Genomic DNA, 144,179 nt, shown 5'->3' on the forward strand with positions numbered 1-144,179 from the left:
AGTGTACTGTAAGTTACTGTGATTAAATGTATGTTTAATGTGAAAGACTGACCCAGTATCCACTAAGAAGAATTGTTATAAATTGTTATAAATTATAATAAATATAAAAATATCTTTGTGACATGTTTCTCATACCCCAATTACTAAAAGTATTTTTAAAAAGTTCAAATTTTATTTCCCATGAGTCTCAGGAAAATATGATGTGATATGCGATGGACTTTCTTCAATGGACGACTCACCCAAAATAATAAACCCTGGTTATATGTTTTCATTACTGCACCTTTCACTTTGTTATCGCCATTAAAATATTAACACATTTTACACACCTAAGCTTCATCACCACAGAACATTTAATACTTGATTTGCAAACTTTGTTAAAAACTGCTCACTTCTTACCTCAGTCCAGTAGGTGGCGATAATGCCCCTTTAAGCTGGTATGTCAACCACCAATAACATTAAACGAAGAAGAAGCGCCGGCCAATCCTGTGGCTTCTTGACCAACACAAACACTTGAAAACCTTTCCTCAAATCATTACAAGCTAACTCCGACGCCTTTATTCCAGCGAAAACTACGACAAAAATGTCAGCGTCAGTAAGTTAATATAGAGCTGCTACATTTAAGTTTCGAAAAAGTTCGTGCTTACAAACTCAAGTGAGACGTAGTTAATGTTAGCATAAGTACAAATAAGCTAGCAGTTATTAGCACTAAAGGTTAGCGACGACGGTTCATATCTGAATTTTTGTGCAAACTACGACGATGGTATTTCTGCTTAACTTAAGTTTGACTTTGCCCACAGCAGACTCAGACATATTCTCTCTCTGTAGCGCCAAGTGACCTAACGTTAGATTTGTGACTGAGATGCGAATGAGCTGGACACAACGATGGAGATGGCTGTTAAAGGTGAGTTAAAAGTTGAGGAACTAAACGTGCTGCGTGTGTCAGCAGCGGGAGACCGTTAAAATAACTTCATACATGTATACGCTGCATAAAATAGTATTTAGTGAAGTTTGAATAGAACATTCGCATCTGAACTCAATAAGGTTAACGGATGGTAACACTAAACTGTACTTACTAATGGTAATTTTGAAAACTGCCATTGACATAAAAGGACAAGTTTGGTGTGGTGCTTAAGGAAAAATAAATCAGTGAAGTAAAGAAGGGGGAACCAATTAATGATATGACTGGCTGTTAAAAGTCAAAATGATAATGCACAGTACAAAACTTGAATGTTTGTCTAACTCAAGTACTTAAAGATACTTTTTTGGGCATTTTGCCTTTAATGGACAGGACAGGTAAGTGTAGGGGGGATGACATGCAGCAAATGGCCACAGGCTGGATTCGAACCTGGGCTGCTGCGGCAACAGCCTTGTACATGGGGCGCCTGCTCTACCCACTAATCCACTGATGCCCCAAACTCAAGCATATTTAAGACTAAAAGTGTACAGACCATTACAGAAAGGAAGAGTAAAAATTGTCTGGCACTGCATAAAGACAATCCTAATACTGTGGTTTGATGATTGTTGTTTTCCAGGAAAGGCCAAGAGGAGGCATTTGACTGCAGAGGAGTGTGATGATCTGGGACAACATGCAGAGGGCACTAATGCCCTCACCCAGCCCCTCATTGTCAACCATGTGCAGGGCAATCGCGACCCCAACCGGGGGCTTTACCCCAGGACACCCACCAAGCGACGGAAGTGTGGTAATCTGCTCTAAACCTGTGTTATACATTCATATTTTGTAGCATGTCCTAAAATTCATGTCAGAAATGGAATCTTTGTTCATCCACTCTCCTTCTGTAAACCATCAGCATCTGTCCCAGGAAGTCCTGCCGGCCAACAGAGAGGCATCAACAACTTCTTCTCTGTGACAGGAGTCATCAGCTCCAGTCCGCACAAATCCTCCCAGCCCTGCTCTTCCACTTGCACAAATAGACTCAACGGAGAACTTTTTCCTAGTGAAGGGCCAAAGGATGTGAAATTAGATGAGGAGGATGACGATGTCAGCCTGCTAGCTGCCGCATTGGCGGCAGAACACGAAGCAGAGGAGGATGAGGTTGACGATATGAGCCTTTTAGCTGCTGAGATGCAGTCACAGCCTGAAACAAAGAAGGAGAAAGTGGTGGATCATTTGGAAGGAGTGACAGCAGAGATGTTTGGGGATGATGACGAATTTGACCAATGTGACATTCTCAATGAGGAAGAGGAGGTGGAGGCCCTACCTGATTCCCACTATGGACTCCTGGGCAGCAGCAAGGCCCTGCTGGTGCCGCAGGGCTGCATGGACGACCTTCCAGAGGAGGTGCTGAGACAAATACTGTGCCTTGTCCCTGCCCAGGACCTCTACCGCAGTGTCAGCCGTGTCTGCCATCACTGGAGGAACATCGTCGAGGACACCAAGGTTAAACAAAACACAGATTTACATTAAGTATGTATCAGCAGCTGGGTGAGGGGGCTAATGTTGAAGTCAGGTAACAGTATGTTTGAGAGATTAACCGTATAGTCCTACTCAAACTTAGTGATAAATTGAAGTTCACCAAATTAACATAGTTGTTGTGGATGTTGTGTGTTCCATTTTGTAGTTTGTCCCCTACAAAAAACAGTACTTCCGCTACATGATGAGGGAGAAGGTAACAATGCTGGAGATCCTCTCCATCCTGGAGAACAGCAGCATAACGGATCCAGCATCATCACAACACAGCATACGATACCTTGTTGCGTAAGTCTGCATTTTCTTATAGGTACTGTATACTATGCAGGTATTGTCAATAACTGTTTGTTGTCACCCGTGAAAGTGAAAGTCAAACCCAAACCCAGATGCCATCTTGAGCTTCCTCTTGGATGTGTGCTGCTTGTGGTCTGGCACCTGGTTGCTCCCTTTTAAGTCCCAACTTTGTGTGCTGTGCCCAGGAGTGTCCTGAACACAGCAAAATGACAAGAAATGAGAAAATACAGGCAGAGGGCAGAGTTTCTGTAGATGCATACACTGCCAAACAGTTCTAGTGAGTCCTAAGTGGTGATATAGAAAGATTACTTTCATATGAGTCTTACATTTTCTGCAATGTATACCTTTAATGAGGGAATATTTCTGTAACGGTACATACATAAAAAGTGAGTCTCTGTAATGTTTTGTATTAGAGATGCATCGGTATGGGGCGTCGGTAGCGTAGTGGATAGTGCCGGAGCCCCATGTATAGAGGCATTGCCTCGCCGCAGCGGCTGCAGGTTCGAATCCGGCTCGCGGCCCTTTGCTGCATGTCAGTCCCCACTCTCTCTCTCTCTGTCTCCTCATTTCACCCTCTGTCCTGTCAATAAAGGCAAAAAGCCAATAAAAATAATCTTTAAAAAAAAAAAAGAGAGAGATGCATCGGTATGGCATTTCAGGGCCTTTAAAGGGATAGTGCACCCAAAAATGAAAATTCAGCCATTATCTACTCACCCATATGCCGAGGGAGGCTCAGGTGAAGTTTTAGAGTCCTCACATCCCTTGCGGAGATCCCAGGGGAGAGGGGGTAGCAAAAAAACTCCACCTAATGGAGGTTTAAGGCGCCCCAGATTCAAACGTCCAAAAACACATAATTGAAACCACAAAATGTCTCCATACTGCTCGTCCATAGTGATCCAAGTGTCCTGAAGCCCCGACATAAAAGTTGTTTGGAAAAATGTCATTTGAACTCTGTTTTTAGCCTCATGTTACAATGAGGCTAAAAACAGAGTTCAAATAACGTTTTTCCAAACAACTTTGTTTAACTAATTTTAATGCATGGCTAATTTGGCTCAACCCTCCATGTAATCAGTCTACATTTTAAGCTCATTCATAATAAAAAGAGCTCTGTATGTCCATGTAAAACATGTCGACTGTAGATAAAGAAGGGACGGGGAGTTGACTTCAGAGCGAGAGGTTGAAGACGTCACACTGCAAGTTTATGTTCTGCTTGTTTGAGAAAGTGCTCATGTTGCAGCTGTGGGATGGTTTACTCAGCAGCCCTCATACTATCTCCCTTACTGACAGATTTATGGCACTTATGGATAACAATCATTAAAATGTATATGAGTAAAATATAATTACAAGTTTGTTCTCTCCGCCATGACCTCTGTTCTACTGTGTTTGCGTGAAGCTGGAGACAGAGAGACAAAAATATCCATTCAGAACCATGTTTTAAGACCCTAGTCTACGTCAGGCTCTCAAGTATTGGATGGAATTCATCTGAAATTCCAATAATAAGAACAGTTATTTAGTTTTCTTAATTATCGGCCAATGCATCAGTCAGTGTATCTGCCACTGATATATTGAGCATCCCTAGTTGTAATTTAAAGAAGACAAAGTGGTAGAAGGTTGACAGAGGAGACAAATATGGAACTTGTCACTTTCAGATAAATAACAAACAGACATTAAACCTCCAAAGCAAAAGCTCAGACTAAGCCAACCAATTATAGCAGCAGAAAGCTGCTTAGTATTTGGATCCAGTGTGAAGTCCTGACAAGTGTCGTTATTATATTCTTTGATATTTGAAGTTATTTTCTGATCTTGGTGTCGCTGTGTCACTGCAGATCAGTTTCATTGAAATGACAACATAAATACATAAAATGACCATGAATGAAAGTATGTGAATGCTGGTAAGCATAGATTTTAAAATGTGCACTGTGTTAATTATCTCCTCTGTGTGTGTTTTGTTCAGTTTAATGGCTCAGCATAAGGTCAGAGAGCGGGTGAGGCCGGAGGACGTTTTGGAGTGTGTTAAGAAACATCGCCTTTTTCCTCAGGCTGAGGCCTCAATCACATTACGTATTCCTGACATTCAGAAGTACCATAACCTTGGCAATGAGGTATGACTCACACACACACAAATACACCAATGCTGTGTGTACACGACCACTATGGAACTTAGATCAGAATTGAAGGTCTTGATGTCATTTGTGTCCAACTTCCAGGGTCCCAACCCGTACGCAGCCATGGCTGTCATACTGATCCTAAGTGAGAATGTTGGTGACGTGCAGTCCTTGGTGTCTCTGCTCTCCGGCTGCATGTCGCACACCGGCATCACAGAGTACCTCAGCCACATGGCCATGATGTTGCTCGCTTTTAAGAGGAGCAACATTAAGATTAGTAACAGGTAAGGGCTGCAAGTTTTAAACTGATAGTTGGAATGTTTTGAAGTGGGGTTGTTTGAGGCGCGCATCAACAGACAGTGTATGACCTACAGCAGAGTGGGGTCGGCTCACCCACAGTTTGGAGAAACAGTCAAGAGTACAGCCACAGAAACAAAGCAATGTACTGCTGTGGACGGAGGCAGCAGCAAAACATAATTTAGACACTAAGAAAAAGACCCACCTAAAAGAATGAGTTTCATTCAAGTGTACACTATAGTTTGAATATTTTTTATCACTTTACCATCAGACAGCTTTTCCCACAGGGAAACTGAAGCCATTGTTTCCATCTGTGCTCACTTCAAAGCCACAAGACTCCTTTGACAAAAATAATTTTGCCTCACAGAACACAGGACTGCCGCCTCAGTCAGATGTTTGTTTGTGTTATCGTGCAAATTTAAATCTAAACTTACACTTTCAAATGTCAATGTTTTTGGCAACCCAAAGCGGTGAAAATATTCTAAATATAACGTACACTTCAACGGATATTTTAGGTGGCTAAAATAAGGTTTGCTGCTGCTCCTTCCACTGCAATATGTTGCTTAGATTAAGTGGTGGTACTCCTGCCCGCTTCTCCTGTAGGTAACACATGGACTATGGAGAAGTACCTCATACAACCTCACTTATAAAAAAATCTATCAATATAATCTATCTCTTTCAATTCTCCCATTTTTCTTGTCAGCCTCTCTACAATTCATTTTTTGTGTTTCTCCAGGTTGCATTACAACATCTACTACGTACTTAACCTCATGGAGAGTGGCGCCATTCCTGTCGACTCCAGTCAGAGTGGGTGAGGACCTGAATGCACGCGTTTCCCTGATCATGTGACCCTTCATTAACAGAAACTTAACTGAAGTCATGGATATCTTAGGAGTTTTAGCTTTATACCAGTCGTACTTTTGTGTCCGTGTGTTTCTGCTAGGCGGCCTCAGATTCAGCTCACACGTGAACAGCAGCATATCCTCAGCCACAACATCCAGGAAGACCATGTGGTCAAGATCGTGGCTTTTGCAGGTACAGTGACAGCTGCTCAAGGCACCATAGCCATCCACGGTCTGTAAAATAATTTTACTCTGTCAAGAACACACTAAAATAAAATAATGAAATAAAAAAATAACACTGAGTTAAAGTCAAGGATGAATATCAGTGTAAAATTTACACACACACTCTTAATATTTACCCTGACTCAGACCCACAGCATTTACATTTGAACATAGAAATAATTGAATTACACTTTTAGCCTTCCACTGCAGGCCTGTATTTAGTCATAGGAGTGCCATAATAATGCCAAATAATTATTAAAAGCATTTTGATTTATTTTCATAGTTAATTGTTAATTTATTTTTGTATATATTTAACAATACATTAAATTGACTTTTTCTGGTGTTTTTTTAAAACATCCTTTTTAATCCCTTTATGCGCCTTATTCTTTTCCCTATTCTTGCTTTTCCTTAAAGGGCCAAGCTGTTGGGGCAAAGGGCAAAGCTGAGTAGTGCTCACATGAGTTTCGCTTTGGTGGGAGTTTATTTAGCATGGACAACAGGAAGTAGTTGTGACCTTAACTTGCCCGTGTGCATTGTGAATGTAGTATTGATCTTATTTATGACACTGTTATGACTCCATAGCCCTCATCCACATGCAATGTCTGTGTGTAACGGGAGCACTAGTCTAAATGTAAAGTGTGTGAAACATCACCGGGGGAACCCTTTCACTAGATAATTATTTTCAAGACTTGTTCAGAGACCCAGAGTGTTAAGTAATTGTAGTTACTGAAGTTATTGAAGAATAGGTTTTGTAATACAATGTGAAATGTGTCGTTTGATTTCCTCATATCAGAAATTTGGTTACATTCTGTTTTTCAAACTCCTTAAATTCAGTTGAACGTTGCAATAGTGTGTGTTTATAAATGTTGTACTCTGACGCTAACAGAGAGAAATGTTAGAGAGCAGTTTTTAACAGTGTTGCTGTGTAAAGTATGATGTGGACCAGCCATGCAGATCAGAGGCCATAGTGTCTTCGCTTAATGGTCACGCTGTTTGCCACAGGTACAGGGAAGACGACCACGTTGGTGAAGTACGCCGAGCAGTGGCCGCACCTCCGTTTCCTGTATGTGGCCTTCAACAAGTCAGTGGCCCTTGAGGCGCAGCGGCGCTTCCCCCGCAACGTGTCCTGCAAGACTATCCACTCGATGGCTTTCAGAGAAGTTGGTATTAGGTGAGAACCTAAGTTTCCTGTGGCTGTCATAGATGTTGAGTTTTGTGCTTATAAATACATATTGTGGGCATAAAGAGGGTGACATAGACTTTCTGTATTTTGACACTTGGCTTTCTGTTCATGTACACGCAAGCTTGACTGCTCACTTCGTTTTTAGGGGCATGTCTGACAAATCAAAAGAAATTGGATAAACATTTTGTGCCAGTTCTTGAGACAAATTATGAAATAACCAAGAGACACATCTGGACTTTCTAACTTGAAGTATCCCAGAGATGGAGGAGGGTGACTTTCAAACTTACATGTTAATCAGTAATGTTTCTAAATGCCATCATTTGAGGAATTACGTCAATGACAAGTATTTAAAGTAAAAGACTTCATGTCAACCTAATCTGAATAACTGATATCTGCAGCCCACAAAACTTTCCACTGACGTGTGTGTGACCACCAAAATAACAAACTGCACTTCTGCTTAACTGAACTTAAGTGTTATCTGATACATCTGTGGTTCAGACACCAAATGAATGAATGAATCATAACTCAATGGTAGGAGATTCAAAACCTTTGAACTGCAGTGTGCATCAGTTGTTTTTATTCTCAAACCACATCACCTGTCGTGCTTATGTGGTCCTTCTTGCTGCAGATACCATCAACGTAAGAAGCTAATCTCCAACCTGAAACCATTCGCCATCAGCTCTGTCCTGCCTGAAGGTCACGGTGGCTTTGCAAAGGCCAAAATAGTGACCACAACTCTCAACACCTTCATGGCTTCAACAGACACGACTATCAACATAACTCATGTCCCCTGGTCCCGCAAGAGCAAGGACGGCCTCAGGGAGATTATAGACGACAGTGAAAGAGCGGTACAGTATAAAAACGGCGTACCTGATTTGTGAATAAAAAATAAGCATGAGCACTGCAAAGTCTCATTCAAACTTGTCTGTTATTGTGCGATTCTAGGTGTTTGTCCTCGACGCACAAATGATCTGGAACAAAATGAAGGATCTGAATGTGACAAAAGAAGAAGGCTTCAACATGGTCCATGATGGTACGCCAACTGCAAATGAATTTAAGTAATTCAGTTCTAATGTTGGAGGGAATGCTGCACAGGTGATAAACTGAACTCCTCATTTCCAGGTTACCTGAAGTTATGGCAGCTCCAAGAGCCGAAGCCTTGCTTGTCTCACCAATATGACGTCCTTTTGATCGACGAGGCCCAGGACTGCACTCCAGGTAATGATGTGATAACTGTCACAGCCCTGCAGGATAGTGGAAAGCATAACGGTGATAATTTTTCCTTGATTTTATGATGGTGATGGCGTCTTCCTTCTTCCCTCCCTTCCTCCCTCCCTCTCAGCCATCATGGATATACTACTGTCCCAGGACTGTGGGAAAATCCTGGTTGGAGATCCTCATCAGCAGATCTACACCTTCAGAGGAGCTGTCAATGCCCTGAACCTTGTTGGTCACACACACATCTACTACCTGACACAGGTATGCACGATGACACACACACATAGAGGTAACATTCCCACAGAGGCAGATGATAAATTTCTTACCTAAAGAAATCAGATTTATACCACGACTTTATTCAAATCCAAAGTTTCAGTTTGGCAGTTTTTGGAGATTTTGGCTCTGGGCATGCCTCACTCTTTGTCATATTGCACTCCAAGTGTTGCATATTACATCACAGCTCCACAGGGGCAAGCCACATTTCACCTTTTTTTTTTTTTTTTTTTTTTTTTTTTAAAAAGCCATCGGCATAAGACTCGCTTCGGCATTTCAGTTCCCTCACTTTCACAGACAGACGCACAGAAAGAAAGACTTACAACCATTATACATCGCACACACTCCTCCGCTCATCCAGATCACTTTCTCCTGAGATAGTGTTTGAGGCGAGGATCGTGTTTTTATATCTGCAAGGCTCCAGATTGTGACTATTTAGTCACATTTTGCAACCATGGAGCACTAGTGCGACTACTGTTAATATATGAACTGGAGAGCTGTTAGTGTGTTTCCAGCTCAGTGAATAAATCCTGAAGTTTAAAGGCACAGTGGTAATGGTTTAACTTTCTGCAATTTGCTAACCGCTAACATCTATATGTTGACAGGAAGCGTCAAGTTCACAGCAAAAATCCCAACGCTTTGGGCTAGAGACAAGCCAAGTGCTTCAAAATAAAAACACCAGTAGTCCCGCTTTTATTTATTAAATTATAAGAATACTTTATTCAACTGTATTATAACAGTATTTTATTTAACTGTATTTTAACAATATTTTATCTAACTACTTTATTAAACTTTATTATACGGCAGTAGCTACTTCATTGAACTTCACTGTAACTGTAGATCATTTAATAGTTTTGTACTTCAGTAGTACAGTATTTCAAAATATCAAGATGTATATCATGTATGTGTATTGCAGCGGTATACCCGTTTCAAAGTATACAGTGGTATGACAATGATAATGACAGGCAACTGTACACTGTATGATAACTATCTATGGTATTGGAAAAAAAAATGAAACAGGCAGGAGAATCTGATCTTCAATTTAGCGAGAGAAAAATGGTTTCAAGATTCAGTTATCGTTATAAGGTGTTTGTTCAACCAAGAAAAACCCTTCTGTTTTTATTCCATTAAGGATCGTTGTAACTGATAATCATAATAGTTTGTTTAATACTGTATATTGTGATACCACACTATTTTCTGAGACGTTTATCATACCATGAAAATGTCATACTGCTGCAACCCTAACTGAGATGTAGCCTAAACATGTTGCGATATTAGTTTTAAGTCATATTGGCCAGTCTAAATTAGGGCTATCAAAAAAAAACCTTCATAATACTGTCTGTATAGAGCACACAAAAAAATCAGAAAAGGGACATGCCAACTCATTGTTTTCCCCTCCATAGTTTAAGATAAATAATTGTGTCATTATTTGGCCAAACGAGAACATGCACACACCTGGAATCTGCTTAGCTTACTCTGTCCAGTAATAGTAGCATCAACAATGTTGATTGAGGATAAAAGTCCAAAAGTCAAGTTAAAACCAGTTTCAAAAAGTGCCTCAGATAACTTAATGTCTTGCCACGTAATCACCAAATATTGATTTTTTTTTTCTTCACTTTCAAAATAAATTCAGTTCAGTGTAAACAAGAACTGTTCATGGGTGATTCAGCTTGACCTTAACTAGTGCAGATCCACCAAAAGCAGCTCTAGCCCACAGCTATACCAACACTTCCTGTTTACGTGACCCAAAAAATGGTTGTAACTGTGGCGCCAGAGCTCAAAACATATTCATGACAAACTGGCAAAAGACAATGAGAAACAAGAAGTGGCAACATGTTAATGACACTCCAGCATATTACATCTGTAGAGCACTTCTCTATCCACTCCTATTCAGACATATTGTGTGCATTTAAATCTGTGTGTTCCTTCACCTCCACCTCTGGCTCTATTCATTTGGAGGTGACTACTAATCATACTCTTGTGTTTAACTCTCGGCAGTTTAGTGTTCATCAGAGAAAAGTAACCTCCATGCTGCTGCTGTCTTTGTTCAGAGCTTTCGGTTCGGTGCTGAGATCGCCTACGTGGGCGCCACCATCCTTAAAGTGTGCAAGGGAGTGGAGAAGATTCTGGTGGGAGGAAAACAAAAAGGTAAACACTGCAAACTTTTAATAATTTTGTCGACTTTAGAAATACAAGGTTTGTCAAAAATGTAAATGCTTTAGATGCCATGGAAGTAGGGTTGGAAGCCCGAATGCCTGTGGACACTCCTCGTGGAGTCCACTCCGCTTATAGTACGGCCGAGTCTGTGAGCACCTGTGTCTGCCTCTTCGCCAAGTGCACAGCGAGCAAGAGGGAGGGGGGTGGAGGTGGGGCGGGGACTGAGCTAGGGGGTGCAAGTGCGCATGCGCCGAGGCCTCTACTGTAGCCTGGGGAGTCGATAATTGCGGACAATTTAGTCTCGAATAAATCAAAGAATGTGCCACTATGGCAACACTTTGGCTTTGAGCCGGACAAAGGAGGCATCCCTTGTTTGCACTGATTGAGTAAGCTGCAAAATTTATTTGTAAGGAATAAAAGAAACAACGTGTTACTGTCACTCTGTTGTCCTATGGTCGTTTTTTATTTTAAATGAGTCAATTGCCTCCCCAAGTGGCAAAAATCCAGTATTAGATAGATAGATTGATAGATATTGTTTATTGTCCTTTCGGAAATTTTTCTTGTGTCTGTGGCCATCAGAGAAAACAGAAAAAGATAGCCTACATAAAACATTACAATGAAGACACCACAACACAAACACTTGACACTGCAGACAAAACTCTCAGACAATTCATAACATTGGACATTACAATAAAGACAATTTAAACATCCATCAAATGATGCAACAGACGATACAACCAAAGCGGCCACATAGCATCACCCAGGTTCACCCATTCTATTTATCAGAGTAATGCTAAAAGGTATAAAGGACCTCTGGGCGCGGGAAGTCCTGAGAGGCGGCACTCTTTACCTCCGTCCTGATGGTAATAATTCATACTCGCCATGCAAAGGATGTAATACATCAGCGAGGATTGCCCGTCCCTTTACCGCTACCCGGGACTCACAAAGTCTAAGTCAAGTATTACTGACTTGATGCAGCTTTTCACAAAAACCGGACAGTTTTTTTTTTTTTCTCATACCGACCCAACCCTACATGGAAGTTGTAAGATGAACATATTGGATTTCACTGTTTGGTTAGCATGTCTGTGTGTGCTACATGTCCATCCACAGGTGGTGTGTGTGACGAGACGGCAGAGAGGATTAGAGCAGCTATGATGACGGGTGTCAGTCTTGGCCGAGGGAAGATGGCCATCTTGTCAAGATGCAATCTTGGCGTGTTCAGTGAAGCCGTCCGGCTCACAGATTGCAACGTGAGCTGCCGGATCCACTTCATAGGAGTGAGTGTATTAGCACTGGGCGATATGGAGAAAATCAAATATCAAGATATTTTTTACCAGTAGTAGTACCATTAGAGATATTGCAACGGTATTTTTGGGTTTACAGTTGGTGCCTTTACAAAATATTAACACAATGAGATTATTGATAAATAATCATCAGTAAACTGCACATAATGACAGAGCAGCTAGAACAGTCCAGTAAGTTAATTACATTACTGCATTTTCACCATAACTGTATTTTCTATCATGAAGACACACAAGGTTATAGGCAGTGTAACTGGCAGGCAGTAATAATATTATTTTTTTCTAGTAAAGAGTAGTGTATAACAATAGCAATTCAAATAACCAACCAAATAACTCACCACAGAGTTATTGTTGTTATCACCCCACAACTTGAAATACAACAATAATCACATCAGTGGAATCGTTTTCAGTCAGGAAGAAAGATGACGAGGTACACATGAGAAGTCTGAATTTTACAACTCTACCTTTTCCTTCAGGGTGTTTATGGTTACGGTCTGTCTAGGATCCTGGACATCTGGCAACTGATGGAAGGAGGAGGAAATCCAAGATGTGAGATTCATACATATATTTACCCTTTGGCTCAATCTTGATTCACCCCTTCACTCACCCCATACCACTTAGCACTTACCCTCCGTTTTGTGCATTCATGTCTCTACGGGTAGGGTGTCTGGATTGTTGTTGGGATAGAGGGGTAGGGTGAAATGTTGGCGCTGCATGGTCCTCTGAGCGGACGTTTTTCAGAGTTACAATCCAAATGGAGTGTTATGTGAAATCATCTCATAGTGTAATGTCATCTCAATGTATTGTGGTCCTTTTCTACAATGGGTATGACAAACGAAACTGCTACTATGGTGATGTCTCAATGGGTAACTAGCAAGCTAATGTTATTGTTACTGCTGATTTATTTGCAGTCCTACATTTAGACATACTAGTCCATACCCATTGGTAGCTTTGTCACCTTCTACCTATGCCAATCCTTAATGCCTATGTGCAGTTTCACATAGATTGACCACGTCAGTGAGTAGAAAAACTTGGGACAGACAGAATGACTGACTGACTGACAGAATGACACACTGACAGTTTCTGTGATTATGTACAGCTTACCAAAAAACAACCAACATTCGGCCACAGGGGGAGCCACAGCGAGCGGTTGCATTTTAGACATTTTTAAGCATTTTTCTGTTGTTATAGTGCCACCCAGTTGCCAATTAGAGTTAAATTTTTGCAGTCACCTTGAGGCGTCCTGTTCTACATATCTACCAAGTTTAGGAAAAATCGATATGGCGGTGAGGCCTAGAAAAGAAATTATCTCTCAGTGCCCCCATTTTGTTTGATCGGGTCAAAAAAATGGAGGAGTCCCCTCAGATTATGTGTGGTCATATGCCTACAAAGTTGCGTGGTGATCGGTGAAACCCTTGAGATGTTATACACCTTTATGTGATGAGCCACGCCCTCCGTAATATTCATTGCCTTATAGAAGCTCAGTTTTAGTAAGTTTTCCAACTTTTGCCAAGATGGAACTTTAGATATTGGTCCCTAGATTATGTTCACCGAGTTTCATGCAAATCGGTCAAACTTCCTAGGAAGAGATCGATTTTAAGTGTTTTTCAAAAAATTCAAAATGGTGGAAAAAAGCAAATTTGTTCCTCATGAGGAGAGGCATCTCTGTGCAAAGTTTCATGTCTCTACAACATACGGGGCATGAGATATACCCATTCAAAGTTTGCAATTTCAATCGGTTGCTATAGTGCCCCCCTTTGGCCAATTGATGTAATATCGCTTCATTCGCATCCTCCCATGACCCTCTACCACTGTGCCAAATTTCACATGGATTGACCAAGTCAGTGAGGAGAAAAACGTGGAACAGACACACAGAGTTTTTGTCATTATATAGTAAGATGACACATGACATCCGAAATTTAATTTAAGTCCAGCAGTAAAGTTACTTCACTTGTTACTGCTCCTCTAATATCAGTACAGACTGGCAGGGTAGGAGCACTGGTTGCTAATGTTAGCTTACAGACCAGCATTAGTGGCCTTGTAATGATGCAGTGTCCTTATTATTTGATGACTTGTTTGATGTATTGATAGCGTGAAACGTAAGTTATGAATGAATCAGGAGTGTCCATGCTTTTCTATCTCCATCAGCTAAACGGCAAATGTCATTGTGATGATACCATTATTGCTATAATGGCGTCTGGTTATATAAACGCCATCAGTGACGATACTGATGAAAATCAGGGTCTTGAAGGGTTGAACCATTGACCCATTTCGTAGGTGACAATTTCAACTACTACCCCTTGTAACTCTGTGGGGCAACGTGGCACTTGAAAACAAGGAGTAAGGGTGAAACTCATCCTTTTAAAAAGATAAGATAAAATCTAATCCTTTGACATTAATGTTGATTTTGCTCTGCCTTCAGTCATCAAAGATCCGTTGATTCGCTTCTTCGCCAGAAAAAAACATGAGAGTCCCTACTGTGCCTTTAAAAAGTACCTCACACAGACCGAGGACGCAGAGCTGGAGGGCAAACTCAGCATCGTTGAAAAATACGGAAAGCGCATCCCTGAACTGGTGAAGCGCCTGGAAAGTTCGTTTGAGCAGGACCTCCACAGAGCGGGTAATAGAATGAACTCACAAACAGCAGAGCAAGTGACAAAAAATAATCAGTACTTTCTTTAAGAATAATGCTTTTGCTCTCTGTTTCTGCTATATATATTAGTATAGTATAGTAGTTAAAAACTGTATAATGCACTCGACTCAGTCATAGGTTGTTACTGATGTTTCCTGTTTTGTTCCAGACTTCATAGTGGGAACAGTCCACAAGGCCAAAGGTCTGGAGTTTGACGCTGTGATGATCACTGATGATTTTGCCAAGGTTCCAGCCTCAAAGCACAATCTGCACTTCAATCCAGAATTCAGATTTGGTATGCTTCTTTGGTCAAAGACTTCTTTTTTTTTTGTCTGCCAAAAAGCTACTCTCTCAGCGACCCTATACTGTATCTGTTTCCAGCATCTTATTAACACTTGTATTTTGGGCTTGCTTTCCTGTACAATAGTTACTTCTACTGTTGGAGGGCTTAGCCAGACTGATAAATAGCCAGGCCGGTATACCAACCAATATTCGCTTATTGCAGATTTGAAGGCAATTTTTAAAAAGTGGATAATATTTGCACACTTTAAATATGTCTCTTCCCTGCTCAGGTGATGTCTCTGACGATGAGTGGAACCTGCTGTATGTGGCGGTGACTCGTGCCAGAACGTCACTGATCATCAGTAAGACCGTCCGCCGCATTCTCACAGTGGCTGGGGTAAGACAGAATCACACACCTGAATGCCTCTGCAGGTTCATTTATGTTTGCACTTGACCGCTACATGTTCAAATTCAAACAGCCACTGTTAAGTCTTTTATTCTTGTAATGCAATAATGCACAAACATCTGCACATATTTACAGCTAAGGCAACATTTCAGCATCATATCACATTATTTTTTCATGCTTTTATTTCCATTTCCTCTCATCTTATCACCCAGTCCTTCCTCTTGATACGTTAACTTTTATAAAGATGACCTCTTACCACCTCCATTACTCTGACAGTTTTTTTGGCCATCTTCTCATGTAGCTATTAGGATGTTATGGCAGTGATAAAGAGAAGCAGGATGATGTTGTGGTTCTGAAAGTCCCATATCTCACACTTTTACAAGGGTGTTAAAGGCCATTAGTGTCATTTGTGATATATATATATATATATATATATATATATATATATATATATATATATATATATATATATATATATATATATATATAATGAGGTGTGGGTTGAATGACGTCAGTGAGGCAGTGAGGTCAGGTTGCTGAAATAAGCCTACTGCACTAACTACAGCCTGACCAACACTGCATAAATGATATTAGGCAGTAAAAAATGTCCATATTTTACAGTTTGACTGTAAACTTTGATACCTGAAAAATACTTGATTTCAGTATGGGTGTAGTCTGATATGATCTGAACTTAAATATTTCACCCATTGTCAGGAATTATGGAGCAGTATGTTTTTATAGCACCTTCTGTTCTAGGTGATATTTTTAAGTTAATACTAGGTACCTGATTTCATGGACATGTAGGATATTACCTCATGTGTAATATATTAATCTTGATCAAGATTTTAGTTTTCCACAATTAAATGAACGTGATCTACTGCGATATTTAAAATGTGTGCTCCACTCATAGCAAACTGCTGCATATTAAATTAAGTGCTTCCTAAACTAACAGCCAGCCTCCACTTTTTGGGGTCCGTTATTTGGATTAACGTCACTAACCCTACCTTGTGTTACCTCAGTTGATCTCCATTCTTGTCCAGTGTCAACTCAGACATCCATAACACTGACACTGTGCACCACATCAGTGTATCCATCCAACTCCCAAAGACAGACTGAAATAATCCAAGCAATCACGTTTGGCCAATGTTTCCTTGTGGTTGCATAATTATTTTTAGTTGGGTTATATTTTAGCTACAACTTTATTGATATGCGCTTCACGGAGATCCACTGAACTCAGGTGAAGAAGTCTTATTTCGATGCAAAGATTTGTTAATTAGCAGGATTGTAGCACAATATAGAAGTGGAGGAAGTGTTCTGTTTATTTACATGTGAAATATTTTATGCCTAAGATTAATGAATAATGGTAACAAACAATCGTGATCTTTATATTGATCGGGAAAAAAAAAATTAATTGCCATTTTGGCCATAATCGCACATCCCTAGGACCCACTCTTATTCCCTGTGACCCACTCAACTGACCAACTGTGGCTTCCAAGGAGTCACAACAATGAAAACCTATCGATGTCACTGTTAATAAACCAGGACAGAAGAGCTTAATGGAGTGCTCTTGTTTAGGGAAGTACTTTAAAGGTTTTGTTCTAAGTAGGGTTGCAAAGGGGCGGGAAATTTACAGTAAATTTCCAGAAATTTTCCATGGGAAGTTAAGCTGGGGAATTTTGGAAACTGCCTCCACACATTGGACGGCAAACGTGGCATTTTTCTGGAAAATAAGATAACAAAAAAGCTTTTTAACACACTATACTATATATCTGTACACATGTACAAATATATAGTTAGCTAAACAACTGGAATACTCTTAAAAATATTTTACAATTGATGTATAAATTCTTGTATGGTTACAGAAACCCGTCTTGCAGGAGGCAGAAGAAACAGCATTACATTTAATGTAGCTAGCACCATATTGAGCTAGCCTCTTAAATGGTCAATGAAATGGTGCTAGGTAGCTTATGTTTGGCACCTAACTTACCAGCTAGCTAGCTACTGTATGAATACATTTTCATTTAATATTTGCAAGTTAAACATTAATACAATAGATCAAATATATTTACCCTATAATATTATCAAAACTTACTTAATAATAATAAGCAATATCACACGAGAGGGAGTGATGTTGTACTGTGATATCGTCACGGCTGTGATTCAGTCGTTGCCGAAGACAATATCACAGTACAACTTCACGAGCTCAAGTGTGATATTGCTTTTATACAACAGTTCAACAGTTAAATAAGCAAGGCTTATTAAGAAATGTTGAAAAATGAGGACAAAAGAGATAATTTAAGCATTTTATTTGTCTTCCGCCAACAACAATAGTTCCCTCAGGACTCCGCTGTCACCGTTGCTATGTAACGCAGACATGGTGCGCCAGGCACTTACTCTTTATACACATTTATCTGCACATTTCCATTAATTGTGCAGCCGGTGAAATAAGTCTCTGGTGACTGCATGGTGGACTGTCCCTTCACAGGCACAGCCTACTCTGCCTTCTGATCTGACAGTATGTTGCTTTTCTCCAAGTCATTGAGCTCCGCTGATGAAACACTGACAAACCTGGATGTGTGCTCAGATGGATTCAGCTTCTCCTCTCCCTCATCTTCCTCTGATGACCATTCATAGTTCAATTAAAAAACTTATTTTAGGAAATAAATCCATATTTTTGGCTGTTTGACAGTGGATGAATTAATTAGCCTACAGCGCAACTGCTGACCTAACTGACACTAACCGTCAGTTTTGATTTGATTGTTGATTGCAATCAGCTGTGAGGCGGAGTGATACATACACAGTGAAATAACCGTGATGTTGTACTCCAATATCATCACGGTTTTACTGTCTCTTGACCAATCAGATTGCAGGGCCGGAACTAACTGTTGTATAATTGACTTTATGTAGTCTGCAAGCTCAAATGTGTGGCTTCAATACTTCTGTGCCTAAAGTGTGGCCTCAATACTCCAGGGTTGTAGAAATCATCAGTGCATGTGATGGAGGAATGCACAGTGCATGTAGGGGGTGTGGCCTCAATAGCCCTGCAGTAAGCAATGTGCTGTGTCTATGTAATTGAAGAATAGCATAGATATTCAAGTGTGCTGCTGTGCATTAAATCTGGCTGTTTTAGCCAAGATTATTCTACAATATTTTTTCCCCAACTATATTTAAGTTCCCTGTTAAGGGAATCAACCTTAAATTTTGTAAATTTTCGCTGTATTCCCGCTAATTCCCACAGAAAGTTTCCAACTTTGAAACTTCCCCGGAATTGTGCAACCCTAGTTCTCAGTGATCCAAACCACAGCAAAGCCACAGCAGAAGCAGTAAGTCAAAAACAGCTTGCTTTAATGTTTCTCCACCAACAGGTTTCATGGAGGCCAGATTAGACTAAGTGCTTTTATAAAGTGTGGACTTGTTGCCAGCTGATCTCAGCTTGTAACAAACAGTGAGCAGATGCAGTGTATAAAGCCACACTATAAAAAGAAAAAAGAAAAACAAAGAAAGGAAAGACTAAACTAAAGCTGAATTTGTGTACACTTCACAGTTGGACTTCTCTTTTCTTGTTCGAATTGTTTTCATACAATTGACATGAATGTATTGCTGTTGTTGGCGCCTGAACATGTGGATAAATTAAACATGCTGGAACCACATAGTTTAGTGGGAAGGAAATGTTGCATTATCGGCCGTTAAAGACTTGCATTAAGAACATGAAGGAGCACTTCACTTTGTCATTTGGAAAATAGACTGTTTCCCTCCTGACCACAGGCTTTGAAACTATACTCTGTAGTGTTGCACGGTATACCGGTACTAAAATAGTACCGCGGTACTAGAGTATTCCAAACGGTACTATACTACATTTGGAAAATACCGGTACTTTGAAATTGATTCAATTCATTAATTTAGTTAATTTATTTTACTCAATTATGCACACAAATGCCTTTCTTGTTCCTATTGGAGCACAGATTGCACAAGTGGTGTGTATGACAACACCTGTATCAACATTCACAGCTGGCGCACGTGAAAAAAGACAAGAGAAAGTCTGAATTGCAAAGGAAGACATCACAAGACAACACAAACTTGGTGGAACATTTGAGTTACCAAACCGTGACGTCTGTACCGAGGTACTTACCGAACCATGATTTTTTTGGTACCATTACACCCCTACTATTTATTGTTCTAAAGGTTTGTATCCAAAAGGACTTTTCCTTAGGAAAAGTACCGAAGAGTATCGAAATTCATATTGGTATTGGTACCGAAACAAAGATTTTGGTATCGTGACAACACTAATACTCTGTCTGTCAGTGGACTAAAAGGATTACTATTACATCCAATTGTTGCAGCTCCACCTCAAAGTGCTACACATGGTCAGTTAACTTCTTTCTCACTCCTGTTTAATTTATAAAAACTAACATCATAAAGTATGATCTTTTTAACTTTGAACCATGATGAAGCTATACCTGAGTGTCTTATTAGCTGCATATAAAACAAAAAAAGCTCCTTAAAATTATTTGAGTGTCTCACTGGAGCAGAATGTTTTGGTCTGGGGGTGGGAGGGGCAGACAGCATGTTGACCGTTACATCACGTGGGCTGCCTTGTTCAGTGCTGGGGCATTATTTTTCACACAATTTAAGCTGTATATTTCATAATACATACCAAAACAAAAATCTCTCAAGTTACACCCCTACTCTGGAGTGCATCCGTCGTAGTGAGGGTGGTCTGAAAGCACAATGGGACCAGCTGACTCCACTCTCTTTAGAGGCTCAGAACATGCAGACCGGAGGAGCCAGGGACCAATTAGTGGACGACCTCTTCTACCTCCTGAGCCAGAGCTACCTCATTTGTGAAGCCGTCATGCCACAAACACAGCTGCTCGGCCTCAGACTGAACCCTATTCTTCCCAAAAACCAAAAATTATTTGGAATAGAATTGGATCCTTCAGGTTTGAGTCTAAACAGAGATGATAACACAATAGAAATATTTGTAGCTACTGGCAGCATGACTGTGTTTTAAATACTCTGCTGTGATTTATATTTTGTTTAACATGGTTTCCCCACATAAAAAGTAAAAAAAAAAAAAAAGGGGGGGGGGGGGGGGCTGAAAGCACATCTGCTTTTTCTCCCTTCTGTATCTAAACCTCCGACCCGCACACCATTGCTGCTTCTACTAGGCTTCACTTTGTCCAGCGCTACAACAAAGGGAGGAGATTGGTCTGGCTACTGGAGAGCAGAATGCATCAAGGTTGTTCACGTTAGAAGAAGGATGTAGTCTGTCTGTCTGACATTTTTACATTACATGTAGTTAGTCACTCTACGTTGGAGGATTTCAGTTCCTTTGCCGGCAGTTTCAGATTTGACAGTGATTAGCTTCCGTAGTAGTGACATACCTAATCTCACTATGGAAGTGGGATTTTTTTTTTTTTTTAGATATTTTTTGGGGGCATTTTTAAGCCTTTAATCGATAGGACAGACAAGCGTGGGGGGGGGGAGGGAGTGACATGCAGCAAAGGGCCACAGGCTGGAGTCAAACCTGGCAACAGCCTTGTATATGGAGCGCCTGCTCTGCCACTAAACCACCGACACCCCGGAAGTGGGATTATTAACACAAGTTAATAACTTTTTCCCACAAGATCATTAACTGGTGTGCACAAGATAATCACGAGACTTTAGGAGCGCCGTAGAAACACCTCTGTATTGGCAAACTTTGCACAGACCAAAGTGAGGTTAGTGTTGTGGTGTGTCTCAAATCACATACTTCCGGTAGTACACTTCCATGTAGTATACCATGTGCACTACGTACTCATTGGCGTAGTGTGTGAATTTCAACAGGGTAGTGTTGTCTCAAACCAAACACGGCCGTTGTGCACTCACCGGAAATGATGACTGCAAATTAGCTAGTTAGCAAACTAGCATTAGCATTCGCGTTATCGTTCGTGGCACCAAATCATTACAGAGTGCTAAATTAACCCAATAAACATACTGCTGGCTTATACCCGACAACAGTATAGTGGTGCTCGGTGCAAAAAACACATGTATTTGTACAATGCAGCGACGTTCACGGTTGCACCGTCCTCGGCTGCTGTTTCCAGTTTGAAAAGTGGTCCCTCCCCTTCCGCTACGTAGCCAAGATGGCGACCATTGAGGGTGAGAAGTGTCCATAGTTCCACGCTCAACTTCTTGACCGGGTAATCATAGTGCACTGCATTTTTCCATACTTGTCAGTGTGAACGCACTTATGCACTCAAAATTTTAAGTGTAAGTACAGAAGTACTCGGTTTGAGACAAAGCAAAGGTCTGACATTTTAGGGGACAAAAACATAAACAGTTTTTTAGTGGAGGAGATCTTGAAGGATTGGTCATGTTTTAACTTTAGAAAAGTAGTGAGAAACCTTACCTCTCTAAATTGTATTCAAATGTGATAACTTCCTGTCGTCTCCAGGAATACTTTCTGAAGTCGGAGATGCCCAGCACCTTGTTGAAGGACAGAATCACGCTCCCGTGCTGTGTCAAAGACTGTCCCAACTGCACTACACCCGGCTCAGCCTTCATCATGTGCAAACAAACAATGAAATGTGTAAGAACACATCAATATTCTGATATTCTGATGCCTCCAAATATTATATGAAGTACAGCACAATTTCCGTGATGGACATTTACTGTTAGCCTTCATTAGCCAGTTAGCATTTTGACAGTCAGAAACATTAAAGCAGAAGGGCTGTAACACCCCCAGAGACATGACTTGCTATGATTTTTAACTCTCCCTCTTTGTCTTTGTCCAGTCTGACGGTGTATCTGTGGGTGGCCCGTTGTGTGAACGATGCGTATGGACCCGCATCGGTCCAACTGCTTTCCTCATGACTGATGAGGTACTCTCGATGGCTCCAGTGCCTCGAAGACTGCAGCAGGTCCATCACATGATGCTCCTGGGGCTTTTTTAAAGCAACACTACAACAGACTGTTTTTATTTTTGAAAATGCTTTCAACTTTCTTTGTAACAGACACATTTTTCTGTGCTGTAATGAAGGGAATTTGTTGTGATATCCAGTCCAGATGTCCTTAAGAAAGGCGATTAACAGCTCCCCGTGGCCATCAGTAGGAGGTTTTACTGGAGAGCACGGTGTGATTGTGTTTGAGTACAAACATATAAAAAGAAAACTGCTGGCAGACTTGTAAAACTTTTGTCAGTGTCTTTATTTTTTAATCAAATCTTGAAGTCGGTTAAAGTTTAAAATGTGTTAATTATGACTTCAAAAGTAGCGGACAAGATAAAGCCCAACTTTCATTTAATTGTAATTGCATTAGTAAATAATCTATTGATATTTGAAGGATAGTACAAGTTGGCAGTAGTTTTGGTTTTAGAGATAATACTCCACACTGTGTAAGGCAGAGGAACACACCAACGGCTGCACTGGGATTTACTGAATTCCTTTTTAAGTTCTTCCTGCCAAACAGCTGTTACCAATCACTCTCATTTTCTTTAGAACTCAGTCAAACAGCATTTCAACTAATAGCACAACACCACAAAAGCTTTTCAGCACACAAGATGGAAGAGAGAATGAATTATTAAATATTGAGAAAGTATTAGAATACAAAGTCCTCTTTTGCAAGTGACCCAAAGCTAACAGGGAGTTTTGTTTATCCTGAGCAAAGTGTTTGACCCTAAAAAATAGCGTCTCTTATACAAATTCTCTGTCACATTGTTATGATTTTATTATGACGAGGAGTCAATCTGCACTACTGAACATGACCAGCTGGGAGTTTCATTCTACAAAAGAGTGACAGGATAATCTAACAGGAAATGATGACTTGCAAGTGTTATTGTATTACTCAAGTTCACATCTGGAACTAGAGAAGTCAAAAAACTTCCAGAGGAAATGCCCAACACTGGAGAGGGAAAAAAATGATGTTTCTCTTGCACAATGTGTCTACATACTCTAGTTTAGACTTGAAAGCTGAATCTATCAGCAGCTATATATAGTCACTGATTATGTCAAGTCCGACATTCACAGAACGGATGTCTTTTTAAGAGGAGACACCAGGTGATGTCATGCACTGGTCACATTTGAGATTCTGGGCTTTTTTGCTTCCACATCCTCTTTCAGAGAAGTGGGAAGAAAACAGCCAAATTACACATTTACATGTAGGTGGTTATTTCAGATATCTGTTCTGGAAATGAAAAAGCCCATACTGAATTAGATAATGCTTCATTTGCACATTTAAACACAAAGTTTCAAAAAAAAACTTAATACAAAAATAGTTTCATTGTGATGTCCATTAGTTATTTTTTTTACTTAATCCACCAGTAGTGTCTTATTTTTTGGTCTAAAATTGTATGACATTTTACAAAACATATCTTTTAAAGGCCTTTTTCTCAAGCACTTCAATGTCCCTTCTAGGTTTTTACTGAGGGGTTTGTTCACATACCATTCATAGCCTGCTTAAAATAACATTTTATTCCCAAGAGAAAGTGAAAATGGATTCTTTTAATAACTGTTGGCAGTATTTTGAGTGATAAAATGAGAAAAATTTCCTCTTAAGAATTGCTTTCACTCTAATATGTCGACAGAGCAACTAGGGGACAGAAGGAAGGGACAGATACTTTTAACTTAGTGAGCAGGTGTGGTTGACACTGTTGCTAGGTGTGATGCATTGTTTTACTGTTGTGATTGGTTGTCACAGACATGCCCTTTTGTGAGCTTGCAAGGTGTGGACACTCAGTGGAAATGAAATTAACTGCCGACCCTGAAAGTGATTGTTACTCATTGTTAACTCATTGTTAATGTGATCACTCTGCTGATGGAAGGTTGAGATAGATCCAAGTCATTGCTGCTGTAGTGTTGCATGTTTCCAGTTTTCCAAATATCTCATTTCTGGCGATAAACTGTAGGTGGGAAATGTGTGCGTATCCCCCTAATGAGATGATCCACACATAGTATCCCCACTTGATCTGATCTAATCTGCAGCATTTCGTTTACTCACTCACTCCCGAATATTTCTCCGACCTCTTTCCACCATTTTCTCCTCTGATTAAGAAACTATTAAGCCTCTTTAAAGTCCTCCCTGCTCCTAACAGTTTTTCACCTTAGGAGCTCTTTTGAGGTCTAAGATGCTCTGTGAATAACTTTTTAACGGGATCTAGTCTTAATTTTAAGGGGAAATTATAAGAAAACGGATCTCTGTTCTAGCAATTTATGCCAACGGGTGCATATTTAATTAAATAATGCCTCGTTTGCATATTTAAACAAAATTTCAATAAACCTGTAGTACACTGGGGAAGTTTCATAGTTACAAGTTCTACCCCATTCACCTGGGGTGTCTCCCCTTTAAGATTTATCACACAAACTGACAGTGGAGAGCAACAAGAAAAATGACGAGAGCTTAGAAACAAAGTTCTATCAGTGGATTTTAACCGAGGATGAGGAAACGCTGCCTAAATAAACTGCTGACACATTTTTCTGTTGTTATAGCGCCACCCAGTTGTCAATTAGAGTTAAATTTCTCCAGTCACCTTGAGGCGTCCTGTTCTACATATCTACCAAGTTTAGTAAAAATCGATATGGCAGTTAGGCCTAGATACGAAATTAACTCTCTAGCGCCCCCATTTTGTTTGATCAGGTCAATAATGACGGGGTCCCCTCAGATTATGTGTGGTCATATGCCTACAAAGTTGTGTGGTGATCGGTGAAACCCTTGAGATGTTACACACCTTTATGTGATGAGCCACGCCCTCTGCAATATTCATTGCCTTATAGAAGCTCAGTTTTAGTAAGTTTTCCAACTTTTGCCAAGAGGGAACTTTAGATATTGGTCCCTAGATTATGTTCACCGAGTTTCATCCAAATCGGTCAAACTTCCTAGGAAGAGATCCATTTGAAGTGTTTTTCAAAAAATTCAAAATGGTGGAAAATCTATATAACCGAAAGTTATGGGTTCTTGAGGCAAATTTGTTCCTCGTGAGGCGAGGCATCTCTGTGCAAAGTTTCATGTCTCTATGACATATGGTGCATGAGGCCCATTCAAAGTTTGCAATTTCAATCGGTTGCTATAGCGCCCCCCCATGGCCAATTGATGTAATATTGCTTCATTCGCATCCTCCCATGACCCTCTACCACTGTGCCAAATTTCACATGGTTTGACCAAGTCAGTGAGGAGAAAAACGTGGAACAGACACACCACAGACACACACACAGTTAACTTAAAATAGATTAAAGTGAATGAGACTTAATATTTAGTTGCAAATCCTTTGCTTTCAATAACTGCATCAAGCCTGTGACCCATTGACATCACCAAACTTTTGCATTCTTCTTTTGTGATGCTTTTCCAGGCTTTCACCGCAGCCTCTTTCAGTTGTTGTTTGTTTTGGGGGGTTACTCCCTTCAGTCTCCTCTTCAGCAGGTAAAATGCATGCTCTATTGGGTTTAAGTCTGGAGACTGACTTGGCCAGTCTAAAACCTTCCACTTCTTGCCCCTGATGAACTCCTTTGTTGTTTTGGCAGTGTGTTTTGAGTTGTTATCTTGCTGCATGATGAAGGATCTCCCAATCAGTTTGGTTGCATCTTTCTTTAAATTAGCAGACAAAATGTTTCTAGACTTCTGAGTTCATTTTGCTGCTGCCATCATGTGTTACATCATCAATGAAGATGAAAGAGCCCGTCCCAGAAGAAGCCATGCAAGCCCAAGCCATGACATTCCCTCCACCATGTTTCACAGATGAGCTTGTATGTTTGGGATCATGAGCAGATCCTTTCTTTCTCCAAACTTTCGTCTTTCCATCACTTTGGAAAAAGTTAATCTTTGTCTCATCAGTCCATAAAACTTTTTCCCAGAATTTTTGAGGCTCATCTCTGTACCTTTTGGCAAATTCCAGCCTGGTGTTCCTATTCTTCTTGCTAATGAGTGGTTTGCATCTTCTGGTGTAGCCTCTGTACTTTTGTTCATGAAGTTTTGTGCGAACAGTAGATTGTGATACCTTCACTCCTGCCCTCTGGAGGTTGTTGCTGATGTCACTAACAGTTGTTTTACAGCTCTCACAATGTTTCTGTCGTCAACTGCTGATGTTTTCCTTGGTCTACCTGTTCGACGTCTGTTGTTTAGTACACCAGTGGTTTCTTTCTTCTTCAGGACATTCCAAATGGTTGTACTGGCTATGGGCAATGTTTGTGCAATGGCTCTGATTGATTGTCCATCTTCTCTCAGATTCACAATTGCTTCTTTTTCACCCATAGACAGCTCTCTGGTTTTCATGTTGGTTCCACCTCTAAATGCAGTCTGCACAGGCAAAACCTATCGTACCCAATCTGAAACTGAGCTCAGACATTCAGTGCTATTTATTGTTTGAATAATCAATGTAATTTGGAGACACCTGGGCAACAAAACACACCTGTCAGTCACATGTTCCAATACTTTTGCTCTCATGAAAAATGGGTGGGTTCAAACAAAAGGTGCTATCTTCTAAGTTGTGTATCAGATCCAGATGTAAATACCTGGAAATAAAAGGCGGAAATGTTGATCTCTTGTCCCATATTCATCTTTTGATGTCAAACCCAAATATTTTCAGTCTACAACAAAAATAAAGGAATTGGTCTCACTGTTCCAATACTTTTGGAGGGCACTGTATATATATGTATATGTATATGTGTGTGTGTATATATATATATATATATATATATATATATATATATATATATATATATATATATATATATATATATATATATATATATATATATGTATGTATGTATGTATGTATGTGTGTATATATATATATATATATATATATATATATATATATATATATATATATATATATATATATACACACACACACACACACACACACACACACACACACACACACACACACACACACACATATATATATATATATATATATATATATATATGATTCAGTTATACACTGAGTAATATTTTACCACTTCATATTAAAGCTTTCCAGGCATCATACAGGATATCGATACTACACCCAGATAATTGTTACTTGCCAAATATTGCTACTGGAATACACACACTATGAGTTCATAAAGAGGCAGTTTCATTGGAAGACAGTATCCAAAACAAACTGAGTGAGTCATTTAGGGGAAGTGGGGTGGCTGATGAGGTTTGTGCGGGTGTTAACTTCTGCCTACAGTGAAATTTGTCATGCAAGTAAAAGCCATTACTTGAACGGTGTAGGAACAAACCACTAACAGCCTGGTTTGGAGACCGACATCAGACCAACCACAGGCGGAGAAGGTTCTTCTTTTTAATTGCGCCATAAGTTGAACAGCTACTAGACGTCATCTTCTTGATAATTTTCCTGAGAAGTTGCAGGGGTATGTTTTTTTAACATCCTGGGGGCAGTTTATTTTCTACCATTTATTCATCGTTTATTGCAGTATTTTTACACCAGCATGTCATTATGTTTCACAGAAAGACACCTTGCTGTTGAGTTTTCAAAAATGGCCTCGCAGCAAAAACAAAATTCCATTAATCCCCACTGCACTGTAGTGGCAGTAAAAGTGTCAGAGCTGGATATCTCCAAACCTCAGGAGATACAATAAACTCTATGTATGGCTATTCCCGGTTCTTACGTGATGAAATATGTCTTTTATGATGTGAGTGGACTGTCCCTTCAAGGAGACAGGTATGGACACACAAAAGGCTAACAGGTGCCGCAGCTAAACAACAACAACAACAGCTAGCTTGACAAACAGTTACATTTCTGGTTAAACAATGTCACACAGGCTTTGTTAAAAAAAAAAAAGAGAGAGACCATATTATGAAGCCTAACGCTCAGCTACTAAATGAAGAAACACGACAGAGCCACAGTTAGCTTTGTTTGCTGATTAGCCTAGCTTAGTTTACGGCTAGTCATGCTAGGCTTTAACTCTATGGGTAGCTACTTAGCTATAGCCTGCTGACCTTTCCAAATCAGGAAGTGAAAAATTAATAGGAGAAATGGTTGCAACAATATTATTATTACTTTTTTTAAAGATTCATTTTGGTTGTTCTTTGCTGCATTTATTTTTAGCTGTAGGCTACTGCTGACAAATGGTGGACTTGAAACTGTTGCCACCTCATAGAAAATATCAGTCTTTTCATTTCCTGTGTAAACACTTTATGAAGGTCCAGTGTCTAGGATTTAGAGTAGGGGTGTCAAAGGTTAACTGTTGATAGGTTTAAAAAAAAAAAAGGAGACATTTATGACACAAAACATTAAAATTTCACCATCTCTAAGTGGTAAGGGCTTTGAAATTGGGTGCTAAAAATCACTGAGTTAATAAATCCTCACACTAAAAGGAAAGGCCTGGTGTAGTTCATGTCATTTTATTTATTTATTTTTTCCTTTATTAAAAATTTACCAGTTTGCTAATGGTTAATGTGTGTTCAGCTATCGAAAGCAAAATTCACCGAAACTGACATCCCTAGTTTAGGGGCATCTATCGGCAGAAATGGTATAGAAATGGTCACTGGTTTATAATCACCTGAAAACAAGAGCTGTGTTTTAGTTACCTTAGAATGACCCGTTTATACATACGGAGTGGGTCCTCTTCAGGTATTGTGCCAGGCTTTGAGACCAACTTTCATAGTGGCCAAATGGTGGAATTAATCCAAGTAAGACTTTTTTTTCCCCATAGATTTACATTGCGAGATGTCTGTACATCAATGGATATGTTTTTTTTTTTAGTGTCACAACCCTCACAAAATGACCGTTTCAATGTAAAACAATCAGTCCGATAACATTTGGAAAGTCCAGAGGAGCTGCATGATTGAATCATTTTATCCCCATTTAAGTTAGCGAAGTGCTAAACCGGAAGTAGTCAGCTTGGCTGGTAGAAGTCGATCATTGGCTTCTTGTGCCACTGAGCAACTTTTATGGGAATGAATGGGACCCTGCCATCCATGGTCCTCTTCCATTGAGTCATTCTTATTGTTCTACAGTAGTCAAGAATGGACTAATCAAACTGGCTCTTGATAGGGCTGCATGATGTGCGCATTGACCACTATAGTTCTTGGCACACTGAAGAAGTTTCAGTTCTGTTCTGGTTGCTTAGTGGGTGAAGCAGGCGTCCCATGTGCGAAGACAATGCCCATGCCTTAGCACCTGCAGGGTCGTTTCCAGCCTGAGGCCCTTTGCTGTATGTCATCCCCTCTCTTCCCCCTTTAAGCTTGAACTGTCCTATCCAATAAAGGCAAAAAGCCCAAAAAATAATCTTACAAAGAAGCCTATGAGATTTTTCCATTGGGTTTTGGGCTATTGCTGTTGTAAACAAATGTGTATGATACCCTAAATGCAATCTATAGAAGTAAAAAGCTAACGTTAGGCTATAAACTAACTACACCATGGTCGTATGACTTAACATCCCTACCACATGAAGGCTGTAAAGCTGTGCTCAGCATGATGTCATTTTGTCGTCTCATGTAGCCACTTTTTTGCAACCACCTTTTTTAAGCCACATAAATGCTTCAAAATTCATGAGTGGGGTTTTTACTGATGTATTTTATGTTGTAGAACAAAGCATGAAAGTCTCTTGAGCCTGTGTGTGGCACAGACCTCATTTCAGGCATCTAACTAAAACCCCATTGACTTCAAGTTGAGGGAAGAGAAGAGAAAATGCCGACTCATTTACGGGAATCAACTCCGCCCCCCCATCCCCACCCCGCTGTCTGTGGCAGGCCGCCCAAACCTCATTACTTCATACAGGAAATATGAATCTTGAAAAACTTATCCCTGAACCGGCTGGGCACTGCTGTTTTCCTCTTTTTAACTTTTTAATTCATTAATATATTTCACATTACAAGGGCAACAAGTGAATGAGAAACAACAAAGCAAACAAATACGTGTTTATGGAATAGTCAGTAAATCAAGGCAATTTAAAATAACATACAAAGTACATCCATAGTTTTAAATTTTAATATTTAAAACATGTGCATTTGGACCCCCACCCCTGCAATAAAAACATGAAAGCTTCAGACTTACATGTTGACATAATTGAAGACATTAACACTGTAAATTGGTACAGAAAAGGCATGAGAACATTTTATCAGAATGCAGGAAATTAAATATCTGATGCTAAAATTTTCAGGCAGAGTGCTCCCACACCAATACATCCACTCAATGTGTGACCACCAATGATGAAACCCTTGCAATAATTTTGAAAGATCTGTATCACTGGCAGAATACAACACAATTTTGGGGTCGTGTGGAGTAGGTCATATGTTCCAATATCTGTAAGTCAATATCAACAAAGAGGCCGACGGCGAGACAGTTCTTCTTAAGCCAGTATTTTGTTCTGTACTATACTACACTATTTGGACTATCCACCTTACTCCTGAGGGCACAACTGTAGAAATGATTATGTGCACAACGTCCTGTGTGAAATAGCGGAAATAGCAATAAGTTAGTTAGTCCCAGAGACTGCCTGTGGTTGGTCACAGTGGCTACTCTTGGTGGCTTACCGCCAACGTTGGTTCTTTTCAAAATAAAATTTGCCTTCAGTTTAGCAAATACTGATTTATTTTTTAACAGACTGACAGGTCCGTCACTCAACGTCAGTACATGACATCCCTGTCTTTCCCCATCTGACTTCATTCTCAACCGACATTACAACATACCTTGAAATATGTATTTAGTCATTAGGGCTGAGAATGTGCTACTGATTTACCGAATTTCCTTTGTATGGGCGGCTGTGGCTCAGAGGTAGAGTGGGTCGTCCACCAATCGGGCTCCTCCAGTCTGCATGTCAAAGTATCCTTGAGCAAGATACTGAACCCCAAATTGCTCCCGATGGCTGTTCCATCAGTGTGTGTGTGTTAAAACTGAGTAGCAGGTGGCATCTTGTATGGTAGCCTCGGCCACCAGTGTGTGAATGTGACTCGTAGTGTAAAAAGTGCTTTGAGTGGTCGGATGACTAGAAAGGCGCTATACAAATGCAGGTTTACCATTTACCATATATCATATCAAAAATGAATGCCAAAAGTAATTTCTTTTACTACTACTTTATATTATTATTACTGAAGTCTGCTGCTAAATTGAGCATCATGTTTCACTCAGAACAGTTTTTAATAAATCAGAAGTTAAAAAAATGTGTAAAATGCATCGTTAACACAAACAAGTGGAGGATTAGCAGGGAAACATCACATTTATTCACTTAACATGGAGCTACAGCAAGCTAATTGCTAGCATGCTCGGTTGAAAAGGAAAAAAGACAACAATATTTTGAGATGGCTGTCAGAGAGTTTGCAGAGGTATGATCACATAATCCTGTTTGAACTATAACAGGTGGTGTGTTCCACATTTTCTTTCCCAATTTCTCTTGGAAAGAAGAATAGACTACTGTATACAAACTGTTGGAAATCGCCGGTTTCAGTTCAAAGCCAGAAGTTGTGCACATGTTTCGCACAAGGAACCATGGGGGCTAGGAATAAGGTGGATACTTTACTTAAGTAAATTGTGTTTTCAGATGCATGTTTTGGGTCCTCAACTGTTTACAGCGACAGGAGTGCGCATTGTGATGAAGGAACATGTAACTCAGGATAAAGGTTTGGTGCATTTATGTGTTTTTAATTGTGTCCAGAGAACAATGGAGCTCCATGGCACAAAGGATACATGAGACTATGAGGCTTTGGCTAAACAGACTGCACTTAATGGAAGGATTATTTCATTGTTGGTTTTTGGTATTTTCATAGGATTTTATGACAATAAAAACATAAAAAAACACATCCTACAAGGGTAGAAAAAAAGCACTATCTGTTGTAGCACCAGACGATCACAGGGTCTTCAAAATGAAAATTTGCCTTTAATGTACAGGACAGAGTGAAATGGTCGCAAGCTGGAGTTGAACCTGCGACCGCTGCAGTGAGGCATCGTCTCTGTACATGGGGTGCTGCCCCTTCCACTACGCTACCGACGGCCCTTCAAAATCAAAGTTCCTTATGTGCATTTCACGCACTTGGTTGAGATTAGCTTAGTAAAGGGTTATGAGTTCATCCTTGTGGGAATATGCAAACAACAAATGCTATATCAAGCCAGCTATTATTCTTTCTGGTAATGCCCATACAACATCAAACAGATTGTCCCTTTCTTCAGTGCTTGGGGATGATCTCACGAGCTCTGGTATGGCTCTGTCGCTGCTCTGTGTGTCAGCAGCAGGTCAACAAACTCTACGACACCTGCTCTGGTGGAGCGCAATTCATGGGTATCCGTTCTTCTGCTGTCTGCGGTGGGATGTCGTTTTTTAACCTCCTAAGGTATAAAGGAAACAGTGATGACATCATGAGGGATCAATCATTGGAATTTCACAAAGGTGATCTCTGATGGATAAACATTCAAATTTAGTTATCTTCAAGTTATCTTATCGAGTGAAAGAGAGTGTGCTGTGAATTAATTCCACATATACAAATCACTTTTTCAGTCAAACCCTTGCTTTTCTCTAACTTACCTCCTGTAACAAAAGAAGCTGATTCCGATCAAAGCACAGACGATTACCAATGACGCACAGCCGATCAGCGCTGTTGTTGTGCTGCCAAGATCTGCCAATAAGAGGGAAATGGTCAACATGAAAGGCAACAAATGCTACATAATCAGTTTGACTTTGATTGATATCAGTGTGGAGGCTTACTGCGGGCTATCTGAAGATTGCTTTCACTGTTCGAAGGCTCAGTGGTGGTTGAGGTTGATGATGTCTGCTGCGTGGTTTGGGTCTCTGTCCTACCATCTACCTTCCCTACTGAGAAAGAACAAATGAGTAAGATCTCCCTATAGGTCAGTTTTTCATGAACAGTTTTGCATTGGCACATTAAGGCAGTGTGAGCTGCTCATAAAGAATGATTGATCACATAAAATCTCCAAAAGCATCCGGGTTCTATGTGCTGCTTTTTATCCTTTTAAAACCCATGGTTTAAAACAGCTGGTTCTGTATATGTGCTGTTTTGATCATTTGACAGATTTATGTGAGCTTGAAGAAGAAAAGATGGACCACACTGAAACAACCACACACAAAGCTAAACACTCTCAAGGAGAGTGACAGTGGAATCAGATGAATAAATATGGGGAAGATTTGATCATGACTAAAGCTGAGTAAAAAGTTGGTCCCATCCTCTGTCCTGTACAACACGAAAATGTTCAAAACATGATGGATTCAGCATCGACTGAACAAGTGTTCACACATTAGTGTGATTCTGCTTCATGCACACATTAACCAACTCTATATTGATTATGAAAGTGCAATAATTATTAGATATTAACTACAGTTAAACAAGAAGTCTGGTGAGTTTTAAAAAGATATTAAATGACAAAATTACAAATTGAACTATTTCTCGGTTTCTCAACCTGCCAAACTTTTATTAAATGTGTCTGTCTTAGAAATAATTATATACATCACAAGGTATATAATTGACTGAAATACAACCATTTTATAGAGCCTTCACTGATGGTTATTACTTAAAAAATATTACTATATCCATCTTGAACTCATTTGAGACTATTAATTAAAATATCCCAAATAGCATATATACTGTAGATATTAGGGTTATAGGGGAAAAATCTTAAATAAGTGTCCATACATTTAATACATAATATTGGATACGACTAATAGTAATCTTAATCATGACAAGGTGTGTATGAAGCTTAAAGGAATATTCCATTCACAAAATGACTAACCATGTTTTTTTCGCATGCATCCATGGTGAGCGGAGAATCCAAAAAATGCAACCATTCTTGATGAACTGAAGTAAACAATGGCTGCATATTACAACAGCAAAACTACATCAAAATGTGCGTTTACAAATTCTCACACAACTCGTGCAGTGTCATCCAAGTCTCATTTATCCAGTCGAATGCTCAGTACGTCCCAAACACGTGCATGCACATGCAAATCTTATACATGGCTGAGTAGTTTGCCTGGGCACATAGGTACATTTGAATTCTGCTCAAGCGGAGCACATGCATGGGGGTGCTCATGCGTACTTTAAATGCAGACTACTCGTGGGTAGAAGTGTTTCATATTGTACGGTTTAGGCAAAAACACATGTGTAGGAAGTACAAAGCATTTGACTGCATAAATGAGACTTGGATTATACTGCATACATTTTGTGAGAGTTGTTGTGAGGTATAGTCCCCAGTGACTTAAGTTCAAGAATGTTTGCCTTTTTTGGACTTTCTCTTCACCATGGAGTTTTTTTCACCAGTTTACGGTAACCTACAGTAAGTAATTGATATGCAAATGGTCATTTTGTAGGTGAAGTATTCCATTTAATACCATTTCAGAAACATTTAACAGATCCAGTCCCTGGCGTGATTGTTTGGAAGTAGCCAATAAAATCATCTGACCTGATGCATACTATATCACTTATAAGCAACATACTGCTATCAGTATACATGCATAACGATAAGTTATTCACTTAGTGAGTGATCTGACGGGGTCCACAGACCAGGTGAGGTTGGTTCTGTGCTGTTTGTCTCTGCAGTCACTGAAGCTGAGGGGCTTACACTCTGGATCGTCCGTTGGCTGGTGGACCCTGCTGTTGATGAGAAATGACATTTACTGCTACTGATAACGCTAAGAGACTGCATGTCCAACTGCTAATACTACTTCTACTACAAATACCTCCTCTGTTACTACACTGTTGCTTCTTCTACCCTCACTACTATTCGTAAAACTACTGCTGAACAAAACAAAGCATACTGTGATTTGGGGAGTTCCAGTGCGGATGTCTTTAGTCATGCACAATTGACTGTGGTTTATAAGTGCTGTAATTAAACAATTTTCCACAAGTGCGTCACACGCATTGGTCATGCTATTTGCTCTGATATAATATGTCATGCAATTAATATTAAAAAAAGAAAAAACATGCAAGGTTATGTGTTAGTTTTTCACAGTTTGGTATTACTGTTACAACTACAGTTAATACTTCCTCTAATAGCACTAGTGCTACATCTACAACATTTCTGCTGCTACTGTATATCTACATCACAAAAGCTAACGAGTCTACTTTACTGCTACTATTGATATTAGTATAACTGCTACCTTTACTACTACTTCCACCAACACAAGTTTTGTATATTTGGGCTTTTTAAAGCACTATTAACAGATTTTTTGGCCACTTGGAGGCAACAGAATGAGGTGGCTGAAAATGTCCTGAAACAAATGGGGAAGTAGCACAATAAGGGCTTGCTGCCATTCAGTTTCAAAATATAACTCACACCATACCCAAAAAGACAAAAAAGTTACTGTGTTTCATAAATTCTCATAAAAATTATGATTTTCCAGCACTTAATGATGAATGTCACTGCATCAATTGTATTTAGAAAACTTTCCAGCTTCCCATGAAAACGTCATAAGCTTCAATTTGAGCCCCAAATGATAATAAAACTTGCTATGGCCTGAATTCTTCACCATGCACAACGTGATTTTGCCAAGTAGGAGATGCTCCTGGATCAACATCCCACATCACATTCCAGGACCAACATTGCATCAATCAATCACAGCCCTCTGACATCACCTGTGCTTCTTCAGCGCTAAGCTAGTTTTCCAAATTTAAGTGTGTACAATTGAACAGGGGTCATCCCTATGTTTCCAGGGTTCTATGTTTCCCTGGTTCTATGTTCCCCACTTAACCCTGCAAAAAAGGTTCTATGTTCCCCGCTTACACAAAAAGGGTTCTATGTTTCCCGCTTGGTTGAGTGGGCAACATAGAACCCGGGAAACATAGAACCTTTTTTGTGTAAGTGGGGAACATAGAACCTTTTTTGCAGGGTTAAGTGGGGAACATAGAACCAGAGAAACATAGAACCCTGGAAACATATATACGCTCCTGAATCCTTACTCTTTGTTAGCAGCTTACTTGTTAGCATAGCCTACCTACTTAGCAAGCAAGCTTGCTAACATTCTAGCCTATTGGCAAGCTTATTTGTTAGCATAGCTACCTTGTTAGCAAGCTAATGCGCCAATAGTCTCGTCTATTGGCATGTTTACTCATTAGCGTAGCCAGCCTAGTTACCAAGCTAACTCGCTAACCCTGCAGTAGCTGAGAAGGTTTTTGTTCAGTGATACTGGGGATTTATTTTAATTGTACTAACTTCAATTTGGAAACCTAGGAATTTTGAAAGAAGCACAGGACCAGCACACTGATTATGTCAGAGGGCTGTGATTCACTGATCACAATGTTGGTCCAGGAACGCAATGTGGGATGTTGATCAAGGAGCGTGCCCTACTTGGCAAAATCACCTCGTGCAAAATGACATTGTGCTCTTTACTATACCTCAAATCAGAGAAAACAGAATTTCAGCCTTCCAGATAGTCTACTTGCCAGCAACGTCAACCCAGAAATGTTGAGTACCCCAAAGTTTTATCTGAGAAAGACACAGTATGGGTTCCCAAGTGCCTGATAGTAACTTTCAAATGTTGGGAAATTTGCAGAATTTGCATCAATTACTGTATATGGACATTATTTCAACAACTGCTTGGCAGATTTTGTACAATATTTGAGTGGTCATGGGGCTTACTGGAGATGCTGATTCAATTTCTGTCATTCTCAAAATTCAAAATGGCTGTTGAGACCAAAAGCGGCCATGTCTCAACTCCCAGTGGGCTGATTTTGATGAAATCTGAGTCACTTTAGAAGTTTTAATGGACACTGAATTGATTAGGACAGATAACTAAAAAGAGAAATTCAATACATGTAAGGAATGTTTTACTGGTAGAAAACATGAGTTCTGGAGCAGGTTTCAAACACAAGCATACTTAAAATTATCTAAGACTCTATGTGTCCCAGTTACACAACATGTCTTCATCATCAGCCTCATCCTTATCATATGCTCTGTTTTCTTCAGACTCTACATTCTTGTCATCTTGCTCTTCTTGCTATGAGTGTGTGAGCGGGTTGCAGCATGTCCTATCATAGCCTTTGCAGAAGCACTAGCTCAGTGGTGCCCAAACCATTTTGAATGGAGGCCAGATTAAATCATATGAAAACACCTGGGGGGGCAGCTGCTCCATGCATCATATGGGTTGAGAAAACATACAAAAACGACACAACAGTTTTATCTTTCAGTGAAAAAGTATTCTCTTCACTGCTCCTGAAAGCGGCAGCTCTTGCTGTCAACTCTACGCTTCTTTGCTGTGGTCATGTTTGCTACCTGGCAGGAAATGTTTGCAGCTAGGTAACAGTTCATTTGCATGTTTACCATCTGTTTATGAAAGAGCATTAGCTCTGCTGTCATACTTCCTGCTTGGTGCATGTCTACCAACTGTATAATAGTCCTGCTGTTTTGAGGGGAAGGGAAAAATTTGAAGTGATCTTGCTTAATTGACCAATATTGTGTAGTGGGCCACATATAATATATTTTGAAAGACAAGCCACTGGCTGTTTAAAAATCAGTCCACAGGCCACGATGGGCCCTGGACTGGACTTTGGACATGCCCACAGCTGCACTTTGCTGCTGTACATAACCTTAACACAGCTTTGCATCTACAGCTGATGATATCTAACAGGGCAAGAGAAGCAGTGGGACTGGCATCAAAGATAGGCATGATGACTTCCTCTCCTTCCTTCTTGCCTTCCTTCTTATCTCACCCAAACTTGGTAATGTCCTCAGCTGATCCTCTTAAACTTCTAAACGGACTCAAATTTCACCACCAGGAGTTGAGATATGGCCATTACTGGTTTCAGCAGCCATTTTGAAATGTCAGAAATGAATTCAACGTCTTCATTACCCCCAAATCCATTCCAATAATGTCCAAATCAGCCAAACAGTTGCTGAAATATTGTCCATATCGGAATTATGCTTATTGATGCTAATTATGCAAATTTCCCAACATATGCAAGTTGGCATTCAGCAGTTTCTAGATACTGGTGACCCATACTGTACATTTCCAACATAAAACCTCTTTTTAGCTCTGTTAAGGACTCCACCAAACATTGAGAGGAATATCTGTCTCTTTAGCAGCTAATTGCTCCACTACATGAAAATATAGATAAGGGCAGCTTTATAGTATTTCTTACCACTACTGTACCATGAGTAAATTCTGTCAATATAATACAATCATTGCAGAATTCCACTGAAAGACTCTGGGAAGAAAAGCTCATTAGCAGTGAGTTAAATTAGTTTGAGCAGTTATGTTTCAATAGACCATTTTCAGGGTGGACATCTTGACTTGCAAAACATCAGTGTATTTAATGACATTAATAACGGCTGAATTTCATTTAAGTGATGAGGATTTCTGGATGGAACATCATCACCTTTATTAAACCTTCTCCTGTTGGGACAAGTCTAAGGTTCTGGCAATGCAAGAATACACATCACAACTCCAGATAACAGGTATCTACGTGCCCAGGTTCATCATAATTTGATGCCATGTTAACAATTAGTCACAGCTGTAAAACAGTTCACATCGCCAGCACACAATCATTCTTCTCTTCACATGTCATCATACGCTTACATGTTGGTCTTGAATGACATTCAGTGAGTTGAATGAGTTAGGTTGTAATTATTAGTAAACTCTACACAAGAAATTTTATCTTACTACATAAGTAAAAAAATATTTTAAGTAACACAGATTTTCCTTGGGTTGGTGTTTTTGATGTTTTGGTACTCTACTAGTAGTTTTTCTACAACCATTAATGCTGCTGCTACCTTTACATTAAAGCTGGGGTGGGCAGTTTATTTTGCTAATCCCATAATAAACTCTGAGTATATAGTAATTCAAGTGGACTGAGCAAAAACTAGACATCTGCACATCCTCCTGGCTCTGTTTCAGGATTTAGAAAATCTAGCTTGTGGCGGGAGATGTTGGCCAATCACAGGTCATTTCAGAGAAAGGGCATTCTTACTGTTCTACAAATTCAGATGAGCATGAACATCTCTTCAGATGGTGAAAACCTAATTCAATGGCTGAGAATCCTGCTGAGAAAGTTGCTAATACACCATTGGCAACAACTGTCTACACTACAAAGCAACCCCAAAAAAGTAAGATGGACTTATTAAAAGAGAGTCTAAAAGGGAGTCTGACAATAAATGAAATAAAACGTGTCAGTATCGGCAAATGTTTCAGAAATGGAGAGAAAATGTAGCTAATAGTTTAGCCTTCTGCAAACTGGAGCCAGAGGTTACAGCTGCGGCTTCAAGTTTGCGTTTATTTAGCTTACGTTAGCTAGAGCCTTGACTCAAAGTATGTCCTCTGCCTCACTCCCTGCTGCTAAAGACCACCTCGTCAGGAGGAGAGCGGGCAGCAGCTCCAGAGATGGACCCCTAGCAAGCGACTGCAGCAACCTGAATCCAGCCAGTGGAAACCCAGCGCCAGGGGGCTGGACAATCCCAAGTCCCCGTCGGATCAGCAAACTTTCTGTTGCTACTGTTACACAAGTTAGACCCTGCGCTGGGGGATTGGCCAAACTTGAGCTGCTACAGTCGATGACCAAAGGTCCGTTTAGTGCTGCCCACTCTCCTCTCAGAGAAGCAGTCCACAGTGGTGGGAAGCAAGGCATGGAGACCGCAGAGTGCTAGCTCGCTGATTCTTGTCTAATTTGTGCTCTAATAAACAGAGAACAAGAGAGCGGGGCATGAGGGCCTGAATGAATGCTGTGTGCACATCTCTACAATATAACAGGTTACTGTATGAAGCATGTGCATATGCCTGTGGTCTTTAGGTGGGAGGGGCTTAGAGCTACCTTTGTCAGATGCCTGCCTACCACAGCTTTTAAGCTACCGGTACAACTACTAGTGAATTCAAATAAACACAAGAAGTTTGTGCTCTAATAAAAAAAAGGGATCAGCGCTCAGTGAATAATCCTCCTAAGCCCTACGATAAGCTATTATGGCAAGGCTTAACTATACAGACCCGTGAGCAGTGATAACTAACATGTCTTTGGGGTCATTGGGTGGGAACCTCCTTTCACCGGTGTTTCGTCTAGTTAGTCCCACGACACCTCCAGGAGGCTAGACAGTGATCTCTGGCGTCCCAGAGACACTCCCCTAATGCCAGGTCTCACTGCTCCCCACACTAACCGAACAACCTCCTTTACCTTACCTATACTACCACAGAGGAGGTAGACCCAGGGAAGGAAGCCTTGTTAGGCTATCACACTCCCCCGCCGGGTTAGGCTGTACAGTCTACCTCCCCAGGACGAGCCCTCACAACAATGACACCTCCAGGAGGCTGGACAGTGATCTCAGCCCAAACAGCACTGCCAACTTCAACCAAGCCCAGGCTCCGTTTATGCGAGCTCCAGGCAGAAGCAATGCTGATACTACCTTTACTAGCACATTCACCATACTCTATTTCACACGCTACATAGCATAACTACAATGTAAGCTAAAGTTAAAGGAGATAAATGAACTCACAGGATCAGCAAACACACTCACTTTGCAGCATGGTCTCAAACAAAATGGATTCAAATAGGCCACTCCCACACTTAAATAACCTTCCTCTTCCTGGATTTCCTTCTTACTTACACATGGCTTTCTCAGCCCAAACAGCACTGCCATCTTCAACCAAACCCAGGCTCCATACATGCGAGCTCCAGGCAGAAGCAATGCTGATACTAGCTTTCCTGTCACATTCACCATACTCTATTTCACACACTACATAGCATAACTACAATATAAGCTAAAGTTAAAGGAGCTAACTGGACTTACAGGATCAGCAAGCACACTCACCTTGCCGCATGGCCTCAAACAAAATGGATTCCAATAGGCCACTCCCACACTTAAATACTTCCTCTTCCTGGATTTCTCCTGACAGGAAGTGGATCTCTCCACCTGATCTCAAGGAGTTATGTGCCCTGCTTAGTAGTTCCCCCTGCTGGCCCCCAGCTGACATTATTTCTTCTGTAATAGATAAACTGGCTGCATTTAATTGCTTCATCTGACATTTCCCTCACTGTCTTCCTCAAATTCTGTCCCCGCACTCCGAGTTCCCCCAGCAGTGAGACAGTTGATCTTGCTATGAATCCCCTACACCCCACTTCCACTGGACAAATCCTAGTCTTCCATCCTCGCTGCTCAGCTTCTGCTCCTAAGTCTGCATATCTAAGCTTTTTTCTTTCATAGGCTTCTTCCACTGAGTCTTCCCAAGGAACTGTCAGCTCAATGAAATAAACTATCTGTTGACTCACTGACCACAACACTAAGTCAGGCCTCTGCCTGGTACAGACTATTTCCTGAGGAACAACAAGCTTTCCCCCTAAATCTACTTGCATTTCCCAATCACAAGCACCTTCTAGGCGGCCACACCCTTGCCTCCTCACTAACTTATCCCTTCTGTATTTCTCTCCCTCATGGACAAACTGAATTACTAAGCCCCTATCCTTAACACCTTCTGAATTCACCTGTCTTCGTTTCCCTTCGATGCCTGCAGCTAAACATTTCAACACCTGATTATGTCGCCATGTATATCGGCCTTGTGACAAGCCAACTTTACAGCCTGACAAAATATGCTTTAAAGTTGCGGTACGTGAACACAATGGGCATGATGGGTCCTCATTTACCCACAGTTTTAGGTTCTGAGGGGTTGGTAACACATCGTATGTAGCCCCTACCAGGAATCTAATACGATTCTCCTCCATACTCCACAGGTCCCTCCAACTAAGCTTCCTCTTCTCTACACTTTCCCAATTCAACCACTGTCCCTGTTTAGCCTGGGCCACTACCTTTGCACCCCTTACTATCTCTTCCTGTCTGCGTATCTGTTCTACAACCAGCTTTCTTTTATCTTTGAGGCCTGCTGTATTCCATACCGGTTTACCTGAGCCAAGCCCCAGGCCTCCCCGGCCAAACTGAACATTACCTACAATCTCTGCATGTCTAAGAGCTGCCTCTGCCTCCTGAACTGCCGATCTTGGGTTCCACTTCCTCCCCTTGGTTGGATTTGGAACCACACTCCTAACTACCACGTCCTTACTCCCAGATAACAAGAGCTCTGTCCTGACCTTGGTACATTTAAATTCCTCTGTTAAACTAGATACTGGCAGCTGAAGTATCCCTTTTCCATACAATGCAACACTACTTAGGCACCTAGGAGCGCCCAACCACTTCCTAATGTAGGAGCTAACCGACCTTTCCATTCTCTCCACAACAGATATTGGAATTTCATAAACTGACAATGGCCACATTAACCTAGGATATAGCCCAAATTGCAAACACCACAACTTCAACTTTCCTGGAAGTTCTGATTTATCTATTCTATCCAATCCTTCAGCCACATCTTTTCTAAATTTCACCACCTGTTCCTTATCATTCAACTCTACATTGTAGCACCTACCTAAGCTCTTTACTGACTTTTCCCTAATTGTTGGGATGTCCTCATCATCTATGACAAACTTCCTATCACTTAACTTCCCTCTACATATCGAGATGCTTCTAGATTTACTAGGCTTGATTTTCATGCTGGCCCACTTGAGGTTCTTATTTACCTTCTCTAGTAGCCTCTTTGTACATGGCATTGTTGTGGTCACCAGTGTCATGTCATCCATGTAAGCCCTAACTGGTGGAAGATGCAACCCATTCTGCCGTCTCTCCCCACCTACCACCCACTTAGAAGCCCTGATGATTACTTCCATTGCCATAGTAAATGCTAATGGAGAAATTGTACACCCTGCCATGATGCCTATTTCTAGCCTCTGCCAACCTGTTGTGAAACCTGCTGTACTTAGACACAACCTAATATCCTGAAAATATGCTTTCACTAAGTTAACAACTACCTGTGGCACTCTGAAGTAGTCAAACGCACTCCAAATGAGGCTGTGCGGTACTGAACCAAACGCATTTGCAAGATCTAAAAATATTACATGTAGGTCCCTTTTGTTAATCTTCGCTGCCTGAATCTGGTGCCAGATCATGCTAGTATGCTCTAAACACCCTGAAAAACCTGGTATTCCTGCCTTCTGCACCATGGTATCTATTAAGCTATTCCTTTCTAAGTAGCTAGCTAGTCTCTGCGCTACTACACTAAAGAAAATCTTCCCCTCCACATTCAAGAGAGAAATCATCCGGAACTGGCTAAGGTCCACAGACTCCTTCTCCTTAGGAATGAGGACACCCCCTGCCCTACGCCATGCTCTTGGTATAATTTGTTTTTCCCAAACTATTCTTAGCTGTACCACTACCTTGACTACCACTACTAATGCTGCTTCTAATCATTACCAACACTACCACTACTGCCGCTACTACACAACTAACAAAAATTGTGACTGACAGAGTTTTTTAGTGTCATCATTGGTATTTATTTATTATTAGTATATTAGTGTAATTGTGGTATTTGTGTCTCCAAAGCTAATGCAAACACAGAACTTACTGACTGTGGTGGTACTGGTGGAGTCAAGGGGAATATCAGTATAACCCTCTGCAAAATCAAACATCATAAATCACACATGTGAAACCAAAACTTCTCTCCAATTCATATTAAAACTTTCCTGTGTACAAGTATTGAAGAGTTTTGTATTAAACCTTACACTTACCTGTTATTATGATGGTTGGTCGTTGTGTTGTGGTCCTCTTTGGATCAGCTGAAACAACAAATACGAAGTTGAGCAGTTTGTTCATCATCCCAAACTTGACAGTAAATACAAATAAACACTGTCTTAAAGCAAAAACTGGATAAATTTAGTTGCAAGACCTAGTAAGGGTCAACCTCAAAAAAAACTATACTTCCTACTCTCTTCCCACAATGCAACTTGATGGCATCTCTTGCCTGTGAATGAAATAGCCCTAGTTTAAAACATAGGCTTTCTATTATTAATTGGTAGTTTCCAGACTGCTGCTGTAAGTGCCTCAAACTGTATGCTGATGAAATACTGCTTTTTGTCTCAAATGTCCCAAACTTTAGACTTCCCAAAATAAAAATGTATTAATTAGGCAGAACATGCAACTATCTTCCAGAAACTCCAACCACCAAGGTATTTATTTAAGGGAACAGTATGCAGGATTTAGTGGTATCTAGGGAAGAGGTGGCAGATTGCAACCAACTGAATACCTCTCCGCTCTCCCCTCCCTTTCCAAGAGTGTAGAGAACGTATGGCGGCCTATAGGTAATGTAAAAATTTGGATTTGTAAACTAGACCTCAGCAGAGAAACCAAAACTATTTCCCTTTACTTCTTGCACTCATTGCATTTCTTGTTTGTGTTTATCCATTTCATTTTGCATTGCTTACTCATGTTTAAACTGAAGTGGAACGGCACTGTCTGACACTTTGCTCGCCACATGATGCAAACCACAGATTTTATCTGATCAGCATGACGTGAAAAAATAACTAAAATCCAGATGTGTGAGGGCACATAACTTCAGCTTCTTACAAAATACACCAGTAAAACAACAGCATACCTGAACAATAAAAACATGTTCTCTTACATTTAATAAAAATCTGAGTTGCACCCAAGAAAATTGTGATGTGCAGATGAGTCAATATTAATCCTTACACAGTACGTACTCCCTCTCTCCTTTCCACCAAGTTACACACTCCGTATGAATGGGGCCTTTCAACACATCAGGCGATGCATATTATTACAAACACATTAACAAAACACGTAGGTGGCTGCACTACAGTTATAGACACAAGTGTGCCTTTCCACATGAATCATTTTACTGCATTTCCTCAAAGGCAGGCAGATGTGTGGGTGTATAAGAAATCTGTGTGAAATGACAACCTTTGCCACAGAAGTGTGACAGTAGAGTCTTACTTAGTGCTGACAAGCGTGTCGCTGATCCAACATTTCTCCCAGTGCTCCTTTATGACATAATTTTGTTGATGTTATTGATCTTGAGGGTTTAATTATAACAGCTGCTTACATTTTGGATTTGATTCTGAAATCAGATTCAGTAAAACAGATATCGAACCTCAAATCTATTTACATGTTCAGATCGGATCACCTTAACCCACAGTATCACTGTCATACAACCCTACAGGCAGGCACACTTGTGTTTTCTTTGGCGTACACACCAGTTTCACAAGTTTGAGTGGAACACGCAAAAATCAGTGTTCTCAGTTTACACTGCCGCATGACAAAATGGCTCTGTCTCTCTGCAGTGTGTCTTGGGATTTATACTTGTGCAGCAGACCCTATGCCGGAGCCTACACGTCACCTGCGCTGTTGTGAGCATTTATACTTGTGCGATGATGTGTCTGTGTCACTCTGCAGTTACACCTTCAAAACACACATTAAACATGGCATGAAAGCGACAATTTCAAACACAAGTACACAAAACAGCTACACTGTAACTCGCAGCATTCACAGACAAACACTCTTTTGCTGGACACATTTTCCCCACAAATACAACATGCTAACGTTATTAGCACAAGCCTATTGCATTTTAACATTGTATAAATTAGCCTAGCGGCCAGCTAACTTTACCTCTGCTCATATGAAGTCAGGGACAATGTTGAGCAACATTTAACAAAGGTAACGTTACAAAATTTGGCTCCATTACAACTCACGAGATTCACCGACAAAACAACTGTCTTAAACTTAACACGTTTTCCGAACAAATATAACATGCTAACGTTATTATGGCATTTTACATTGTATAAATTGGCTGGCAACTAGCAGAGATTTCCTTTGCTCATATGAAGCCAGGATAAATCCCTAAGTATAAATGCCTGAGGGAAATATCACACACAACAAGACTTAAAATGTTGTTTCTGTGGAGGCTTTATTATCTTCACAATTTATTTTTTCTTATCTGTTAAAATTAAAGTAAATAAAAGCTTTGTTTCCACTGAGGGAAATGGTGTCAACTTACAAAAATAGACAGAAGGTCTGCGACGTCACATACGCGACCGCCTCCTGTGTACTCTTGAGTCTTTCTAATTAAAAAGCTTATATCTCAACAGTTTTACCACAAAGTATGACTTTCTTGACCTTAAAATTTATTTTTTAAATTCATTGACGACATTTTTGGATTTCATGTCACAACTCAAACGGGACCAAAAGATAATATTTCTCTCCTCATTCACTGCCATTCATATTTTTTCCAATCTAAGGTCCCATGAGCTTCACCGGAAGGGGCGTGACTTCGGCACTCTATTGTTGCAGAGTCTACGCTGTAGGTATGGCCTCGATTCAGCGCAGAAGTATAAATTCGGCCTTACTCCCAGGATTTTCCTCCTCAATTTTTAGAAACTTGACATCTAAACTGACCATTTTAGAGCACTGTGAAACAAAAAAACTTATATCAGCGACTCTCAAAGTTTTAAATTGGGGAGCCAGCTTATGATTTCCAGCCACACACAAGTTCACACACTATGATGTTTTTATGACATAATAACACTACACAAAAACTTTGACACCAATATTTCGATATAACACTCATTTTACTTTCTAGTTTTCCACGTTTTAATGCATTTAAAATGACTGAAATAGAGAGATGGTATCTGGTGTCTGACATTGACTGTGCCTAACCACAGCAGCTGAGCAACAGCTTCTGCTGGAGTACGGCAACACCTCTTACACAAACCACACGCAGAACTGCAGTAATCCATAATGCTAGAACCAGGAGTGACAGTGATGGCAATTTGCAAAGTGAAAAGACAAAAAAATAAAAAAAATCAATCTTACGTATACACTTGAGGGTGGGTGGGGACGGGAGCCACTGTAGAGGACCACTGTCACTTTGCTTGCATCTGATGAGATTTGATGTTCCCGCCTCCCTCGTGTATCCTTCTATACATTTGTAGCGAAAATGGCTGTTTACTGGGAAGCAGGTCCCTGGTGGCTCTGTCAGATCTATGAGAGGGATTTCTGGACACTGACAATTGTTTTGGTCTGAAAGAAAAGAAAAACATCATGTGGCAAAATTACAATATGGATGCAGAGATCCACACAGAGATAGCAACAAGAAAAAATTATAAGAATTCAGCGAAAATTTAAGGTAACACTTAATTTGGATAGCCCACCTGCAGATAATTTATAGAGTGTTTGTAACATTTCAGCACTCTGTTAGTTGAGATTCAACTGCTTCGCTTTGTCTGTAGATGTATATTTGACAATTCACTACATTATCTCAGAATTATTTAGTTGAACTTTTCACTCAACCTATGCTGCGTAGGGGAAGTTTAACTCAATTATTATGAGAACATGTCGTTATATTCATGAATTGTCCAGTTTAGTCTAAAGATAATATCTTATTGCTCTCCCTTATTCATAGAATAAAGCAGAACTGTTCAACTGTTAATTACTAAGCTACTGAAATGTTATAAATACTCTGTAAGCCAACTATGAAGTTAAGTTTTGCTGACTTTTTTTAATAAAAAAAATATATATAATTAGAAGACCCACAAAAACTCATGTGTGTGGGTGCATCAGTTGTGAATGAGTCCTGTTGGCAGTATGCCATTTTTCCTAAAGCAATATAGATATAGATATAGAGTATTTGCTTCACCGCGACTCTGATAGTGTAGGCTATAATACATGCCTAGATTAATCAGTAACACATGTAGACAGAGTATGTCTCACTTCAAACTCTGTTCGTGGTGCAGAGCTGAATCTGAAAATGATGTATGTGCTTATCCACTGTAGATGAGAAGGAAATGAAAAGGAAAGAAATTGTGTCCCTCAGATGCATAACTGGTCTTAATTTCTTCAAATGTGTGAGTTTTTACATGCGCACAGGTGTATTTATTTTTTTACAACCTGTGTGTTTTAATTGTGCTGATATAATATTTTTTAATGTGTTTGTTTTGTTTTTAATCACAGCTGCATTCACTGACTGTACAAATAACACCAGACGGTAATGGCTGTGAAAGAGAAAGTTAAAATAATAACATACAGTAGAATAATAAAAAAATTTTTTTGCTATTTGCAGTGCCCTGGTTTGGACCACATATCCACAGCATTCACCTACTAGAGTAAAAGCGATTATTATTTAAAGGGAGTTATGAACTAAATCTCATGTGTAAAGTGGGGTAATGTATTTGTCACTTACCGCCATTGGAAAGAAGCGCAGCTCCGAGCAGACTGATCATGATAGCGCAGACAGAGATTAATGGGGAACGCAGATCCATCTGACAGCTCTGGGGAGACTTAAAACATGTTCGCCAGGTAGGCTTCACCGCGGCCGGGAAGGTTCATCTTCACTGCAACACGTCCAGCTGCTCTCTCACTTCTGCCCCTGACTTTCGCTTTCACCGCTACTACTCTCAGTAATGCAAATAAATGGGCGGATCATCGTGGATCAAGTGGTGAACTTGCTCACTTGTGCTTGCTCGCTGTGGACGCCATGTTTGTAGTTCCGCAACAAAACCACGCTCACATGGGCAACAGTCATGCATTTGTTTATGTCAGATGAACAATACATATCTGTATATGTTATGTCATATTACACGGCGGCACAGACATTAAAAAGCATTACGCTCCTGTGTTTTCATGGTGCGGTGGAGGAGAGTACATTAAGTATAGTACAGTGGTGACGACAGTCATCCAGCCGCTAGGTGGCGAAAGAGTAGGAGACTGCCGCCAAATGTCGTTGACTGTCCCGCTTAGCTTTGTTGTTGTGCTGCAGGTTTCCGCCACGTACAGCCAGCGAGGAGAGCCATACAAATGTGCGGCTAAATCTTTTTTAATGTGACACACTTACATTTAGTTAATGTCCAGGTATTTCTAAAGCAGGTAGGTTGAAAAAAGCTAATTGTATATATGTTTTTCACAATATCCGCTTAGCAGCAGACAGTAAAGTAGCTATCTTAGCATTAGCTAACGTTAGCTTCGGTAATATTTAGCCAGTTTCGCCTGGCCTGCTGGGGTTTAAGTTAGCGGTCTAACTATAACTAACGCTGAGTGATTAAAATTTCATTGCATTTAATGATAAACCACTGAGTTGCAATAAATGTAAACCAGCTTTCCATGTAGGCTGCTGCTAAGCTACATTCTTGTAGAAAAGTGATGCCCCTGAAGCCAGTTTATGTTAACGTTAAATCAAATGATTCTTGTCTTGTCTGCAGGAAACAGAGGCACTGACAGGCAGCAATGTCGCTGTATGATGACCTCGGTGTGGGTGCCAGTGACACCAAGACCGAAGGATGGTCCAAGAACTTCAAGCTGCTGCAGTCCCAGCTGAAAGTGAAGAAGGCGGCTCTGACTCAGGCCAAGGTAGGCACATACAAGTACGGTACGCAGGTAGAATAATGGATAAACACATCTGTCATAGAGATGATAAGGTACATGTAATGATATGTAACCACACAAATGAAAATGAATAAAAAGTGATTTACAGCAGATGGACATGATGATGTGCTAATGTGCGCTACATTAACAAGAAAAGTATTCAGAAACAAGGAAAGACAACAAATCCAGTGTGTACATATTCAGTCATTTTGCTTCTGTGTTTGTAGACCCAGCGGATGAAGCAGACCACTGTGTTGGCCCCAGTTATTGATTTAAAGAGAGGAGGTTCCAGTGATGACAGACAGATCACAGACACTCCTCCACATGCTGCTGCTGGACTTAAGGTTTGTATCCAGTAATTCTGGTAGTTGGTGTTAATGAAGTCTTGAAGTTGAAGTTTATTAAATGCTTAAAATGTTCAAGCTGCTTTATTTTCTCTTGATTTGATTTGTCTGGATCTTAGCCAGAGATGCAGAGTGAAAATGTTAGGAAGTAATGGTAATATGATACAGAGTGAGTCGTGGGGTAGTGATGCAACTGCACAAAGGCTACACCTTATGTGCTGATAATACATATAAATATTCTTAGAATACTTTTAAAGGTCCAGTGTGTAAGATTTAGTGGTATCTAGTGGTGGATTTGGCGACTGAAACCAGCTGAAACTTTCCCTGGTTAGAATTCCTTCAGTGTTCATTGTTCATGATAAAAAACAGACTAGGTAGTTTTATAAACCAATTTCAGTTTCATGTTACAAATCAGTGTTTCCCCTACGCTGTTTGACATGTTACAAGTGGGCTGCTAGCCCAGCACCTGTTAATGTTTGCCTATCTATTTTGTCTGACAACTTAATGTGTGCTCACCTTTTTCTGATCAGACGTTCAGGAGTTTTTTTATCAGGTCAAATTATCTGCTGAGGTCTCTTCCTTTTTAAAACAAACAAATCAGGTGATTTAAACTGGTACAAACACTTAATAAAGTAGTTTCACCATAGAAATTGTTTTTTTTCCAACGCTGTTTGACATGTTTGGCTATTAGCCCAGCACCTGCTCATATGTGCTTACTTTGTTTTTTTGAGAACTTAAGATCCAGATGTTCAGGAGGTTTTTACCAGGAGTCCAGTTATCACAAAGGTCCCTTCTTCTCAAAAAAAAAGAACAGATGTGGTGATTTAAACTGGTAAAAACACTGGAAAAAAACAGTTTCACATTAAAAAAATCAGTGTTTCTGCAACACTGCTCGTCGCAGAGGTGCTGTTAACTATGGAAGCCAACACAAAAACGAGAATGGCCCTATCTAGAGCCAGTGTTTGATTTGTCAGTTCTGGGCTGCTGTAGAAACATGGCAGCGAGGACCCGCTCCCTGTGTAACATTAGCTATGAACAGCTCATTCTAAGATAACGAAAAAAAGAGTCTTATTTTCAGGTGATTACACACTTAAAAAAAACATACAACATTATATTCCTTTTCTGCCAACTTATCCCCCTACATCCTACACACTGGACCCTTAAAGCTATGTCTGAATGCCACCTCTATCACACTCTCATATTTTGGACTTGGCTTGTGTATGTGTGTTGGTATGTGCTTCAGGACGCTGTGCCCAGTGGTTTCTCCTCTGGCGATGTGCTGATCCCATTGGCAGATGAGTACGATCCAATGTTCCCTAACGACTACGAGAAGGTGGTGAAGCGACACAGAGAAGAACGACAGCGGCAGAGGGAGCAGGAGCGGCAGAAGGAGATCGAGGAGAGAGAGAAGTACTGACGTGATCACTTACTCAGCTCACTAAGTGATTAAAAACAGCAGCAGGGATTAAACATGAGAGAATATAATCTTAGGCAAAAGGGGAAAATGATCTACTCTTCCACTTAAACTTTCATACAAAATCAAATTACTTATTGTTTTTCTTTCTTACTGCTTTATAGGGTCCTTGGAAATCTTGTTGCCTCTATAATTGTTTGCTTGTAGCCTAACACAGGTTATTGTCATGCAATAGTAATTTGTTAGAAACTAAAGAAAGAGTCCTCTGCACTGAATATTTCTAGGAACACATGGCTCCTGTTTCAGTGATGAACTTTGTGTGTTGCAGAAAAAGGAAAGACCGGCACGATGGTGGAGCTCCAAGTGGTTTCTCTCGTTTCCCTGCAGCAGAGGGCGAGTCAGATGAGGAAGAGGACTATGAGAAAGAGCGGAGGAAACGAAGTGAGTATTTTACTTCACTTGGCTTACATATAGAGCACCTGTAGAAACATTCCTCATCCTTGGATATTTTAATGTGTTCAGAGCTATAGCCTGATGGCCAACTTTGTCAGGATGATTTGGTTATCAACCAGAGTCTCTCCAGATGAGCTTGGCCTGCTTTTAGGAAGTACGCTTTAGAATTTTCCCCCTCAAACACAGGTTTATCCTCCCTCACAGATTTTCTGTGTGAGGCCACCAAGCCTTTCTTTGGTCACAGGTTGAGAGAGGGTAAACTGCAGGAGCATAGTATACAACTCAGGGACCTGAAGACAGTTTGGATCCTTTGAGTGGGGTTGTAGGAGGTACTTATCCATAGTCAGTGTGTTACCTGCAGCCGATGGCAGTCTGTGTTTCAGTTTTGAGAATCAGGCAGGAGTACTGACACGGAATGTATAACTGTGGATGGGGGCAGCAGCAAAATGTATTTTAGGTGCCTTAAAAAAAAGTCCCATCTCTATATTTAGAATATTTTCACAGCTTTGTATTAGCATTAAACAGCAGTTTCCAACAGGAAATGAAGACGTTATATCGCTCTACTCAAAGCCAAAGCCACATGAATTTAACGTTGAGTTATTGTGTGACTGTGGCTTTTAAAATTGTTCCTTCAGACTCACAAAAGTCACACAATAACAAACAAACTAACTAACTGATTGAAGCAGTGGTGGACCAGCAGGTCCCATGTGCAGCGAGCCAATATTAATGTTTTTGTCAAAGGAGTCTGGTGTCTGTGACAAGAGCATAGGTGGAGAACTGAAGCTGTTAATGGACAGCAGTAGATTGTTTAGCTTCCATGGTGTCTCCTGCCTCCTTCTCTGAACTGAAAGTGTGCTGAGTGACACCCACTGTATATAAAACACGGACTATGGATATGTACCTCATAGAACATAAATCAAACATTTTAGCATCATGAATAACAAGATGAAATGATGATGATGTGGAAATATAGAAGCACATGTCTGATTAAATACATCAAATTTAGTCATCATGTTTTAACCAAAAAAAAACGAAACTTCACTTCTCTAACATGATGGATTTTGTGTCTCTCTCTTCCAGGTGGAGCAGCTATCGCCCCTCCTTCTTCCCTTGTGGACAGGGATGGTGAGTCTTATGATCCAGCCAGTAGTGATGGTTTAATTATCAGCAGAATGAATGCAGTGTAATAGCAGCAGAAAAAGAAAAGGAGAAGTACAATAGGAGCAGTAGTCTGGTTGAAGTTAATCCTGCATGAAATGACAGTTAAGTTATTCCAGGATTTTCAGTGTTACTTTGTTTTCGTCCCTGAAATGTCAGGTAACATGTTAAATACTCATTGAGCTTGTGTGTGGAACACTCTGTAGCCTGCAGTGCCCCTAGTAAGTTGTTTTTTATTTTAGCATCTGGATCACAGAGTGAAACAGTGGAGAACACACAGATGAACATCCAACCTCTGTCTGTTTTATTATTGTCTACAGCAGAGGGCAGCATTGTCTACATCATCAGAGTTTGAGGTTTCATAAGCATTGTAAATATCAGTGTAAAATCACAAGGAGGGAAAAAGAAAGGCAGGCTTTCCTAGTCAGAATGTTGTTTTTATCTTCAATATCATCATCAGTTCTTCACAGAGCTGCTGTGATGTTGCAGTAATAGAAAACAACAGAATACACAATATATATAAAGAATGACAGTCTAAAATATCAGTTTTCTTCTGGCTGCCAGCAGTAGATTTGGCAGAGAACTGAAAATTGTGGTTGCTAGACTACATGCTGAAAGCAGTTGTGTTTTTCTGTGACTAGGCTCAACTTCATTCTCCTACGATGATGAAGGTCGTCCAGCCAGAGGCTCAAAAGCGGCCATCCCTCCACCTATGTATGAGGACTCAGAGCGGCCGCGTTCACCGCCTGGACCAACCAGTTCCTTCTTGGCCAACATGGGGTGGGTGACACACTCACAGCACACACACAAGGCAGTTTCTTTCTAGTTTAATATAAAAAATGTACTGTAATGACAATTATTAAATCCAGAAGATTCTTCTCCATATCTTTTCCCACAGAGGTACGGTGGCCCATAAGATCATGCAGAAGTACGGCTTCAAAGAAGGCCAGGGCCTGGGGAAGCACGAGCAGGGCCTCAGCACGGCGCTGTCTGTGGAGAAGACCAGCAAGAGAGGAGGAAAGATCATCATAGGCGACGCTGCAGAAAAACGTAAGTACTACCTTTGCGTGTTTTCTTTGCTGCCAATTTTCTCCTCACAATCAGTGCTATGTGTGTCACTCTGTTTTTCCTTGTCCACTTATTTGACGTTTCACTTTGCTTTCCTTCACGTCCTTAGGCTACATCCACATTACTATGTTTTCGTGTTAAAATCCATAACTGTTGCTACTTTTGCACCTAGCGTCCACACTACTTTGGCATTTTGGAACCCCCAAAACTGAGATCTTCAAAAACGCTTCTGACTTCATTTTAGTTTGATAAACTCTGGGGTTTTGTTTTTGTGTTGATGGGTGGAAATGGAGACTTTTGGAAACAATGACACAGACATCCACAATCGCTTCCCAAATGGTGTCTTATCAGTCACAATTTGTCAAGTCAAGAAATTATAGCTAGGCCTACGTTCTTTTTGTAATTTCATCCTTCTTGTGAAGGTAACGTTATTCCTTTCCCATTACCATGGCTTCCTCCTGCAATGGATAATGCTAGCAGCACCGCTCTAAAATGTTGCCGTATTTGCTATGCAACGACTCCCAATCTGTTGTCCTCCACCTTAACTGCTTTATACTCGTGTTAGTTTCAGTAACAGTTCTGCCTTGTCGTTGATCTAAGCAAAGAAATCGCTTATTCTTAGCTTAGTGTCTTATATTATCTTATTTTTCACCATCTTTGTAGTATTTTTTGTAATTAAGCAACGAACTGATAATCTGCCTCCTGTTTATACTGGTAAGTGCATGCCCAGTGTACCTGAATGGTCATGTAATATGCTTTTTCAGACGTGTTAATGTAGACAGATGAATTTGGAGACAGTGCTAAAATGCTCACGTATATAGAGATTGTTTTTGCTCTAAAACGCCATTTCAAAATGAAAAGGTATTCCTGTGGATGTGGCTGCACATGTCAGCCGCATGAACCAACGTTTGCTTGTGTCATCTCCAGTTCTTGTATTTCTTGTTTGGTCTCAGACTGTGTCTGACCTACATTGGTTTTTAGTCCCAACAGACGCATTTGATCTTTTCATGTCTATTTTCCTCGTCACTCATCAGTAACCGTCAAGGTGTTATTCCAGGATGAGTTAGATGTTTCACTGCGACTTTGTTTGCTCATTTTTATACTTTTTCATTGTGTGTGTGTGTGTGTGTGTGTGTGTGTGTGTCAATGAGCAGCGGGGTCCAGCCAGGCGGGTGCTGCTGAGGCTGCAGGCGGAGGCGCTGCAGGTTGGTCTTCACTCTCATTTTCTCTCTCCTATTACATACATACAGTGTGCTGCTGGTCTTTTATTCTAGAAGCATGTATGACTTTAGCTATTGTCAGACAGTTACCAAATTGAAAACAGCGTTATGTCCCAAACCTTACCATCCAAGAGTAGTTCTATATTATTTCCCTATTAAGATGTGACTACATGGCAATAAGTAGAATAGCTTTGCATGTTCTTCTGCTGGATGTGTGCTAGTAATACCCCACGATTAAAGGAGAACTACGCCCATTTTCAGCACTCATACCTGTTATTCCTATGGTCTGAGACAGTCTAAAAATATTAATAAATATCCAAAAACTACAGTGCTAAAACTCAAATTTGAGATGCTGTTAAGTATAAAGTCTGGAGTTGCTCCTCAGAAAATGAATTGAGAAAGATGTAGATGACACTGAGACCACCCAGAATGTTCTGAGTATATGGATATGTTGTCTGTTTCAGAGCTGAGAACACTACAACAGAATAAAACTCATCTGGGTATAAAAAAGAAAGAAACATTCTGCTTCACAAAACCAGGCTCCCATTCATTGTCTGTGGAGCAGCTTCTCTGGTTTCTTGCTCTGTGAGAGAGCAGCTCATGTTCACAAATATTGATTGAACTTTCCTAGGCTGTGGAAATTTATAGTCATACAGTGCAGAGTTTAAGTGAGAACACAGTCACTCATTGATATTCTCTCCCTGTTCTCAAATGAAAGTCAATGTCAGGATGCCAGGTCCCACCTGAGGAACCTTTTTTGGCCCTGTGTACTAGTTTTGGGGACCACTGGTCGTAGTGTCAGAGTTAACCAAGGACTAGCTGAAAAGTTAAGATGTAATATGCACTGTGTAGTTACATGTATATAGACATTTATCTTTCTGCTGCTTAGTCCGCTCTATAGCAACACTAACAATGGCATTACACCTGAGTGACCCATTTAGAGTGTTTCCTCAGAAGCACGTACAGCGCACAAAAAGCAGCAGTGCTAAAATATGACAAAAACAGCCAGACATGACAGACAAATTGGCTATCACTTGGTTCAGCAAACACAGAACTGTATTTTTCAACCGCTGTGGAACAAAAGAATTGCAGAATTATTTAATATATCACATGTATTGAATCAAGCGCAATAGAATATGATAAATGGTATTGTTAGACACCTTCAGTTGCTCCAGTCTGTGGATAGTCTTTCAAGAAAGAGGAAAAAAATTGACAATTTTTCTCGTTTCCATCCAACCAGCTGACTCTTCCAAGAAGTCGGAGGCAAACCCGCTCACAGAGATCCTCAAAAACCCAACCAAAGTTGTTCTACTGAGGGTATGTTCGTGTTTGTGCATTTTTCTAGATGGGCTCAGTATCACAGAATAGCATGTAACAACAACAATTATGAACATTCAACACCATCACATTGTGAAGTGTAATCCAATTCTGAAAATTAATCAGAAGTCACAAAATGGAGGCAATAGAAGATCTTCTTGTGCAGTTGGAGCGCAGACCTACCAGTGGTTACATCAGATTTCATTATCTGCTATTGTCTGAATGCAAGTAGGCCTAGTGTCTGTTTTTTCTTGTAGAACATGGTGGGCCGAGGAGAGGTGGATGAAGACTTGGAGGGAGAGACCAAAGAAGAGTGTGAGAAATATGGCAAAGTGGTTAAATGTGTCATTTTTGAGGTGAGAGAAAGAATGAAGTGTGAAGTGAATTTTTTGATCAAACAGGACTACCCCTAAAACACACTTTGCTTCTCAGATTGCAGCAGTGCCGGATGACGAAGCTGTTAGGATTTTTTTGGAGTTCGAGAGGGTGGAGTCGGCCATCAAAGGTCAGTATACCCTTGTCGTCTCGTGCACAATCATAAATGAGGCCTCTGCTGGTAGATCTACTGAAAGTCTGAACACAACAGACACTTAAAATCCAAAGGGGACCTTCTATGCTGATTTTCCTGGTTCATACTTGTATTCTGGGCTTCTACTAGAACATGTTGACATGCTTTAATTGTCAAAAAAACACTTTATTATCCTCATACTGTCTGTGCTGGAACACCTGTATTCATCCTCTGTCTGAAACGCTCTGTTTTAGCGCCTGTTTCTTTAAGAGCCCCTCTCAAAAAGCCCAGTCTGCTCTCAGTGGTCAGTTTTTTCTGGGTTGTCCTTTTCTGTGGATCGTCATTGCAGCCGGGGGAATGACTTTAACGGAGAATAGCGGCACTTTTTATGTGAAAAATGACCAACAAAAGCTTCTAAACACACCCAGACATGTTCCAACAGGAATATGATCCAAAATTGGGGCGAAACTAACAATATCAGCAACCAAGATTACATGTTTCCCTGACATTAGCATGTAGCTACATGTAGCAATGTACTTGCTGCCAGGGAATGACCGTGTATAGCAGCACTTTCTCTCATTAAAAATCACCAATAAAAGCTTCTAAACGCAACCAGACATGTTCCAACAGGAGTATGATCCAAAATTGGGGGTGAAATTACAACATCAGCAACCAAGATTACATGTTTCTCTGACATCAGCATGTAGCTACATGTAGCAATGTACTTGCTGCCAGGGAATAACTGTGTATAGCGGCACTTTCTCTCATTAAAATTCACCAATATAAGCTTCTAAACACAACCAGACATGTTCCAGCAGGAACATGATCTGAAATGGGGGAGATAGTAACAACTTCGGCAACCAAGTTTACACGTGTCTGTGATGTTAACATGTAGCACCATGCCTAGCGCAGATGACCATGCAAAGAAAAGAAATCTGTCATGATTTGACGTCATCTTGTAGTCAAAGTAGGAAAACTTTTGGAAACAGTTTTTTAGAATGATCTCAAGCCTGAGGCCACGTGTATCTCATTATTTGAAATGTTGGCATTCAGATTCAGATTCAGAATACTTTATTAATCCCCGGGGGGAAATTGTTTTTGTTCCAATGCTCCGTGCAAAGTAGAAATAGAAATACAGCATGAATGGAAACGAGATAAATATGAAGATATAAATAAGATACTAAAATAGACAATGAAATAAATAAAATAAAATATTAAAGTAGACATTAAAATAAAATAAAATAAAATATTATTTTATTACAAGGCCAAGCACTTGTCGGTAATCCAATGTTTTCACAGCGAAAAATTACAATAAAATGATGTATAACAGAGCTTTCATACAGCTTTGCACACACATTACTCTTGGATGAATTACTTGCGAACGCAGGCTCGCACAGAAATGCCACACATATCACATGAAAGCGCAGGACCACTCACATCATTGTGCTGTCATCCCATCACGCTATAAATACAGATCAATTGTCTACAAAATAAAAACCTGACGAATTTCTTTACAATCCATGATACAGATCTTGTTGTCAGTCACTTCATATAGTGAGGAATATCGTATCTTACCACGTCTTAGGCTTGCGTGTGTTTCTCCCTGTCTATCCACATTTGTAGTCCGGCTTTCAAGATGCAAATATCTCCATATTGTCCAGTTGACACTCCATCAAACTTTGTATGACAAGACCAGCCACTTCACCTTTGCACACCCAGACAACTGCAGCCTAATGCATGCTGACAGGGCCGTAGTCACCATATACATTGAGGGGGACACGTGCCCCCCACCAATGCCCAAAATGTCTCCCCAATATATAACTGAAACTGAAAAACAAATATTATCTTGGAGGACATCAGTGCACTTGGTTGACTATTTTTCTATGATCTTAGATGTAAATATTGCATGTTTCTTTCAGATAAAACACATTTTTGACTTGTGAATGAGTCAGTGGAATTTCTCTCAATAATGAAAAAATACTGACAATCATGACTGCCTGGCACAAACCACATGTTTTGGACAGCTGTGAAGTGACAGAATGTCCCAGCATCATGGTTCTTATATTGCCAGATTCCAGAGAGTCTCCCCTCTTCATATATGGCAGAATATGTCTTTTTCCAACTTGCTATGCTGAGATACATGTAAAAATGTAAGAATTTAGGCACACAGATTTGTTTTTTTCATTGATATAAAAATTAATATAAAATACAGGCACATAGAAGGACATGGGATGATGGCAAATCTGGTTAGCCCTGATTGTCCTGAAAAAAAGCTATAGCATGTGTATGTAGCCTTTATAATGACTGTGATATGAGCTTAAAAGTAAAGGCAGTAAAAATACCCCAAAAAGGCCTAGGGCCCATAGGGTTTAAAAAGTACCGAAATAAGGTACCGTTTGGTACCGGTACCAAATTCCAGATACCGGTACCGGTACCGCATCGGTTCAATTATGAACGGTACCCAACCCTAGTAACATTATATATGACAGAAAATAAGGAAATGCATAATAGGTCCCCCTTAAATCTAACATGGCAGCAGATTTGTCTCTACAAGAACACCTACATCAGGTCATGTTGCTTCAAAATGGGTTAAATGTCACTAGAGCTTCAGAAGGTCAGAAAAAAATCTTGACCCTTGTTGATGTCCCAAACTTGAGCCTGCGTTTGTTGTTAGTGAAAACCTCATCACTGAAAATCACCATCTTCAACATTTCCATTGTGACTCTGCTTTCAGTGGGTCATTTCCATCCAGAAGCAGCAGTTTTTTGGGGTGCGCATTCAATCTTATGTAACTGTATCGCCCTTTTCCCACCATTGTGTAACTGCTCTAATAATGTGGGTGAAACTGTGTCCCATTCTAAATTGGTTGGCCCAGATCAGAAACAAGGTGAGACTCCCTGCGGTCTTACATCATATGCTCCCCAGCAACCCTGCCGTCTCCCTGCGGCACCGGCAGAGCCGCGCTTACATCACAGCGCTCAGAAAGCGGGACAGACACTCAAGGAACAATACAGAGGGACTCAGTTATGGTTAAATTGTCACACTGCGTGATCTGTTTTTGTAGATAATCATGAAAGGTTTTATTGCTTTCAGAAGGGAAAACCACTTGCCACGTGCCTTTCCTGGATAGGGAGGTCAGAGGTCATGGTCACACAGTAACAGGCTGGAGTTGACCATTATATTTAGTGTTTGCTCAAAGACCAACACGCTGGGGTTTGACCCAGTTTCACCTGATTTCCTTCTGTGGCTGTGTGGAATTTCAGTGAAGTCACTTCATTAGGTTTCAGGTTGACGTTAGCTGTAAAGTTTGTCCTTCTTCCTATGATCATTCCAGCGTAGCAGCACTGAGGATATCCGTAACATCATCATATTCAGTGTTTGGGAAATGTGGTTATATGCTTTCTTGCTGAGAGTTAGTCGAGAAGATTGATAAGACTCTCAAGTCTGTCTCTTAAATATGAAGCTGTAGCCAAAAACCAGTTAGCTAGCTTAGCATAAAGACTAGGAATGGGGTTAGCTTGGCTCTGTCCAAACTCTGAAAGAATCTTCCTACCAGCATATTTAAAGCTCAGTAATGCACACTGTATTTCTTGTTTTTTTTTTTTTTTCTTTTTATGTGAAAACAAATAGTGGTTTATTAGGGGTTGTATGCTGGACTTTATTTTCTCTGGTTTCCTGGCTAACTGGCTCCTGGTTTGGAGGAGCATGTCTATTTTTTTCTCTTCTTACTCCCCTCTTTGTGCCATCATTTGAAATTCCCAGCCATCAAATCATGTCACCTGTCCCAGTGCAAGCATGTTGTGTGACAGTTATAATCATCAGTGCAACACACATTGTGATGTATATAGTTACATAGTTATAGTTTTGGTAATTTTGTTCTTGAGAAATCGTTTCAGCCCTAATAAGGGCCCAAAATATTAGAAACTATTCCTTTAATAGGATATCTCGAGCTGTCTCCATGCATGAATGTAATTCAGGATGTGATGAGATTCACAACTAAACCATTTTGCCCAATCAGTGACATCTGACTCACACCATCTAATCATAGCAACATAACGCACTTTGTTTTGTACATCCAGTGTCAGCCCACTGGAGCTGACGTGCAAACACATGAATAAAAAGTAGTACATGCATTGTGCTGCATGAGGTGCTCAGAAGTGTCGTTCTAGGAAAATGGATTAGACCTATCACTGGAGGCACACACACACAGACAATACAAGGTTGTTCGCTTCATTGATAAGGTTAACACTGCTAGACAGGACAGAATGAATGCTGTGTGTCTCGGTTGTCCTAAAGGGGGGTTAGTTTGGTGTGTGTGTGCGAGCATGAGGACACTGTGTGATGCCTCTGTGGAAACACACAAGTGACAAATCCTGGGGAATAACGCTGAGGACATTACCCCCCCCCACCCTTTTTTTTTTTTCCCCCAGCAGTGTTGAAGTCAAAGCAAAGTTGTTTTTCTTTTTTGGGCTTTTATCACTGGCACTTAGACCAAGCTGTTAACACTGCCATGGATGTTAAAGGGAAAAATACACCATGAAACTATCAAACTGTTAAAAACAATCATGGCTTTATTCAGTTTGGTGTGTTTCTCCTCTTCCTGGTAGCATTACATCAGCATATTTACAGCAACTAGGACTTTTTTTTAACAGTCATACAAAGAACTTAATCACAGGAGAGTCACATTAAAACCCCCTTCAGCTTGGGAAAAGACATTCTGGGACACTGAGGAAATTCCAGCTGAAATATACAGTATCTCACATAAGTGAGTACACCCCTCCCATTTTTGCAAATATTTCATTATATCTTTTCATGGGACAACACTATAGAAATGACACTTCGATATAACTTAAAGTAGTCAGTGTACAGCTTGTATAGTAGTATAGATTTACCTTCCTCTGAAAATTACTCAAAACACAGCCATCAACGTCTAAACAGCTGGCAACATAAGTGAGTACACCCCATAGTGAACATGTCCAAATTGTGCCTAAAGTTGGAAAACTTGATAATGAAAACTTGCAGCCCAGTTTCTGAAGAGGGGTGATCATGCTCTGCTTGGAATTCATGTTTCCCTAAATGAACCGAGCTCCCCAGAGCCAGCAGCACTCATGCAGCCCCAAACCATGATGCTGCCACCACTATACTTGACTGTAGGCAAGGGACAGTTGTCTTGGTGCTCTTCACCAAGGTGCCACACATGCTGAAAGAGCACCAAGACAACTGTCCCTTGCCTACAGTCAAGTATAGTGGTGGCAGCATCATGGTTTGGGGCTGCATGAGTGCTGCTGGCTCTGGGGAGCTCGGTTCATTTAGGGAAACATGAATTCCAAGCAGAGCATGATCACCCCTCTTCAGAAACTGAGCCACAGTGCAGTTTTCCAACATGATAATGACCCAAAACACACCTAGAAGATGACAACTGCCTTGCTGAGGAAGCTGAAGGTGAAGGTGATGGACTGGCCAAGTATGTATCCAGCCCTAAACTCACCTGTGGGGCATCCTCAAGCTGAAGGTGGGGTAGCGCAAGGTGTCTTCACATCCATCTGCTCCATGATGTCATCATGGAGGAGTGGGAGAGGATTTATGAAGCAACCTGTGAGCTCTGGTGAATTCCATGCCCAAAAGGGTTAAGGCAGTGCTAGATAATAATGGTTGGCACACAAAATATTGACACTTCAGGCAGAATTTGGACATGTTCACTGTGGGGTGTACTCACTTATGTTGCCAGCTGTTTAGATGTTGATGGCTGTGTTTTGAGTAATTTTCAGAGGAAGGTAAATCTATACTACTATACAAGCTGTACACTGACTACTTTAAGTTATATCACAGTTTCATTTCTATAGTGTTGTCCCATGAAAAGATATAATGAAATATTTGCAAAAATGGGAGGGGTGTACTCACTTATGTGAGATACTGTATACAGATGTGACGCTTCACGAGAAATAAACCTTGTCAAAGTATCTGTTGTTGAAAAGTTTATCTGCGTGCTTTGGGTACAGTCTGACCTTAACCGTCTCTCTCCTCTGCAGCTGTGGTGGATCTGAATGGGCGTTATTTCGGCGGGCGAGTCGTCAAAGCCTGCTTCTACAATCTAGACAAGTTTCGAGTTTTGGATCTCGGCGAGCAGGTCTGACATCTCCCTAGGCACCGACAGGCACCATCATCTCCTCACTTGTACATAAACCTTTTTTTAATATTTCCCAAACAGCAGTCGAGTGTCTGTATGTAGTGATGAGTCAGTCTTGTAGATTATTCTTTTTTTCTGTGATGAAAAATACCTTCACGTCAGCACAAAATAAATGGTTTAAACTATGTGTAGTTTACGATTCTTTATTTATGTATCATTATTCCATGTAAATCTAAGTTTTGTTGTCTGAATTTAACATTTGTTAGAGTCAGTATTGCTTAATAATCTCTAAAATTTACTGTTAGAAATCAGCCTAGTCATGGTGACTCTGCTGTAGTTGTTTTTCTCTTTTAAAATGTGAAATATTTCATCCTGGTATAAACATTTCCAAGCAAACCTAAAAACTAAACTTTCACACACCCTGTCACAGAGCAATATACAGTATATCCAAGAAGCCTAGTTTCCCTCTCTGAATTTTGTCTGACATAACACCGGTTCCACTGTAGTGTTAACACATCCCCAGGGTCGGTGAGTCTTAAGTTAGCCATGATGGAAGGGGACCGGGATGGTGAGCGCAGCCCCAGCCTCATTCAGAACTTATATAAGCGCACCAGAAGGGCCCTGGAGGTTCTGGTGAAATACGTCAGGAAGGATCCCACTGGAGCAGGTTTAATTCAGATCAGGGAAACGGGCTGGATAGAAAAACAGAAAGCAGAATAGAGGCCCATTTGACAGATTTGATTCCCTCATTCATGCTGCAGGGGTGAAAGGTCAACAGAATATGGATGAAGAGAAGCTGAGAGGTGACCTGCTGTGGAAGACTAAAACAGAACCACGACACAACTAGAAGTATTGTTATTAACATGTAACTCGAGTATTAGTGCTAACAAAAAAGTAAAATACCTCTGTTCTGCTATTTTAATAAAGACAAGAGTTCAGCTAAATACAGCCTGGTTACAATACAGATTTTGAATGAAGTACAAAACTTAACAAGAGCAAAACTACTGACACAAACGTACAAGTGTCTGTCCTGGGTTTCAGGGTCAGCAGCAGGTTTGTTTAGGCCACAGTCGAGCCTGAATGAGCAGTGTGTGTAGTCTGTGTATATGTGAGAACCAGGTGTGAGACTGATGGTGTGAGCATGTCTTGAACGTGCACAGCAGAGCAGAGGAATGTGATTGGCTGTCAGTGGCATATTAAACCCTGACCTAAATACCAGGGGGTGTGACTTGAGACAAGGTCGAGAGGTCACAATGTCAGTTGCTTAAAGTGGTCCAGGGTCACTGTACAGGTATGTAGGTTGTCCTGGATATGTTGTATCCAGGTCAAAAAATGAATACATTTTGTGGTTTTATATTAAATGTATGCGGCCTACTGATATCTCTCTGATTGTAACCACAGAGATATCAGTAGGCCGCATACATTTTGTGGTTTTATATTAAATGTATGCGGCCTACTGATATCTCTGTGGTTACAATCAGATTCCACGGTGATGCTGTTTCTCTCACCACAACCAGTGTATTCAGTCCCAAAGGGTACACTGCAATAAAGTTCTAAAAAATTTTTCCTGCCTGCCTCAGTCCTGGAAGCCACAGGTTCTGAAGAGATGGTAGATTGCAGCTGCTCATCTGTGTATGTCCTTGGCAATGGCAGCACATATCAGATGGTGATGAAGGACCTGAGGATGGACTCGATGATGGCAGCTGTTACAGTAGTGTATGTCATAAAAAAGAAAAATAGAATAGAATACTTTATCATAAAAACTGTCATAGTATAGTTTATTATAAACAATACACAAAACATATATTATAGCATGTCATGAAAATAGATTAAAAAAAGTTGCAATTTAGTAGGTCGTAAGAATACATAAGGCTTAAGACATAAGTACTCAAGGTATAGTAAGACATCATAAGTCATAAGAAGTGACACTATAACTATAGTATAGTTTGATTTAAAGACAGCCATAGTATATTATGACATGAAAAAAATACATTTAAAATTAAAGTATAGTATATCTCAGGAATTTTAAAAAAAGTCATAGTATAGTATGTCAAAAAAAAGATCAAAATACCATATGTCATAAAAATGGAATAAAAAAAGTCATAGTATAGTATGTCAAAAAATCATTCATGGATTGAAATAATCATAGTGTAGTATGTCGCACAAAAGTCATAGTATGGAATGTCAAAAAAAGGTCTTTTAGTATAGTATAGCATGTTATTAAAAAAGGAATAAAAATGGTCACAGTATAGTATGTCAAAAACAAGGTCAAAGTACCATATGTTATAAAAATTAAAGAAAAAAGTCAAAGTATCGTGTGTCAAAAAAAGGTCACAGTATAGTATGTCAAAAAAAGTCACAGTAAAGTATGTAAAAAAAAAAGGTCAAAGTACTGTATGTCAAAATTTGAATAAAAAGGCATAGTATAATATGTCAAAAAAGGTCAATGTACAGTATGCCATAAGAATGGAATAAAAAAGTAGTAAAGTATCGTGTGGCAAAAAAGTCTTAGTATAGTTTGTCATGAAAATAGATTTAAAAAAAAAGTCATAGCAAAGTATGTCAAAAAAAATAGTCATAGTATAGTATGTCAAAAAATGTTCATAGCTTAGTATGTCATAAAAATTGAATTAAAAAAGTCATTCATTATAGAATGTGAAAAAAGCTCATGGTATAGTATGTCATGAAAATTAAAAAACAAATCATAGTATGGTATGTCATAAAAATTGAATAAAGAAGTCATAGTATAGTATGTCATAAAAATGAAATTAATAAGTCGAAGTAGCCTACAGTATGTCAAAAAAGTCGTAGTATAGTATGTCAAAAGAAGTTCACAGCATAGGCATGTCATAAAAATTGAATAAAAAAAGTCATAGTATAGTATGTCATATACAGTAAATGGAATAAAAAAGTCATAGTATAGAATGTCATAAAAATTGAATAAAAAAGTCATAGCATAGTATGTCATCAAAATGGAATAAAAAAGTCACAAAAATTGGAAAAAAAAAGTCATAGTATAGTATGTCCAAAAAGGTCATAGTATGGTATGTCATAAAAATGGAATAAAAACGTCATAGTACATTATGTCAAACAAAGGTTTATAGTTATAGTTATAGTAAGTCATATAAATGGAATAAACAAGTCATAACATGATATGTCATAAAAATGGAATTAAAAAAAGTCATAGTATAGTATGTCATCAAAATGGAATAAAAAAGTCACAAAAATTGAAAAAAAAAAGTCATAGTATAGTATGTCCAAAAAGGTCATAGTATGGTATGTCATAAAAATGGAATAAAAACGTCATAGTACATTATGTCAAACAAAGGTTTATAGTTATAGTTATAGTAAGTCATATAAATGGAATAAACAAGTCATAACATGATATGTCATAAAAATGGAATTAAAAAAAGTCATAGTATAGTATATCATCAAAATGGAATAAAAAAAGTAGTAGTAGTGTGTATAGTGTGTCAAAAAAGGTCATTGTATAGGTATGCCATAAAGATGGGAGAAAAAGTCATAGTATAGTATGTCTTAAAAATGGGAAAAAGTCATAGTATAGTATGCCAAAAAAAGGTCATAGTATAGTATAGTATGTCATAAAAATGGGAAAATGTCATAGTATAGTATGCCAAAAAGGTCATAGTATAGTATGTCATAATAATGGAATAAAAAAATCATAGTATAATATGACATAAAAATGGGGAAAAAAAGTCATAGTATAGTATGTCAAAAAAGGTTTATAGTATAGGTATGTTACAAAAAGGGAATAGAAAAGTCATAGTATAGTATGTCACAAAAATAGGAAAAAAGGTCATAGTATAGTATGTCATATAAATGGAATAAAAAAAGTCATAGTATAGTTTGTCAAAAAAGGTCATAGTATAGTATGTCAAAAAAAGTTTATAGTATAGGTATGTTACAAAAAAGGAATAAAAAATTCATAGTATAGTATGTCACAAAAATAGGAAAAAAGTCATAGTATAGTATGTCACAAAAATAGGAAAAAAGGTCATAGTATAGTATGTCATATAAATGGAATAAAAAAGGTCATAGTATAGTTTGTCAAAAAAGGTCATAGTATAGTATGTCAAAAAAAGTTTATAGTATAGGTATGTTACAAAAAGGGAATAAAAAAGTCATAGTATAGTATGTCACAAAAATAGGAAAAAAGTCATAGTATAGTATGTCACAAAAATAGGAAAAAGGTCATAGTATAGTATGTCATAAAAATGGAATAAAAAAGTCATAGTATAATATGACATAAAAATGGGAAAAAAAGTCATAGTATAGTATGTCAAAAAAAGGTTTATAGTATAGGTATGTTACAAAAAGGGAATAAAAAAGTCATAGCATAGTATGTCACAAAAATAGGAAAAAAGTCATAGTATAATATGTCATAAAAATAGGAAAAAAGTCATAGTATAGTATGTCAAAAAAAGGTTTATAGTATAGGTATGTTACAAAAAGGGAATAAAAAAGTCATAGTATAGTATGTCACAAAAATAGGAAAAAAGTCATAGTATAGTATGTCAAAAAAAGGTTTATAGTATAGGTATGTTACAAAAAGGGAATAAAAAAGTCATAGTATAGTATGTCACAAAAATAGGAAAAAAAGTCATAGTATAGTATGTCATAAAAATGGAGTAAAAAAAGTCATAGTATAGTATGTCAAAAAAGGTCATAGTATAGTATGTCATATAAATGGAATAAAAAAGTCATAGTATAGTTTGTCAAAAAAAGTCATAGTATAGTATGTAATAAAAATAGGAAAAAAGTCATAGTATAGTATGTCATAAAAATGGAGTAAAAAAAGTCATAGTATAGTATGTCAAAAAAGGTCATAGTATAGTATGTCATAAAAATTGTGGAAAAAAAAGTCATAATATAGAAAACTCACAGTGGCTTATAATGACAGCATGCGGCTGCTGCTAAGAGCTTCAAGAGGCTCAAGTGCAAGCCATATGTTTGTTAGTGTTGGGGTACCTACCTGCTCTGCTGTTCTATGTAACCTGATGTATGTGTATGGCATCTGAGTCAGAAAACGACTTAATCGCTGTTTTGGCTAACCCTGTATGCAGTTCTGTCAGATTTTCTTCCAGACTGTGGAACCATTGGCGAACATGTCTGTATGTTAGACACTGAACATTGTGGAAGGCTTTGTATTTTGTGTATCTTGTGTGTTATTTTTCTTTCTTATTTTTACTCTGCTGTCTTTTTTACTGTGTTTTTTTATTGTGATATGGATCCCCCTGGGTCTGAAATAAAGAATGAATTGATATGTCAAAAAAAAAAGGCCATAGTATAGTATGTCATACAAAAATGGAATAAAAAAAAATATCATAGTACAGTATGTCAAAAAAGTCATACTAAAGTATGTCGTAAAAAAAATGAATAAAAAAGTCATCATATAGTATGCCATTAAAATGGAATAAAATGTTATAGTATAATATGTCAAAAAAGGCCACAGTACAGTTAATCATACAAATGGAATAGAAAGTCAAAGTACACTATGTCATAAAAATGTAATACAAGTCATCTTACTATATCTTATCTTACTATGTTACTATATCTTATCTTACGATATAATGACGAAAACTCTGTCTGTCTGTGGGTGTGTCTGTTCCACGTTTTTCTCCTCACTGACTTGGTCAATCCATGTGAAATTTGGCACAGTGGTAGAGGGTAATGGGAGGATGCTCATTTCTTATCTAGGCCTAACCGCCATATCGATTTTTACTAAACTTGGTATGTAGAATAGGACGCCTCAACGTGACTGGAGAAATTTAATTCTAATTGGCAACTGGGTGGCGCTATAACAACAGAAAAATGGCTAAAATGCGACAGGTCGCTGTGGCTGCAATCGTACTATCAAATTCACAAAAACTCTGTCTGAATACATTGCTCTTCTTAATGGGTTCAGTTGACTATTTAAACTGCAATTTCCTATGACCTGTATCCCAAACACACACCATGTGAAACTGTACGTGGGCAACTGGCAACTGTGCACTCAATGGGTATGGACTAGTAATAAAATATTTTATAAAAATGGAATGAAAAAACATAGTATAGTATGTAAAAAAAAATGAATAAAAAGAACATAGTATAGTATGTCAAAAGAAATTCATAATACAGTAATAAAGTGTCGTGTATATCATTAGTATGGTATGTCAAAAAAATCATGGTAAGCTAAAAAAAAATCCACAGCCATATAATTTAGACAGATTGTTACTGCTTCAAAGTAGTTGGTTCAACTTCTCCCACTGTATTCTTCTGAAAAACGGCAGGAAGTCTCTTCTTTGAATTTTCTTTATACATGGCAAAAATGTGAACTATTAACAAAAAGGTGGATGAAAATGTGAAGGTTTTTTTTCACTCTACTTACTAATGTTTATCAGATATACTAGAAAGCACAAAGTACATGCTGCACATTGTATTACTGCGTTGTAGTGCTGAAGTTGTAAGTGTGTACTGGTACTATATGTAATGAATTGGTGTGACTATTGACTTAAACACTGGAGGAGACTGGCTGTCTCCTCTCTTCCTCTCTGGCTGTCAGACTCATAGTCTCATAGTCCCAGACCCTGCTGGATGACGATTCAGTGTGAGGCTCTAAGGGAGTCAGGGGATATATGCATTACTGGTAACTAACAAAGTCTCCTGAATTACTCAGTGTTTGGTAAATAATATTTCAAACCAGGAACAATGACCCATTTTGTGCTTAGAAAGATGTCCATCAAAGTTAATTTCATTACAGACTTGAGAGTTAATCAAGTGTTTTCCTAACAAATATTATTTTAATTACCTTATTCTCAGCCTAGCCCCATTGGACTCATCACTATTTTTAGGAAATGCTGGCCAGGACAGACAAGCAGTTTATCCTCCTGGGACAAAATACAATCTAAATCACTGTCAAACTCTCTGCATTTGCAATATATGTGAAAAGTTACGAGTTCATACTTAAGAAAACAATAAGACATAAGAAAACAACTGTACAAGCCTTAGTTGAATCATAAGCATCTTTTATCCAGCAGGCATGTTTTCTTCACTGTGAGTCTTTCCAGTAAAAATAAGAGTGTTCCTCTAAGTTAAATAAAGGAGATAATCTTATCATATAAAACCCCAGAAATTTCTTCCGTGTTCTTATATAAACTTTATCTTCCCCACACTCACACACTTTTTTTATTCTAAGGCAAAGTTTAAAAAGTGTCTCACTATCAGGACAAACAGTTTCACAACCAGTTTCTCCACCCGAACACTGACACATCTCAATCCTCCAGGTGGAAACATGATGACCTGACCTTGTGCACGTTTTCCTTCTGTTCTCCTTGTGCTGGAGAAAATAACTGCACTCACTCTTCATGTTTTAGGGAGGATGTTCAACACATAAATAGCAAAACTATACTCCTTTTGTCCCACAGCTGCCCTTTGTTCAAGTGGTTAACAGGAAAAAAGTTTGTCACTCTGATTAATAAACAGGAATTCAGTTGGATTACAATAAATTTGGGGGGAAAGGTTGGAGAGAGTTCAGAGGCTTTTCAAACTGAAGCAACGGAGGAATTTCACTACACTGTAAAATGTTGAAGAAATGCAGACCTTGGTAAAGAATTTTGAACTACATTTTTTTTACAGTGCAGCCACAATGTACTTCAAATACTGTATCATTACCGTAGAATGAAAAGTATACATCACCAATCTTCACATAGGGTATAGCACATTCCAAAAGAGGTTACAGGTGTAATCGCAGAAAAATAATAGCTGCGAGTGCAAACTGAATCATGAAAAGTCAGCGATGAACAATGCAGATACGCTTTTGAGTCACTTGCGAATAACGCAGTCGCTAAATTTGGATTCACTGATGTCAGAGAGATTTGAAGATAAGATATATTGTGCTTGAAAAGTATTGCAAGGTAATGGTTTGATGAGGTGGTGTGTGTTCATGGGCTCTCCATCTGCAGCTGCAGCCTGGTTGTATAAGTTTCAGGCTGAAACTGTAAACCAGCAGAAGCTCAGTGGGTAACCTATATTTAGTCCATGTGCTGTAGAAAGCTGCATACACACACTGCTTTTTAAAAACAATCGGATTGGTTCATACATGCTCTCCTATAGCTCTAAAACACGATGAATTAGTATATATTTATGATGTAATGTCGCTTATTTTTAGTCTGATTTCTCATCATTCCGCGTCAAAACTCTTGGTGCACTTGAGTTCAAACCTGTTAGGTCAGCGGGGGCTTTTTTTTTTCTTTTTTTTTTAAGTTTTTACGAAATCACTAGGCCTATATACAGTAAACTCTATATATGACCATACCCATTATGAGTCAATGGGACAACCCGGTGTGAGGAAGCAGAGAGAGCTGATGTGAGATTCTGCACGTTTCTTCAGGGTGTGATCTCAGAGAGGGGAGACTGCCACGGAGCTTGTGTTGTAGCAACAGGTAGAAGTGGAGAGAGTGCTTATTAAGTTATTAAGAGTGATATTAAAGGCATCCACCCTTTGTATTTAAGTTCTGATGACTTCATAAAAAAAAAAAAATCTAATGTAGAAAATAGTAAAATCATTACTACATTACTACAGCTAGCACTTGCAATCTTACTAAAAAGATAAAAACAAACAGCAAATAGCCTGTAACAGTTTGAAAATATATTTAAAAATATTGTATTTCAAAAGAGACTAATAATATTATTAAAATATAATAATTTAGACTGAATTTAAATCCCTTTGGCTGCTGCTTCCGTTTTGAAAAAATAATGAAGACATTAATCTGAATAAGTCTTTGTTTACTAATACACTGAATACAAATTAGAATACACGTATATAAATATAGCCTGCTATCGTAATATATTTGTGTATATTTAAATAACGATAATGTAATAATGTTAATAAAATAGTAATATAGAATAAATAGCTATAAATTAGTTCGGCTGCTTCTGCTAATTAAAAAATATTTTAAAAATAAAATAAAATGTAATATAGGGGAAAACCTTTGTTTATTATTACACTTCATACAAATTAAAATACATGAAATATTATCTGTGAGAGTTGGATTACCACACAGAGGCGCTGTGGCTGCCTGCGTGTTCGTGTATGTGTGTGCGCGCGCGTGTATATGTCGTCATAGCAGTCACGTTGCTCTCCCAGCCTGGCCGGGTTATATAGCGGATGTGTGCCGCAGACCGGCAGATTAGCCCGGCTCAACGCGCCATTGAGAGCAGCTCGATTCATTTTTAGCTGAACGGACAAGGCTCCTGCTTTAACAACCACCGGCTCTTTTTCGGTCCTTTGTTTCCTCGGAATTTAACCGGCTCGGTTCTCGTGTACTGTGCGACTCTTCAGTCCTTAAGGAATGCCCAGAGAGCTGACCCAGAACAGGATCCAAAAGATCTGGGTGCCCACCAAGGATGACAAGCCGGCACCTCGCAGAGGTAAAACCCTGTGATATTTCTATATTCATATGATATTCCAAGCATCATTATACGTTCTTCTGTCGTTGTCTGTCCCTGCTGTATTTTTAAATGGACTTACAGTGTTTATTACCTTACAGTAGACAGCCCCTTTGTCTTTTATAGCTCTCTTAGTGACGAAGCGTGTGTCTGTAGTGGTCAGTTCGGCCACTTCCGTTCACGTAGTACAACCTTTCACCAACCAATTAGTGTTTCTGTAACAGTTGACATATTTTTACTCGACATTTTCACTCGTGTTTCCGCCGGCCGCCATAGTTCCGCTGTGACGTCGCAGCGCACCTGCCCTTCACCGGTCTTTTGATTTTACTTCATTGATTGGTGGTCCTCATTAGCACGCGCCGCGCGTCACAGTCCTCCATCTGAGCCGTGACGAAGCCCCAGTCACCATGGTTACCAAGGTGCCCCGCAACCTCTGTCTCCCAGGCTTTTTGAAGCGGTACCATTTTCCAATTGGTCAGCTGGGCAGCGCGTGTGCATGGCGCGACCCTGGCCGCTGTGTCCTCTCTGGCTCGACACCAAAGAGACCACAGGGAAGACATTATTGTTGAGGGATGTGTGCTCAGAGAACAGGCACTTTGTGGTTTCTGCGGCAATTTACAGTCTCTCTGTGTCACTGAGAGGCTTTCTCTTTTGTTTGCGCTTCTGGGGAATTTTCATGGATGCAAATAGGGTGGACAGAAGTCAAATATCTGCAAATTTCTGCCTCAAATTTCTCCACAAACTTGGCAGACATTTCAGATTTTAGTGCTAAAATGTAATGCTACAGCTAGAGATGATTTAAAAGCCCTGAACAATATTAGAGCAACCTTAACTTGAGGTGTAAGACATAAACGTTTTCTTTACATTGACAAAGTAGCTGCACATCTGGGTTCACAAAAGCAGAACAGCAGAGGTTGGATGCTGTACAGTAGGTGAGATGGAGATGGATGAAAAGAGAACGGACAGGTCGGGGAGGTGACAATGACCCAGGTGTCCGAGGATCGTCTTAGAGTATGATCCGTTTTTCTGCTTAAGCAACGTGGCTCTTTTGTTATGGAAACAAGATTAGCGAGTATAAATGAGCTCTCGGGGCGTTATCATGCGATGAGTGAGCACTGCTAATGTTTACAGCTACTTTGATAGAGACTGAAAAGAGTCCTGCACACCTGGATGAAAAAAAAAGATGAGGGAACTAAGGAAATTTGACATGAAGCATTTGCTGCTTCACTTAAACAATCTCAAGTAATTTATTCACAATGTCAGTGACCTACAAAACACGTTTTTCATGTTGAAACAATGCCCTGCATTCCTAAATCCAGGGCAACCTGCACCAACATATCATATGATATAACACCTCATATGGACCTCAGGGTGCGGTTACAGTATATGTGGTCAGGTGAAAACAACTCATCTGGGTTGTGTGAGCCAGTTCAGCGCGTGCAGAATTGGGTCAGATGTGCAATGAAGTGGAAGTGAAAGGCGAGTCTGGCGGCAGCAGACAGCCACGTGCCCGCTGTGTGTGACAGCATGGAGAGAAATAGAGATAATAATAATGAATGAATCCAGGACAAGTTGCACCTCTTGGTGAGCAGCTGTTCTTTATCCCAGGTCTCTGGCAGCTGGTTATGGCCGTCTCAGGTTGCATATGCTAAATATATCAGTGTTTTGTACTGCTCATTCACTGACTGACTGATACAGCTTGTTAAGGATGGTGTTAAATCGTTTGTAGTTCTGCAACCACTGTCATAACACATTCCCCTACCTTGTCACCCCTCCCTGCAGTGGCCGGCGCCCCTCACTTCGCCAACCCCCCCACGGTCATCGTGATGGTGGGTCTTCCGGCTAGAGGCAAGACATACATGTCCAAGAAACTCACCCGCTACCTCAACTGGATCGGCATGCCCACCAAAGGTAAACAACACATGGTAATTTGTAGCATATCAGTTACAGGACAACACTCTGCTTCTCGAAGTGTTTCGCCAAACAGGATCGACTTATGTTTCTACCTCCAGGACATCATGTTCATGCTTCTACTTCTGTCTGTGTGTTGTAGTCTTCAATGTGGGAGAGTACCGCAGAGAGGCGGTCAAGAACTACAGCTCCTATGACTTCTTCAAGCCTGATAATGAGTGTGCCGTGAAAATCAGGCAGTAAGTTCAACACAAATACACAAGCACAATTACAGTAATCTACTGTATACATTTTATTTATAATTTATAACATAAAATAAAAATAACTGTCTTTGTTCTTTAGGCAATGTGCCTTAGCAGCCTTGAGGGATGTCAAATCCTATTTGAAGGACGAGGGAGGCCAAGTAGCGGTGAGTTTCCTATCATGCATTGCATACTTTTTTTTTACTTAATCCAATTTGTGACATGATCTCATGAAAACATATCGTCTTACAAGTTTCTTTTATGTCTCTTTCAGGTCTTTGATGCCACAAACACAACAAGGGAAAGGCGAGACATGATCCTGCAGTTTGGCAGTGAGAATGATTTCAAAGTGAGTGTTACTATGGTGACCTGAGGACTCAAGGTATGACATCATTAACAATGCAGCAACTTTCTAACTGCTCCTCTGTCTCGTGCCCAGATCTTTTTCATCGAGTCCGTGTGCGACGATCCCAGCGTCATCGCGTCGAACATCATGGTAGGTCACAAACAGAATGACATCACCATGCATCCTGTTTGAAATGACACAAAATGTTTATAACTCTCTGGCATCAGGCGTGTTGTTTGCCGCTTGACAGTCTTCCTTCCTGCGCAGGAAGTGAAGGTGTCGTGTCCTGACTACCGGGACTGCAACAAGACTGATGCCATGTTGGATTTCCAGAGAAGAATTGAATGCTACAAAACCAGCTACGAACCTCTGGACCCTGATCAGTATGACAGGTAAATAATCAGCATTGGTTTTCTTAGAACATCTGCAACATCCGATACAAACTCAGACACTAATCGCTCCTGTTCTTCCTCCAGAGATCTCTCCTTCATCAAGGTGATAGATGTGGGCCGGCGTTTCCTTGTTAACCGGATCCAGGATCACATCCAGAGTAAGATCGTCTACTACCTGATGAACATCCACGTTCAGCCCCGCACCATCTACCTGTGTCGGCACGGAGAGAGCACCGACAACCTGGAGGGGCGGCTGGGCGGTGATGCAGGCCTCTCACCTCGTGGCAAACAGGTACAGACAGCAACAGACAGAACCATGAAATAGATTTATACATCATAACCGATAAACATCAGGTGCTAAATATTGTTCCCTCTCTGCTGTAGTTTTCAGTTGCCCTGGCTCGGTTTGTGGAGGAGCAGCAGCTGCAGGATCTGAAGGTTTGGACAAGCCAGCTGTGCAGCAGCATCCAGACTGCAGAGCACCTGGGAGTCCCGTACGAGCAGTGGAAGGCTCTCAATGAGATAGACGCTGTGAGTATCACTTTAACACGTGCTATTACACCACCTGACAAAAAATATCAGCTGTAGCCAAACTGAAATATCATACTTCTTTGTTCTTTGTAGGGACTGTGTGAAGAGATGACGTATGATGAGATGAAGGAGAAATTCCCAGAGGAGTTTGCTTTGAGAGATGAAGACAAATACTACTATCGCTACCCAGCTGGAGAGGTACACACAGTCTGCAACCACTGGGCACCTTCACACACCCAAAATACAAAGCATTTATTTTGATTTCTGATTGACTGATTGAGCACAATAATCCATATTATCATTCCAGATATAACAACGCAGGTATTTAATATAACTACGATCAATTATAATGACAAAAATAAACAACCACACCCTCCTGATTTACAGTCCTACCAAGATCTGGTTCAGCGGGTGGAGCCGGTCATCATGGACCTAGAGAGGCAAGAGAACGTCCTGGTTATTTGTCACCAGGCTGTCATGCGCTGCCTGCTGGCCTACTTCCTGGATAAAAGTGCAGGTGGGTACTACAGCTCCCATAAGCCCTCAGATTTAGTGTCATCGTCTAAAAAATGATTCATGGCACTCAAATCTGATGTTCATATCTATGTTTGTCCTATTCCAGAGGAGATGCCCTACCTGAAGTGTCCCCTCCACACGGTGCTGAAGCTCACCCCGGTCGCCTATGGGTGCAAAGTGGAGTCCATCTCTCTAAATGTGGAGGCAGTGAACACCCACAGGGACAGACCGGAGGTAATGCTTCATAAACTGATTACTGGAAATGTTCTGCTGGACCCTTACAAAGGGAAATGGAAAGAACTTGATAAAGCTTGGGTCATTACAGAAAGCTGATAGGAAGCTATTCAGATTATTCTTTTGCACTCTTTTATTATGATATACAGCGCTTAAAATACGTCATTATGCAACTTGATTTCGGACTCTAAGTGTCTTAATATTTTTGTGTACTTTAGGAGGTGAAGAGGGGTCCTGGCACCTTGATCAGGAGGAACAGTGTGACTCCTCTGACCAGCCCCGAGACAAACATCAAGAAACCTCGCATCGATGACCTGGATGAGGCTCCAATCCAGGAGCTGCCCCCGTCTGTTGCCTCGCTGGCACTCTGCAGCCCCTCACACATCCCTCTCGCCCTAGCGGGACAGGTACGTTTCTTATAAACACAAACACACTTTAATTTAATGTCAAGTGTTATATATTTAGAGTTACTAAAACTCAATTGTTATGGGTTTCTAAGGCCAGGACCTAATTATATCGACTCAAGTCACGAGAAGCTGGTGCCTAATTAGACATTTTTTATTTGGGTAGAGGTTTGTGTGTCTGCAGAGAATTCAGTTTTTAACAGGATGGAAAACTCTTTAAACAGCATCAAGGACAACACGAGACACTACAAAACATTCCCATCTTCTGTTTCCTTTCTGACAGCCTCTTATACAGACTTTCAGACAGCATGTATATTCACTCTCTTGTCACTCACTTGTTTTCCATCCTCTTTTCCTCTGCTGCCTTCTCCTCCTCTGCACCTTAAAGCACTGGCTGGGCAAAGTTTGCCTGTAAGTATTCACTCAGTTCTAGTGTCTCTGGCTGTCAGGCTCTTTTTTATCTCATCCCTCCACTCTCTTCTTGTGGCTGTATCTTCTTTTACATTGTTCACAGCTCACATTTCTTTTCCTGAACTTAACTGAGAACAGCAAAAAGACAGACGCTAAATCTCAAATTATGTAAAGAAATATAGATGCACATTTTGCTCAAAATTTACCCATGCACACTTTGTATTACTTCTGTTAATCACATTTGAGTCTCTTATGATAAACGCATCATATTTTGGTAAACTGACTCTCTGCCCAGATATGCTCTCATAGTAAGTCTGCTTGTTCCAGATCTGATTCACAGGAAATATGTGTTTAGCAGCGCTGTTTCCTGTCAGTGTGGGAAAATAAAAAAAAGCTCTCATACTATATATGGTTACGGGGAACCCTCACTTCCCAGTTTACATTCCTGTGATTCCTGCCCGCTTGCGTCATTGTTGTTGTCATAACCACAATCTGCTTGTTTTGCTATGCTGATTCATGCTGACTATGCTGTTCTTGTCTCTGTTTGGTTTATTTTTGGCCTGTCTTGTCCTGCTTAAAGACGAACCGTCCTCCAATATCTGAAAGTGGTTTCACTCTTAGTCTTTCAAAGGTAAACACACAGTAGAGGCTTTGCAGTTGCTTCATACTGTAGCTCTGCCAGCAGCCACATCTAACACTATTGACATCAGATGAATATCTGACAACCAGACGAACCAGATTAGTGTGGCACAATTAACTCATTAGAAAATTCTGCCCCTAAACAAGGAGAATTTTTGAAGAGATAATCAAACTAGCCAGCAGGCAAAAATTTAGCATGCTAAAGCTAGCTTCCAATAGATGCACTTGTTTTATGCTACTTAAACATGTTAATAATAAAGCAATGATAGTTCGCGTGCTCACAAGTTGACAGTATTCAAAAGCTAAATTTTAAGTGTTGGGTATTTAATGATTTTCCATTCTGAAAAAACTAACAAATGTTACTTTTTTTGTGAAGAATTAAGACATTTTAGTGGAGCTACACAGGCTATAAGTAGCCAGCAGGCTCATTTAGCAAATGTAAAATGCTAAAGCTAGCTCCCACTAGATGCACTTGCTCTGTGTGAATCAAACGTGTTAATGATAAAACAATTGTAGTTAGTGTGCTAACAAGCTGACAGCATTTAGAGGCTAAATTAAAATCGTTGATAAAACCAATTTCCACTCTGAAGCAAACAAATGTTATTTTTTTTGTTTGAAGTATCTAGCAGGCTACAAGTAGCCAACAGGCTCATTTAGCAAATGTAAAATGCTAAAGCTAGCTTCCACTAGATGCATTTGTTTTGTGCTAATCAAATGTGCTAACAATAAAACAATGACAGCTAGTTAACATGCTAACAAGCTGACAATATTCAATATTAAATGAGCTGGTCAATAATTCTATACTTAAAAAAAAACAAATATTAGTTTTTTTGCAATGGAAAGTAGTAAGTAAATAACTAACTGGCAGGCTCAATTAGCAAAGACACAAATGTAACATGCTAAAATTAGCCTGCACTAGATACGTTTTGTGCTAATCATGCACGCAAAAACAAAAAAAGGTGGTTAGCTAGTTAGTGTGCTAACAAGCTGATAATATTAACAAGCCAAATTAAAAGAGCTAGTTATGATTTTCTATTCAGAAACAAACTGAAATGTTTGTTTTCTGAGATGGATAATTTAAAGTTTTAGAAAAGCAGCTGCTGACTGCTACTAAATATCCTCCAAAATGGCCACCAAACTGTGACTTTGGTCCACAGTGAAAGCTCTCAGTAGAACCATGACGTTTGTTTAAGTCACTTCTCTTTTTGTTTTGATAATGACATTGGCTTCGACCAAAATTGTGTCCCTACCACAGACAACCAAATTGTTCTCGGGCGACAGTTAAAAAATCCATGCAGTGTCTTTATTGACTGCATCAGGGGAATAGCCTGTTGGCACTAGTTTTGCTGGCACAGTGGAAAAGCGTGGATAACGCTGTTGGGTGTGTGAGGATCTTGTCAGGTTCATTCATAATCACTTGAGGATTACCTCGGTGCAGACAAACACACACACGCAGTCAGCCACAGCGACCTCTTCACACACTCATGAACTCAGTGGTAGTTTTTATGCCCTCTAAAAATATCAAAGAGGAAATCAGGGCCTGAGAAAACAAAGGTGATGTAACTTGGGGTTTAGGGATTACGCTGCATGAGAGTATCATCTGGCCTGAGGATATTTGTGCACTGTCTTTCGTGTTGTTGCTGTTGAACTTCTAGCAGCCAAATGTAATGTGTTGCGTAGTTAATTGTTGCCCAAATACAGAAGTTAACTAAAGTCTTAATGGTTTTGGTGCATTTTTTGTGCTTACAGAACCTGAGGAGAAGCTCATCTGGTCGCCGAGATGTCCTGCAGCCCTGCCAATGAAATTGCAAGAATGTGTCATGTGGCTCTAGAGGCCGGAAAGTGGATCGCTGACAAAGACTCAATGAAGGCAATAACACAAAACACCAAGGAAGAGTAAAATTGAAGAGTTACTTTTCAACATTCTCATTAAATGTATCATTTTGCCAGCCGAGAACACAAGTAACTTTTTTCCTCTTTCATTCAAAAAGGACCATGGTTAATTAATCACTGTCCTATTTATGTTCAAGGATATGTCTTGCTACTGTCAGACATTTTCTTTTTGAGAATGAAGAATCTGTGTTTTTTGGGAAACCTTTCCAAACGTCGTGCATTTAATTCATTCAGAATGAAGGAAGCTAACTGTGACTCATTTAAATCGACAGTCATTCCTTTTACATCTCACTCCTCAGATGGCTCTCTGGGAAACCAGTCTCTGCTGGTTTATTGTTTAGGAGAGACCAAAGACCAACCCTCATACCTGGATAAATCTTTCAGCCCATCATTGTTTTTTCAACTTATGGTTGCACTGGTTTTAAGTGAAGGATTTAGTATTTAGTTTACATTGTAAACTCTTTGGCACTTCTTTGGAAGCACTGGTGTCATTATTTAATTGACTCCTTTGTATGCTGACACTAAAATAAGCGATTATTTTGCACAGTGGGGATAAATTTGTACTTTTGTTTGTTTTCTGTGTCACTATGTGTTTTTTCACGTCACGTTACATCACGGTAATGGAGGTGATTTTTGCCGTAGAGTGCCTGTAGTGCTTGTTTTGCAAGCCCGACGCTGCTTCTCTTGCCATTTCTCTGGAACTGGTTGCTCGAGAAGGGGCACCACATATCACCTAATAACTCCACATATCACGTCAATATTTTACTTTTCACAGTTTGAATATTTATTTTGCATTTTGGTTAGTTTCAATGCTACAGTGCATGCTGATTATTCAACAGAGTTCTTAATTTTTCAAGTTTGTTTTCCTTGATTTCCTGTTGCTGTCTGCTACGCACAAATGTTAGCACTTATATTTTTGTTATTACAACAATGCGTGCTTTTAATAATATCTTGTAAATTTTAGTGTACATACAGTATAACTGGAAATGCATGGGAGATGACTTTCTTGGGAGTCTTTTAATGAAATGACTGTGTAGAAATATTTTTGTACTAATGAAGAACACGATCTGTTGAGAAAGAAGCCGCTGCTTACCTCTCTCAGTAAAACTTTTGTTAACATGTTTGCTTGAGATACTTGAAATTTGTTTTTTTAATGTAAAAATGTTTTATTATATTCTTTATTTATTTTTCTGTAGTTTTGGATGCGTGGAATGAGAGGCACCTTGATATAATTGAGGGTTATGCATGAGAGGACAGTATGTTGTACAGTTGATTCTGCATCTGCTGGACCAATAAATTAACTCCTGGAAAATATGCAGTGTTTGTTGTTTACTTATTTTCATTGGCTCAAGTCCAACGTCAGTGTGACGTCTACCCTTTGTGTTTCCTTTTATGGAACCACTCTGCAGTGTACACAGCGTGTCCCGGCACTCCTGTCTTCACTATCTCACCCACTCACGAGATTCATGAGTCACAAACTGAAAGACGCACGCTGCTTATTAGATAATCGTGCTTTCAGGATGATGCCGTGAAAGTACATCAGGGTGGATAACAAAGAACGCTCACTAACAATTGTGAGTACAAAATGAGATTATTGTACTCGCAAGTCTAGTGGTGGGAAACTCAAGATCTGTGGCAGAAAAAAAAGAATATTTTTATGAGCTTTACGTGCTTGGTGAAAATACTGGCTGATAAAATTATTTAACAGAATTTTATAAAAGACATTTATCTTTAATATGTTTCTGAATATGTTGCCAACACAATACATGATCACTGTGGGTATTACTAACAGCACAAACCTTTATAGCAATACATAATTTGGCAGTCAGTCTTAATGTGATGCTTGTAGCCAACTGGTAAAATTTCAAATGGATATCTTTAGCCATGCTATGACTTGACTCAGACTTTTCCTTTAGTGCCACCATGAAGTTGACACTGTTGACCTGGTCAGTCAGGGTCATTCTCCATTGAAAATTTCAGCAAATCTCTGAAGAGAAATAAATTATGACAGTTCATATACAAGGAAATTGTCAATGTGCTGTAGACCTAATGTAAATTGAGCTAAACCTTCTTTCATTTTCTCTAAAACTCTACAGTAAGTACATCAAATTTGACATGGTCATAGTCAGAGTCATCCAAAACTGGATTACATTGAAAATTTCAACAAACCTCTAAAAGAAAACATTTATCATGTGTAAAAATCGGGACATTTTCAATGTATTACAAACTTATTGTGGTTTTATCAAATTAGGACTTCATTGCTGACAGTTTTATTTAGTATATAAAAGCACAGATACAATAACAGTACAAATAGACGTGCATCAGAATCATAGCTGCCACTAGTTTGACCACAGGGCAGTACAGTATTGCTGTTGTGCTGAGCTGCTCTGTTTTGTCAGCACGCTAACAGTGTCCTCTTTGTGTGCTGTAATGTTAATAATTAAAATATACGTTTTCATGGCAGAAAATGGACGCGTGGTGTGAGAATGTGTGAAAAGTGTCAATTGTCATATTTAATTTACACTTTATATCGTTTACAATACATTTTCAGTGTGTTTTCTTGGCAGATTTGTTCACGGCTTTTGGAAAAAATGCACCAGACATTGAAACTATTATTGCACATTGTGAGCAGGCTAGGGTGCTCGCTGCCATGCTGTGTCCAGTGTGAATGGCCCAATTGACCTATGGCTAAGTCCCGCCCTCAAACGCAATAAGCCAATCACAGTGCGTATAGCCATTCCCATACACTTGAACATTCTCTGCCTGGACGTTCATTGAAATGTATTACAGAAAGTCTGTTTTTGGTTTTATGAGCTTTTTTGGAGATTTGAAGTTTAAAAATGGTCCAACGGTGTGCATGGGGTACATGCAACTCCGACACAAGGTATCCTGAGAGGCTGGGCGACGAGGTATATTTTTTACACTTTCCTAAACCACATCTCAACAGAGAAAAGTGTCTCCTTTGGAGACACTCAACGTGAACTCAACGTGAATAAGATTAACAATGATGTCTACATCTGTTCTAAGGTAAGTCAACATCATGTTTGAGGCAACATATTGTCACTTTGCTGGAAAGAAATAAGGTTATAAAGTTATCTTTAACATCTCTAGCTAAAGTTAGCCGAACGTTAGCTCCTAGCTGCGTTGTTCATCATGTCACCTTGTTCATTAGCCTATTTTGTTCTAGTTTTGTACTTTGGTGATCGTACATCATTGTTAGCTGGTGTCCAAAGGGCTCAAGTTAAGCTAACATTAACTTCTGGAGCTTAGCTTCATTAATGTAGCCTATTTGTAATCGCAGAGATAACAAAGGTTGGCAAACGTTATGTTGAATGATTCAGTGTAAATAATGCAGCACCAAACTAACAGAGAGACACTCTTAGGAAGGATGGTAAAAAGGCCATTATCCTTTTCTCATATTCTGAGCCAAAAACCTTAACTTCAGTGACACTTTACTTGTTGTCTTTGATGGCGGTGGCAACGAGACGCGGTTCACAAGCGTATGTGACCTGTAAATTTTGGCTTGTAATTTAAGCTTTTCATCAAGCTTCTCAACAATAAAATGATGATTATATCCCTCCAATGCGTAGTTTAGGCCCTTTTGGTTACTTCTCAATGACATCCGATCCTTATGTCCCCAAAAATTATCAATTGCCTCCTGCGAAATGCCGTGTGCTGTGACACCTGCCATAGCGCCGGGCACTGAATGTTTGTCCGAGTGAGTAGAGGGGGCGTGGCTTAGCCATAGGTCAATTGGAAAATGAGGCCGCCGAAAGCAAGCGGGCAGCGCTCCACAGAAAACTGGTGCACTTTGCGGCGCTTCCGCATCCAGTGTGAAAAACTAAAATGGTGGTCATGGTAAAATCACTCCTGAAATTTCATGTTAGCATCATTATTATTATTATTATTATTATTATGAGCGTGTTAGCATGCTGATGTTAGCATTTAGTTCAAAGCAACACTGTGCCTCAGTAGGCTACCTAATAAAGCAATTAGCATTGCTGTAGTCTTTGACGTACTTGACCAAACAGAGTTGAGCATTCTGTACAAAGTTAAGTACAAACTGCCTTGTGGTCATTTTGAACCCTGTAAACAACACTGCAAAAACTGTCGGTGGACCTTTCAGTTCCTAGAAGGGAAAGTGTTCAGTATATCCAAACACGTTTGTACCAGGTTTCACATGACTGCTAACCACCGCAACAGAGCTGATGTTGATACTATGTTAATGGGGCAACATCTGTGATCTAGCTCAGGCAGGCAACTCGAGCTGCACTAATTCAAACACACACGTCATTCGTCACTCCCCACATGTCACTGACAAAGCACACCTGCTCAATTTGGTCGTCTATGAAAGCTCCAAAAATTTCCCAGCTCTCCCTCTGCCTTGTCGATGCCGCTGCCTGCTCTTTCAGCCCCACCTCCACCCTAGCATCCACCTGCAGGTTCCAGCTAGGGGGAAAACATTCACTCATCACTCTCCAATATGTAACTGTCTGCGGGGCGTGATGAGTTCAGAGTCTAGACACCAGACTGTAACTGTGTTGCAAGTTGTCTGACTGAACTGACCTTCTAGCATAGTACTGGTCTGAATACATGATGGATATTAATTTAAAGCATCAGAAATCTATCAGCTGAACAACACAAACGAACAAACTGCATGACGATGTTCTGGTTTAGTGTTTATACTGGAATGTAGTGTGCTATACACTCAGTCTCAGTATCTGTATTCATTTCTGCCGGTTTTTATCATTTGGGCACTTTGCTTGTGTGCACACTAGCTGACACATTGCTGTTTAAAGATAAAGCAGCAGATTAAATTTACCCCCGATGTTAAAATGCAAAGGTCTTTTGTGACCACTTTTGTCACCACTTCCCATATGTAAATAATCAGATGCTTTTACTGCTTCCTGTTTCTCAAATGCTCTTTAGAAATTGGTAAATATATTGCTGTAGTGTGCCTGGTGTTGCAAAGAAGACTGATGCAATGAGTTTGCAAAATTGTGAAACTGGAGATATGTTTATAAGATGATTCATGGTCCTCTATCTATATGTGGCGGTGTGACGGCTCCAGTCCAGACTTAGACAAGTTACAAATCCATAAGAAAGAGATGTAGTAGTTTTTGTATTTCAAATTTTAAATTGAAATGTTTGGTTGGCTTGTATTTTCTGTTACTATTACAGAACTACCAAACTACAAAATAGTGCACTGTCACCATTTTTCTATTAAAGTACTCAGTGTTCTAAACCGAAGGGAATGTCGTAAAAACTTTATGGTATGAGTATACTGTGCAGAATTGGGCTGAGCTGAACATTTTCCATTCTGGATGCTGTACACAGTGCCGTTGCATTTCCTCTCCTCCTCCCTCCATCTCTCTCATACCCTCTCATTCATTCACACAAATACACACACACACACACACACACACACAGACACACACACACTCTCTGCATTTGCCAGATGAATGTGGTATTTCCTCAAGGCTGAATCATGGGCAGACTGACTGTCTTGGCTCAGGCTTGTCATCCTGTGGGCAGATTGGCTATGTGACTGCTGTCAGGTACGCCACTTACTGCTCCGCCTCACCGATACCCATTCATACACACATACACCAACACACACAGCTTCACACACACATGTTGTGTATGTGACTCCTGATAGGTTTACCTTTTTCCTCAGCACTCATGTCACCGAAACTCTAAAGCCTGCTTTGCATTCTAACTTTGCATGTTGTTGTCTCTCATAATGGGCAACTTCACATTTGCAAGCATCTCACTGTGAATATGTTTGCGCCACACTCTGTCATTGCTATTTATGTTTGACTCATTTTTATCATCCAGATATAAACTTAGTAAAAAGCATGTTATAAATCTAACTACAGGTGGCTCAGCTGTCTGACTACTCTGTGTTGTGCTCAGCCTACAGTAGACTTGCATGCAGTGTGGTGTTGGTACTGGAGTGTGTTGTGTGTGTGTAATCTCTGTGGGAGAGAGGAGTTGCTGTGTCAGGCATATGAATAGTACATGGGCTTGGTGTGAACAAGCAGTGCTAAGCCAGCAGCTCCGCAAATAGCTGCCTAATTCTGCACTGACGAAGGATTGTGTACATCCCCAATCACTTGGGTTAAACGTACACATAGAGCAATGGCCCAGTTGGTCAATGCATTGAGTCTGCCCAAAACTCAGCGCTTTTCCTCAACATGGGCACTTACAAACATCTATCATTACCATCATGTCTGAGTCTGTCTTTGTTGCTCCTTTTCATGACTCAGCAGCTCGTCCTCCTCGACCTGCTTAGCTCCTCCTTATTAGTTGTCCCATTTGGGCTCAAACTAATCAGCTTGTGCCCTGCTCATACTGAGTATATACACACATTCATGTACAGCCATATGAGGACACACACACATATATGCAAACATTAACTCTTTGACCCTTAGAGACACAAACATACTTACATTCACAGTAGCCTAAATCCATGATTCCTAAATAGGTGTACTTGTACCCTAGGGGGTACTTTTGCAGTATCCAGGGGATACATGGAAAATTTGATTTATGATATATGATATAATCCAAACAAAACAAAAAACAAACAAACAAAAAAAACAGACAGATTCTACTGTAAAACCTAAACACCATGCATTACAGTGTATTGAAACTCATACTTAAAGGTAATGGTTAAATGTTTGAAACAGTTAGCTAATTGTCACAGATAAATGGTTGAGGCAGTTAGTTAAAACTAATGGGAAAATGGTTGAAATAGTCACTTAAGTAATTGCTAATTGTCTGGAATAGCTAAAAGTGTAGGTTGTAGTATTAAAAGTAATGGATGAATGGTTGAAATACTGTAAAACTTCAATTAAAAGCCTAGCCCCTTTTACAAGCCTGGTGTGGCTGCACATTTTGACAAATAAACACCTGTCTCAATTAGAGGCCTGGTCTGGTTGCCAAGCAGTTTCTTTTATTTTTATTTTTCTGTAGAAATTCTTTGTATGTATAAAAGCGCGTTGTTGGCTACCTCAAGTTATGTGTCCATTCCTCGATTACCCTGTAAGTTATTCATATTCCTTTAGTCCGTCAGTGTCCTCAAAAGGTTTTTTTCATAAAAATTAATCCAAGTTGTGAGCATTGTTTAAGCAGGATAAAGGGATGTTGCGTCAGTATGCCAGGTGCCGTAATCCTCAAAGCCTTAACTCTCTCTGATGTGCTGGTGGAGTCAGATCAAATGAATGATTCATAAATAATATATTATCCTTAGCCGAATGTTTTAACAAGTAATAATTATACTGGTTTAAATAAAGAATTTTGTCGTATTTCCTATCTTTGCTGAGCAACAGTTTTGCAGTTTTGTGTAAAAGGAATTAAAGGTTTGTCCCATATGGACGCCTGTCTAGGTGCTTATTTGCTTTCAGTAACATGTTGTACATGTGTTATAATAATCATATAAATCAATAGTCAATGAAAAAAAATTAAGGTGTTCAGAGGAATAAACAATAAAATAATATATGACGTTGTAAAATAATAATAAAATGTACAAATTAACTTTCTTATTGAAATTCTGGGACGATCTAATACCTGATACCTATGTTTGACATTGGTGTTTATTTTCAATTTTGTTGTTACTTATTCTTTCGTGCCAGGGAAACACAGAAATCTAAGCAGATCTAACAGAAATCTAACAGAAATATAAGCAAAAAGCCTTTTTACTATATATGATACATCATAAGTGCCCTCTCTAATATCTTTTTATAGTGCTATGAAAACATCAACAAAATTCTCCTTCAAACAGCTGTAATTATTCAAGTTTCTCACCAAAAGCTACATTTACAAAATTACATTGAACACATCATGAGAACATTATAATTTACCTTCGCCCATTACTAAATTTTACTGAACAGAACCTGAACACTTTACAATGTAAATCAATGCAACCTCTGTGAGTTGTTCATTGTGGCCATGGCTGCTTAGAGGTAACAATAACCAACTCTCTTCCTGCTGATTTTAACATGGATTTTTTTTTTTCATGTTCTTTCTCTCTACATCCACTCCTTTCAATAGTGTAGTGGTAGTTGAGTGGGCACCAGAGAGCTTTTAACAGTTTGACATTTTAACGATACAATACAGCGTGTTTCGGGGTTCAGGTGAGGTCAGATAACTCGCCCATCTCCCCCAGAGAGCAGGTAAAGTGTAAAGAGCTGCGGAGGGGAGCTGGGAGTTGGCAGGAGTCCAGAAAAAAAGGCCTCTCAGTTATTTAGTAGGCTTTACTCTTTAGTTATGTTGTTGGTATCTTAGCATTCACCTGTGCTGCCTATGCCACGGGCTGGCACTGATGCCAACCCAAACCCTCCGTAACATTGACAGTTTAATTGTATTGTAAATATTGTAACCACCAATTTTATATAATCAATAGTTAATATCAAGTTTATTAAATTCAAATGACCATGCATGGAGCATGACCATGGTGTCAATGCAGGGGAAAGGGCTGTGAGGCTACATCTGACAAAAAAAGATTGGGAACCACTAGCCTACATACCTTTGTACCTGCGCTGCCAGTAATAACACATTTATGTCTTTATGACTGTTGTACTTCAGAAATCACGTGCTCACAAAGTCAAACATGCCCATTTCCCTGTAGTGACACAGCAACGTCAGACATTCCTGTCACAACTCATGAGTGGAAAAGTTTTCTAATTCAACCCCCTGGAAAACTCACAAGAAGTTTTACAAGATCTGAAAGGCCAAGGCGCCCTCCAGAGACCACGCTACTCCCTGCCTCCAAAATGGTTTGAACCAACCAGTAGAATAATGCTACAGTCTTTATAAACTTTTTTTTTTTTAGTATTGTTGACTAAAGCAGCCAAAGTAAAATTATAGCTGAGAGGTTGTTTCATAAATGTGTGACTGAATTTTTGCTCATTAAAAGGTAGTGTAATGAAGAGCTTTATTACTTTTAAACAGTTCAGTTTTTTCTTGAAAGTGTTCTTTGTCCCCCTGGCATAAGGTGAATAAATAACAACAAAGACAAAATAAACAACAATATAAAAACATCGGTATTGGCTTTCGGACAAATTGTTAATTGAAATATTGGCATTGGGCCAGGATTTAAACATCAGTGCATTCCTAGCTGAAAATGAATGTGATTTATCATTGGAATTTTTCTGTTTGCCCCTGTCCAAGAAAACACATTTTACAAAACACAAGAAATAGCCTACTACAGGGAAAAAAAACAGAAACAACTCAAACTTCTGTGCTGGTCTGCAGTCCCTGAGCTGTGAAAGTGCATTAGGTAAATCATTATGGAGCAGTGTATAATTATGGGATAGTTTATCCTACGTGCTCATGTTGAGTTTTTTTCTGTTTTGTAAAGAATGCATTACTTCGATTAGCCTTTTCATGTGGTGGAGTAAAACCTCATCCCTCTATCTTTGTGCAGAGGCCATTGATGGGGAGATTTTGCACTGAATGGAGAGGATCAGTCACTCAGCTGGCCTTGAATGGAGCCGAGCAGATTAAATAGACCATGTGTTATCCCTGATTACACCGGCGCTGGAATAAAAGCCCTCTTACGTGATCTTCTGCATAGTTCTATCATTGTCACAAAAAATTGACTTACTGTAGTGAGCCATCCGAAAGTTTTCTTTTGTGTTTCCATTGCATTGTTAGATTAGGGATTTCACAGGCAGCCTCTCTTTTTCAGTGCTTTAATAATATTTTATTACCAATACAAAGTTATAGCAACTCCAACTGTTTCAAATATAAAAGAATAAATGACAAAACATTCCTGTAAAAAAAAAAAAAAGTTACATATTCAATTATGATAAATAACAGCAGAATTACAAAATGAAAATGCACCAAAATTATACCTGCAGTCTGTATCTGTGAACAGTAAAATAAAAGTTGGCTTTCAACTTTTAGTGACATTAGACAGAACAACAAAAGTGGAGGGTTTTGTTTTGAGTGGATTGAGTGCCCAGCTTTCAGTTTTATTTTATGTCGTGCCTCTTTTGTGTCACTTAAAAAGTAAGTTCCTCTCATCATTCTCTGAATTACCACATCCTTTTTTACATCTCACATCCTGGAGTGTCATCTGTTCCAGTTTCAAGATCTCATTTTACTGTGTAAAAATACCCTTAAAGTATCATTATTTTAGTATTTAGTATTTTTTATGTTTGAAATACCAGTAGGTAAATAGATTTGTTCCACATGGGCAGTCTGTGTGCTGAGGTTTTAAGGACTGTTTCGAGGCCAAGGCTAGCAGCTACAAAGCAGGAAGTCGCAACATTTAGAAGCACAGAATCAGAAGACAACATAGATAGCTAAACAACAGCTAATGTCTCCATACTATTAGGGATCTGTACACAGTCCACAAGGCACACATACTCTATGTATATTCTCGTGGTTACCTAATTTATAGCACCAATCTCAACTTCTATGTGGATGATACTCATCTCTGTGTTGCAGGTAATCTATGTGATTGTTCAAAGACCTCCAATTAATTGTGTGTTCACACAGAATGGCAGATGAATTTCAGAGGCAGTGCTGTTGCATGCAAAGTCAATGGAAAGGTGCATAAAAATGTAAATTCTTTGTAAATTCTTGTTTAAAGTGTAAAATTTGTGCTTGTCCTGGATCATTAATACACAAAGATGAGAGTAAAAGGGAGAGAGTGGAGAGAAATAACAGACAGTGTTCTCAGGTTGCTCTCTGCACTGTTTGTATGTATACCTACAACAAGTAGTGCACCACAATTCATATATAACCCATGTAATCATGAGCCAGTAATTAGTGTAAATCCCATGTAAGTGGGAAAGCTGTAATCATGTGACCAATGTGCTGAGAGGAGTAATGAAGGAAGTAGTACAAAGAGCTAAAGTCTGTGTTAGGAGGCAGGTTTGGGTGGTGGAGCGGTCAAACAAACACACGACTTTCCCCCAGGAGACCGGTGTTCGGGACCATGTCAAACCAAGTGAGCTTACCTAAAGATGCCCAACTATGTTTCTTTTTCTTAACCTAACCAAAGTAACTCAACTTACCTACACCTAACGTCTGTAACTATATGTTAAGTACATAACTTTACTTTAAGTAGCCTAGGTAATGTCATTCCTGGGGTGCTAATTCGTTAGGTATCGTATGATCCGTTGTAAAAGGAAATGTTGCTCTGGTGGAACCCAGTCTCACTCTGAAGTTGCTGATGACCAGTACTTGGTCAGTGACTTCTGGCGACATCGACAAAAAAAGCCTTCCTTTCACATCAGCATGATATGCCATCAGTGGCCATCAGAGGGAAATGTGGCAGGACAACAACCAAAGTTAAGGTGGCCAAAGTCTGAATAGGGCATGCGGATGTGTTGGCAAAATGTAATCATGTGCGTTTGTTGTTGAAAGTCAATTTGCGGTGTTGTCTTGACGTAGTGCATTTATTTTTAAAAGAAACTGTATGCAAACTGCACCTTTCTGGTGAAAACAAAAGTGTTTTTTGAAAACAGACAATTCATGTAACAGGCAGAAGTTGACACAGCATCCCAGAATGTCAACAACCCATGCACCCAGGATACCTTGCACGTTACTTCTCGTGGAAAATCCATGACCAAACGCTAATATGTGACAAGGTCAGACTGAGAATGTGTTGTCTTATAAGTCTTGAGTGTAGTTGGAGGCTGCACTGAACGCACATGGAAACATTCCCACACACAGTTGGTGCATTTTTTACAAGCTAGGTTACAGCTAATGCTTGCACAGTCGGTACATTGGCTTTTTTAGGGCAAATAAACACAGACTATGTAGTTTTGTGATGATGTGAGGTGAAAATTTCTGTCTGAACACCAGATTAGAATTCTGTCTCCAATTAGTCATATAACTGAAATATTAGGCACTGGAAAAAGGTTCATTCTCTACCTTAAGTATACTATAAAAACCCAATCATAACATCTGATGTAGGCCTAATGCTCAAATAAGCATATTAATATCACTATGGTCGTGCAGAAGGAGGTTTAGGAGGAGCACTGGTATGCCTTTTTCAGAGATATACATTGTAGGAGAATTTTATTTGTTGTTAGCATTATTGTACAAAGGAGATCAGCAACAAGAAGTGCATTGAAAGAGAGCGGGATGAGAGGCGACAAAGGTCCCTGAGTTGATTTCAGTGAAGCACAATGATGTGGTTACATGGAATGTTCTTCACACCGCAGGGAGCCCAGGACTCCCTGGCCACAAAGAATTTCAACCTAAAATTAGCCAGTTTAAGACTTTAGGACTGGATGTAATAGAAGGAACATTTCTTTAACAGGCACTAACACTTAACGTAATACTTTAAACAGAGTTACTGTCCCATCATCCGTTTTGGTTTGTGAACCTAAATTTTAAGACTTGCAGCACACTTTGTTGCCTCAAGGCACAACCATGGATGGCTTACTGAATGGGCTTACTGGGCACAGGCCCAGAGTCCCAAAGTGTCACACCCCCCTCCTGGCCTTCATGTGCAAAATGTCACTTAAATCATCATGTATTGACCACAAAGACACTCCAAATGATCAAAAAGAGACAGAAACTGACTACAAAGAGACACAAAACTACCAAAAAAAATAAATTTACAGCTGAGATACACACATTTACCTCAAAGAGACACAAGTGGCTACAAAAAGACACAAAACCACAAAAAAGATGCATAGCAACTACAAAGAGATGCAAAACCACTACAAAGTCTTTGTGTCTTGCTTCTGTGTAGGAGATGTGGTAGGGTCTTTTGCATATCCATGCACAGAGGCCCATTGTCTCATAATCTGTCCGTCATTGTCTGACGCATTGGAAAGAAGAACTCAGTGACATTGCGACATACATCTTCAAGTGTGTGTGACTTCTCATTGCTTGTATGTTGCTAACCAAGCCTTAAACCTCTTCCTGAGGAAGACTGCAGAGGACAAGCAGATAAATTAGATTTAAGTGCAAACCGTCTGGGCAGACGACACATTAACATCATTCTTTGTGGGACCTAATAGACACTAGATTAGTCCCTCGATTGAAGAAGAGCTTAATCTCCAGAGATGTAAAGTTGCCAAGGTGTCTACAGCACCTCAGAGGGCTCCTGACGTTGTTAGACAACAGGGGCTTACTTCCTGTTATATCGCTGTACTGACTCTTCCTAATACCTCGCCAAGTTAATGGGTTAGAGATAGCTGACTAATAGGATATTCCTGGGCTGCAGACATGCCAACATAAGGATGAAGTGGAGAAGGAGGCGAGACAGGAGGAATGGCAGGGAAGGAAATGAGAGGAACAAAGAAAGGAAAGAGAAGTGGGGTAGCCTATACCTGAGATGGCAAGGCAAGAAAAGATAAGGAAAGGTGAGACAAGAGGAGGGAAGGAGGAGATGAAAGGAGGGGAAAAAGTGATGAGGAAAAATTCATTAGAAGAAGTGTAAAGTATAGCCCTGAGAAAAAAATGGCATTGGATCAGTGGTAACAAAGTCACTTCTAGCTTCAACATCTCTATTCATCGTTCTCCTCCTTGCCCTCCGCCTTTTTTTCCCTCCTCTTTTTTTCCCCCCCCGTCTACATGAATAATTTAGAGAGTGATGTGTGGAGGCTCACGTAGTCTCAGCAAGACAGAGAGAAAAAAACCCAAGTAATACCTCTGGTGGGGAGGGACACCAACATGTTGAAACATCCATTTCCTCCTTTCTGAAGACAGAAAAATGTGAAAAGGTGAATAAAACATGCAGTTTCAACATGTACAGCAATAATGTACACACACAAACATATTAGTAAAATATAATCACTGTGATGTCATCACTGGTATGTGGTTTGGCTTCATTTTTCAGCCTTGGAGGTTGCTGCTAGTGTTGCACGGTATACCAACACTAGAAAGCTATCACAATACAGTGCTGTTAAGAACAGTGCAAATCTCTGTTTTATTAGTATTAGTACTCTAAGAATGATAGTGTTTTTTATAAGAGTTGTATTTCTTACATAGACACACTGCTTCCACTCCTTGCATGCATTGTGGGAGACTGTCCACTGCTTGTTGACAAAGCAGATGCACGAAGCAAAATGTAGCATTATTAGGCTAACATAGCTGATGGTCAGGGCAAGCCCATGGACACCACAAAGCCACATCTGTAAAATATGTTTTTAACCTACACAGATGAAGGGAGCTAACACATCCAACTTACTCAGCATCTTGCCAACAGACATGCCGACAACATTTACACTGGGAGCATTGTCTTTACCATAACTTGCAAACTGGTGTCAGTTAATCATAATTGTAAATTGACTGGTCAACCACTATGTTTAAAAGCCCATTAGCCATGTCAACAACAGACAACACAAAACACAGACAACAGCTCGTAATGACAAAAATGGAAGAACACATGGACAAATGCACAAACTGGGAAGTCTAACTTTTACTGAGAATATCTGAAGGTGGGAATACAGCGTGATTTTAACTCGTCAAAGCGAAAGGGACGTTGCTATACCATACGCTGGCTGGCTTACAGTATGTCACCTCAGTGTTCCTACTAACGGTGCAAATGCAAACAGAAAAAGTCCTTGAATATATGTAGGTCTCGAAGGAGCTCCCCAGTCGGCAGTTACGCTCAGGGAGTCCCCGGAAATGTTTGGTCCGAAAACACTTTATGTTAACCAGTTAGTCCCTAACTGTGTGTCGGACCACAAACATCATGTCAGTGTGACATGACAGCAGTGTTCCCGCTGACACTGAAGTGACTGTCTGTACCTGTTCTGTCTGCAAATTTCAAAGCATTGAGCATCATGGGAGCAGCCAAACTTTCTGTTGCAACTACAAATGTAGATATAAATATAATATTCAGTGCCTTTTATTAGACATCAATCTCATGTTTACGCATGTATTGTTGAAAAAATAGACTTGAAGCGTAAAAAAAAACCTGCTTCAGGTCGTGGTTATGGAAGTGAGACACAGCTGAGATGTGGCCCTGCATGGAGCCAGTGAAGATAGCTGCATATATTAAAATTAGAGCATTTCTTTTGCGTGAAACCTGCATGTGAAACACACGTCTGATATGCTTGTAGTCTATACATGAGTTAACTTTATGCATTGGTTAGTGTTGAAAAAGAAGCATGTAGTGGGTTTATCAGAGCTTTTTTGTAAAAAACAACAACACACAGCTGCCCACTGCAGCTTGAAAAGGAGTTGATAAGAGTGATAAAACTAAACCGAAACAGTACAAATGAAAACCACAGAGACCAAATCAAATAGCTGAAAGACACCAAAACGCTTCATGTACCCTTTAAGATGTGGTATCAATTTGAGTGTCTAAGGTTTATTTCAAAGTGGAATGACACAGCACTATGACATGACTCATGAGACAGAACTTGGGAAGAACAGAAATAGTTCAACTTCTTGTGAATTTTGTTTTGATTAGGCAAAGCAGTAATACTTCCTCTCTCTATGGCAGCTTCTGTCGACAGTAACCACTTTTGACATGGTAAACTTTAGAAATGTGAGCTACAGGGAGTTTGGTGTATGATTTGGAATAGTACACCATCTTTCTAACTACAGGTTTGTCCACCTCAGTTTTCTTCTGATGGATCAATTTTGGCAAGTCAATGGCACTACATGCAGACTCTTGTACCGAAAACAACGCAGCACCAACTCACCGCTCAGAGGCAGGAATCAGGTGTGAGAGTGCCTCCTCCTGCTAATGCATATTTTGGTCCAAACAGGCAGAGAGGTATAACCCAAACAATAAGATTATTTCTGCCTCTGGGATGTTTGCACAGCGAGAAGCACAATTGGTGGGGAAATGGCAAACATTCCACTGCCGCTGAACATTTGACTTGGTTATTATGTAAAAATATTGATGACCTCTGCCCTTATGGCCCAGCCTTAACCTCCATGCAACACTTTGCACCTGATTCCCATTATTATTCAAAGTATGCATGCATGTGTATGTGGGCGATGCCATCTCTCTGGGGTGTATTAAGTATAATCCAGTCTGACTTGATAATTCACAAAATCATATAAGGAGAAATACTGGAAAAGTACCACCTCCCCCAAAAAGGATCATCTGATCGTCTAGCCTGTGAGTCAAAGTGAGGGTCACCGTAATGTGGGCGCTAATTTGCGTGTGGACAGGACTCCATGTGTACTGAGTGAGAGGAAAAACACTGGAATGAACTGAATTTGCCTCTGTTGGTGACCCAGACAGATGGGCTGATGTTTCCTTAGTGCACCAAGAGTTCATTGATTCTTAGTGGCCTCCAGCTATTGTGTTTGTATCTGTGTGTGTGTGTGTGTGTGTGTGTGTGTATGTATTTTGTATTCTAGTAGCAAAGTGCAGATGGAGGGCAAGTCCACGGATTACATGACATGCAGGTTCAACACAATAACATTTTCATAACCAGGTATTAAAGGGTCTGTACGTGAAATTCAGAGCATATGAGTTGTGTGGATACACTTCTCAACTTGGAGGTAGCTGAGCTGGCGGCTAGCAGCTAATGGTGCTGACTCCATAAACAGCTGTAAACAACTGCAACTGTGCTAATGGTGTTAACCTGAGGGGGAACTGCAGGGTGGGTGCTATGCTTCCACAATGACAGCATCGCGATACCAGCTGTAACTGCCGTATGAGCAAAGTGCAAAGCAGTGGTGATGAGCTAGCCAGTGGGATACACACATGCACTAACTGGACACGCTTACCACTACAAACCACAAGGAAGCTTGGATTACAATACGGAGAGGTAGCGTGACTTAATTCTTTGCTCAGGCTGCGACTACTCAAATATATTTTTAGCTTATAGTGGTTCGCTGCTATATTAATGCTCTGAATGTTGTATACAGAGCCTTCAGCGCACAATATCTGATGATGTTTGCAATTAAAAAGCACATTTTAATTTGGGTGTTAATGAAATGACATTTCAAAATCACAGTGATGCAAATCTGCACAGTGGGGTTACAGAGGAATTTAACATTTCGTGTCAGCAAAGCTGCCAAAACTTTCGTCTAACCCAACCTATAAATACAGAAGAGGGTAAGGAGCACCCTAGGGTGAGGCAGATTGGCAGTGAGCTTCCTTATGTCACAGGTCCAAAGCACCCTTGGAGCCAATTGTGCCACCAGGTTATTTTGTGTACCAACAACGGCTTGCTGTTTACACTTCAGGCTTTTAGTTAATGATCTTATGCAACTGTAGGGCAACAGGAGGTTCAAGGGGGCCACTCCAGTCAGACAAACTGGTAGTGGAGATAGTAGACTGGCAAATCAAGTCTGGTGCTGCCGGTCATAATGTTACATCATTTTAACAAGTTTACATAGCTGGTGAGTATGAAATACAATTCATGACATAAAAATATCAATGAGCCTCATTAGTATGGCACTGTTTAAACTGACCGTTGACCCAAAGGTCATCTGTTCTTTGAACTTTACTTCTGACACATGGGAAGCTTTGAATGCAATCAACTTCTTTATTTTTTAAAAATTGCTGTAATTGGATTTTGAAATACCAATTGCTAAACCTGTTCAAACTAGTTCCCAGTGCCATTCACTCTTCACATCATGTGGAGAGGAAATATCTACGATGCATATGAGAAATCGAAAAGCACTTTTTGTCTGACATGCCCCCGTAGCCCTATGAGAGTGACTCATGTCGATACCATCAATCGTGTTCCAGTTGTGTTCATTTTAATGGATTTTAAACTGGATGCTATTAAACACATAGAAAAGTAAACGTATTCATACATATTTGCATTCATGCTGGTACCACTTTCACCTGTTGAAAATACTTTAAACTGATAATTTTAACCACTTACTCAACTTATTTCTCTAAGCAACCTATTTTGACTGTAAATCACATTTAGTTATGTATTAAAACAATTTATCCATTTCTTTTAGCTATCTTTTTAAACTGTTTATAAATCACTTTAAAGTATTTAACATTTATCTATCACTCTTATCCAACTAAGCCTGTCTAACTGGTCATTACTTTTAGCCAACAATTTCAACTATTATATCCATTACCTTAAGCCAACAATTTCAGCCGTTCATCCATTACTTTTAGCTATTTTATCCAATTGTCCATTACTTTTGGCTAACTCCATTTTAAAATTACTTTTAGCTCCAACAATGGTTGGTATTCCTTAGATAACTCTATTTATACATTACTTTTAGCTATCTATTCCAACCATATATCCATTAGCTAGCTCCATTTATACATTTAGCTAACTATTTTATCCATTTATACAGTACTTTTGACTAAGTCAAATTTTACATTATTTTTTAGCTAACTACATCAAACTCAACTCAACTCAACTCAAACTTTATTTATAAAGCACATTTAAAACAACCAAGGTTGACCAAAGTGCTGAACAGGTCGATAAAAAATAAACAAGCAAATACAATGAGGTACATGATAGTACACCACAATAATAACCATAAGATACATAAAATACAATACAATAAAATAAAATACAAGAGTTATAAAAAAAGACAAAAATAAGATAAAATGTTTGGGTGTCCAGCTCAACCTAAGTTAAAAGCCTGAGAGAAGAAGTGGGTTTTAAGAAAAGACTTAAAAACTTCTAGGGTCTGGACAGACCTAATGTGCAGGGGCAGGCTATTCCAGAGCCTAGGGGCAGCCGCCCCAAAGGCTCTGTCACCTCTGGTCTTCAGCCTAGTCCTAGGAGCAGCCAGTAATAGCTGACTGGCTGATCTCAAGGCTCTGGAGGGAGCATGAAAGTGCAGGAGTTCAGTTAAATAAGGGGGTGCCAGCCCATTTAGGGCTTTAAAAACAATCAATAAAATCTTAGAATCAATTCTAAAATGCACTGGAAGCCAGTGGAGCGAAGCCAAGATTGGTGTGATGTGTTCGCGTTTACGCTTTCCAGTGAGGAGGTGGGCTGCTGCGTTCTGGACAAGCTGTAGACGGTGTAGCAGTGACTGGTCAATACCGACATAAAGCGAGTTACAGTATTCCAGACGTGAGGTTATAAAAGCATGGATTACCCTCTCTAGATTTTGGGGGGAGAGATAGCCCTTTACTTTAGCTAAAAAACTGGTTTGTATTACTGATCTAACTTGTTTATCAAATTTAAAAGCACTGTCAAAGGTCACACCGAGATTTTTAACAGAGGAACGGATGTTAGGAGTGAAGGGGCCCAGAAAATCAGCGGAGTAATCGGAGGGGTCACATCCAAACATAATGATCTCTGTTTTATCCTCATTGAGATTTAAAAAGTTAGTGTCCATCCAGGATTTGACATCTTTTAAACATTCTAGCAGTGGCTGTACAGAATCCTTGCTAATGGATTTAAGGGGCAGATAGATCTGTACATCATCTGCAAAACAGTGAAAAGGTATGTTGTGTTTCTTAAAAATCAACCCTAATGGCAGCATGTAGAGCAGGAAGAGGATGGGGCCCAAAGTGGAGCCTTGGGGGACACCGGAGGTGAGAGGAGCCGTAATTCCCCTAAGTTAACTGAGAAGCTCCAATCAGTCAGGTAGGACTGAAACCATAGAAGGGCAGTACCTGTGATGCCTACCCACTGTTCCAGGCAAGACAGGAGGATCCTATGATCCACGGTATCGAAGGCTGCTGACAGGTCAAGCAGCACCAGAACAGCAAAGTTACATGAATCAACAGTTGACAAAAGATCATTAAAAACCCTCAAAAGTGCTGTTTCAGTGCTGTGGTGTGGTTTAGAGCCAGACTGGAACTTTTCATACATGTCATGGGCCACCAGGAATGATTGCAGCTGAGTAAAGACCACTTTCTCCAAAACCTTGGACAAAAATGGTAATTTGGAGATTGGTCTATAGTTTGACAGGAGAGAATGGTCCAGGTTTTTCTTTTTTATAAGGGGCTGCACTACAGCAGCTGAGAGCAGCTGGAACACACCCTGAGCTAAGGCAGGTATTTATGAGAGCAAGAACAGTGGAACCCACAGTACCAAAAACATCTTTGAAAAGGCGAGAGGGAATGCTGTCAGAGGGACAGTTAGTCGGCCGCAGATGCTTAACTATATCTGATAGTGAGGAGAGAGATACTGGCTCAAACTGGTCAAAGACAGCAGGTAAAGGAGGCACAGTGGGGTCAGGACCAGGGGCAGTGAGAGTGGAAGCAGCTGGCCTAAGGGCAGAAATTTTTTCAATAAAAAATTTAAGAAAGCTCTCACAGAGAGTGGGCGATGGCAAACTGGAGAGTTATCGCATGGGTTTACAAGGGAGTTAAAAATGCTGAACAGAACCTGGGGCTTATGACTGTTATTACCTTTTTTCATTACTTTGGGCTAACAATTTTTTCATTACTTTTAGCTAACTATTTGAGCCAACATTACTTTTAGCTAACTTGGTTTATAGATACATTACTTTTAGCTAACTATTTAATCCATTTATATATTACTTTGGGCTAACACAATTTTTTCATTACTTTTAGCTAACTATTTCAACATTCATCCATTAGCTAACTCCTTTTATACATTACTTTTAGCTGACTATCCATTTATATATTACTTTTAGCCAACTCAATTTATAGGTACAAATTATTTAATTATTATTATATTAATTAAAGAAAACAAATTATTACAGATGATTCAGCCGAGGTTAACAGAACAGCATTAATATCAGAAATTCTTCACTGTCAGAACATTCTGGGATTTGTAATTTACAGCAGTTTTAATCTGACACCACAATATGTGATACCCATCTTGACCTCCAGGGTGTTGTCACTGCATGCGTCAGAGGCACAAAATTCCAGATCAATCTAATTCATTTCGAAATCTCAGTATTGTTCTGAACTACAAAGCACCATCATTTTTGAGGAAGTATTCCATGTGAAACAGTGTTAAAGTCATGCCCTACAAAGAATCTGGTTCCTTTGATGCTATGTAAGTGATGATTCTGATTGTAAGGTTCGTTTTGTAACAAACTGACAGAGCTGAATTTCTCTAGTTGTGTTGCCAAGTTTCCAGTGTTGCAACAAGTCACTTCTGCAAATGTAACCCCTCAGTTTGCACTCAGCATGACCTCATTCAGCTCACAGCCACTTATCACCCGTTTCCCCTGAGAAAATATCACGAGTCCGATGTTTGGCGCTTTCATGTTTACTTAAGTTGAAGAATTATGCTGTTAAATATACTTTGCAAAGAGTGTTTTTTTCCACTATTTGGGCACATCAAACAATTTACAGACTTTTAGGCTCCCATATTATTACCACAACATTTCATATCAGATCTGAGAGCTAAACAGACAAAAACTACACTGACACATTTATTATCTTGATGGTTTCCTCTTTTGTAATGAATGATGTTTTAATCACCAACAACCCTCAGTCATGTATGTACAAATAAGCTAGCCATATCCGCAGGACTGTGTGTGTGACTTCCTTAAGCCGTTCATTGATGACAGGCTCCCTCGGCGTCACAGCAGGTGGATCTTTCCGGGACACTTTTAACCTCTCTGATCCTCTGTCCTCTCAGCAGGGCAGCTCTAATGGTCTTACCCAGGATCCTTTTCAAACCTGCTCTCTGCCTGCATTTCTCTGCTTTAGAATCTCAACCATGGAGCTCAGCAGCCTGTGACATAGACAATTTAAATCAAACCTTTTTTTGTTTCAACTCCATCTCTATCCAGTTAATCGACTAGCTAATTTAGTAATCCAAATTAAGCCCTTTATTATTAAAGTTGGGACCAGGTCACTGTTTTGCAAGTTGCAAGTTGTCCCAAGTCCCAAGTCCCAAGTCCCTAACTTTGAGTTTAAAGTCGCAGACAAGTCATAAATGTCATTTTGACAACAGAGTAATAACGTTAGTTAAGCCCTAGCTCTCTAACTATGTTTGCCCCAACGTACCGTTCTTTGTGCAACTTACAATGTCGACCTAAGTTGGAAGTTCTTGTGTCTCCATCTGTAATTTTCAACCTTCACATTTTGCATACTGCAATCCGGTCTTTGTATTATTTTTTCCCAACTGGTGTTCAGTAACATAATGTTAGTTCTTCATGGTTCTCTCCAGCAACATGATTGGATGCTGCCAAAATAAATTTGGAGAATTAGGGAAAGGGGAATGTACTGTATCTAGTGTTTTCAAGTTTCAGGTATTTTCAAATCAAAAGGCTTTAGTCCAAGTGAAGTCACAGATCACTGGTGTCTTTTTTAATTTTAATTTTGTCAAGTAGAGTCTAAAGTAATCAAATTTGTGACTCAAGTCTGACTCGAGTCCAAGTCATATGACCAAAGTTCAAATCCCTGCTGAATGTACTAGTACTTTGGGCCAATGTGGACACTGAGAGCAAAATACCAAACCAATACCAGCTTTAAACACACACACACACACATACACACACACACACAAACAGAATGCTCATGGCAGGTGACATCAGGTTTCTCTCTGAGTCTGCAGCTCCTTAATCCATCAGAGCACTGTGTGAGAGCCGGTCTATGCTGAACATTTCATGATGTTATCTTCTCTTAGCTGCTGTATATCCTCTTAACTCTCAGGATCCATGGCCCACTAACATAACCCTGATCTCTATATGATGCATTAAGTATAACATACAGTGCAGGACACTGTGTAAATCTGACATTAAGCTGTAGTTCTTTATGCTGCAGTCACTTCTTCAGAGTTATAAAATGTCACAGCATTAGTATCACAGCAAATGTCTTCTCAGCCAATCACAGTTTGACTTTCAAAAGCCCAGAATTTTCAGTATCCAGAAAAAAACCCTTCTCCTGGCATTTTTGTGCAATTTGCAGATTTCTCAAAATGTAAAAAATGACAGACTTTGCCCACAGAGACCATGATTACTTGAAATTCAATGTGAAATCTTACTTTTTTGTTTGTTTACAAATGATTTCTGTGCAGGACAGAGTCCAAGTCCAGCAGTGTCCTCTTAAGTGTAGGACTTCTCTCCAATTCTGCATTGATAACCTTATTCTGTACTTGTCTGATAACCGTATATTTACATTGTATTCTGTAGTATTCTGATATGACTTATCTCTGGAAAACATGACGTGTGTTTGCAGGTGTTTTAACACCGCCCTTCAAAGGCAACAATTTGCCTATTCTCACCACTGGTATGGATTAGGGTGTGGTCGTTTGGTCGGTGTGGTTGGTATTTTTTTGTTCCTTGATGCTTGACATACCTTTACACCTGGCTGAATCTTAGTCTTTGATTATGTTCTTGGGAGACTATGTAGAGCTACAATACAAGTTTGTACAAGAATGTCCACTGAGAGCTGGTAAAAGTCAACCATCAGCAGACTGTACTGTAACGTGTCTCAGATGCAGAATGAATCACGAGTTCTCTCTGAACATCTGCATGTGGTAACATGAGATGCAAACACCTCACACTGCAGGAACAGCATTGAAACAGGTCAGTGAAGACATCCCTTCATATGCAGGAAGAGACAGATTTAGATATTTAAAAATAAGGTGCTAAAATTGCTCACTTTTTTCCTTATACTTCACCTCCCTAGGTAAATAAATGACACGAAGGAAGAGGATGAGTGGAGGTAAGAATAAATGGCTGTTTGTGATTCTTGTAGTTTGACTCTCTGGAAACTGATGTGGCATGAAGGTCATCCAGTTTATTTTGCAATGCCTGTAGGAGGAAGTATGAAGGATGCCAGTTCAGCTGGTGTCCATCTTCTCCATCTTCCTGGTGTTAACAGTTGGGAGCCTTGACCTGATTAGCTAGCAGCTAGCTAGGTAGAAGTCAGCAGGAGGAGCGTTCACAGACTGGTGATTTCTTCATCCAAATAAGTGACTCATAGCCACACATCAACATCATCTAAAGCCAACCACTAAAAGCACCACAGAGACTTACAAATTTGACACAGGAGCCTAAATTTAGCACAAATTTAGCAGAGCTGACAGAGAGAGGACTGGAAACGTCCATGCCAACTTCACACACTAGAAATGAGTGGAGACTCTGGCCTCTGTCTGTAGTTCCACAGAACTCAGGTGAGGTCAGGACTTTGTAAAAAGGTAGCAACCAGTTGCCAGCCTGTAAGCAGCAGGCATCCAAGAGATGCAGCGCCAAAAAGGGAAAAAAAAACCCAACAACAACCCTAGAACACCAACACCAGGAAGTGCGCCAGGCTTTGTGGCCAGTTTTGTCGTGGCCAAACAGTGGTAATGCAATTTCGGGGTTTGTCAAGTGATGCCATGCGGCCCAAAAATACCTTTTCCCATAGACTTACACTGGGAAAGAGACATTTGTAAATCAGTAGATACATTTTTTTGAGCACGACAACCCACAAATGGAAAGACTTGTTTCAGGATTGGATCCATTAAGCAGTTAAGCAGCTAATACCCCATTAAGCAGCAGAAGTAAGCAGTTCGGCCACTGTAAGTAAGACATGTGGCCGCACTTGACCGCGCTCAGCAGTGCTTTGCTGCTGTTAGTCTCTAGTGTGCCTGCTCTATGGGTCACACAGTTTGGAAGTAGTGCCCAAAATCCCCGGATCATCTGGGTAATTTTATACACAGCAGTTGCACCATTTTGGCTTCATGTGCCACTGAGCAACTTTCACAGCAATGAACAGGCCCGCAGCCAATGCTGTATCCAGTCCACCTCATACACCTATGGGCGAAATGCCAAACGAGGGTTTATGTGGGTAACAATAACTGACAATCCTGCATAGTATACCTTTAAGTAGACAAGGCAGATTGAGTGAGCTCTGTATGTCACATAGCGATTAAAAATGCACTAATCAGTGTATATGACAGAGCTATGACGATGTGAAGGTATTTTTTATGTATACTTTGTGAGCCAATATCAGTAATGAATAAATAACATCTGTGTTTAACATGTGTGATCAGGCTCATATGTATCCATGAAAGAGGCTTAATTGACATTAGACTGATAAAAAATGAAGGCATCATTGGTTTACACTGTACATCCATACTCTTACTCTTGTTTGACTTGTAACCAGTAAAATTGAGAGTGCTGTAATAGTTTATCATTCCATAAGGCTAACTGAATAATAATTAGAGTTTTTTTTAACATTATGAAACTGTTTGTGTGTGGGTGGTAGTGATAATGACAAACCAGCTTCCTCTTGGAAGCTATCATTTACTTTAAAGCTTTGATAGTCCTCTTTATTATGTGGTACCTTCATGGTCGGTGTGCTGTGTGGGATGATTGCAGGTTAGTGTGTGTGATAAACACATGAGAGTTTGGATGACTGAAGTGATCCATGAGTCACAAATCTGGATGTTTGGTAACCTGTGTCACTATTATATGGATAATATGAAAACCAGAAGTCATCAGCATCAATTTTTTTTTTTCTTGATATTTTTTTGGACATTTTTAGCCTTAAATGGATAGGACAGACAAGTGTGAAAGGGGGAGAGAGAGAGGGAGTGACATGCAGCAAAGGGCCACAGGCTGGAGTCGAACCCGGGCCGCTGTGGCAACAGCCTTGTACATGGGGCGCCTGCTCTACCACTAAGCCACCGACGCCCCATCAGCATCAATTCTACATCTAGAAAAATTTCTGTTTCAGTTTACACTACTTTATTTCTCATGTTGCAGTAGGCTAAGTAAAATAAGACACTACATCTCTAATTGTGGCAGCTGCTCGAAAGCTAACATTTTAACACTGAGTCTCATAAAGACATACAGTAGTTACACTTACACTTGTTTTATTGCCAAGAGTTAGACGAGAAGATTGATGCCACTTTCATGTTGTTGTGTCATAAATAATCAGGTACCACTAGCAGCTAGTTAGCCTGGCTTAGCACAAGTAGCCTAAACAGTCAGGTGCTGTGTCTCAAATCGCGTACTAGTAGGTAGTATGGAAAAATGCAGTGCACTATGAGTACCCGGATGGTGCACTCAAAACGGTCAAGAAGTTGAGCGTGGAACTATGGACACTTCTCGCCCTCAATGGTTGCCATCTTGGCTATGTAGCGGAAGGGGAGGGACCACTTTTGAAACTGGAAACAGCAGCCGAGGACTGTGTGACCGTGAACGTTGCTGCATTGTTCAAATACATGTGTTTTTTGCACTAAGCACCACTATACTGTTATCGGGTATAAACCAGCAGTATGTTCACTGGCTTAATTTAGTAGTCTGTAATGATTTGGTACCGCGAACAATAACACGAATACTAATGCTAGTTTGCTAACTAGCTAATTTGCGGTTGTCATGTCTGGTAAGCGCACAATGGCTGTGTTTGGTTTGAGACAACACTACCTTGTCAAAATTTGCGCACCACGCCATTAAGTACATAGTGCATATAGGATACTACATGGAAGTGTACTGACGGAAGTATGTGATTTGAGACACAGCAAGGGTAAACAGCTAGCCTGGCTCAAAGTCAAAGGGTAACATATCTGGCTAATAGCATCTCTAAAACTCACTAATTAACATGTTATATATTTGTTTAGTCTGTACAGAAAGCAAAGCGTAAAAACAACCTTCTGGGGTTTTTACAGGGGGTTATGTGACAGCTATGTTTGCTGCTTCAAAGGTCCTGGTAAGTGGGTTTCTACAGAGCCCTGCTAGCTGCTTCCCTGTCTATCCGTCCTTTTTAGCTAAGCTAACCAGCTAAAGCTAAACAGTCAGCATGCAGACATGGTAATGCTATCTATCGTCTCATCTACCTCTAGGCAAGAATGTAAAGAGTAGTTCCTAAATTGTGGGACTATTCCTTTCATGACACAGCGTGTGCTTGTTTTTAAATTTCACAGTAAAAGTGTGTAAAACTCTGTGAAAGTTAATGAGTCCAATTTGTGGCACAGGTCCCATAATTTAGTACAAGTAGTCCCACCTTCTAAAAGACGCTGACATTTAACTGTAAATTCATAGGAAGATTTTTTTAAGACCTATAAAATTTGATACTAATTACAGGGGAAACAGAGACGGCGTACAACCATACAATTACACACATGGGCAGATAATGAGACAGTGGGCCCCTGGGCACAGACATGCAAAAGGCCCCAACACTTTTCCTGTTTAGGAGCAACACACACAGACTTTACAATTATTTTGCCTCGTCTTGTTGTTGTTTTGATTTTAAATCTATTTGTAGTTGCTTTGCATCTGTTTTGAGTGTCTTTTCAGTCTCCTTGAGTCTCTTTCTGGCCATTTTTTGTCTCTTTATGCTAACTTTCCATCTTTTTGTTGTCATTTTCTGTCTCTTTGTGGTTGTTTTGCTCCTATTGGTAATGCTTGTGAGTCTCTTTGTGTTTCTTTGCAGCTATTTTGCATCTCTTCTTAGCTGTTTCGTGCCTCTTTGTGGGCTTTATGTCCCTTTGTGGTTATTTTGAGTCTCTTTCTGGTCATTTTGTTTTGCCCCTATTCATACTCGTGAGTCTCTTTGTGTTTCTTTACAGCTGTTTTGCATTTCTTTGTAGTTGTTTTGTGTCTCTTTGTGGTCATTTTATATTTCTTTGTGGTCATTTTAAGTCTCCTTTTGGTCATCTTGTCTTTTTGTGGTTGTTCTGCCCCTTTTTAAAGTTGTTGAGATTGTATTTGTGTCTCTCTGCAACTGTTTTGCATTTCTTCATAGTCGTTTTGTATCTGTCATCTCTTTTTGTCTCTTTGTAGTCATGTTATGTTTTTTTGTGGTCATTTTGAGTCTCTTTGTGGTTGTTTTGCCCAGTTTAAAGATGTTGTGGGTCTCTTTGTAATTGTTTCATGTTTCTTTGAGGTCATTTGAGTCTCTTCTTGGGCTGCATGGTGAAGTGAGGGTGGAGGTGGGGGGCGCTCATCCATGATAATGAATGAATGTTTATTTGGGCTCAAATGGAGCAGTTCTTTCAGGAAACTCTTCTGGAAATTAACAACAACAACAAAAAAATAAAGTTTAGAGGAAAATATCAGAATATGATAAACTCGTAAAATAGATAACTAACATTGCGTCAAATTAATATATACTCAGCATATGGGTTAGTCTGTATTAGTATGAAAGTACTGAGTCTAAAGTTTGTGTTGTATTACACAGACTAAACAACTGGATGTTCTTTGTCACAGCATCTGGATAGACAGAAGCATACTGTAGGTACACATGTTCACTGCGACCCCACTCATTTGTATGTGTGTCTGTGCGCCTGGTGGAGGTCACGGTTAATCTGTCCGTCTGACTGTCTGACTGTCTGGTGGTCCGTCTGTGTCGAGATCACTGCGTCCTGTTAAATTCATAATGCTATCTAATCTGAACTATAAGCCGTTCACTCACAGGCTGGAGATTAATCCAAATAACACGAAAAAACCCAACACACACACACACACACACACACACACACACAAATAATTTTGGACTGATTCCCAGTATGACTGGCTCTCACTGACCACACAGATGAGTGACTCAGACACTCATGTGACAGGAAGGAAATTCAAATGTTCCCCTTGCTGCCTGGAACTTTGAATGAACTGATATGAAAGGAGTGTGCTCCCTCTCCAGGACAGACAGTGTAAACCCAATAAACCCAATAAAGGCGACGAACTTGGACCAGAAACTGCTAAACTGTGTCTCAAACTTTAGAGTTCACATAAATCCAAACCAGATGCTACAGCATACACATAGTAATAAAACAAACTATATCTATGCTGACACTGACATTCACTGCAGCTTGTTCTAATTGGGATGGGGGTGATCAGATGAGTTGAACAAGTTGCTTTCCAGTTGCAACATGTTATGTTATGTTATGTTATGTTATGTTATGTTATGTTATGTTATGTTATGTTATGACCTGCCGAAAGAGTTTGTTTGTCTAAGTTTTGGTGTGGAAATCATAAGTTACCTATCTCTCATGAAAATGTCCCCCGGAAATGTACTCTTTGTTTGACTGGCAATCGAGGAGACGAATATCATTATGTACTTGTGTGTTCTTTTTTTGATAAAGAGAGTTGGTTGGACAGTTCTATAGAGCAAATCCAAATATTTATAAGTTTCAAAAGTTAATGTCATCTCGAAAAGTAAAGGTCTTGTCAAATTTGTTGAAACTTTTAAAGAAAATCTTGAATAGTTTCTCTTGATTTGCTTTGTCCTCTATGTATGTACACAAATTCTGTTTTATTTATTTTGCTGTGCATTGGCTGCCGCCTGTCCTGATTTGTTAATGTTATTTTTTGTTGTCTGCCCCTTATACCCCGGGGAGGGGTCAAAAGGAATAAATGAAATGAAATGAAATGAAATGAACATGATGTCATTCTGTTAATTTTCAGCTGTAACAGTGTGAAGATGGTATAACCTTTGTGGAAGGTACTGTGGAAATACCATTATCTGAACCCCATTAAAAGTAAAAGTCAAGAATAAGAAATGTTTCTGAAGTAAAAGTACCCAAGTATTATATGATGTGACTCATTTCACAGTGTTGCATCATTATGGAATATTAAAGTTTCAGTTTCTATCACTGACAAATATGTGTAAGAGCATTTTTATGTTGTAGTTTGTCAAAGTGAAGACTAATACAGGTACTTTGTATACTACTAGGTATATTAGTAGTATAGTACTGATTCCTTATAAGAATATTATATGTTTTTTATATGTGAAAAGGAAATAGTAACTATAGGTGTCAAAATATGTAGAGCAAAAAGTAAAAATTACAATATTTCCCTGTGAAATGTAGTGGAGTAGAAGTATAAAGTAACATAAAATGAAAAAGCTCAGGTGAAGTAGAAGTATCTCAAAACTGTACTTAAGTGAGTACTTGAGTAAAAGTACTTTCCACCTCTGGTTGGCCGGCATAGCTGAATTTAGACTGAAAGCCTCCACCCTGTATTTTCGTCTTATTTGAAAGAGAGAAACTCTTTGGGCCAAGTGCCAAGCATGAATAGAGTTAATGTTACAATTAATAGCTTAACATCACATTTATGCAATAAATGAATAAATACAATAAATACAATAACCAATGTTTTAATGGTGATGGTTTTTGTGGTAACTCTGATGAACATATGGCACATTTAACTAAAACAGAAACGTCTTGGCATGACTTTCAATTAGAGTCCAGTAATCAGAAACTGGAAATGAGACAACATCCTGGCAACGCTGCAGTCAGCTGTGGCAGCACATGAACTCAGCACTAAGACGAATGTGTTGCACCTTGGCTACAGACAAGAATATAAACAGGAAATGTGCTGACTAATAGGATTAAGAGTCAGCTGCATTGAGTGTGTGTGTGTGTGTGTGTGTGTTGTTAATTTATCTCTGTCACAATGACTTTGGGGTTTTTCACTTTCACAATGAGGTTGTTTGGCTGATTTTGTCTTCCTAAGGCGGAATTGGGGTTGTCGTTTCATTTCAAATGAAAAACAATTGATCACTTTTTAAAGAATTTTGTCTCTGCAGACACAGGCTTCATGAATAGTGGTCAGAAATCCTACTGTATCGCTGATCTGCAGCTACTCTGGAATATGTATAAAGCTGATATCTATATGATTTAGGGCCTTGAGCTTTAGAATGGCAGTCTCATCCTCACCAGGTGTTTATTCAGTCTCTTCTTGAAGGCATGAACACCACTTGATGTGATATCTACAATGACAGCAGGGCGAAGGCCAATCTATGCTGTGATAGCTGAATGGAGAAAGCTTCTATCAAGGCATTTGGTGTTAGCCCTATAGGGAGTGACCACCTAGCTGGCATCAGACATCAATATGACGTCAGGAAGATATTGGACTCTTACATTGGACAGACATTAAAGCAAATGGCCACTTAAGAATGAAAATACAGACAGTACTTACTGACCAGCATGCCAACAAGAAGTCCAGTGTAGTTTTTTAATCCACAAAACTCGTTCGGGGTTCTTGGATTACGACGGACGAGCTGTTCTGAAGTTTTTGAAATGCAAGAGCGGAGTTTTATTACATTTTCAAAATGTGGATTCCATGCACTTCAAGTGTAGCTGTTATTCCGGCTAGCTGTCATCCTCCCATACCCCGAACGAGTTTTGTGGATTTAAAAACAACACTGGACTTCTTGTCAACATGAGGGTCAGTAAGTACTGTCTGTATTTTCATTCTTAAGTGGCCATTTCCTTTAAATTTTGGTTGGGGTGACAATGAGGTTGATTCAATTCAATTCAATTCAATTTTATTTATAAAGCCCAATATCACAAATCACAATTTGCCTCACAGGGCTTTACAGCATACGACATCCCTCTGTCCTTATGACCCTCGCAGCGGATAAGGAAAAACTCCCCCCAAAAAAACCTTTAACGGGGGAAAAAAACAGTAGAAACCTCAGGAAGAGCAACTGAGGAGGGATCCCTCTTCCAGGACGGACAGACGTGCAATAGATGTCGTACAGAACAGATCAGCATAATAAATTAACAGTAATCCGTATGACACAATGAGACAGAGAGAGAGAGGGAGAGAGGGAGAGAGAGAGAGAGAGAGAGAGAGAGAGAGAGAGAGAGAGAGAGAGATGCAGGTAATAACAGTAGCTTACAACAACATTATTGAAAGTAATAATATTATAGTTATAGTTCTGGCTACTGTGGTACAATATGTTGAAAGTATGTATTAATATCTGGCAGTATACACGTGTGACAATAGTCATATGTGTATAATAACAGTAGAAGTATGACTAATGACTAATGATGGCAGCAGCAGCAGGAGGCATCTGGCAGGACCACGGCAGCAGCACAACCACACACATCACGCTGTCCAGGCACCGCTGTGATATGAGTTAATCTGAGAGACAGTGGAGCACAAAGGCTCCGGAGAAGAAGCCGAGTTAGTGACATCCAGAATGGCCAAGTTAGCAAGATGCAGTAATAGAATACAAGAGAGAGAGAGAGAAGGAGAGAAGGTGCCCGGTGTATTATAGGGGGGTCCTCCGGCAGACTAGGCCTAAGTCAGCCTAACTAGGGGCTGGTACAGGGCAAGCCTGAGCCAGCCCTAACTATAAGCTTTATCAAAGAGGAAAGTCTTAAGTCTAGTCTTAAATGTGGAGACGGTGTCTGCCTCCCGGATCGTAACAGGAAGATGATTCCACAGGAGAGGAGCCTGATAGCTGAAGGCTCTGGCTCCTGATCTACTTTTGGAGACTTTAGGGACCACGAGTAACCCTGCGTTCTCAGAGTGCAGTGTTCTGGTGGGATAATATGGCACTATGAGCTCTCTAAGATATGACGGAGCTTGACCATTTAGAGCTTTATAAGTTAACAGTAGGATTTTAAATTCAGTTCTGGATTGATGATATTTTAAATATCTGAGGACGTTAAAGTTTCACATTGTGTGGATGATAGCATTATGATGTTTTGCAGATGATGGGTTGGTCTCCATACCTCACGCCCCAACGTCCTTATTCTATGTCAAGATGATGTTGGCAGAAGATGTTTGGAAAACGTTGGATTTTGGTCACTTAACAACACAATTTAAAACTGACAAACCATCAGCGTTATCTGTCGTCAGCATTCTACGTCAGATTGACAGTGGCATTAGACATCCTGACACTGAATTTGGTTACTTGACGTCAGAACCTAATTTCAACCAAATATCAACCTCTAACTATGCTGATGGCCAGTTGGGAAGGCATGGTTTGATGGCGTGGTTTGACGTGGGACATGAGCTGAGAAAAGCTGTGCTTTCAGGTCTGCTGGACACTTGTGCGTATGCATCTTCAAAAGAATATTTGTTGCAGCAACTGTTCTGCGATGGCTCAGCTTGGTGATGGCATAATCCTTTGGGTCATAGTCCTCACCCACATCACTGATCTTTAGTGCCCTTTTCTGGATAATATCTGACTGACTGAGAGATGTTTGTAAGGCATTCATCAAGCAAGCCAGGAGCACTGCATGCTACTCCTGACCTGGATTTTGTAGACATTGGCTCTGCCTCTCAGATCAAGCTTGTTGGCTGACTACTGCAATGCTCTGAGACATTGTCCAGCAGGCACATATTTGACAGATAGCTGGTTCACGTGAGTTTAATGTCAATGCATAGTCCAAGAACTTCCATCTTCTCACTGAGGTTGATTTTAGTGCTCCCAAAAAATAGATCAGGGCAAGATGGATTTCTTTTTCCGGATAGGATCACTGTCTTGTACTTGCTAGGCACAAGGTGACCTTCCAGGCATCAGCCCATTTTCTGATATTTTGCAGGTCTTTCTTTAGGCTTGCTGCCACCTCAGACCTATTCAGGGAAATGATCTGGTGCCTGAGTTATGTTCTCTGACATCTGACATGATTATACAGGCCAAAATCATTGCTCTCTCCATGATGTTGGTGCACCTTCACTGTTTATACGCACATTCATTCAGTTGGATTAAACGGAAGAAATGCACATCAAATAAACGTATATGGCAGTAGGACAGTAACTCCTTACTGGAGCTGATTCATATTACTCAAAAAGGGCATACTACTGTATATAAACTCAGTAACCTTCCCTGCTGTGTCAATTTGTACAACCTTGCATCAATTACGCCACCTGCTGGACACAGAAAAATAATACCACTGAATCTTGACAAGCCACAGTTCAAAAAGCACAGGTGTCGTAATAACATTAACAATAACTGCATACCAGTGTAATTACTTACACCTTTGTCTCTGCTGCTATGGCAAGTAGAAATATCTGCTGTGAAAAAGGCACGTTACCTTCAGACTGCCATAGTTTATCACTGTAGATCTTCAACCTGTGTCTTATTACATCACAGGAATAATACATAGATCAAATTAAAGTGACAAGAAAAGGACAGTATATCGAGGATTTATGTGTTATAGAAGTAAATAGCAATAGGTAAGGTGTGTGTGTAACTGCAGTAAAGGGGTTAATTGCTTCAGGATAAGATGCTTGGGGGAAAAATGGTCGTCACTCTACAGATGGATCCCGAAAGGAAAGAACAGCAATGCTCCTGAAGACGACGTTTTCACAAAATTGCTATTGGCTGAGTGGCAACAGGTGTGGAGAACTACTTACTAATCACAAAGGAAACATGTCAACTTCACATCTATATTATGTTTTATATAAGTGATTAAAATGTTATTTAAATATTGTTAATATAACATTTTTTATGGCTTCTTGTAGGTTTCTTCCAGTGAATGGATCCTAGATTTTTTTTTATAAATTATTATTTTACAATTTACATTTTTTATTTCATTTTTTATTATATATAATTATTTTTGTAGTTTTAAGAATTATTTTAATTTATTAAAATTACAGCGGCTGCTAATTAGCCAACCACTGAATGTTGACTGCAAAAAGGCCCCCTTGAGTTTGGTTTTCACTAAAGAACATTTATGCATAAAACATACTCCAGTTGACTCTGGAGATGTTTTCCGGCAGATTTTTTTTCATATCTAAGGAGAGGCCTACATTATCATGCTGTGCGGCACAATACCAATTACTTCATTCAGCAAGTCAAAAGCAATTGTGATCACTTGAATTGTCGTTAGACAGCTAATAGTACCCATCTGACAGTATAAAATCCACAGGGTTTTGTTGGCACCGAATTGACACCATGAGCCATTACTACCTGTGTACACTAGATGGTGATATAGGATTTAGGATTTGAGCAGGAACCAGGTTTACATTATGTAGATAATAAACATTAAACATAGATGTCAATTAAAAACTTAAAGATAACATAAAAATAAAAGTTGACAGAGACAGACTGCCACGACTAAACGAAGTAATTCTGTAACAATTTAAGCCTGTGAATGTTAGCAGAACAGCATGCAATTTGAGATCAAAAATACTAATGTTTATTGATACTAATCATAAAAGTTACATGAAACAGCTTGACATCTTAGATATTTATATTCTAATAATAAAGCCCTTTGATGTTGTGAATGTTACTCTCATGAGTAATGAGACATAAAGCAATTTTACTGTCTATGCAGTATCAAGAAAACTCTGATGCCAAAAAAAATATAAGAGCCACTTAATTGCCTGCAAGCAAACTTCAAATCAACATGACGTGATTAAGAGGTTCATTTCCAGAAGGACAATTACAGGGAGCATTACAGGCTGTAGGTGAGAGGTCAAAAACATTGTTCTGCCTGTCAGGATAATTAATGTGCTTTCTATTTTTGCTATGATGAGAGCGCAGACGTTCTAGGTTGTGAAAACAATGTTGAACGTTTTTTTGCAGAGAGCCTTTAAGTGATACTTATTGTGTTCTGATATTCTCTATTTCTGTCAGTAGGGCAGGTGTGGTCAGTACTGTGTTGATAAAATAAAGTGGTTGGAGGCTGGCCTGTGTATTGTATTTTATGAAAGGTTACATGAGGACTCTGTGTGTAGAGGTCAATGTAAGGTAAGCAGGGAGATACATGCAGTCTGGCTGGTGTAAATGATGTCATTATCATATTCCAACTAACCAGTAAATGTTGATAAGTAAAGCAATCCTAACCAGCGGCACTGTAACGCTCTAAATGCTTCCAACAAACTAAGAGGTGATAAAGCTTCATAATACAAAAAAAATTTACAGAACGCGGATGTAGGTTGTTACAGTTTGAAAGGTGAATAGAGTAAAATGACATCTGGACTAATGCTTGTATTCAGTGGCCATTTAATGTTTATTGGAGGCAGTGACCAGCCACTTTTCATCCAGCAGGATGACAAGTTACCATGACATGTTTCACAGCAATACTACATAACAATCATCGAGCCCGGTCTCACTCCGAAGTCGTCGAAATCTGGCACTTGGGCAGTGACTTGCGGTGCCAGAAACCAATGACAAAAAAGCGTCCAGTTACTGTTATAATTTCACGGCGCCCAGCAGCATCAGGGTGAAAGGTGGTGAGACAAGGACAAAAGTTAAGGCAGCGAAAGTCCAACAAGTGCAGGTGGGAATGGTGATGGATTTGTCCAACAAACACCGGCTTTCACTCAAGAGAGTGGGGTTTGCGTCCCGTAAGATTACAAAGCCACACCCTGTTCCTAAACCTAATCACGTGTTTTTGTTGCCTAAACCTAACCATGTGTTGTTCCATCCATCCATCCATCCATCCATCTTCTAACCGCTTCATCCTCTTGGGGGCCGTGGGGGGGCTGGAGCCTATCCCAGCTGACATTGGGCGAGAGGCAAGGTACATCCTGGACAGGTCGCCAGACTATCACAGGGCCGACACATAGAGACAGACAACCATTCACACTCAGATTCACACCTACGGACAATTTAGAGTTATCAGTTAACCTAGTCCCCAATCTGCATGTCTTTGGACTGTGGGAGGAAGCCAGAGTGCCCGGAGAGAACCCACGCTGACACAGGGAGAACATGCAAACTCTGCACAGAAGGGCTCCCACACCTGGGATCGAACTGGCAATCCTCTTGCTGTGAGGCGACAACGCTAACCACCACACCACCGTGCGTTGTTCTTGAAGGACAAAAAAAAACTGTCAATTTGCGGTGTTCCACTGACGTAGTGCGTTTATTTTGAAAGAGACTGAATGTAAACCTTAAATTTCCTGTGAAAACTGAAGTGTATTTTGAAAGAAGACAATGCACGTAACAGGCAGTACTTGACACGGTGTCCCAGAATGTCGAAAACCAACACACCCAGGGTACCTTGCATGTCATATGTGAACGTGGAAAGTCCATGACCAAATGTAAATATGTGACGAGGTCGAAGTGAGAATGTGTTGAATGATCACAGTTTTCTGTTTCTGAAATATGAATACCCGAAAAACAAACAAAACACCCAAACACACAAGAAAAAAAACAGAATTTGCCAAAAGTCCATAAAATATGGTATCATCCCAAAATCGGAAATTGAGGGTACATTCGAACATACTCACTCTGAGTGCCAAAGTGCACTTTGGCACAAACTGGACTGCTCATAAATACGGAGCATCATTGGAATATACTGTTCGGTTTTTCAGAGCACCACACCCGCACCAAGCGGAGTAAATGTGTGATTTACTCAATGGTTTATCAATTCATGTAAAAGCAAAAGCTCTGTTTCTTCGAACAGCAGCCTCTCTTTTCAGTGTTGAGCAACAGATTGGATTTAAGAACGCACCCTTAAAGAATGTATTGAACTGATACAGAACATGCTTTGTTAGTAGTCTAACTTGAAATAATTCTCTCCCATAAATTTGCACTGAATTAAGTCTCAAAAATACCTGAGACAGGATGATTTGTATTAGAAAGAAAGAAGGAAATCCTCCTGATCTGTCATCTGTTATCGGGTTGGTCATGTTGTGTTCCACTACACAAACATAGAATGCACTTCTCATTAATAATGTCAATTGGGATGAGAGTCAGAACTTCCAAATCTGAGGCCATGGTCCTCTGCTGCATATAAATGCAGAATCCTTAGGCAACAAGACAAGACTCTGGTATCAGAATTGTTCTAGTTTCTGCTTGTAGTCCAAGTAGTATTGACATTGACTTGGAAGTTACCATCATCCTGGTTCCCTGACAAAAAGCCGATGGGATTTTGTTCATTGAATTTTCAATTTAGTCACTTGGTAGCAACCGCCTTGTTTAGGACACATAAGAGTTTCAAAAGTCACAAAGGGGGTATTTACTGTTGTATTATATTCCGTAGAACAAAACATTAAAGTCTCTTAAGCTTGTGTTAACCACAGACCTTATTTAAGGCATCTAACCAAAAACTTATTCAAAACACCCATTGACTTCAAGATGAGGAAACTGTAAGTTTTAAAATGCTAACTTATTTCTGCGCTTTAGGACTCATTCTTGCAGCACTCTTTTAATCATGGAGGAATTTGTGACATCAAACAAAATGCATCAGAAGATATACTCTGTAGTCATACAGTCAGTTTAATGAGTGAGTGTTTTAACTAGTGAATTTCAGCTGAATGCGTCTATGTTTGCTTATAGTATCTTAAGAAAAAGAAAAAAGAAAATTAAGGCTTTTATGAGGACACCTACATGCTCTGTTCCCTGTTGCTTTCACTACAAGCAACCCCAACACATTTGGCTGAGTCACATGGTCACTTATTTTTTATTTAAAGATATTTTTTGGGGCTTTTTAGCCTTTAATGTATAGGACAGACAAGCGTGAAGGGGGAAGAGAGAGAGGGAGTGACATGCAGCAAAGGGCCACAGGCTGGAGTCGAACCCGGGCTGCTGCGGCAACAGCCTTGTACATGGGGCGCCTGCTCAACCACTAAGCCACCAGCGTCCCTACACGGTCACTTATTAAACTTTAACACAGTTCCTTTGAAACTGTCATGCTCTGAATTCTGTAGAACTTGAACCCGCTGTTTGAGAGATTGATCAATTTTGACAACCGAGTACACAAAAACCAGACATTTGCTTGTTAAGCTTGTTAACTTGTCAGGATGGCTAAGTCAAAATATCACTTTGATTGCCAGCACGTGCGGGCACATTTTTGATGACATCAGCTGAAAGGGTCCAAACAAGCTGCTTCTGAGTCATGTTTCGTCAGTTGATGACGTTTGATGACAGAATCACAAAAAAACGGAACAGTTAAAATGTCTAACCTTTACTTTGAAATTTCACTGTGCCATTACATCATGTTGTTTGCATTGCATACTGTATAATCAGGTTGGACTGCATACTGGGTCCTGCCAGAAGCTTTCTTGGTAGATTATTACAAATGCAATACTGTTACATAATGACAGATGCTATGTCGTTTCCAAGCATCATACTAACACCTTGTAGTAGGGCCTGACAGCTCCTCCTGCAGACATATTAGTGCTTTGCTAAGTCAACTATAGTCATATACAAAGAAGTATACATAGTTACAAATAAAGCAATGTAGTCTGCTTTCACGCTACCTTATTCTATTTAAAGTAAACATTTGAGATTTTGTGTGAATTTACGCATTAGATCTTCCCCGTCTGGTATAGATCTCAAAATAAAATTTACTTCACATCATCTACAGGATACAGTTTGGATTTTACCTAAACTTCATAAATGATTTCAAATGGTCACTGCTCACTTTAAAGTCTATACTAAGTATCACATTTATCATAGTAACCTTGGGAATTCGTATGACCCGTCTTGGATCACTGCTCACAGTAAAACTATGCATGTGCAAGGACATGTAAATACTTGATATGTGCATGTGCTGCTGGGAAACGAGGGGCCTCTTAAGTCCCAGACACAGATGTTTTATGGAAGGATACACTCGCTATGGTACAGAATAAAGTTAGTGTTTCTTTTCTGCATTTTCTGAAAGTCCCAAGATGACAACTTAAAATAATCCCAACATTCTGGGAAATAAATCATTTGTTATCTTGCTGAGATTTAGATGAAAAGATCAAAACTATTTGAATGTGGAGCTAAAGGCAGTTAGCTTAGCTTAAGACTGGAAACAGGGGTAAACAGCTAGCATGGCATTTTCCAAAGACCAACCAAGAGTTGTCGTTTTTATACATGCTGGTAGGCATCAGCGTAAGGCTAGCTGCTTCCCTCTATTTCCTGTCTTTGGGCTAAGCTAAGCTAACCAGCTACAGCTTCATTTTCAGCAGACATGTATGAGAGCAGTGGTGTAGTGGAGGGTATACTCTCTGGCTGTTAACAGTATACCCACCTATCAGCTAAAAAGTCATAGGAAGATATAGAGGAGTATACCCACTTCCTCCTTGGTAACCTACCCATATACCTAGTAGTACTCAACCCTCATCAACTACTACGACGCCACTGTATGAGAGTGATATTAATCTTTTTATTTACCTCTCGACAAGAAAGCAAATCAATGTATTCCCCAAACTATTGAAACATTCCTTAAAGAATTCCGCCGTTGTTGTATTAGATTAGATTTTTTTCCATCAGCATGCCATATAAGACAGGCACTTATTTGTGTTTGAGATGCAAATCATTGATTATCTTAGATAACAAGAGGTCCTTTCCATAGACTGTATAAAAGACGTGGACGTAACCACTGTGACGTCACCTTTATGTTTGTGGACCACCGTTTCTGGTATTTTGGCCATTGCCATCTTGGTTTTTTCAAACCAGAAGAGACCAAAGGTGCGTTTCAGTACCCACACGATCATACTATATAGTGTGTCAGGAAAAGATTTAGTATGTCCCGACACATAGCATGTTAAATGCCAAAAATATCAGGATGTTCTACTATATTTGGTCCGATTTTGAAGAAGCCAGCATGCTTTTCTGGTTATTCTGACCCATAGTACTCTGTGCAGCACACTATACATCACATCAACAAAATAATCATAAAATCATTACAAACAACAATAGGACATAACTATAAAAATAACATTGACAGAAAACTGCAGATGTAATTTCATTGTCGTAAATATAATATGTTAGAATCTACAATTTATGCAGTTATAAGTTTAAAGTTAAACTACATACATTGCAAAGTAACGACTGCAGAACTCTCCAGGTTTATTGGCAAGTGGCGTATGTTTTATCTCCAAGGTAACACATATACACACGAGGGTCAAAGTTCAGGGCATAATGTTATGAGACAGTAGTATATCCTGTCCATTATGTGCATACTGCATGCAACAGTACATACTTTTTAAGGACAGGTACAGTACCTACTAAAAGTAAAAAGTATGCATTTTGGAATGCACGGACTAAGCCATGGTAGCCACTTGTCAATCATATGGTAGCCATGCCCTAAAGCATACCCTGCTTTGTCGTCTATTTTACTCTAAATGGGACAATAACTTATAAAGCAAACACCATGCTGTGTTAAAGAAGACTTGCAACTTGTGATTGAGACTATCAACTTGTTAAGAAACTGTTTAATGTAATAAATCAAGTGAGAAGTTGGGTCATTTACTCATAGACTTTCCTACATTCGGACTCAAACGACAACCTCTGGGGCTGAAAAATAAAGCCAATGCCAGTGCCAAAAACTGCAGTTCCATGAATGGCCACTTGAGGCTGGTTCCAGAGGCGAGTCAATCCCCATACACAATCATGTTCAGGGTTCAACGCTAAGGTTTTTTTTCACTTGCCCGGTCGGGCAAGTTGGTCAGAGATCTACTTGCCCGAAGTCAGTTTTTACTTGCCCTATAAAAATTGTTTAATTTAAGTGGCTATCAAATAACAAAGACTGCAGTTATTTTTATGTTATGTAATCTTTATTCACACTGTATTTATTAATTAAAACAACATATGTCATGTATTGTAGCTTAATTCCTACACAAAAATGACAGTGTCAGGGCTTAAAGTGAAAAATTTGTCAATCGTTCTCTGTCTATAATTTTGCGCCCTACTTGAGCCATGCCCACCTCTATTTATTTTTCACCCCTCTCTCCAGTTCTGCTGTATTAACACCGGGTTTAATATATTTTGCTTCCATCTCTCTGCCCTGCTCTACTCTACTTCAACACTACTTAGCTCTCTCTCTACTCTACCAGTAGACTACCACATCCACCTGTTGCACAAAACGCACACAGCAGTGTTTCCCCTAGGATGGAGTTGTAGCAGCGGAGGTGAAGCACATGCATGAAAAATAATTTTCACATGCATGAAACTTTTTTTGTATGCTTGCAAAGCACAGCCTGCTGGGATGTTTCTATGTATCTACTGGCACCAGAAGGGCTCTTTAGGACTAAGTACATACAGTACATGTGTGCACAGTAATGAGCAGGTGAAATGTCTGTCTAGCTTACATATGAGGTGTCTCAAGATTTAGGAACATACAATTGTATTGAATATAATAAAAGTAAAAAGTCACTTGACATGCTGCTGTTTTGTGCTATGACCTATTTAAGTGTTGGAAGTTGTTATTTACGTGACAACGCCTGAACGCAACACAAGCTCAGCATGAGTGCCGTGCTGAGCTGCTGTGTGAGCAGCGTGTTTGTCTGTGCGTAACAGCAATCTGTTGATGGTTATTTACACAGTGTCCATAACAATAACTTTGTCAGCTGACAAACTGCACTGGGCTCGGGGTCAGGTTTGGTCAGGAAAATGCGGCCCGAGCCGCTCTAGCGTGCTCACCTGTGTGTGTGGCGGAACTCCGCCGTGCGCGATACAGAGAGCAGAGGAGAATTGTTAACGCGTGACCATGTAGAGACAGAAATGACACGATGGCATAACACCATAAATAGTATATTGTTATGTTATTATATGAAGCGTCCGTCGTGCAAAATAATATCAATGGGGGCTGTGGGCAGGACATTGTTACACAGCTGTGCCTGTGACTTCAGGCAGAGAGACCGCTGCATCAGAGCAGAAGAGCACGTTTTAAAATACATTTATTTTATCAATGAGTTATTAACTTTTACTATTTTTAGCAACTTGCCCGATTGGGCAAGTGAGTTGTTAGTTTACATGCCTGACCGTGAGTTTTACTTGCCCCGGGCAATCGGGCAATCCTTATTGTTGAGCCCTGATGTTGAAAGGCCCAACTTTACAGCAGAAATAAACATGTTTACAGCCTGGCACAAAAAATTGTTTTGCTCTCTATTGCTCCTTTCCCCCTTCATGACATGCTTTAATTTACCCAGAATTAAGCAAGCCACTTTGAGTGACAGGATTTCTATGGATAGTGTCCATGGGCTCTTGGTCAGATCCAGCCATCCAACGTTTGTATATGGGCCCCATGTGGGTAGTAAATGAGGTGGAAAATGGGCCCTATATGGGCCCTATATGGGACTGTCCAAGGGTTCCATAATGGCGCCATGCCAATTTCCCACATGGGTGGTTTTACTCAAATGGGCCCAAGATAAGATGCCCATTTTGGGCCCATACCCACTTGGTTCCCAGGTAGCCGTGGCATCCCATGTGGGGCCACTTGGGTAAACCCACCCATGTGGGCAATTGGCATAGGGCCATTATGAAACCCATGGTCAGTCCCATGTTGGGCCCACATGGGGCCCACATACAAATGTTGACTGGGCACCCGCACTCCTCCACAGCGCCAGCCTCTTAAATATATGCCAAATTTGAGGCTTCAGAATGGTATTACACAAACCAGTGGGTGATGTCGTGGTAGCTACGTCCATTATTTTATACAGGTTATGATCAGATGTCTTTTAGCAAACTAGTGGAGTTACTTTTTACCACAATAATTTTAAACTCTTAGTCATATCTAATGGGATTTACACAAGCCTTGTATTTACGGTATAACTTAGAGCAGATTCATAAGTAAGAAATATGCTTAAATCTGGAAAATTCCAGCTCTTTTTTGGATCAAAATGTGGATTATTACTGTGCGTACAGGATTTATGGCTCCAGTGTTGAGAATGATCCAAAATGGTGCAGCAATTTGTCCAACAGTGTTCTGCTGCTGCTTTGTTATCTGCCCTCTCCCTCTTCTTCATTAGTCGCCTCCAGACTCACTGCATTTATTTGATTACAGTGTCAGATCATTTATTTACTGTAGATGAGGACATAGTGTGAGGATATACCAAGGGAAACATGCTTGATTACAGAATGTATTAGTCTTGATAGCTTTTTTGGAACCATAGTTTAATCTTACACTGTTTCTTCCTGTGTTTCCCCCAAAGTTAAGCTATGTTTTCTATCACTCCCTCCAGGAATTAGACAACACCATTGGTTTTCAGTTACTGATGGATTTATTCTCATTTCTCTGCCCTTCATCACCGTCATCAAATCCACCGTCAAACTGTTCAAATATATGACAATTTACAGAATGACAACATATTAATATTACTTACACGCTGTAGAAACATGACAGTAAAAATGCACAATGAACACACAGTAAATCCCAAAATGAAACATACCTCGCTGGCTGCACACAACCGAGAGGAAATGAGTCCACTTCAGCAAAATATAAAAATAAAAACTTCAAAAAACGGCAATAAAAGTTACTGCTTCTTCTTTTGTCCGATGATGAAATGTTACCTTAAACTCTTAACTTTCTCCGCTCTCAACTCCTTCTTGGAGGAGATTACAACCGCAGCATCTCTGTACCTGCTCTGCACCTCATGTAAACATTATGCGCAACACCCAAAAGCGTCCCTGCGCAACACAATACACAACCAGTACCTCTGCAGCCCTGATACAAACCAAAATCGAAATTCAGGAAAATAAATCATTTAAATAATATATGTAAACAAAACATATCAAATAATGACATAAATAATATTTATGGCAGTTAAATTTTCTTTAAGAAGCATTTCTAAAAATCACTAACATAATCATGATAATTTCTCTGTAATCCTCATGTACTGGTGCACATGGGGAACAAGTGGCAGAACAAGCTGACGCGGCTGACAGATGTATTGCCTTTGGCTCTGAGCCTGCAGCTTCCTACTATGTTACCGCTGGATAGTAATCACTCAGAAATAGTTGAATGACTTCCAGGAGAAATAGTTGAAGGACTATCTCTCTTCCCTTCTATTCACATCAGCTCCAAGGAGAGTGACCCAAACAAATTTGGGAAAATAAAGCAGTATCTGCTATTTTCATTATTTTACTCTGTGCACAGAGCACCAAAAAAAGATATTTCCCACAACTGGGCTTTTAGGATTATACAGCAGTAAATAAAGCACATTAGGAAAAGCAACAATGTGAAATGTGAGCATGGCAGAAGTTAAATAAAGAGATGGTGCACTATAATTGGCAAAAGGTCGCAGAAACTCATCACCTTTATGATTAGTTTATGTTTGCTTCCATCTGAGAGGTCGAAGGCTGTCGTGTTCACATGAGGATGAGTCGTGTCATTTAGTGTAAGCTGATGTAAAGTGAATGGTATGAAAACAAATGACTGTTTAGAGCATGATGCCTCCTCAGCTCCAGACTGGTTTCTTGGGAAAAATACACTGGAACCAGAACCACATGAGATACAGGAAGCTGATGCATCAAAACACATTTGTCACATGGCTGCATACATTATGTACCCATGACATTAACATCAAAATCACAGCATTGTGTAGCTCAACAGTATGGTCAGTTTAACTCTTCATATTGTCACCAAATCTGAATAATTTCATACCAACTTCACATTTTCTTTTTTGGAAGTCATTGTGGATGCCTTGTTGACCCCACCTCCAATCTCTCGCACCTGTACCTAGGTAAGAGATTTTTTTATAACGGTGCTTGTGTGGATGGAGATTTTTTTTTTTGAGAACGAAGGAGGGGAAAATCCCTTAGTCCCTTAGTCCCATACTTACTGATCTGTAATTTGTTTGTGGTAACTTGGTAATTTTGTTGAAACAATAAAGGCCTTTTAACAGTTTTAACGGTTTTACGTAAGGCTCCTCTACAAAATGTGGCCTCAAGATTACGTAAACATGCAGGTGTTGCCTTAAGGCCCCTATCATTTTGGCTTACATTGTTATTTGGTGCATGAAGAATTAACAAGCAGATCTGCAATTAATTTAATTACTACAAATTATTTCCACACAGTTAACCTGGGAGTGTTTGCTGTCTGCTAATTAACCAATAGAAATGCAGCATGAAATGACACAATGGTCACTGCGACACCGGCGCTAAACCCAAACAAATGCTCGCTTGCCATGGAGGTAAAACAAACAAAAAGAAGTCTGTGGAACTCCCAGAAAGAGGAAAGTTTGGTGGAGCTGTGGCAGCAGAAGCCTTTATTTGATGTTTCTTCCAGCTGCTATCATGACCACGAGAAAAAAGACGCTGCATGGAAGGAAATTGCGGAGGAACTGCAACTTCCAGGTGAGCAAGCTACCTATGGTGGCGCAGATGGATGAAGTACGCTGATGCGGTGCACGCTGTTGACGTTGCATATTGACGTACGTCGTAACCTGCAATTCAGTAGTAAACGGCCACCGTACAATCTGCACACATCAAACTTGACGTCGTACCAAAGTTTATTAGATCCACGTCTCACAGTGTGTCATGCAATGGTCTTATAAGATTGCTAAAATCGCACAGTGTATAGAAGGCATAAGTTAAAAGTGGGCTATATTTATTGAAAGGTCAGTCTTTCTTTAACATCAAACTTGCATGCAACTGTTAAATTTCAATGTTTTTTAACATTGTAGCAACAGAATCCTGTCCCTGTATTCATTAATAAATGGATTAGCATTGCTTGGAAATCCCCGATCAACAGTCTTTCTGTCCTCTTCAACTTTTCGCACAGATCAAGGCCATCTCCCAAAGGGTACCACTGTAATATTTACTACAGCTAAAAGCAGTTTGGAGAGACTTCCTGAAATTAATAAATGAGACTTGTTTTTCAGCTGGTGTAACCACCAAGCCTCAAAATGCACTCTAAAGAAACATTGTTTATTACCAAGAGTAACCTTTGTTATGTAACTATGTGCTGTGCCCTATCCTCCGCACTGTCCTCCAGCCTCTGTAAACTATGACCGCTAAACCACCAGCAGTCTGGACTTGAAAGAACATATCTATTTAGTTGGCACAATCTCCAGCATTGTGCTGTTTGCTATGAAAAGTGAATAAGTTCTTTCTTGACTTCTAACAGATAAATAACCGTAAAGCGTCGAGGACAAATGTCTAGTTCTACAGTACAGCACAATATGAAAATGATTTGTATGTATTCTGAATCTAATTTTAAATGGCTACAAGACTGAGCCCCCTTTTTACTCTACTAAATCAGCACTGCCAATTCACACAGTAGACTACTGGATAGGTTAATAGAAATCAGATAACTGAAGGTGAAAGAAGTACTGCAAACACACACTGTGACCTCGGTTAATAGTTTTACTTCTTAGCTAATCCCATGTCCCACAAAGTTGGGCCATTTTAAAGACTTGCATTTTAAAAAGATGAGTTTAGATCCACTACTGCAATAAAAAATAGCAATGACACAAGCCATATTTACATCATATCAAAAAGTCATAAGATGAACAGTTCAGTTGAAAAGTCAAATTCAACATTTTTCTCTTAACTGCATTGATACTAATTTTTATTGGACATTCAGAGGCCACAAATAAATCCTTCATGTTTGCTCTGTAATCATTTGTACATAGAATTTGTAGACCGTATACAAAAATGGACGCAGACACCATGATGTCACCCAAATGTTTATGGAATCCCATTTTAAAGCCTTGAGTTTGGATTTTGGCTGTTGACTTCTTGTATTTTTGGAGTTAGAGGTGACTTTATTTGAATGAGGGGTAACGACCTAAACCTTAACACGAGCTGCTGGCTTGATTATTATGGTGCATTTACAGAGAGGGTTACCTTTGATAATGCTACATTTTGCTGGTGAAAAATAGGCTTTATACTGTTATAACAAAATGTACTTACCAGAAAAACTGAATATCCAACCCCTTAAATGGTCTTTTTTTAGGCAACCAAAATCTTACAATTATATTTCATGAACTGAAAACACACTGAAATAGCAACAGCTATGGCTACCCCTTTACTCTGTGAATCTGGGGTTACGCATTGGTAACGTTAACCCCAGAGGTTAGCGAAAGTGTCCATGCTCTTTATTATGCATCATTTTAAGCCGTAATATAACTCAAACAGCTGACAAGCAAACATGTTTATTTCTGCTGTAACTTTGGGAATTTTAATATGAGGGTCTCTGAAGATTGACCCACTCTTGGAGCCAGCCTCAAGTGGCCATTCAAGAAACTGCTTTCATTTTCAGCCTCAGAGGTTGCCACTTGGTAGAATTGCGTGAATGTTTTTGGCATTGGCAGCTCATATCCACTCAACCATTTATCACTTGAACACAGTATTATAGCACAACCTATATCAGGAATTGAAATACTGTATGTTGATGATGTAATATTAAAGTAAAAGTCACTTTTTATTTGAAATTTGAACAACTGTTGCAACATGGGAAAAAATGATTCTGCATACCCACTCCATATCGCAAGGTTTAACTAGGCTAAACACTGGAGCAATTGAACCAGAGTCTGCTTTTATTAATAAATGGATTACTGTCGCTTGGAAATCCCCAATCAACAAAGTCCTTCTGTCCTTAACGTTTTGCTTGGACCGAGGCTGTCCTCCCTAGGGTATGACTGTATTATTTATAACGTCTACAGGCAGTCTGGAATATCCCCCAGTCATTAATAGTGAGACTTGTTTATCACCCGGTATAACCACCAAGCCTTATTACGTATTGCAAAGAAACACTCCTTAGTACAAAGTTTAATCTTGTTATGTAACTATGTGCCGTACGCTATCCTCTGAAAATCCTCCAACCTCGACCGCTTAACCATCAACTGTCTGGATGATATGAATGTGGGAGAAATCCAACATCTGATCTCATCTGAACCAGGTCCAGGACCAAGCAATTACAGCTCCGTCCGTCATCGAATGGTTAGCTCACAAAGATGCACATCATTGCTTACAGCAAAGACTCTCCAATCTGAACAAGTGAGTAACGTAACATAATCGTTATCATCTCTGCCATGAGTTTGATGCTGAAATAATGAGGGTTTGTTTGTTCGGATGATATTTATCCAGAACTGTTTGATACTAGACAGTTGGTTTAGCGCACAACATTTGACGGTTCAGAATCCTCTGACAAACAAAGCACCACTTTCAATGTAGACTGATAAATTATAGTTACCCTATAGCACATCTTAGCATGTGTTAAAAATATATTCTTAAGTGTTAATTCCACTGTCACAGCTTTGGTAGAGGTGGGTCAGTTGTGGCGTTAGCTTAACCAGATTAGAGAGGTTAGCATTGTTGCTGGCAAATACAAATGAACGCTGGAAGAGGATCTGATGTAATTTAGATCTATCGTCTGGGACTTATCCAGTAAATTGTTGCCGTAGTTTAAGCAGGATAGTTAGACTAACAATATGTTCAAATTCAAAACGAGAAGTGTAAAAGTGGAACAGGCTATGTCTTGTATGATCCTAAAATACAATGTCCGACACTTTTCATGTCCTGTTGCCTTGTCAGTTAGTGTCGTTCTCTTTGCTAATGCAGTGAAGAAAATTAGCCATCTGTACAGAACAGGTGAAAAAGTATGGATTCAACACTATGGGTGGGAAAATCATGGACAAAGAGGTTGTTTGCTGTCTTTGTAAAATGCAGCTTCCTCATAGTAGCGTAGGCTGGTTAGTCCATGAGGCGGGGGAAGATCGAAACATACACTGTTTTTTTAAATTAAGGGACTTCTTAAATCACACATCAGATCTTGATGACTGAATTATCCAGTTGAAAACATTTACTGATGTACATTGTATAATTTGTTGAGAGCAAAATAACAACAGTCAGTGGAAACCAAAATCATCAACCCACTGAGAGCTGGATTCAAAATCACATCGAAAATTGAAATCACAGGCTGTCCAACTTGTGTGAATTTTATCACAGCAACTCATAAGGTGACTCAGTAGTATGTGGGGCCCCTGCGTGCCTACATGCACTCTCAACAATGTCTGGGCATGCACCTGATGAGTCGGCAGATGGTGTCCTAGAAGATCTCCTTCCTCACCTGGATCAGGGCATCAGTGAGCTCCTGGACAGTCTGTGGCGGTACTTGGTAGCGTCAGATACACTGATACATAATGTCCCATAGGTGCTCAATTGGATATAGGTCAGGGGAACGAGAGGGCCAGTCAATGGCATCAATGCCTTCATCATCCAGGAACTGCCTCCACACTCTGGCCACATGAAGCCAGGCATTGTCCTGCACAAGGGGGAACTCAGGGTCCACTGCACCAGCATGAGGTCTGACAATCGCTATGAGGATTTCATCCTGGTACCTAACAGTAGTCAGGGTACCGTTGGCTATGACATGAGCAGTCCTGCTGCTGGGTTGATGCTCTTCTACGGCCCTGTCCAGCTCTCCCTATGTAAAAGCAAGTCTCCTGGTATCTCCTCAGTGCTCTTGAGACTGTGCTGGGAGACACAGCAAACCTTCTTGGGACTGCAAATTGGATGTGCCCTCCTGGAAGAGCTGGGCTACCTGTGCAACCTGATTGGGCTGCAGGTACCACCTCATGCTACCAGTAGTGACAAGGACACTAGCAGAACACAAAACTAGAGAACAATCAGTCAGGAAGGATAAGGCGAGAGCAACTGTCTGTAACCATTCCCTTTTTGGGGGTTGTCTTGCTTTTGCCTCTCCATTGCGCCTGTTGTCACTTTCATTGCACCAAAGCAGCTGGAACTGATTCACAATCACTTGTGCCTCCCAAATGGGCAGATTAATCCCTGATGTTTGACTGACTTGGTGTTATACTGAGACAATTAAGTCTTCCCTTAATTGTTTTAAGCAGTGTAGTTAGAATTGGGCTTTTTGGGTTGCGTTTGAAATAATTTGAAGAATTAGTTTGAAAGTGTCTGAACTTGATTCTAATCCTTTTTTTTAAAAGAGATAATGTTTTAAAGTAATACTTCAACCACGCTTCACACTTCTACCACAAAATGACCATTTGTTAATCAGCTACTTATGCTGTGTGACTATGGTTGCCATGTGTCCTGGTTTTCCAGGAATTGTTCTCTTTTTTGAGCGACTGCCTGAGAAAATGACTGATCTTTCCCAGGAAACAAATCATGCCTGTTTTCTTGTGAAAATATACTCTCAGTTTAGAACGTCAGAGCTCCAAATAAAACCCTATTTTTCTACTGTTATTCATTTTTCCCTTTGAATCTATCAGCGTATCTGGAGAATTTGCACAAAACAAACAAACTATGAAAAACAAGCTGATGAACTAGAGCGTAGATTTAAGGAAAGAGGCTACCAGGACAATTGGATAAAAACTGCCCGAGATAGATTCAGCGGAGTAACTCAGGATGAATGCCTAGTCAAGAAGGTTAAAACTTCAGCAAATAATCCTAGATGCTATTTAACATACTCAGGTCTAGGAAACGATTTTGAAAAAATCATTAATAAACACTGGCACATCTTAAGTTCAGATCCACTACTCCAAAATGGTTTTAAAAATCCTCCTAGTGTTGTGTACAAACGCCCTCCCAATCTGAGACAAATGCTGGTAAAATCTGATCTGATACCAGCCAAAAACCCAATTTTTCTTGATCTGCCTCCTGGCAATTATCGGTGTGGTTCATGCACACACTGATGAAAATCAGAGGTACCATATCCTGCTCAACAAAAAATGTTATTTACCTCATAAAATGCCCGTGTGGTTTAGCATATGTAGGCAAAAATCAGAGACCTTTAAAAACTAGGATAGCTGAACACAGGAGCTGTATTCAAACTCAGGACCAGCGTAGCCTGGTGGCGGTGCATTTCATGGAGGCAAATAATTCACTTGCCTCCTTGAGATACATCGGCATCGAGCACGTCAAACCCCCAAGAAGAGGAGGTGATCTGAACACCCTCCTATTGAAAAGAGAGAGTTTTTATATCTTCACCCTCGAGACCCTTTCTCCTAGTGGTTTGAATCAAGAGTATGAGATAAAACATTTTCTCTAAAACCATGAGGCTTACTCGAGTAATGAACTCACATGTTTCCATTTTTAAAAAAAAAATATTTCTATTTTGTTTTGTCGGTTTACATGTCCCAATAGACAATTTGGACATGACTGTGAATGTTACACATGTACAATGATGACGACATGTGTTCAGGTTTTGTTGACTTTATTTGCACAAGACAACTGCAAATATAACAAGAAAGAAAGTCTTGGATGAGTATAGGCTCTCTGTGCTGATATCTTGACTGTTTACGCTGTACAACTGAGTTTACTTCCCTACACGCCAGGATTACAGCGGCAGTCACTCAAATTACAGCGCCTATACTGCGACCTACTGGTGAAAATGGGTCTTGCCCTGCAATTACATAAAGTGGATCAAGTGAGGTTTTATAAGTGACACATGTCGTTTTAAATTGTATTAATAAGAAAAATAATGGTAGGGGGAGTCATTTAATTACAAGAACTAATAAAATAATAATACTGGATATAATCTGAAATCTCCAGAGTGCCACCTGAACACTTGTTTTTTTTTGGTGTTCAGGATCTGCGAGCTTAACCATTTGATTTTTTTCATTGATGAGGCTTATTTAAAATACATGAGATGTGGATTTGCTGCTAAGATGTATTTTCGATGATCTGTTAACTGTAATTTTATCTTGTTGGAGAGATTAATACGTTGATTAATTGAATATAATGCATTTAATATGGTTGCTGCTGATGAGATGTTTTTGATGTTTTTGAACTGTAGGTCCTGTTTCTGATGAAATTTTCTAATATATATGTATTTTTTTTCATAGTGTTTTTGATGTACTTGTATTGAATTGTTACCCTGGATTGAATTTGTTGTTTGTTTTTTTCTGGTCGATGTTTTTTAAAAAACCCAGACGGTTTTGGATGATTAACCACACCTGTTGCACATGACGTTATAAATAGAGGTGTGTGTTTCCACTTTCTAACATTCAGACCTGACGAAGATCCCTCTGGGATCGAAACGTTGTTTGCTTATTATAGTTTGTGGCATGGAGTGAGTGTGCAGGCTCTACCTCTTTTTCATTCATGTTTTTGTGCCGGCCTTGCACCTACGTGATGTGCAACCAGTCTCTTTAACCCAGTCATGACTGAATGGAGATTATGTGCTCCTGTTTTTGTCATGGACATGATGTAAACTCAGCATACTCATGTTACTCATACATTAATAACTTTTCTCATTACTTCAGTAAGTGGTCAGGTGAAGTTAGTGACGCTTGTATCCATAAATGGTCAAAGAGGAGAGCAACAGCTGTATCTGACTGCTGAATGATATCAGCCTGGCTGCACGTCAGGACAAATAGAGGTAAGAGAGGCAATTGGGAGTCTGACAACTGTTAACACAGGATATTTGCATCATGTGACAATTGTCCCGCTTTTTCACAAATCAAATGTGGCAACCCTGTGTTGACTTGATATTGTGGAGAAAACTTCTTGCATGCCTCAGAGGAAAACAGCAAACATACTGAAAGTGGAACTTAACTATGCTTTCTTCAAGGCCAGACTCCAATACTAAGGTTTTTTTTTTTTTTGAAAATGCATGTGTTTGGAAGAACTGATCATACGACTAGATAAATGAGACTTGGCTTATACTGCAGGAGTTGCATGAAAGTTTGTAAACAGATGTTCTGGTATTGTTTTTCTGGACCCCAATTAATCAATAAATCAATATGTTTGCCGCTTTCTTTGGAGGCATGCAAGAAAAACAAGGCTTTTTAAAATGAATTCAAGGTAACACAGCATGACTGACTGACTTACAAATGGTAATTTTGTGTGTCAAGCCTTCCCTTTAACTGTACGTTCAAACCAACAGCGACCAGAGCTTCCAAAACGGTGGAAGTCATTATCAATGAGAGCCCGGCGATTTGGGTGACCTGGTTGTCAGCCGCACGTCTTGGGCGACCAAGCGACCGGAGCTATCCGGAGAGGAGTTAAAACTCGTTTAACTTTATGGTAATGAGCTCTGACACGGTTTGGTGACAACCAATCAGAATGCTGACGTGCTTCGATGAAGCGGGTCCCAGAGAACAAGCCATGTAACTTTGGTTCCTAAAACACACTTGTTCCGACAATGGATAAAGTTGATAACTTGCGTTCGTGCCCACTCAGTCCTGTATAATGTGTCACTGTTCAGTTACAGAGACCAAAATAAGAAGAATGAGGTGTGGGACTGTGTCGCGGAAGTAGTTGGTTGGTCTGGTGAGTTTTAAAGTGTGTAATGTTAGTAATAGAGGAGAGAATTGCAGGCTAATGTTGCGACATAGCGTGACATACGTTTTCTGTTTTCATTGACCAAACATAACTTTCTGTTGACCAACTATGAGCTTTTTGACTGGACAACAGCAACTATGCTGCTTTCAGGCCAGTAGTCCGCTTTGCGGCTCCTTTAAATTGACAAACACGATCGAACGTTCAGTGATTCACGTGATGAGCGACTAGAGCAACCAAAGCTGCCAAAAATATTTTTTACAGTCGTGCTTCTTGGGCGTCCGCGACAGACTTTGCCTCTTTGGAAGCTTCTGGTGTGAACGTACACTAATACTCTACTCTCGCTTGAGCTAGAGCTTGCTGTTGCTTTTTTTGCAGCAGTGGTGTCTCAATTATGCAACATTCTGGTCAGTCATTTAAGTCATTTTCGACTTTCAAAGGGGATTTTGAATTTCACAGGCTTTTCCAAATAGGTACCCTTACTCCAGAAAAACTGTGTTATTGCCTTTGTTATATGGAACAACATGGTATGAGTCACTTTGACGTCATCAAGTCAGGGAAGCTCATGTGGACAAATGTGACAGGATATTGCCATGACGTGCCGCAAACCACTTTATGAATGGACAGCTGTTATTCAACGCCCACATCCACTTGATCTCTCTTCTCTTCCGTCCTCTTCACACTCTGTTCCTCTCACTGTGTTCCCCTTCACTGCCTAGTTTTCTACAATCCCATTTCATCAGTAGTAGTGAGAGTCAGCATAAAGCCCAAACGGATGTGTTCACTCCAGCAGGGACAAGAGGGGGGAGCTGTGATGGTGGGGGCTTCCCTGATGAACATCATCAGGGAAGCCCCCACCATCACAGCTCCCCCCTCTTGTCCCTGCTGGAGTAGGAGGATTACCGGCCTGCTCTGCCACCTCTCTGCTAGATTATGACCTTCGGATTATGTCTGCATTTGCCCAGAAGGGGGGTGGGGGGGCGGCTGACTTTTAACCCCTTGTGGCACAGCTGTGACTTATTTAAATAGGAGCTGGTCTTGTGGGCTTTTATTCCGGTCAGACAGCTGTAGGGAAATCAGTCATACTTATGACATAAGAGAGGTAATTAATTTTTTTTTCGGATCATTTTTTGAATCCGCGTTCATATGTTGACAGGAAAAGTCTGACATTCAGGATTTCAAAGTCAGCTGTGAAACTGTTCAGTTAAATTGTACTTTGACAGCAACTGAAAAGCGGTTTTACTTTGGAAAATGGTTTGCAGTTACAGTATGTTAAGTCTTCCAAATTCATATGTAATGGATTAAAATATACACATTAGTATTGTGTGTATAGAATGATAAAGCAAGCGTATGTATATGACGTAAACACACATGCATGTGTGTGTCCATATATGAGTTTTGAGTGTGTATAAACTGTGCGTGCTGTCAGGGGAGCAGTGATTAACGCTCATCTCTACTTCCTGCTGGATTAGTCCTCGGGCATCGTGTGTATTGTCACGACAACGGCAGGAGGACGTGACCCGTTATGGGGACAGTGTCCCACCCCTCGTCCTCTGCCTGTCTGTTTCAGCGTGGACAGTTTTAAACATCATAATCAATAATAAAAGCATGGTTCTGGCCTTTTTAAAAAAAAACAACAAAAAAAAACAAAACATAAAATATTCATTACTAGCAAAGCTGGCACTTTTATGATTTGTGTTTGCCAGTTAAAACATGGTCAGTGTTTTATTACTGTAACAGAATTAAAAGTCAGTTTTTCCTTTAATAGGGTGAAAATCCGTGAAATTGTTATTTCATGACTGTAAGATTCTAGCGAAGATACTAAAATGTCAGCCTTGTGGCTAAAAAATGAGATTTGACAGGTGATAAAAGACAGTCTGATGATCTCTACTTATCACTGGTCACTGTGTTTATTTATTTTTTTCTTGAAATGGACAGTAAGTCACGTTGGTCAATTCATCTTAAAACATTATCCAGCCGATGATGAAAAAGCTTGGAGTGAAATGGTTCAGGGGGCAAAGGGCCTTTGGCCTGTTTATCTTCATCCAACACTGCATCTGCTCCCAGCCATGAGAGATGAAGGGACAAACAGTGACAGTGGAGTTTGTTCAGACTGGAGACACACAGAAGTTTAAGCTTGTTACAGAAACAGTCTGATATTTGGGGAAATACATCTCTTTGCTGCTAAACTCAGCCATGTGGAGGATTAAACTAGCATGCAATAGAAATCCACCCAGAGTAAATTGATAACATACATCCAGGGAAAGAGGTCATATTTCACAAAGTGGTAGACTTAACACCATATTTGTTCATGTGGAGCCATTGATATGTGAAGAAGAAAAAGATATACTTCATTAATCCCGGAGGGAAATTCAATTTTTTCACTTTGCTGTCATACACACACAGGCCCTGAATACATACACATGCACAAACAGAATCGGTACATGCAGTAAGTGGAGAGACGTCAGAGTGAGGGGGCTGCTTTGGGGGCAGTTGGGGGTTCAGTGCGTTGCTCAGGGGTGCCTTGGGCCCTCCAGCTACCATTCCATGCTCCATACTTAGTTTGTACGGGGACTTGAACCTGCGACCCTCCAGTTCCGAAGCCAAGTCCCTATGGACTAAGCTACTGCAGCCCCTATTAAATGTTACAGATTTATCTTTTGAACTTGGAGTGGGAGGTACAGATAAAATCATGTTTTGAACCATGAATTTACACCACAGTATTTATAGTGATACAGTAAATCTTCTGGAAAATTAATTAATTAACTGTTTATCAATAAAATAATCAGACAGGAAAGTCTGTTTTCGGCAATTTGAGCTGAAACTGTACACTTGAGTATTAAGATGGGCCTACTTCAATCCTGCTGAATGATTTGCAACACTGTCTACAATGTCCTACCAGAGACATTACAAAACTAAGGCCTTGTTCAGACCCCCAGCTCATATCTGTCTTTTATGCATATCAAGATTTATTTTATAAAGTCTGCACAGCAAAAAAGAAATGCATAAAATGTGATTTTTGTATATCTGATCTGAACCACATTTGGAGGTAATTTCAAAGGGGATTCCAGGTTGATTTCAACAGGTGTGTCACAGTCCAGCAGCACTGGCTGCTCATATTGAATCTCAAAGTAGAGGACAGCATGTCCGTTAACAGATGCTGAAATAAATAACCCTGACTTGACAGTAAAAATGTTTGGAAGGCAAAATGATGGACCTCCAATTCTCATGCTTCCATGTTGGAAAGCCATGTAACCAGCATAGCCAATATAACTACACTGTTACCACAGCAACCTATGCAGATAGGTTGATAATGTTTGTACAAACACATCTGATCTGATCACTTGGCTGATGGTGTCATCTGCAACTCTGCTGGTCAAATTGCTGGTGTTTTTAGAACATAAAGCACGTCACCTGTTTCAACAGCCAGTCAGCTTGTAGTGAAGTCCATTGGTCAAATCAAAATGGCGGCAGATGGCCTGTTTGCTGCTCCTCACAGTGTGCAGGTGTCAGACGGTGGGTGGCTGCTGCCTCCACACACACACACACACACACACACACACACACACACATACGGGCGGCAGTAGCTCAGTCCATAGGGACTTGGGTTGGGAAGGTTGCCTGTTCAAGTCCCCGTCCGGACCAAAATATGGAGTATGGACTGGTAGCTGGAGAGGTGCCAGTTCACCTCCTGGCCACTGCCGAGGTGCCCTTGAGCAAGGCACCGAACCCACCAACTGCTCGGAGCGCCTGTCATGGGCAGCCCCACTCTGTCATCTCTCCACTTTGTGCATGTATAGGTCCAGTTTGTGCATGTGTATGTTCGGACCTGTGTGTAATTGACAACAGAGTGAAAAAATTGAATTTCCCCTCGGGGGGATTAATAAAGTATATAGCTATATACATTTTTTTTAAATTACATTACACACACACACACACACACACACACACAAACAAACATTCTCATTAACTGATTAATTGCTGCTGTTTATTTATAGTATTGTGGTGTATTGATTATCAACACAGTCCATCTGTTCGTTTTGTTTCATCACTACTAAGATGCTACAAATTAGATTCAGCCACAAACTAAGCCTAAAAATGTGTAAATCAGAACAGAAGCACAGAGAGTTGTTGCATAGAGATGATACACCATCTCATCTAGTTGCATTGGTGTGAGCTGGTGGGTTTTTAGAACATTGCAAAATGATGCATTGCAAGTAGTTGCCTGTTTCAACTAGTCTTGATGTGAATCTTTGGTCTGAATTTGGAATGAATTCAGCTGCTGGAGTATTTTGCAACTGGCAAATGTTTACTTTTAACAGCTGATCTAACTGTTGTGCTAATGGGAAAAGGCAGCTAACGGCTAACTCTGTTTACAGTAAAGTACAAACAACAGCTGAAAATAAGTGACACAGTAGATGCAGATGCTCTGTGCTTTGAACCACCTTGAACCAAGATGGCACCACTCAATATTATATTTCATACTGTGCATTACTACTGTACTTCACCTTTCCATTTATCTTCTACAATTAAAGCCTAACTTAAATTACTTTCAATTTTGCTGAGAAGCAACTCAACAACATAGTTTACACAAGTCACAAATACATATTTTCAGAACGTACCATGTAGTCCGATGGCTTCGCTCACTAATTGTCAGGCCCTCTCTCAATAACGTCAGGAGAATCAATGTTGATAGGCTTTTGCAAGACAGTGTCACACTTTTTTTTGCACAATTTGAAAAGTTATAATATGCATGAATATGCGAATAGCGCAAATTTGGCATATTTCCGCGTCACCCAGCACAATATTCACTGTTCGCATCTTTGCATGACTTTGTATGTAATCACGCCATAAAAGTCTACAGCAACTCCGTGAAGCTGTACTTAGACAGACACAGATGTAATGTTTATCATGTTGACCCTCTGTTAGAATGCTAACATTAGCTCATTAGCACTAATCACAAAGTACAGCTGTGGCTAATGGTGACCAGCTTTGCAGGCATTCGTTCATAAATCAAAGTACTGGACAAATTAAAGTTCTGAACTCATGATAGCGCCTCATGAGAAGATATAGGATCACCGAGGTTATTAGAATTCATCCTGAGAGGGACGTGAATGTGAATTTGGCAGATATGAATCCAGTAGATGTTGAGACAGGTCACTCAGAATCACAGATGTTAATCTCATTGTGGCGCTACAGGAAAAATCAGGAGATCACCAAAGGTATTGGTCTCATCCTGTTGGGACTATGAATGTGGCAAAGGCAAAATCTACAACAGCTGATGAATTTATAATGTTTCACATACTATCAACACACATACTTGACTGTGGGGGTTAAGGTGTGTGATGTATACCGGATAAAGGCAAAATGCCAAAAAATGTTCAAACAGACAGCAATGTCTATGAATAGAATCAGCACCCTGTCTAATAACTCAAGAAACCTCTGTTACTGGCATACTGTAAATGGGCTCTTGTTGTGATCAAAGCCTAAGGACAGTACTCTGGGTTGCATGTGAAAGGCGCATCTTATTGCAATTTTGATTCCACAACACTTTATTGTCAGCTAAACCCACCACAGGCATGATTTCAAAAGACCCATGTGGTGTGAAGATGGCATGAAAAACATGTTTGTATTTATGTGCTAAGTGATGTGTTATAGATAGATGGAAGGAGCACAAAGAAATCAGCAGGGCTGAACTTGGGTCACTTTAGTGTCTCGTTATATCAGTAGAGAGTCATGTTCTTTGCCCTGCATGCCTGCTTTAAAGGGGGCTTTGAAGGGGATGAAAAAATGAATTACATAATACCACAGTGCAGTCATTCATGTGAATTTAACCCATTATACTGTAGCCATCAGATTTATAGGACTCAAAAGACTGTGACGTCCACAAACTCTGCTTCATAGAACATATTTTTACTGCAACTATTATGAAATCCTGAGCTTGTTTTGACACCTACGGTCAAACAGGGATGCTCGTCACGAGGTTCAGTAAAAGCTGATAACAGACTCTTATTGTAACAGCTCAACTGTTTCCATTCAGCTCTGAACACAGACCAGCTTTTATGTAAATACTTAAAATTAATCGGCTGTTTCTCACGTACCCTTGTTTTAAAATAGATTAATCATAACTAAGTCCCAGTGTAACAACTGACGTCCTATCAGTGATCCTGAAATTATGCTGTTGTACTGTTTGTGGAGATCTGAATTTAGAAGCTGAACTATGTAGAAGAGGTTGGGTGAATTCTGATGCACTTTTAGATTATGGACCCATTTTGGGATGAAATGTGTTTTGTTCCTTACTGCAATTTATCATTCCAATAAAATGGGACCCTGATTGAACAGCTCTGACAGGAAATATTAAGTGCAATTGACATAGTAAAAAAAAAAAGAAGAAAGAGTTTAAATGTTTATAACAAATGGCCACGTGATAAACAAAAAGCATATGTTAAGTTTCAATTGTCCATTTTGCAGCTAAATAAACCAATACTGTATTTTGCAACCTTGTTTTTAAAGTGGCAGCCAGTAATATACTATGTTAATGCTTTAACAATTTGTTAAAGCCGCACTTACAAATATTTCATATTAACATTTGCATCAAATCATCATAAGTAATGAGAAACTCACAACAAATCAACAGGAATGCACTTTTTGTGAAATTCTGGGCCTTTACTAATACCGATGTTTAAAATAAATGTCATATTGGCGCTTTAGAAGTATCAGATCATACAATAATATCCATGAAATTGAATTTAGGAATAGAAAAAAGTTCTACAATATGGAGACTTAATAATTCACTGTTGAATGATGCCAACATTAAGAATAAAATTAGGAAAGTAATGAAACAATATGTAGAGATTAATGATAATGGAGAGGTCTCCCCCATCGTGGTGTGGGAGGGGGCTAAAGCAATAATTCGAGGGGAGATAATTATGCTTGCATTACTTAAGGTAGAAAGAAAGAAAAAGAAAGAGAAAAAAAAAGAATTATTTGAATCCTTAAAAAGAATTCAAAGTGAACATAAAAAGAATACAAATATGCAGACTTTAAATGAAGTAAGACAAATTAGAAAAATTGATTTGGAAAACATTGAAAAAGCATTAACCTTTACTAAACAAAAGCATAAGCAGAAAAAACAAAGCTAATCACTCCCATATATTACATTCATGCCCAGTTCTAAAACAGTTCTGGTCCAAAGTAATGGAGGAAATGGATAATATATTCCAATGTAACCTTTCCCTGACTCCAAAACATATGCTCTTAGGAATCCAGTGGCACCACAAATAATAAAATGGAAGGAAACAATCAATGGAATTTATATTATGGAAAGAATAACATATAGGATAAGGAATTTAGGTGATGTTTTTGAGTCAAAATGGGAAAGGATCATAAAGACTGATATAATATGAAAAACAGAAAAATAGACTGCGTGTGTGTTGGTACATGTATGTATGTGAGGGGAAGCGGTGACTGTATACCTGAGCATTTAAATACTAAAATTATTGAAAATTAATTTGGGGTCAGAAACAAATAGTGAAGAGAAATGGGGTAGAATGCAACGCCAGGCCCAATCAACCAATCAGCTAAATACAAACAATTGGAAAGTTTTGGAGAGGAGACGGGGTTGTCTTTGAACGAGTCCCCCAGAACCTCTCTCCAAATATAAGTTGAAAAAAATATTTAAAGGTAGATATGTATGCATATATGTGTAAGTGAATATTCAGTTATATGTAAATGTATGTACATATCTATCTTTCCCTTTATATTCTTTTTTAATATATTCTTTTTTTTATTCTTCGACTTCTTTCGTTTTTCTTTTTCTTTTCTTCCTTATTTGCACATATAACAGCATCTATGTTTATGTTGCTATATAATATGTTTATGGCCTTCTAAAATCACTAAATTAAAAGTATCAAAAAAATAAAAGATGTTTTTATTTTTATTTATTTATTTTTGTTATTTATTCCCCTGTTATGCCAGGGAAACAAAGAAATCTTTATCATAACCAAACTGAAATGTAAAGTCATTCAGCCCTTTATTAAACTACCTTTGAATAAGCACAAATTCAATCATACACATCTATAAAACACATTTATAAATTTATGGAAAAAAAAAAAAACCCAACTGCTTCAAAAGCCCTTTTACTGTATATTATTCATATTGCTGTAAAAGCATCAACAAATTTCTCCTTCAAACAACTGTTTTTATTCAACTTAATAACCAAAAACTACATTTAACTAGACAACATTTAAACACATCCTAACATTTTATGATTGCAAAAATATTATTGTTTTAGTGAATAGTGCTTGAATACATCATGAAATAACTCAATGCAACCGCTGTCAGCTGTTAGTTGCTATCAGTTAACGTTCAAGGTAGATTTGTTGTTCGCAATGTGGCTTTATTGGTGAGACAATAGGATGCGTCCCCTGACATCGATAGTGAGTTTACTACGACCTTTCATCACAAGACGTCCTCGGGAAGAGCTCTTTGTCCCAAACACATTTTCTATTGTCCCTGGGTCAACGGGACAACGTTATTCTCAAGCCAAGCTTTTTAGCCTGTGCAATATTGACATATCACACAAGAGAAAAACGTGAATGTCATCTTATTTGCGGACAGGCTGATGGCAGTCCACAAGGCAAATATCTGCTGAAACCAACATTTGGCTGATAAATTGGAGCATCGCTACAAACTGGCACTCGACTGTGCAGTTCAACACAACTTTACAGAGTGTTTATTATCATTAGGGTGATGTATTTTGTATTTCAGAAGTAATTTACTATTTGGTCCAGTCTTGCTTCTTTAATTGACCAACCAGCACCCTCTGCCCCGCACCAAACAGAAGACAACAGCAGACAAAGTTAACAAACAGCTAGTAAACATGGTGGAAGATTTAGCAGCTTAAGAGACATATATTACACAGATATTTGTCTCAGAGCTTTACGCAGAGTGAATGGCCCAGAGGCACAACTCAAACTGAATGCTACTGTTGCTCTGAAAAAAAAAAAGCCACACACCCATATATTAGAATCAGTCAGAAAAATCACAACATGATAATTCCTCCTTATAATGCTGCTATAGACTGAAACCTTAGGCCACCCCTGTCAGCGGATATGTTTGATCTTGAGTTATTTAAGCCCAGGGCTTTGCTCTATATGTGTGCATGAAAGAGATTCACTATTAAAAATCTGATTATGTAATAGGGACTGGACTGTCTGGAGGCTCTGAAAGCAAAATGTTAGGCCTCTTTATTGCCAAGATGTCACTGAACAATGAAACATTTGGGATCAGAAATTTAACACCAAACTTAGTTCGACACCGCACAAGAGCATCACGAAAACTCCTCACAAGGGCTGTGAAGCGCCCTTGTCGTCATCTGATTTTCTACCGTGAAGTATTTCTATTAGCACTGTATGTGCTGGATTTAGGGGGATTTGGAGAGCTCAGTGTTGTGTGTTAAAGGGAAATTTCGGTTTATTTCAACCTGTCTCCTATCGTCCTAATTTTGTTTCAAGTGACTAGTGACATAAAAATAATAGTTAGCATGTTAGCCGTTAGCCTAGATACAGCCGTAGCATCAGACCTGTTAAAACGTAAGTGAACGGGCAACCTTCAAGTGCAAAGTTAGTCCACTAAACAAGCTTTTTTTCCACAAAGACTGCCTCATATCGTTAGGATAAATGTCAGAGAACATATAGAAAACGACATGTAAACGTGTTGTCTTACCTTACCGGTGTGGTGCCATGTTTGTTTACCATCTAGCTCTGCTTTCCAAAGCACGGCCGAAATCTCGCGATAACAAGCAGCAACAGCTGGAAGGCAGAACCGGACAGTAGCCTGAAAAGTTCATTCATTTATTTTATGAAAGATTTATAGAATAATGGCTGACTTTTTGCCAGACTTCGACTTTGTGGAGGAGGAATTTGATTTTGCAGAGTTTGATGGCCGCCCTTATTTATTTGAGCTAGAATACACTGATGAAGAGCTTCGTGAAATTGAAGAACAGAGGAGGAGAGAGAGAGAGAGAGAGAGAGAGAGAGAGAGGCGCAACAGGTAGAGGACGAGAGAGGAGGAATGGCTGCTGCAAGGCTGCGTAGCTCTGGAGATGGGTGGTGTACCTGTGAATGCTGTGCCCCAATGCCCACAGAGGAGGAATGCCTCTGTTGCAAGGAATGGGACCGGTTGCAGCCTTATTTTCAAGGTCTGGATGTGACCGAGGACGAGACACCTCCACCTGGAGTAGTATCCAGCTGGGCTTTATCTAGAGCTCACAAGATATATTTCGGCTGCGCTTTGGAAAGCAGAGCTAAATGGTAAACAAACATGGCAGCACACCGGTAAGGTGAGACAACACGTTTACATGTCGTTTTCTATATGTTCTCTGACATTTATCCTAACGATATGAGGTGGTCTTTGTGGAAAAAAAGCTTGTTTAGTGGACTAACTTTGCACTTGAAGTATGCCCGTTCACTTACGTTTTAGCAGGTCTGATGCTACTATGCGCCCCGGCTATATCTAGGCTAACGGCTAACATGCTAACTA

General features: G+C 39.8%; 4 protein-coding genes across 24 annotated transcripts; 3 read left to right on the forward strand and 1 right to left on the reverse strand.

The window, feature by feature from the left end:
- The first annotated feature begins 467 nt into the window (after nucleotides 1-467).
- fbxo18 (F-box DNA helicase 1) lies at nucleotides 468-22,812 on the forward strand. Of its 3 annotated transcripts, none has more exons than XM_033615261.2 (22): nucleotides 468-592; nucleotides 826-901; nucleotides 1,533-1,700; nucleotides 1,809-2,398; nucleotides 2,580-2,716; nucleotides 4,677-4,824; nucleotides 4,930-5,111; nucleotides 5,861-5,935; nucleotides 6,068-6,159; nucleotides 7,191-7,359; nucleotides 8,000-8,219; nucleotides 8,317-8,404; nucleotides 8,494-8,589; nucleotides 8,714-8,850; nucleotides 10,914-11,010; nucleotides 12,130-12,296; nucleotides 12,797-12,869; nucleotides 14,743-14,940; nucleotides 15,122-15,247; nucleotides 15,525-15,631; nucleotides 22,077-22,211; nucleotides 22,417-22,812. In XM_033615261.2, exons 2-22 carry the CDS (start codon nucleotides 883-885, stop codon nucleotides 22,573-22,575), a joined length of 3,183 nt encoding a protein of 1,060 aa, XP_033471152.2. In that variant the 5' UTR covers nucleotides 468-592; nucleotides 826-882; the 3' UTR covers nucleotides 22,576-22,812. The 3 variants fall into 3 exon arrangements, with proteins under 3 accessions (XP_033471152.2, XP_033471153.2, XP_033471154.2); XM_033615262.2 differs by having other exon boundaries at nucleotides 474-711; XM_033615263.2 differs by having other exon boundaries at nucleotides 496-582.
- Nucleotides 22,813-30,390: 7,578 nt separating this feature from the next.
- il15ra (interleukin 15 receptor subunit alpha) lies at nucleotides 30,391-48,769 on the reverse strand. Of its 15 annotated transcripts, none has more exons than XM_078164939.1 (8): nucleotides 48,553-48,769; nucleotides 47,187-47,393; nucleotides 44,093-44,140; nucleotides 43,930-43,977; nucleotides 35,069-35,161; nucleotides 33,259-33,363; nucleotides 33,079-33,169; nucleotides 30,391-32,882 (listed from the first exon to the last, which is right to left on the reverse strand). In XM_078164939.1, the coding sequence occupies exons 1-8, from the start codon at nucleotides 48,629-48,631 to the stop codon at nucleotides 32,801-32,803; spliced, it is 753 nt and encodes a 250-aa protein (XP_078021065.1). In that variant the 5' UTR covers nucleotides 48,632-48,769; the 3' UTR covers nucleotides 30,391-32,800. The 15 variants fall into 15 exon arrangements, with proteins under 15 accessions (XP_078021065.1, XP_078021064.1, XP_078021063.1 ...); XM_078164938.1 differs by having other exon boundaries at nucleotides 33,259-33,366; XM_078164937.1 differs by having other exon boundaries at nucleotides 35,039-35,161.
- A 310-nt stretch (nucleotides 48,770-49,079) lies between these two features.
- rbm17 (RNA binding motif protein 17) lies at nucleotides 49,080-63,524 on the forward strand. Of its 2 annotated transcripts, none has more exons than XM_033614186.2 (13): nucleotides 49,080-49,235; nucleotides 49,568-49,715; nucleotides 49,958-50,074; nucleotides 51,318-51,484; nucleotides 51,817-51,929; nucleotides 53,022-53,066; nucleotides 53,741-53,879; nucleotides 53,998-54,149; nucleotides 55,322-55,372; nucleotides 56,628-56,704; nucleotides 56,962-57,060; nucleotides 57,137-57,209; nucleotides 63,242-63,524. In XM_033614186.2, exons 2-13 carry the CDS (start codon nucleotides 49,593-49,595, stop codon nucleotides 63,343-63,345), a joined length of 1,260 nt encoding a protein of 419 aa, XP_033470077.1. In that variant the 5' UTR covers nucleotides 49,080-49,235; nucleotides 49,568-49,592; the 3' UTR covers nucleotides 63,346-63,524. The 2 variants fall into 2 exon arrangements, with proteins under 2 accessions (XP_033470077.1, XP_033470079.1); XM_033614188.2 differs by having other exon boundaries at nucleotides 49,127-49,168.
- Nucleotides 63,525-72,524: 9,000 nt separating this feature from the next.
- On the forward strand, nucleotides 72,525-81,619 carry pfkfb3 (6-phosphofructo-2-kinase/fructose-2,6-biphosphatase 3). 4 transcript variants are annotated; one of them, XM_078165091.1, is made up of 15 exons: nucleotides 72,525-72,768; nucleotides 74,569-74,697; nucleotides 74,840-74,936; nucleotides 75,040-75,106; nucleotides 75,214-75,288; nucleotides 75,379-75,435; nucleotides 75,553-75,677; nucleotides 75,762-75,969; nucleotides 76,062-76,208; nucleotides 76,302-76,406; nucleotides 76,596-76,725; nucleotides 76,831-76,958; nucleotides 77,177-77,365; nucleotides 77,751-77,773; nucleotides 80,162-81,619. In XM_078165091.1, exons 1-15 carry the CDS (start codon nucleotides 72,690-72,692, stop codon nucleotides 80,166-80,168), a joined length of 1,566 nt encoding a protein of 521 aa, XP_078021217.1. In that variant the 5' UTR covers nucleotides 72,525-72,689; the 3' UTR covers nucleotides 80,169-81,619. The 4 variants fall into 4 exon arrangements, with proteins under 4 accessions (XP_078021217.1, XP_078021218.1, XP_078021216.1 ...); XM_078165092.1 differs by lacking the exon at nucleotides 80,162-81,619 and adding an exon at nucleotides 78,354-78,523 and having other exon boundaries at nucleotides 75,513-75,677; XM_078165090.1 differs by lacking the exon at nucleotides 80,162-81,619 and adding an exon at nucleotides 78,354-78,523.
- The last annotated feature ends 62,560 nt before the right edge of the window (nucleotides 81,620-144,179 follow it).

The sequence above is a fragment of the Epinephelus lanceolatus genome, chromosome 23 (genome assembly GCF_041903045.1).
Source record: "Epinephelus lanceolatus isolate andai-2023 chromosome 23, ASM4190304v1, whole genome shotgun sequence".
NCBI classification, from domain to species: Eukaryota; Metazoa; Chordata; class Actinopteri; order Perciformes; family Serranidae; genus Epinephelus; species Epinephelus lanceolatus.

What these genes read in the sequence shown, in the direction of transcription:
- fbxo18 (XM_033615261.2), top strand. An exon ending in GGCCCAGGACTGCACTCCAG is followed by an intron (nt 8,590 to 8,713) that starts GTAATGATGTGA and finishes CCTCCCTCTCAG; the next exon opens with CCATCATGGATATACTACTG. An exon ending in ACATCTACTACCTGACACAG is followed by an intron (nt 8,851 to 10,913) that starts GTATGCACGATG and finishes GTCTTTGTTCAG; the next exon opens with AGCTTTCGGTTCGGTGCTGA.
- il15ra (XM_078164936.1), bottom strand. Translation starts at nt 48,631, where the DNA reads ATGGATCTGCGTTCCCCATTAATCTCTGTCTGCGCTATCATGATCAGT. An exon ending in TGCGCTTCTTTCCAATGGCG is followed by an intron (nt 47,394 to 48,552) that starts GTAAGTGACAAA and finishes CTTTTCTTTCAG; the next exon opens with ACCAAAACAATTGTCAGTGT. An exon ending in CACCAGTACCACCACAGTCA is followed by an intron (nt 35,162 to 43,929) that starts GTAAGTTCTGTG and finishes ATTTCTCATCAA; the next exon opens with CAGCAGGGTCCACCAGCCAA.
- rbm17 (XM_033614186.2), top strand. Translation starts at nt 49,593, where the DNA reads ATGTCGCTGTATGATGACCTCGGTGTGGGTGCCAGTGACACCAAGACC. An exon ending in GAAAGAGCGGAGGAAACGAA is followed by an intron (nt 51,930 to 53,021) that starts GTGAGTATTTTA and finishes TCTCTCTTCCAG; the next exon opens with GTGGAGCAGCTATCGCCCCT. An exon ending in TCCTTCTTGGCCAACATGGG is followed by an intron (nt 53,880 to 53,997) that starts GTGGGTGACACA and finishes CTTTTCCCACAG; the next exon opens with AGGTACGGTGGCCCATAAGA.
- pfkfb3 (XM_078165090.1), top strand. Translation starts at nt 72,690, where the DNA reads ATGCCCAGAGAGCTGACCCAGAACAGGATCCAAAAGATCTGGGTGCCC. An exon ending in TCATCGCGTCGAACATCATG is followed by an intron (nt 75,436 to 75,552) that starts GTAGGTCACAAA and finishes CTTCCTGCGCAG; the next exon opens with GAAGTGAAGGTGTCGTGTCC. An exon ending in CTCTCAATGAGATAGACGCT is followed by an intron (nt 76,209 to 76,301) that starts GTGAGTATCACT and finishes TGTTCTTTGTAG; the next exon opens with GGACTGTGTGAAGAGATGAC.